The sequence below is a fragment of the Lepus europaeus genome, chromosome 7 (assembly GCF_033115175.1).
Source record: "Lepus europaeus isolate LE1 chromosome 7, mLepTim1.pri, whole genome shotgun sequence".
Lineage (NCBI taxonomy): Eukaryota > Metazoa > Chordata > Mammalia > Lagomorpha > Leporidae > Lepus > Lepus europaeus.
The window spans coordinates 46,791,973-46,916,336 of record NC_084833.1 but is presented as its reverse complement, the minus strand read 5'-3'; the positions used below and the strand labels follow the sequence as shown (position 1 = coordinate 46,916,336).

The 124,364-nt window shown below is 43.7% G+C and overlaps 3 protein-coding genes across 5 annotated transcripts; 1 reads left to right on the top strand and 2 right to left on the bottom strand.

The window, feature by feature from the left end:
- Positions 1–13,920: 13,920 nt before the first annotated feature.
- On the bottom strand, positions 13,921–58,429 carry TSG101 (tumor susceptibility 101). The gene is made up of 10 exons (XM_062196398.1): positions 58,252–58,429; positions 50,091–50,175; positions 47,765–47,830; positions 42,986–43,149; positions 40,935–41,061; positions 36,051–36,117; positions 28,396–28,487; positions 18,907–19,109; positions 15,255–15,494; positions 13,921–14,260 (listed from the first exon to the last, which is right to left on the bottom strand). The coding sequence occupies exons 1-10, from the start codon at positions 58,291–58,293 to the stop codon at positions 14,171–14,173; spliced, it is 1,176 nt and encodes a 391-aa protein (XP_062052382.1). The 5' UTR covers positions 58,294–58,429; the 3' UTR covers positions 13,921–14,170.
- Positions 58,430–59,722: 1,293 nt separating this feature from the next.
- Positions 59,723–111,665, bottom strand: UEVLD (UEV and lactate/malate dehyrogenase domains). Of its 3 annotated transcripts, XM_062196395.1 has the most exons (12): positions 111,561–111,665; positions 101,537–101,621; positions 99,063–99,128; positions 95,865–96,028; positions 90,015–90,150; positions 87,750–87,868; positions 83,793–83,895; positions 77,732–77,902; positions 75,517–75,690; positions 65,995–66,055; positions 64,331–64,454; positions 59,723–63,255 (listed from the first exon to the last, which is right to left on the bottom strand). In XM_062196395.1, exons 1-12 carry the CDS (start codon positions 111,600–111,602, stop codon positions 63,088–63,090), a joined length of 1,413 nt encoding a protein of 470 aa, XP_062052379.1. In that variant the 5' UTR covers positions 111,603–111,665; the 3' UTR covers positions 59,723–63,087. The 3 variants fall into 3 exon arrangements, with proteins under 3 accessions (XP_062052379.1, XP_062052380.1, XP_062052381.1); XM_062196396.1 differs by lacking the exon at positions 77,732–77,902; XM_062196397.1 differs by lacking the exons at positions 59,723–63,255; positions 64,331–64,454; positions 65,995–66,055; positions 75,517–75,690 and having other exon boundaries at positions 77,744–77,876.
- Positions 111,666–121,603: 9,938 nt separating this feature from the next.
- Positions 121,604–122,283, top strand: MISFA (mitochondrial sheath formation associated). Its single transcript, XM_062197497.1, has 3 exons — positions 121,604–121,672; positions 122,061–122,149; positions 122,196–122,283. The coding sequence occupies exons 1-3, from the start codon at positions 121,604–121,606 to the stop codon at positions 122,281–122,283; spliced, it is 246 nt and encodes an 81-aa protein (XP_062053481.1).
- Positions 122,284–124,364: the final 2,081 nt, after the last annotated feature.

The window sequence follows — 124,364 nt, the reverse complement described above, 5'->3', positions numbered from 1 at the left end:
ACACAAAACCCGTCAGTTGTGCTAAGTGTCCTACTAGCACCGGATCTATCTTTTCTTTCAAATCGCTCCCATTTCAGAGTCTCTATCCTAAACAATCCTAATATTACCCTGAGCTGAATCCATAAAGTGTTGGTAAATCACAAAAAAATGGGGGCTATGCTTTGCTTTCGTTAACATAAAATTTTAAAGCATTTTCCTTCAGTGGAGGATGGCCCAGGTGCTTGGGCCCTGCACCTGTGTGGGAGACCAGGAGAAGCACCTGGCTCCTGGCTTCGGATCGGCGCAGCGCGCCAGCAGTAGCAGCCATTTAGGGGGTGAACCAACGGAAGGAAGACCTTTCTCTCTGTCTCTCTCTCTCTCTCTAACTCTACATGTCAAAAAAAGAATTTATTTTGAGAGAGTGGGAGGGCGAGACAGCTTTTCCATCTGTTGGTTTAATTCCCAAATGGCTGGGGCTGGGTCAGCCTGGAGCCTGGAACTCCATTCAAGTTTCCCACGCGGGTGCAGGGGCCCAAGCTCTTGGGCCATCTGCTGCTGCTTTCCCAGGGGTATTAGCAGGGAGCTGGATCAGAAGGGGAGCAGCCAGGATTTGAGTCAGGGCTCTAATAAGGGATGCTGGCATTACAGGTGGTGGCTACATCCCCCCTCACCACCACGCCAGCCTGTAAGCCATCATTCTTTAGCCTTTAATTCTGGTGAGATTAGATTTAAAATATCAGCCCTAGGGTTTGTGTCTAGATGACAGTACTCCTTGTGGTGATATCGGAATATGGGGTGGCAGATGATATCACCGTGTGCTTATTTTTTTTAAAAAAAGATTTATTTGAAAGGCAGAGTTACGGAGACAGAGGTCTTCCACCCGCCGGTTCACTCCCCAGATGGCCACAATGACCAGAGCTATGCCGATCCAAACCTAAGAGTCAAGAGCCAGGAGCCTCTTCCAGGTCTCCCACTCAGGAACAGGGGCCCAAGAACCTGAGCCACCTTCCACTGCTTTCCCAGGCCATATTAGAGAGCCGGATCGGAAGTGGAGCAGCCGGGACTTGAACTGGCATCCACGTGGGATGGCGGCACTGCAGGCAGCAGCCTTACCTGCTATGCCAGAGTGTCGCCCCCCCCCGTGTGCTTATTAATAACTTTGCAATATTAATAAGCCTGTGTGGGTTCTTACCTAATATTCAGAGAAGAATTCTGAATACTGACATAAATGAATGAGGCAGCATGATATGTCTTATTTTTTTTAATTAATTAATTTTTTTTTGACAGGCAGAGTGGATAGTGAGAGAGAGAGAGAAAGGTCTTCCTTTTTTTTTTTTTTGCCGTTGGTTCACCCTCCAATGGCCGCTGTGGCTGGCTCATTGTGCTGATCTGAAGCCAGGAGCCAGGTGCTTCTGGTCTCCCATGCAGGTGCAGGGCCCAAGCACTTGGGCCATCCTCCACTTCCTTCCCGGGCCATAGCAGAGAGCTGGCCTGGAAGAGGGGCAACAGGGACAGAATCCGGCGCCCCCACCGGGACTAGAACCTGGTGTGCCGGCACCGCAAGGCGGAGGATTAGTCTGTTAAGCCGCGGCACCGACCAACGTTTTAAACTTTTATTCAGTGAGAAAGATGTATAGATGAGTGAGGGTCCTGTCTAAAAGAGGGAAATCTAGATTCATACAGAGTACCAAGAGCCAGCCACATGGAGGAGCATCTAGGCCAGGAAGCTTGGGGCAGGTGGCCCAAAGGCCACACACATGCCCTGGAGGTGCAGGGTCCACACTGGCAAAGGGCCAGAAAATGAAAGGGCCAAAGGGCTGGGCACACTGTGTCTCAGGCTTTTAATCCACTTTCAAAGGGGAGTGGTTAATTAACCTGATTGGCCAGTGGGCACACAGGTGTGGCCAGGTAGGTGCATGGTCACACAGGGGCATGGTGAAGGCGTGGTCTTCCAGCTCACAAACCTGATCAATTTTATCCTATATGTCTGCATACAACAATGGCACTAAGGATACCAGCTACTGTGAATAGCTGCTCTTGCTGGTATACAGATTCCCCATAGGGCTGGCGCTGTGGTATAGAGGGTAAAACCACCACCTGCAGCCCCGGCATCCCATAGGGGTGCTGGTTCGAGTCCCAGCTGCTCCACTTCAGATCTGGCTCTCTGCTGTGGCTTGGGAAAGCAGTAGAAGATGGTCCAAGTACTTGGGCCCCTGCACCTGTGCAGGAGACCTGGCAGAAGCTCCTGGTTTCAGATCAGCGCAGCTCCAGCCATTGTGGTCATCTGGGGAGTGAACCAGCAGATGGAAGACCTCTCTCTCTCTCTGCACCTCTGTAACTGTGCCTTTCAAATAAATAGATCTTTAAAAAAAAATCCCATGGGCTGGTGCCATGGCTCACTAGGCTAATCCTCCGCCTAGTGAGTTCTAGTCCCGGTCGGGACACCGATCCTGTCCCGGTTGCCCCTCTTCCAGGCCAGCTCTCTGCTGTGGCCAGGGAGTGCAGTGGAGGATGGCCCAAGTCCTTGGGCCCTGCACCCCATGGGAGACCAGGAGAAGCACCTGGCTCCTGCCATCGGAATAGCGCGGTGCGCCGGCTGCGGCGCGCCTACCGCAGCGGCCATTGGAGGGTGAACCAACAGCAAAAAAAGGAAGACCTTTCTCTCTGTGTCTGTCTCTCTCTCACTATCCACTCTGCCTGTCAAAAATTAAAAAAAAAAAAAAATCCCATGAGTCACTTGTCCTTACCAACTATTGTCTCCATTGCTAATGAAGAATACACATACAGGAAAACCAGGAGAGAGGTCGGTCTTCCATCTGCTGGTTCACTCCCCAGATGACAATGGCTGGAGCGGCACTGATCCGAAGCCAGGAGCCAGAGCTGCTTCGGGGTCTCCCACGCAGGTACAAAGGCCCAAGGATGTGGGCCATCTTCTACTGCTTTCCCAGGCCATAGCAGAAAGCTGGATTGGAAGTGGAGCAGCCGGGACTTGAACTGGTGCCCATATGGGATGCCAGCCTGCATGTAGCAGCTTTACCCGCTACACCACAGCGCTGGCCCAAATATCCATGTTTTCATGCTGTTTCTCTTAGGTCCCGAATGAGGATAAAGCAGATGGAGGCTGGCAAAGGGGGCATTTTGATGGACAAGTAGGACAGAATCACATGGGGGCTGTGACTTCAGCTCTGCTGCCTGTCCCGTGTCTCCATGACCCCCTCCACGGTCATGTACTTTTGGGCTCCTCCGGACGGTGCCAGTTGCTTAGTCTTTCCTTGTTTCTGATGACTCGGGCCATTCCGAGAAGGCCTGAGCAGGTGTTCTGTAGAAATCCTCTCTATTGGAGTTTGGTGTTTTTCTGCTGATTACACTGGGGGTTTTGGAGGAGAAGACCAGGGAAAAGTGCCATTTCCGTCACATCATCTCTGGGGACGTACCGTCAACCTGATGATCCGGGCCGGTGTTGACCGTGCTCCCCCGGCCGCAGTGGTATTGATCACTTTCTTTACAGGTTACTGGATTGCCCTTTCCCTGCTCTTCGGAAGGAAGTCGCAGGTGCAGCCCCACTTCAGGCTCCCTTCCCTAGGGGTGGACTATCTAGCCTCCTGGAGTGTGGTGTTATTTTAGTTCTTCTGCATGGTAGACTGCTCTCTCTCCTATTAAGTAATTTAGCCTCTTATTAATAGCAGTATTATTTCACTCATTGGGTTATAATCTAATTATTTCTCAGATTGTTCTAGCTTTGGTCCTTGGGAGCTCTGGCTGCTACCCTCTTTGACAGAGTCCATCACCGTAAGGTTTCTGTTTTGAGCCCTTCCTTACTTTCCGTCACTTCACGACATTTCAGCTTCTTCATCTTGCTTATGTTCTGTGCCAGCACTAAATAACCTTCCTACCCACCAGGAACTCTAGTTCCTGATTGGAGAATGGGATGAGAAGCCAAGATCTGGGGTGAGGTGTGCTCATTGTTAGGTCTGGAATTGTTTGGGGGTTCTGGCCTTTCATACTCCCAGAAAGGAGAGATGGCAAAAGGAGATGGAGAGCGACCTCCACAGACGGGTTGCTTTACTGGAAGCAAAGAGGCTGACTTGCAAAGAGACTGCAGTGCAGGGTGCATTTGGGGCTCAGGTTTTATCTGGTTAGAAGGGAATTTGCTGGGGGTGGGTGGGGTGGTGTAGAAGGCAGCTGGCAGAAGAGTAGGGGCTCTTGGAAGTCTCCTGGAGTTTCCCTGTGATCTGTTTCACGAGATGCTCTGTGCCACTCATCTGCTTTGCTATTTGCATTGCAAAGAGACGGGAAGGGTCGGTTTGGCACCTAAGGGAGGATGGGGGTGGGGGTAGGAAGAATGGGAGGAGGGGAAAGGTGCCGCAAGTCCTTTACTCATGACTTACTAGTGTTATGATTTTTTAAAAAGATTTATTTATTTATTTGAAAGGCAGATTTACAGAGAGGCAGAGAGAGGTCTTCCATTTGCTGGTTCACTCCCCAGTTGGCCACAATGGCCGGAGTGAGCCAATCCAGAGCCAGGAGCTGCTTCCGGGTCTCCCACGTGGGTGCAGGGGCCCAAGGACTTGAGCCATCCTCTACTGCTTTCCCAGGCTCATAAGCAAGAAGTTGGATCAGAAGTGGAGCAGCCGGGTCTTGAACTGGTGCCTATATGGGATGCTGGTACTACAAGTGGCAACTTTACCCGCTATACCACAGTGCTGACACCAGGTTATAGTGTTTTTAAAAACCATTTTTCAAATATTTTATCAGTACTAAATAATTTCACTCCTTTCTACTCCGATCTGGGAATAATTTGAGTGTCAAGAGCACAGCATTTGATGAAGCAGCAGCCGCTTCCCTGTTGCGGCGTAGAACTCTAGGCTAACCAGCTACCGTGTGGTTCAGAAAGTTAGTGTGTGGCTTTGGGTTTTCACTAATTAAAGGGCAAAGATCCAACAGTATGTGTGGATATATGGTTAAATTATAGATACCTGACTTTTTAAAAAAAATATTTATTTGAAAGGGGGAGAGAGAGGGGCAGAGAGGAGGGCAGAGAAAGAGCGCTTCCTTCTGTTGGTTCACTCCCAGATGGTTGCAACAGCCAGTGAAGAACCTGAGCCTGGATCAAGGCACAGCTGTTTTAGACTAGGCCTCCATCTTGTAACTCGGGCCTAACCGGGCCCTGAACCCTAAGCCAAAAGCTCCTGAAAAAATAAACTCCCCTTGCAAGAAACTCCCCTAGCAACAGCCAATCAGCAGACAGCAGGGAAATATCTAAAGTTCCAGGAGTCTTTTCAGGCAGTAAGGTGATTGACAACATCCCGGAACCCTGCAGGTTGGCACATAAACCCTAGTGGCTCAGACGCTATACTTTAGCCAATCATTTTAAAAAGCATCAACCCCAAAAGCCATCCAACCACCTTTACTAGGGTCCATTCCCGCAGCCGGATGCACTAATCGATTTTAAGAGAGGTTCTTTAAATTTCCCGTGGAATGAGGTGGTTTGCTGAATGGTGCTATAATGTATGGAATGTCTCTGAAAACCCTATATCAACCCTGTAAAGGAAACAGGAGGGGTCCTCGTCAGAAGACTGCTGCATTGGTTTGGAAGTGTGGACCCCAGCCCAGGCTAGAACAGTAAACCTCTCTGCTTTTACTTCACCAAAGTTTCTCATTGGGTTGAGTCTGATCCAAATCTGGTCTAACACCAGAGCTGTGCTGATCTGAAGCCAGGAGCTTCTTCCGGGTCTCCCATGTGGGTGCAGGGGCCCAAGGACTTGGGCTGTCTTCTCCTGCTTTTCCAGAGAGCTGGATTGGAAGTGGAGCAGCCGGGACTTGAACCGGCGCCCATATCGGATGCTGGCACTGCAGGTGGCAGCTTTACCTGCTATGCCACATGGCCGGCCCTGATTGTTTCTTTCTATGTACTGGTACTGTACCAGCACAAAGGCTTTAAGGTTTTTTCCTCAGGGAAAATGTTAATAAAAATAAAAAATATGTAGTTAGAACATTTTTTCCCAAAAAAGGCATTTCCTGCACAAGGTTCAGAAATACTGGTAAAAGTAACTGATGGAGAAATCATATTCTCGCTTATTCCATCCAACCTTGCCTCAATATCCACTCTAGGCAGCTATTTAATCAGTTTTTAAGATTGATTTATTTGAAATGCAGAATGACAGAGTGGGAGAGAGATGCTTCATCTGCTGATTCACTCCCCAAGTGGCTGCGATGGCCAGGTTTGGGCCAGACTGAAGCCAGGAGCCCAGAATTCCAACCAGGTCTCCCTTGGTGGTAGTGACCCAGGACCTGGCCCATCTTCCCCTGCTTTCCCAGGCACATTAGCAGGGAGCTGGGTTGGAAGTAGAGCAGCCAGGCACTCCCATATGGGATGCCGGCATTACAAATGGCGGCTTAACCCGCTGCACCACAACACAGGTCCCTAAGTAGGTTTCTTGGGAATAATTTGGTGCTGCTTTTGCAGATGTAAACATTTTCTCCTTTCTTACATGTAAAGTATCATGTTAGAAAAAGAGAAACGCCTATATTTATATGTCCATCTTTGAATGACTGATTTCCATTACCTCATACAGACCCTGCTGCCTAATAGTTTTTTAAAATATTTATTTATTTGAATGGCAGAGGCAGAGTGAGTGAAATTGAGACAGTGTGGACAAAGTTGGTGGGGGGGCTATCTTCCATCTGCTGGTTCACTCCCCAAATGGCAGCAATGGCCACTGCTGAGCCAATCCAAAGCCAGGAGCCAGAAGCTTCTTCCGGGTCTCCCATGCACATGCAGAGGCCCAAGCACTTGGACTGTCTTCTGCTTTTCCAGGTGCATGAGTGGGATCGGAAGTGGAGCAGCCAGGACTCCACTGGCACCCACAGGGGATGCTGGCACGGCAGGTAGTGGCTTTACCTGCATCGCCACAGCACCTGCCCCTGTGTAGTTACCATTTGAGGTCAGCTTTAACTGGTGAAGAATTTGTTAGGAAGATGATTTAGGAACTTTGCAGAAATGAATTTAATGAGAATTAACTTCTAAACTACCAAAATCTAGACTCTTCCTTTTTTGTTACTGTAACGTGTATTATATAATGTAATGAGGGTTTGTATCATAATGAGTGTTTCTTTAACAGTGTGTTCTATAAGGTAGTTTGCTTTATCATGTGACTGCAAGGTTACATCCTACAGGCTGTGCTACTGAGGTTGGTTTTACAGATCACCGTGTGAGAAGTGAACACACTGAATCTCCAAAATCACACTAGGTGCATGTGCAAGGTGTGCACATGCAGGATGTGCTTTGAGATAAACTACGCAGGACCTCTGTGAGGTTCCATGGAGAGAAACAAACAAGACCACCTCGATTTTCCTCTTGAGTTCTGGTGACCTGGGTTGGGATTCTCTCAGGTGGATGGGAGGCAGTGAGGGAAGTGGCAGGTGCTGTCAGGTCTGTGGGATGTTAGGTCTGGGGATGTGCTACATTTGAGACATCTGAAAAGATATTCAAGAGGAAATGTCAGACAGCTGACGGAGTCCAGAGCTCAGAATTCAGGGATATTTAAATTACCATATTCTGATGTAATTTGGAATCGTTTTTCTCTGGGTAGGTCAGAACTCGAGTCCCTGATTATTTGCTTATTCTGATACAGACAACTGCTATTTAAAATGTTTCATAATTCCAGAGTGTTGAATGGCTCTAGCCTCAGATCTAAAGAACAAGAATGACTGAGTCAGGCTTCCATCTGTCTCCTTCTCCCAGTAGCCTCCAGTCCTTTACAGGTAGCCATTTAAGCTGTTTATTTTATGGTTTACAATTTCTTATATTTACAATTTTTTAAAAAGATTTTTTTTTTTTTGAGAAGTAGGGTTAGAAGGAGAGAAACGTCGTCCATCTGCTGGTTCACTCCCCAAATGGCTGCAGCAGCCGGAGCTATGCTATTCTGAAGCCAGGAGCCAGGAGCTTCTTCCGGGTCTCCCATGTGGGTGCAGGTGCGGGAGCCCAAGCACTTGGGCCATCTTCTACTGCTTTCCCAGGCTATAGCAGAGAGCTGGATTGGAAGTGGAGCAGCCGGGTCTTGAACTGGTGGCCATGTGGGATGCTGGCACTGCAGCCAGAGGCTTATTCTTACATTAACAATTCCATCTTATTTTTAACTGAACAGTGTATAACATGAAGCTCACCCCATGGTAGAATTTAGAGATGTACTAATCACCATGGCTTTGTGGTAAGTTTTGAAATATGAGATGTAGTCCTCCAACATTTCCCCCCAAGATTATTCTGACCTTAGATTTCTGTGTGTATTTAAAAATCATCCTGTCAATCAAGCAGGGCTTGTGATAGGGATTGCAATGAAACTATAGACTACTTCGGGAGGTATTTCCTTATCTACAGTAGAAAGTATTTTCAATCTCTTTCCACTTATTTAGGATTTAATTTCTTTAAGCGGTGGCTAGATTTTTATTCAAGTCAGTGTCAATAGTTTTTGTCTTTCTAGGAATTTATATATTTATCTAGGTGGGTTCTCATTTTTCTTAATATATCCATATAAGTTATATCTCTAGAGTAGTGATAGTGCTTTCATTCCCAATTTTAGTACTTTGGACTGCCCTTTTTTTCCCCTTGGTTTGGCTTGGCCAGTGAACATTTGTTTAAATATTATTTTGTTGAATTTTTCAAGAATCAATTAAGAGACGAACTTTAAAAATTTATTTTATTAGAGAAGCGCAGAGAAAAAATGGTCAAATCTCGCATCTGCTGTTTTACTCCTCAGATGCCCAGGAGCCAGGAACTCAATCCGGCTTTCCCACATGGGGGGCAGGGACTCGAAGACTTGAGCCATCAGCTGTTGTCTACCACAGTATGCATGAGAGCAAGAATGCTGGATTGTGGGGCTGGCACTGTGGTGTAGCGGGTGAAACCGCCACCTGCAGTGCTGGCCTCCCATATGGGCACCAGTTCGAGTCCCAGCTTCTCCACTTCCCATCCAGCTCCCTGCTGTGGCCTGGGATTGGAATATGTCCTTGGGCCCCTGCACTTGCTTGGGAGACCAGGAAGAAGCTCTTGGCTCCTGGCTTCGGATCTGTACAGCTCTGGCTGTTGCAGCCATCTGGGGAGTGAACCAGCAGATGGGAGATCTCTCTCTCTGCCTCTATAATAAGTAAATGTAAATATTTTTTTAAAGATTTTATTTATTTATTTGAGAGGTACAGACAGTGCGAAGAAGAGACACAAAGAGAGGTCTTCCTTTCGTTGGTTCACTACCCAAATGGCCGCAATGGCCGGAGCTGCGCCGATCTGAAGCCAGGAGCCAGGAGCTTCTTCCCAGTCTCCCATGTGGGTGCAGGGGCCCAAGGACCTGGATCATCTTCTATTGCTTTCCCAGGCCATAGAAAAGAGCTGGATTGCAAGAGGAGCAGCCAGGACTAGAACCAGTGCCCATATGGGATGCCGGCACCTCAGGTGGAGGATCAACCCCACTGCGCCACTGCGCTGGCCCCATCTAATAAAATAAGTAAATCTTTTATACAAAAAGAATGCTGGATTGGAAGTGGAGGTGAGATTCCGACCAGGCACTTGGGTATGGGGCACAGAGTCTGAAGTGGTGGCTTATCCACCTGCCATAATTCCTGCCTGACAGAAACTTTTGAGGCTAACGAAGTTTCTTTTCGTCCCTACATTGTTGTTGCTGTTTAACCTTGAATGGGTTTAGATCTTTTCTATAAAATGATCACATCTTTTTTTTTAACTCGCATGTAATATGTTAACAGATTTTCTAAACCATCTTTGCATTTCTGGGTTGCTACAGTTTGGATGTGGTTTGTCCTCCAAAGTGTCACATGTTGGAGCTTTGGTCCTCATTGTGATGGTGGCACCACAACAGAGGAACCTGGCTGCCCTGTGTCTGTGCCCTAAGACTTGGTACAAAACTGAACTTAAAAGTTTACTTGGCAAAGAGATTTCAAAACAGACAAACCTTTAGGATGTAGCAGGTATATCTCTGGCCATGTTAAGTTGGATTTACAGTGACACCTGGGAGCAGAAAGAAGCTGAAGAAAAAGATTTGTAACTTGACCACAGAAGGAGCTAAGATGTATGGGGGCCGCTGTTGTAGCATAGAGGGTAAGGCTGCTGCCTGGGACACTGGCATCCCAAGTGGGCACTGGTTCAAGTCCTGTCTCCTCTACTTCTGATCCAGCTCCCTGCTAATGTGCCTGGGAAAGCAGTGGAAGATGGCCTGAGTGCTTGGGCCCTTCACCCACGTGGGAGACCCTGATGAAGCTCCTGGCTCTGTCCTGGCCATTTGGGGAATGAAACTGGGGCCGTCACTGCTGCCTCCCAGGGTCTGCATCAGCAAGAAGCTGGAGTCGGGAGCCAGAGCTGGGAACTGAATCCAGGCACTCTAGCGTGGAACACGGCGTCTTAACAGCGAGGCCAAGTGCCTGCTCAGATTCGCCTTTTCTTTTTTTTTTTTAACAGGTTCTTAAGCAGTCAGGGACTGGTTCTGTCTTACTGCTGGGCCTGATGCAGTGTTTAGTATATGGTAGGGACTCATTTGATGACTGGTAATGTTTTTTCTTCTTCTTTAAAGATTTGAGAGGCAGAGTTGCAGAGGGAGACAGTCTTCCATCCACTGGTTCATTTCCCAAATGGCCACAAGTGTTGGAGCTGGGCCAATCCAATCTGAAGCCCGGAGCTGCTTCTGGGTCTCCCATGTGGGTGCAGGGACCCAAGCAATTGGGCCATCTTCCACTGCTTTCCCAAGCTGTTAGCAGGGAGCTGGATCCGAAGAGCAGCAGCCGGGACTCGAACCGGCACCTATAAGGGATGCTACACTGCAGGCACCATGGCGACAGACCTGACAAATTTTTATTTTTTAAAGATTTATTTATTTGAAAGAGTTACACAGAGAAAGAGAGGCAAACAGAGGTCTTCCATCTGCGGGTTCACTACCCAGATAATAGCGACGGCCGGAGCTGCGCTGATCTGAAGCCGGGAGCTTCCTCTGGGTCTCCCACGTGGGTGCAGGGGCCCAAGGACTTGGGCCATCTTCCACTGCTTTCTAAGGCAGCAGGAAAGAGCTAGATTGGAAGTGGAGCAGCCGGGACTCAAACCGGCACCCATATGGAATGCCAGCACCACAGGCAGTGGCTTTACCAGCTATGCCACAGCACCAGCCCCGACAATGTTTTTTAGTTTATTTGGGTTTCTGAACTTACCCTCCTAACTCTGGTTTACATAAGAAATTTCTAGGAGAAATGGAAACATTTCAGTTTGGTGCAGTTGTTCAGATGGGTTGCCACAAAATGATGTTTAATGACAAATATTTTCTTCCAAACTGACTATGCAGCGGTGGAGATTAAAGTGAACAGTTCTCTCCTTGGGGTGGGAGCCTAGCTGGCTGATAGGACAGTGCATCCAGTTTCCACCGTAGATAAGGAAGGATGTTCATGTTTGAAAAAAGTCATTCTAACATCAAATAGGGGTAATATATATATATATATTTTTTAATTGACAGAGCCAAGTGTTGCAGTGCAGCGAGACACCAATATCCCATAGCCTCGTACTGGAGCGCCAGCTTGGGTCCTGCTCTGCTGCTGACCTAGCTCCTTGCCAATAGGCCTGGGAGGGCTCTGGCACGCCTCAACCCTGTTGCAGTGATGTAGAGAACAAACCAGTAGATGGAAAATCTGTCACACTTTCAAATAAACTTCTAGAAGATTTATTTGAAAGGCAGAGATAGACAGATCTTCCATCTGCTGCTTCACTCCCCCAGTGGCTGCACCAGCCACCAGGCGTTCCATCCAGGCCTGCAGGGACCCAAGCACTTGAGTCATCTGCTGCTTTCCTAGGCCTGTTAGCAAGGAGCTCTAGAAGCGCCAAGACTCAAACTAACACCATGGTAAGGGATGCTGGCAGCCATGGCTAAGCCACTGTCCCAAGGCAGGCCCTGGTAACATTTTTGAGGGTTTTTATTTTGGGGGCTGATCTTACAAAAGCACCTCTCTTCCCAAATTCCGTTCTTTGCTGCTAAACAGGGAGTAGGTGGAGAGGAAGAGACCTTTGTCCTTTCTCATATTTTAGCTATAAAGTTTTCTTTTTCTTACAACGAACTCTGCAGCTCTCTACTATCACTGGGCAGACTGTATCTAGCGTATCTAGGATGATATCATGGGCAGATCTTTCTGTATTTGGAATTGTTTCTCACTGTTTATTTCCAATGAAGGCACTGAGCAAAACAGCATTAAACTAGCAGTCTCCTGAGGTGAGATCCTTCCGCTCGTCGGAATTTGGAGAGGTTACAACAAGACGCAAATATACATCACTGAGAATAAAGTCAAAGGAATTTTTAAGTGGTTCCTTGGTATGAAATGGCTTGACGGCAAGGAAGATTGGAAAATGACGGTGGACCCCAACAGACTGAACAGTGTATCTAACTTTACAGTGTTCTCGCTTGGTGCTCTATTTTTCTGTCCTAATTTATATATAAGCTTGTTCAATACTCATTCACCCGGCAAATGTTATTTGCAAGAAGAAAAAGTAATTTTTCCTCTATTGTTTGTTCAAGGGCCTCTACGGAATAAAGAAGAAATATTTCTTAGTGCTCCTTGCGTACTGGGAGACAGTGGTATCCGAGCTCTTCTAAAGGTAGAGTTGACCCACGAAGACGCCTGTTTGTAAGGGCACAGAAACACGGGGAAATTCAGAGGAGCTCAAGCTCTCAAGATGCTAAAGCCACCACCTGATATTACACTGAAAGTAGCAGTTATGGGACTGTGTGTGGAAAACATTTAAAAAGCTGATAGAAGGGAGGACAGTGGCTGTCCTATCTAGCACTTATCCCTCCAGTGTTATCTTTCCAAAGATTTACTTATTTGAATCCCACACACAGATCTTCCATCTGCTGGTTCATTGCCCAAATGGCTGCAAGGGGCTGGGCCTGGGCCAAGAGCCAGAAACTTGGCTCCAGCCAGGTCATCATCTGCTGCTTTTTTGGACTCCAAGCAGCACCCCGATATGGGATGCAGAGGTAGCTTAATCCAATGTGCCACACCCCCTGCCTCTCTCCAGTGGTTTTAGCATCTTGCAATACCTACATGACTACGTCATGGACACTGTTCTCAGTACCTCTGCTGCAGCAATACTTAATACATTTTTGTATGCATGTGTGTATATGTGCAGATACTTCAAAAAGTTCATGGAAAACAGAATTAAGTTTATTTTGGTGCAAAATAAATTCGCAAATCCATGTGGTATTTGCATAATATGCACTTTCCATGAACTTTTAAAAATACCTCATTTACATATAATGGGAGACACACTATATAGCCAAAAAAAATATATTATGTGTTTGTGTTACAGAAATTTGGATTGTTTTCATTAGGAACATGGTAATTCTTTATTTTGACCAGTATAGTATTGTATACTTATGTTCATTTATATGCTATTAAAAGTAACTTCCCTACAGTATTAAAACTTCTTATTTTTACACTAACACTAAATAAAACCTTGCTGGTTGCCCTTTTTCTCTGTAACCTTGTCAGCCTTCTAGACTCTTTCTGATAGAGAACTTCCAGACGAGCTCACCTGCCTACAAGGTCCCTCATCTTGAAGATGGAACTTCCACTGGCAGTAAGAAGTAGGCACGTGTTTCTGTCGGCAATCACGGCCAGGCTGTCTCGCCTAAAATTCTCAGGTGTGCGGCAAGGTACCTGCTACTCTAGCAGTAACCGTTTGGTCAGGCCTGCAGGAGGTTTCTACCCTGAGCCTTCCTCGGGAAAAGGTCACTCAACTTGTTCAATTTAAAATATTTACGTTTACATTTCTAGGTGGCATATCCCATGTTAAGTAGAATCTACTCTGTGTTCTATAGAATACCAAATTGCAATTTATAATACAAGTTCTACTCTAAGTGAAAAGCTGGGCTTCTTAAGGTTCCATGATCAATAAAGAAGAAAAATTATGCAACAAGTTTTATTTAGCATGGTCAGTCCCAACATTCAGCACAAAAAGTTTACAGAGGATAGAAAGTGCATTAATAAAAGCCAGTCTTTACCAAAAGAAAACAGAAAATATATTATTGATTCAAAATATTTTACACTTGAATGATAAACTGCAATAACTTATTTCGGGCACCTACCGATAAGAGAAAGGAAGAGAAGAAAAGAATGTCTTAGGAAGAGCTCTCTCTCCAACTGGTATCAGAAGTCAGTACAGGTCACTGAGACCGGCAGTCTTTCTTGCTTTTTGCATTAGTGCCCTCAGCTGGAACTGTTTACGGGACAGGAGCCGTACGTGCTGGGAGGGGAAGAAGTTATAGTTTAGAATGGCTCTGACCCAGATCAGGCAGGAAGCAGCAAACAGTTTATAACGCAGGCAGGTTCAGGCTTTACTTGGAAGCAATAGCTCTTTACACAGAACTTTTGTCAACCCCCCCCACACACACACACAGATGCTAGCAGGTGTTAGAGGTGGGTCATCCTACACCTTGAGGCAAACGAGATGCCAGGAAATAAAAATTCCCAAATAGCGTGCACAGCTATGACTGTCTCCACTGGGCTAGAAGAGGGGGAAGGACAGCTTTTGTCCCTAGTTCAGAGCCTGCCACCCACGCAGGAGCCAGTGTACAGAGATGCTTTTCTGGGTCTCTGCTTTATGCCCCATCATTTATGTGCTTGCATCAGGTCCAAGAAGAGGGGCTGGCCACCCACCCCCAGGGAGACAGATGAGCTAGGCAAGACCAGCAAGTGATCTGATCAGCCTTGCATGAATTCCGAGGTGCCAAGGGCAGCTGGGCTAAATAACCAGAGTAGCTACTACTAAAACCATGTTCTCCATCAGCCAACAGACATTTGGCTTAATAGATATTCGTGTCTGTACAAGAGCATTAAGCTTGGGAGAACCTTCATTTGAAAGGATCGTCTACCACGTTGAAGGGTTGTTTGGAATTTGGGGAAATCCAAAAACTGGGGGTGGGATGACCTCAGTGAACCAAGGGATCTGACATGTACTTCTTCCTGATCTACCTAGGCACAGGAGTCAAGAGAAAAATGTTTACCATGATGCTGCCTGGTAGTAGTGGGGTGGGGAGCAACGCAGCCACCAGCCTACCTCCCCCACTCAGACTGACCCGTAGCACTGCTCCCAGCCATACTCACCACATGTTCTCTTTAGGTAGGTGAGGGCTCTAAACCCACCCCACAGAGAAGCCTCTCTGGTTTGTGCTTCCCAAAATCGGGGCCCCTAGAACCCGAGTTCCACAATCCTGGAAAGCAGAGCAAGGAGGACGTACCTTCAGGAAGACATCCAGGTCTATCACTCCTCGCCTCAAGGCTTCTCCCAGGTAAAAGATAGTGTCTTCAATTGCATTTTCTTCTGCGTACAGATTTAGGATCTGTTTGTATAGTGGGGCTGTGGGAATGATAACTTCATCAATATCATTGTTTTCAGATTGATTTTCCATTTTCTCCAGAGCAGAACTGAGTTCTTCATCCTTCTTTTTCAAAAGTTCTATGTTTTTATCAACCTCAGCCTGAAAACAGAACAGTCCATGTATGATGACTTTAAACACTGCTTTATTTGTACATCAGTATAAACAACTCAGGATGAGGTTAATGTCTCCAGTAACACAGTGGTTCAAGGTAGAGGGAGGGTGTGACCTACTATGTTGCCTGAAACATGGAATCGCCCTGAGCTGAGCACTCCGAGCCATCAGACCAAATCCTTCCCAGCAGGACATTCCTCTCTATATAGAACATTCGGAAAGAGGCTTTTCCTCCAAAGCGGGCATTTGCCACAGAGGAGTAGCTTCCCCCAGTCAATGCAGAGGAGTCAATGTACAGAGCTCCCAGCACTTCACTGTAGTGACAAGATACTGCAGGTGGTGACTTGTGGTATCACTTTCCTAAAATTCTGAAAACAGCTGCCTGTTGAGCTGCTTACATACTAGAACTTTTATGTACAGGCAGTATATGTACATACAAATCACTTTCTCAAAGCTCTTGAACTTTAACCCTTTAATTTAAGGTTTATTTAATTATTTGAAAGGCAGAGTTAGAGAGAGGCAGAGACACAGAGAGAGGTCTTCCATCCGCTGGTTCACTCCCTGATTGGCCACAATGGCCGGGGCTGTGTTGATCCGAAGCCAGGAGCTTCCTCCAGGTCTTTCCACATGAGTGCAGGGGTCCAAGGACTTGGGCCATATTCTGCTCTCCCAGGCCATAGCTGAGAGCTAGATCGGAAGTGGAGCAGCCGGGACTCAAACCAGTGCCCATATGGGATGCCAGCACTGCAGGTGGTGGCCTTACCTGCTACGCCACAGTGCCAGCCGGCCCTAACCTTTATGCTTTTATCAAAGATAAACACTGGAGCTGGTATTGTGGGCAGTGGATTAAGGTACCACCTGCCAACAGCAGTTTCTTGAGTTGATGTACCAGTTAGAGCCCCAGCACTTCTTCCAAACCAGCTTCCTGCTCATGCACCTGGGAAAGCAGCAGAAGATGGTCTGAGTGTGTGGACCCCTGCCACCCATGTGCGAGACCCAGATGGAGCTACTATTTTTGGTTTAGACCTGCCCCAGCTGTTGCGGCCATTTGGGAGAGTGAACCAGAGGATGGAAGATCTTTTAGATTTTATTTATTTGAAAGGCAGAATTTGAGAGAGTTTGCATCCACTGGTTCATTCCCCAAATGCCAAGAGCTTCTTCTGGGTCTCCCATGTGGGTGCAGGGGTCTTAACACTTTAGCCATCCTCCATTGCTTTCCCAGGCACATTAGCAGGGAGCTGGGTAGGAAGCAGAGCAGCCCAGACTCGAACTGGCATCCATATGGGATGTCGGTATTGTGGACAACTTAACCTGCTACACCATAACACTAGCCTCCCCCCCCCCCCCCCCTGCCTTTTTAAGGTTTATTTGATTGATTTAAAAGGATTTGGCCGGCGCCGTGGCTTAACAGGCTAATCCTCCACCTTGTGGCGCCAGCACACTGGGTTCTAGTCCCGGTCGGGGTGCTGGATTCTATCCCGGTTGCCCCTCTTCCAGGCCAGCTCTCTGCTATGGCCTGGGAAGGCAGTGGAGGATGGCCCAAGTCCTTGGGCCCTGCACCCGCATGGGAGACCAGGAGAAGTACCAGGCTCCTGGCTTCGGATCAGCGTGATGCACTGGCCACAGCGGCCATTGGAGGGTGAACCAACGGCAAAAAGGAAGACCTTTCTCTCTGTCTCTCTCTATCCACTCTGCCTGTCCAAAAGAAAAAAAAAAAAAGGATTTATTGGGGTCGGCGTTGTGGCGCAGCAGGTTAAAGCCCTGGCCTGAAGTACGGGCATCCCATATGGGCACCAGTTCAAGTCCCGGCTGCTCCACTTCTGATCTAGCTCTCTGCTATGGCCTGGGAAAGCAGAAGATGGCCCAAGTCCTTGGGCCCCTGCACCCACGTGGGAGACCCAGAAAAAGCTCCTGGCTTCGGATCGGCACAGCTCTGGCCGTTGCAGCCATCTAGGGAGTGAACCAGCAGATGGAAGACCTTTCTAACTCTTCCAAATAAATAAAATAAATCTTTAAAAAAATTTACTGAAATTCTCCCTCATGGGGTTGAAAAGTGTGGCATGAGGCTGGTATAAATTATGCTGGTGCCTCTATCTCATCAGTAAGCGAAGCTGCAGGGCTGACTTGCATACTGACTCTCCAAATAGCAGTGTGCTATAAACAGGAAAGCTTACACAGCAAAGGTTGCATATACAATGTTTATATGAGGCTCTTAAGTTAGAAGGCTTGAGGCAGATACTTTTAAAAATAGCTTGAAGAGGGCCAGTGAAGGCCCACTGCTCCACTTCTGATCCAACTCCCTGCCAATGGCCTGGGAAAGCAGTGGAAGATGGCCCAGCTGCTTGGGCTCCTGCACCCACATGGGAGACCTGGAAGAAGCTCCTGGTTTCAGCCTGACCCAGCTGTGGCCATTACAGTGATCTGTGAGTGAACCAGCAGATGGGAGGTCAGTCTCTCTCTAACCCTTTTATTTTCTTTTTAAAAAATATTTATTTATTTGAAAGGCAAAGATAGAGAGCAAGCTTCCATCTGCTGGTTCTCTCCCCAGATGGCCACAATGGCCAGAGCCGGGAGCTTCTTCCCGGTCTCCCACGTGGGTGCAGGGGTGTGGTAAAATGAGAAGGCCATGTCAAGATGGCCGCTGGCAACAGAAACTGCCTGGCAACAGGCCGTGATTGGATGGCTTCGGAAACCACACGACAACGGAGTCTGACAACAGGCTGTGACTGGATGGCTCTGGAAACTGCCTGGCAACAGGCTATGATTGGTTAGGGCACAGACCACCCCTTGACCGGATTGGCTGCCTTGGCTATATAAGCTGTACCAACTGAAATAAATGAGTCTGCAGGCTGCTTGCCTCTGGTCTGCTTTCACCTGGCTCCCGGCGTCTGTGTGGTGACCCTGACATGAGAGAGGGGCCTAGGGACTTGGGCCATTTTCCACTGCTTTCCTAGGCCATAACGGAGAGCTGGATGGGAAGTGGAGCAGTCAGGACTTGAACTGGTGGCGTGTAAGATGCAGATCCTGCCAACAGAAACTTTAACCTTCCATGTGGTCCCATAACTCTGCCTTTCAAATTAAAAAGTCTAAATTTTCTGAAATTTGTATTTCCTGGTAACTGGCAACACCAAGCATTCAAATAGTCCTTTGGGTTAAAATAATATTGCTGAAGGGTAAATATGTGCAAGCAAAAAGTGTTAAAGCTTATCACTCACTTTTCAAATGCCAAACATGGGCTCCATTTCTAACAATGGTATAGAGAAGTTACATTAAAAGAAGTCCAATCTATGTTAAATCTTTTGAATCCTTACTTATACCCACGACACCCAGGGTACACATAGAACACTGCGTCATGGCTATAATTCGATCCAAAAGCTGGAATCTTCGCTGAGTTACTTACAACTTCTTGATCTAAGCGGGTAACCATCTCTTCCAGTTTCTGGTGGCCTTTTTTCAGATCTTCCTCTGTTCTTTTCAGAGCATTGAGCTCTGCCTGGGCGCGATCCATCTCTTCTTTCATCCGCCATCTCAGCTTGTCGCTGACCGCTGAGATGAGAGAGGCTCGGATGGTGTCCTCGCTGATGGTGCCATCCCTGCTAGGGCCTGCAGGAGACAGAGGCAGAAGTCATTGCTTGCTTCCTAACCTCTGTGTGTCTCACAGGAATCTTTGAACACAGGACAACATATAAGCTGATGCTTTCAAAATGGGAGGAAAAAAATTTAAAATGTCACAACTGCAACAAACAAAAATTCCAGTTGATTCAGAACTACTTTCCTTAGATGGAATTACTTTTTTTTTTTTTAAGCATTTATTTGGGGGAAAGGGAGAGAGAATGAGCACTTCCACCTGTTGGTTGAAGTTCAATCCTCAAATGCCTGTAACAGCCAGGGAAAGGCCAGGTGAAAGTCAGGAGCCAGGAACTCCATCTGGGTCTCCCACTTGGCTTGGCCAAGTATTTAGGCCATACTCTGCTGCCTCGCAGGTATGAATTAGACTGGAAGCAGAGGTGGTACTTGATCCCAGGCACCCCCGATGTGGGATGTGGGTGTCTCTCGCAGTGGCTCTACCAGCTGCACCACAACACCCACCCTGCTAGAGAATTACTAGTGGGGCTGGTGCCTGCAGTGCTGGCATCCCATATCGGCGCTGGTTTGAGTCCCAGCTGCTCCACTTCTGATCCAGCTCTTTGCTATAGCTTGGGAAAGCAGTAGAGATGGCCCAAGTTCTTGGGCCCCTGCACCTGTGAGGTACCCAGAAGAAGTTCCAGGCTTTGGATTGACACAGCTCCAGCCGCTGTCATCTGGGGAATGAACCAGTGGATGCAAGACTTCTTTCTCTCTGTAACTCTGCCTTTCAAATAAATAAATCTTAAAAAAAAATTACTAGTCTGTATTTACCTGCTTTCCTTATGTATAACCTAAACAATCTGCTACTGTCTTAATGAGGTAGAACTTTGCCTCTATAGATTAGTCTCCAGCAAATGGGACAATAAATGTATAACCAAGGGACAATACTTGATTCAAATCAAATCATTCTCAAGCTCCACTGCTGAGCTGAGACAGGACAGAAGACCAGAATGGGCATCTTCCCTAAAGCAACATGCAGGCTAACAAGGCTCCTCTTTTCCTTTACTGCTTAACAAAAGAACAGGATACAACAGATGAGCAAGAGAATGACATCTAAAATACTCAACAGTTGAAACTCTTAACTATTCTTTCAAACGTCTTTCTAGTCAGCATCTTAGGTAATTTTCTTGCACACTTCAATGAATGATTTCTCAGATATTCAAAAAGTAATTCTCTTTCACAAAAGAATACATCTCTATGTCTATCAACGTTGATTAGTTATGGTCCTAAGTCAGCAAATGTAGAAGATGTATACATTGATAAATTTATCAATTATGTTTGATTAGTGAATACCATGGGCAGACTAATAAGTGTTATTTCTACAGTAAACTGAAAATTTTTACCTACTGATGTGAGTTCCACTCATTAGGAAAATACATTTAGTTTGTTTGCAAAAATATGCCCAAACTCTCACCACTCCTGTCCCACCCACTCCAAACCTGGTGCCAAGGTACTCTGTCGCTAAGAAACCATGCAGTAAGCAGCTCCCTATGCACACTTCGGTGTTGCACTTGATCACAACTCCTATCATTCCCAATCTTGTCTAGTCATTCTCCTTTTTACTTTTCTCACAGAAGCTGGTCCTTGCCCAGGGAGAACCTGGGGTTCTTGGGCATCACAGGTGTTGAAAGGTAGCCTAGTGTTCTGCTCTCTCTTTCCCCTCTCATTTCTAGCAGGTGAAAGCTGGGGACTGTGCTGCTCCATAGGAAAAGGAACAGCCCCAACATCAGACTGACTCAAGGGTCTCCTTTCCAACTAGAAGCCTCTTGCTGAGGTGAACCACAACACTACCCATCCTGTAGGGTTACACAGAGGTGATCACTACTTTTGGTTGACTGTTAATATACACATTCATATAGTACATACTTGGTCAGAATTTACTTCTGATTTTACAGAGGTATTTCACTTTATTCACATTTGAAAAATGGAAGTGTTAGTTCTTTCAGGCAGCCTGGAAGAATCTGGTTTCAGAGCTGCAGAGCTGGAGGGCGATCACATTTCCCCAAGGAAATATACCCAGCTTGGTACCTAACTTTTCCAAAGCGTTTTCATCACCTTACCAGCCACTGCCATCACCTCTCATCTCGCTGCTCCCTCTGACGCTCGTCTCCTCTGTCATTCATTCTCTTTCCTTACAGGTCAGACCCGAGGATGACTGACAGCCTCACTGGATTCCTCCACTCCTCTCTCCCCTCACTCCTCACTCCTCCTGGTGCTCGTGAGCTCTCTACCGCCCCGTTCCCAGTGAGCACCTCCCCTAGCCTCTCTCCCTCAGCCAGCTCGTGTACCTCTGTGGACAGCCTCCCGGCCAAGGCAGCCTAATTCATATCCTGCCAGATCCCCAGGACGTCTAACTCCAGAGGCTTCATGTGCCACAATATAAACCTCAATCCTTCCCATTCCTTCTTAAAGCCCCAAACTTGTGGATTACCATCTTCCTACAGAGGCCGAATCCTCGGAACATCATCACGGAAGAAAGTACAATGAGGGCTTTCTACTGTTTTCTTTGGAACAAGAATGCCAAAGAGGTCTAAACTGATTTATAAAAATACAATAAATTTTGAGACTGTTTTAATGAAACAATACAAGTTGGACTAAGTATTACATCTTTTTTGGGGCCAGCATTGTGGTGTAGCAGGTTAAGCCACTGTCTACAGTACAGGCATCCCATATAGGCACTGGTTTGAGTCCCAGCTGCTCCACTTCTGATCAGCTCCCTGCTAATGAGCCTGGGAAAGCTACAGAAGATGGCCCAAGTGCATGGGCCCATGTGCCCACGTGGAAGACCCAGAAGCTCTTGGCTCCTGGCTTTAGCTTGGCCCTCCCCTGACCATTGAGGCCATTTGTGGAGTGAACCAATGGATGGATGGAAGACCTTTCTCTGACTCTGCCTTTCAAATAAAATTATATCTCCTCTAGTAGCCAGTGTTATCTTTCACATGTTACATTACAGTATCAGGCAGGAAATTTTGGCATATCTTTTTTTTTTTTTTTTTTTTTAATTTCAAAACAAAATACTTCCCAGATTTGGTTCTGTGCAGTCAAGAATTAACTTTACCTTAAGTACAGGTCTGGATTTTGTCCATGTTTTTGGGGGCAATCTCTGGCAGTCCTAAAGGTCGGCCACACAGGCAGTCACCATAACTGTATGACCAGCCCCCGACATGTGCTTCCTTAGTTGGCAATACTCTGCGCAACACACACACACCGCTGCTGGGCAGAGTCGACAGTGTTCACAAACTCACTCTGGCAGAGGACAACTAGAAGCTCTGAACTTGCATCCTCCAAATCCCTAATCCCTCATTCCTTATCTGATTTTAATCTGTATCCTTTTGCTGTAATAAGCCCTAACTGTGAGTACAAAGCTTTCAATAAGTTCTCTAAGTCTGTCTTGATCATTACAGAACCTGAGGGTGGTCTTGGGAACCCTCTAAACTTGCATTTGGTAATTAGAAGTGAGGCTGGGTTTGTCATTCATGGCAATTTGCACAGAAACTCATTCTTTAAATGAGGATGTGTGAAAAGTAACACATCTTTACTCATTTGCTAACCATACACAATGAAGTACATCACAGAGCTCTATTTTACGAGACACTTTCACAGGTTCATTATGACTGAGACTTGGCTGTTTGGTCCTTTGGACAAAATTTGGCCAAAATAAAAATAATCTCTTAATACTGCACTAATGAAGTCCTTGAAAGACAGCAAAAGGAAAAAAAAAAAAAAAAAAGGTTGATTTCCAGCATCTCACATGGGTGCCAGTTCGTGTCCCAGCAACTCCGATTTTGATTCAGCTCCTTGCTAATGGCCTGGGGAAAGCAGCAGAAGATGGCCCAAGTGTCTGCCTCTGCCACCCAGTGGGAGACCTAGATGAAGCTCCTGGCTTTGGCCTGGCTCAACCCTGGCTGTTGCAGCCACCTGGGGAGTGAACCATATGGAAGAGGAGAGACAGATGGAAGATCTGTCTTTCAAATTCTTAAAAGCTCATTTCCACAAATTTAAAATTCTGTGCCCAGTGATTTATGAAATGACTAGTAAAGATGGTATCTTGTTAAGTCCTCATTTTAGAGTAACACATTAGCAATGGAATTTAAAAACTTGTTTGTTAACGCACTTATTATAACCAATTGAAATTTGTTAATGGTTTTCCTGAGGAAAGACATCCTTCTAGAGGTCAGTATCCAAATGCCAGGAGTAGGATTATGTGTTCAAATGTGTGGTTAATAGCATGCTGAGATAGTATACCACTTATCTGAATTCATAAAGACTTAAGGGTCTCTTCCTAACTAATTTGGACTTTTCACACACAACTTATTATGTATGGTCTGATGCATCAAGTTATACGGATGCTTAATCTTCAAATCCTTAATTTTAAAAATAAACACTTAAATCTCAGCATTTATATTGTTTCCCTTTTAAAATATGTTAAGGCATATGCTACCATATAGCACCAAGTATGTCCTTCCCAAGACTCTCCAGGCACAGCGATTAACATTTAAGATGGGAACCAAGATAGGCAGCAGTCGCCTGGCCTATAAAGGGCACAGTTCACATGAGGTGGCTAGAAATGCCAAGATCAGACCCACTGCTACCTCCTTCACATGCAAACCTGATTATAAAAGTCCATCGAAGCTTATTTTAAATCCCATAACTTTCTGAAAAGAACTATAATAAAGATGTGAACTAAGAGTAAAAACATGCCAGCGATTTTCAAAATCAGAAAAATAAAAACCCATTAAAGTTCAAAGCTGGAGATTGCTTATGTATAAACAAACAAGAAAAAATATCTGATGGCAGAGTGTCATCTACTTCTCAATCACTATTCAGATTTTTCCTCTTCAAACATCTTATGAGAAATTTTTACTATTTTCCTCATGGGCTAAACAAGGCTTGGATGAGAAGAGCATGGCACACTGCCATCCCTGATATCCACCCACATTGACCTTTACCCAAGGAGTCAGATTTCAGAGGTGTCCATTTAATTCCAAATTAGCTACTGAAATAACACAGAAACAAACCTAAGCAAAACCTCCTCTAAATGTCAGGTAGGATGGATGGATCACCAATCTTTTTTTTTTTTTTTAAGACTGACTGATTTATTTGAAATAGTTAGAGGGTGTGACAGAAGAGAGAGGTCTTCCATCTACTAGTTCACTTTCCAGATGGCTGCAATGGTCAGCACTGGACCAGGCCAAAGTCAGGAGCCAGGAGCTTCATTTGAGTCTCCCTTGTGAGTTGTAGGGGCCCACACTTAGGCCATCCTCCGCTGCTTTTCCCAGGCCATTAGCAGGGAGTTGGATTGGAAGTGGAGCAACCAGGACATGAACTGGTGCCCACAAAGGATGCTGGTGCTGGTGGTGGCTTTGCCCTCTACACAATGCCAGTGCCATATCACCAGTCTTAATCCATAGGAAAGATGATGTTATTTTTTAGTATTAGGAAACTAACACTCTAACCAATGGATCTGATAACTCAGTTAATAATTATATTGGTATCTTTAAAGCACAGTAGTATCCACTTTGACTTTAAGCTTATTTAAACACTTAAAATATCAAGTTTTATTTATTTCCTAACAGTATTTACTGATGTTCACTTCCCATAGCTCAAAGAGGAGTTATTTTATATTAGAGAATCCATGATAACCCCAAGTAAACTATAACTAAACAGTAACTTTTCTGATCTCACCCTTCACCAGCAAAAATGAATCATTTATCTAGTTTACTTGCTCAGGTCTCTGTAACAGTCTCTGGTCTGGCGTTTGTGCTCGTCCCTCCTGCTCCATGGGGCATATGTTCCAAGACTGCCAGTGCACGTCTAAAACTGCAGGTGGTGGTGACCCTATTTGTTTTTCCCATACACCCATATTTATGATACATTTATCAATTAGACAGATGATTAGCAATATAGCTAATTATAGCAGTGGACCATAAAAGTAATCATGGTCTTCCTTGAAAGTCAAGCCACATATTAGTATTTTTGGAGTTGACCGCAGGTAACTGAAACTGTGGATAAGGAGGAACTACTCCAAGTAATCCCAAACAGTAACTTACTGAACATCTACTGAGAGATGAAGTCCATGTGAAGGTTATTTCCTTTTAGAATAAAAACAAAAACTAGGTTGATTTCTGATCTCTAAAGTAGGAGAGACATTTCAAACAATGATGTGAGCAACAGAATCCTCATTCGGGTAGGAGTGATTAATTGTATACCTAGAAACTTCATTCTGCTGCTTACAAAAGGCTTTGATGTATAGTCTACAAATATGTAAGCGCTAACAGTACTGCAGCCTCTGTGCAGGCTACGGAACTTTTCTCCCAAAATAATCAATAACCTCAATTTATTGTAAACACTATCAAAGTAGTGCTCTTTGCTTAAGTTCTAGAAAGTTCCTATAACCACGATAAATAAAAAAAGGTTTAAAGAAAGCCATCACAAGCCTCAGCAGAGGGATAAAGGCCTGGACAATCCCCCATAGACCCTGAGTGAGTCTTGGGCATTTATTTTTAGCAACAATAATAAAGGCTATTCAGGAAATAAGGGATGGGGTAAAATCTACGGGTATTGCCTCATGTTTGTGGTTGGTTTTTATTATTAAAATGATTATAGCCAGGGCTGGTGCTGTAGCACAGCAGGTAAAGCCACCACCTGCAGTGCCAGCATCCCATATGGGCGCCAGTTCAAGTCCTGGCTGCTCCACCTCTGATGCAGCTCTCTGCTATGGCCTAAGTCCTTGGGCCCCTGCACCTGCATGGAAGACCTGGAAGAAGCTCCTGGCTTCAGAAGGGCACAGCTCCAGCCGTTGTGGCCAACTGGGAAGTGAACCAGCAGATGGATGACCCTTCTCCGTCTCTTAACTCTGCCTTTCAAATGAATAAGTAAATCTTAAAAAAAACAAAAACAGGAAGTTTATATTTTTTGAAAATAAACAGGCCACATACTGTCATTATTCAATGCTAAATTCACTGCTTAGTCAATTCTCTGACTAGCTCCAGATCTTATTACGGGTTGGTATTCAGTCTGGTTAGGTAGGAAACCAAGTTACCAAAAAGCTACAAAATGAGATGAGAGTAGAACCTTTAAGAGGTAAGGGCTACTGGGAAGTCCTTAGGGGTAAGAGATTTCTCATGTATCCCTTGGTAGTTCTTGCAACAGGTTTTTTTTTTTTAAATTTCTTTTCACTTTATTTGAAAGGCAGACATGGAGATCTATCATCTACTCACTCACTCCCCAAGTAACCACAAACACCCAAGGCTGGGCCAGGCTCAAGCCAGGAGTCCAGAACTCAATCTGGGTCTCCCACATGGGTGGCAGAAACCCAAGTACTTGAGGCCGGCGCCGTGGCTCAACAGGCTAATCCTCCACCTTGCGGCGCCGGCACACCGGGTTCTAGTCCCAGTCGGGGCGCCGGATTCTGTCCTGGCTGCACCTCTTCCAGGCTAGCTCTCTGCTATGGCCCAGGAGTGCAGTGGAGGATGGCCCAAGTGCTTGGGCCCTGCACCCCATGGGAGACCAGGAGAAGCACCTGGCTCCTGGCTTCGGATCAGCGTGGTGCGCTGGCCACAGCGGCCATTAGAGGGTGAACCAACGGCAAAGGAAGACCTTTCTCTCTGTCTCTCTCTCACTATCCACTCTGTCAAAAATAAAAAAATAATAATAATGAAAAAAAGAAACCCAAGTACTTGAACCAAAACCTGCTATCTCCTCCCTGAGTGAGCATTAACAAGAAGCTGGATCAGAAGTGGAGGAGCTGGGATTTGAACCAGGCACTCCAACATGGGATGCAAATGTCTCAGGTGGCATCAAAACAGCTGTGCCAGGGATGGGGTCAGTGCTGCTGCACAGCAGGTAAACCTGCCTCCTGCAGTGCTGGTATCCCACCAGGATGCCGCAAATAAATAAATGAATAAATCTTTTTTAAAAAGGTAGAGGGGCCAGCACTGTGGTGCAGTAGGTTAATCTGTCTGTGGCACCAGCATCCCATATGGGTGCTGGTCTAGTCCTGACTACTCCCCTTCCAATCCAGCTCTCTGATATGGCCTGGGAAAGCAGTAGAAGATGGCTCAAGTGCTTGGGTCCCTGCACCCGCGTGGGATACCCGGAAGAAGCTCCTGGCTTTGGATCGGTGCAGCTCCAGCCTTTGAGGCCAACTGGGGAGTGAACCAGCGGATGGAAGATACATCTCTCTTTTTCTTTCTCTCTTTCCCCGTCTCTCTCTGCCTCTCAAATAAATAAATAAATCTTTACAAAAAAAATTTTAATAAAAAAAAAATCTGCTGTGCCAAACACCTGCTCTGAGAGGGTCGTTATAAATGCCTAAGCCTGGCCCCATCCAAACCCTGTGCTTCTGGTTAAGATATGATCTTTTGCTTCCACCACTGTCATCCATCACGATGTGATGCACCTCCGAGGGCTTTCACCAGACAAGAACTGACAACTAAGCTAAATAAACTTTTTTTCATGAGCAGGCTGCCTCAGGTATTTTGTTATGGTAAGGAAAAGCCGACGAATACAGAGAGGCTGAGCTAACAAGAGCAGACAGTTCTTTCAAGGAGTTTTACCACAAAAGGGAAGGAAGGAATGAACAGTGGCAGAGAGTGGAGTTGAGGATTCTTCGAGATGATTTAATGACAATTTGGTGTGCTGATCAGGCGATCCAACAGAGAACAGAAATTAACAAAGGGGAAGAACTGCTGAAGCGATCTGCTACGTAAGACAGAGGGGAGCGCTCTCGAGGAGGATCAGCTTTAGATCGAACCAAACAAATGAGCTGAGGTCACAGGGAGCGGATGCACAGGAGGTGTGTCAGGGAGGCACACACTGGAGTGGGGATCTACAGAAGTTCTCTCATTGCTGTAATTTTCTCCGTCAAAGGAAACTATTTCTGGCAACTACTGGTCTACAATAACTTGACTTACTTGCCCCACCCATATTAACCCATAGTGCTTTCTTCACCTGAAGATACTCATCTGTTTTTATACACAGCCAGGCCTAGGAAACCCAAGTATCTGCTAATAGTTCAACACATTTAAGGTTTACCAATAAAGCTATGTGACAAACAGGCAAATGCTACGTGTCTGATTTCTTTTTACGCCTTGGTAGAAGGGTGGGTCATTTATATGACACATCACTTACTGTAAGTTTTGGATGATAGGCCATTGACCACTAGAAGTGTATTCTAAAACATCACATGTAAAAGTGAAATGCACTTTTCACAACAGGAGGCTCTGCCTATGTGGAGAAATAGAAGTTTTCAGTTACTCACCAACCGTGGTCACAGGAGGCTGCGAGGGGTACTGAGAACTTGTTGTGGCAGGATATGGACCCCCAGGTGGGTAAGGACAGCCAGGGTAACCACTAAAGAAAACAAAAACCATTCAGTGTTAGGATGGCCCCACACTAGGGTACCCCTGAATTCAGGAATTTTGACATACCATTGTTTTACCAGTTAATGAAGTTAGAGTTTTAGAGCTACAGGTGTTTTATTCAAGTAACAGCCTATGGGAATTCTATTAATGATACTGGATTTAAAGTAAATGGTCAAATTCCTTTGCTTGGCCCTGGTTATTTGAGGGTTGATTTCACAGCAGCAGAAAGTGACTGAGTATTTCCTAAGAACAATCCAACAGCAACAGAGACAACAAATATTTCGTGAGAGAACATTTTTATTCTCACCCTCCTACTCTACAGGGAAATGAGACAAATTTTTACTTGTGGCTCACTCTGGTATCCTCAGTGAATATTCAATCTGAAAATATTACCCTTTAGTTTTCAATTTCTTCTTCATGGATTGTGTTATTCATGTGTTCATGCTGAAGTCAGAAGGAACTTTGATTAGAGATATTCTCCTTCATGTGGCCGGCGCTGTGGCGCAGCGGGTAAGGCTGCCGCCTGCAGTGCCGGCATCCCATATGGGCGCCAGTTTGAGTCCTGGCTGCTCCACTTCTGATCCAGTTCTCTGCTATGGCCTGGGAAAGCAGTACAAGATGGCCCAAGTCTTTGGGCCCCTGCACCCACGTGGGAGACCTGGAAGAAGCTCCTGGCTCTTGGCTTCAGATCAGTACAGCTCCAGCCATTGTGGTCATCTGGGAAGTGAACCAGCAGATGGAAGACCTCTTTCTCTCTGCCTCTCCTTCTCTATGTAACTCTTTCAAGTAAATAAATAGATCTTTAAAATAAATAAATAAAAATATCAGTCTCCTATCCAACAAATTCCTATCTATAAATATCATTTACAACATCCCTGACAAATCTTCATTTTCCTCTAGTGAGCACTAAACATGATTTCAACATTGTTGTAGGCAGGCACACAGGTTAAAATTGATTAGGTTTGTGAGCTGCAAGACCACGCCTTTACCACGCCCCTGTGTAACCTCACGCCCCTACCTGACCACACCTGTGCACCCACTGGCCAATCAGGTTAATTAACCACTCCTCTTTGGAAGTGGATTAAAAGCCTGGGTCACGGTGTGCCCGCCCCTTTCTTCCCTTGGCTTTTTGCCAGTATGGGGCTGGCTGCAGCCCTGTGCCTCCAGGGTGCATGGCCTTCGGGCCACCCTGTCCCATGCTTCCTGGCCTACATGCTCCTCCACGTGGCTGGTTCCTGGTTCTCGGTGTGAACCCAGATTTACCTCTCTCCTATAGATAGGGCCCTCACTCTCCTATGCATTTCCCTCACTGAATAAAAGTTTAAAAATGTAGCACGCTGCCTTGTTCATTTATGCCGGTATTCAGAATTCTTCTCTGAATATTAGGCAAGAATCCACACGGCCTTATTAATACTAGGAATTTATTAATAAGCATACGATGATATCGTAAGGCACCCCAAATTCCAATTTCAACATGACTTTCAAATAAAGTTCCTAAATTTGTATTCTGTAAGAGCAATTAAGCATTTGAAGACTACTGACACTACACTGTTTGAAAACATTAACATTTTTCCCCTCAGTCTTCTCTACTTCAGGCTAAACACTCTTAATTGCTTCAACCATTCACAGGAGTTTTTTTACCCAATTACTTTCCTGCGAACATGCACTAGTTTGGAAGATTATTAGTCACCTTTCAGTTAGACAATAAGTCTCAAGTAAACTTTTAGCTACAACTGCTAAGTCTATGACATTCACAATTCTGACCAACATGCCTTCTAAAAGTCTGTTAAAATTATGGACTAAAAAGAGTCAGCCCCAAGGGCAGGCATTTAGCTTAGCAACTGAGATGCCTGCATCCCACATCGAAGAACCCTGTTTCCACACCCAGCTCCATCTACAGCCAAAGCCAGCTCCAGTGCTTGCTAATGGAGACCATGGGAGACAGTGGTGATGGCTCCGGTAGTTGGGGTCTTACTGGTTCCTAGCTTTAGCCTAGCCCAGCCCCAGCTGTTGCAGGCGTTTGGGGAATGAACCATTGGATGTGAGTTCTAAGCCCTCAGATAAATAAAAATCTGGGAGGTGGGGTAGGGTAGGGGTACAGCCAGCCCACACCCCTGGAACAAGACCTCTTTCTGAGCTGATGGTCAGTTATCCTTTTTCAGTATAGTGGTTCAAAGATTCTGTTTTTTTTTTTTTTTTTTTAGACAGGCAGAGTGGACAGTGAGAGAGAGAGACAGAGAGAAAGGTCTTCCTTTTTGCCGTTGGTTCACCCTCCAATGGCTGCTGTGGCCGGCACATCTCGCTGATCCGAAGGCAGGAGCCAGGTGCTTCTCCTGGTCTCCCTTGCGGGTGCAGGGCCCAAGCACTTGGGCCATCCTCCACTGCCTTCCCGGGCCACAGCAGAGAGCTGGCCTGGAAGAGGGGCAACCGGGACAGAATCTGATGCCCTGACCGGGACTAGAACCCGGTGTGCCGGCGCCGCAAGGCGGAAGATTAGCCTGTTAAGCCACAGCGCCGGCCAAGATTCTCCTATTTGTAATATGAGCTCACACTTTATAACTTGTTCACAACAAAAAGTTTGGGATTGAAGTGATAAAACCCATTGTAATAATATTCACTTACCTACTGGTAAAAAACAAAATAGAAAACGTTAAGCATTTCTGTTCCTAGCACACTCATGCTGGAGGCACCTTTGTTTCTAGCCTCTTTAGCAACCCATGCTATAAGGCTGGAAGGAAATAATGTCAATCTTAATCAAGTTTCTGAATCCACCTTTTTGAAACTGAGGATAAATTGCTTTTTTTCCTGGAGTTCCTCTTATTTTGCATACCTTTTTAAAGACAATCTGTGATCAAATTGGATTTTTCAGTAATTTGGTATAAAATTTTTCTAGGCCTACAGATAATAACTTCAGAGAACTTCCTGAAACTTTACCCATTTTGTTCAATTTCTCCTAATGGTAATTCTCGAGGCTGAGAGTTAATAATTTTTGTTGAGGTAATCACTTGGTCCAGCTATTAAGAAAATGGGTTGGGGCTGGTGTTGTGGCACAGCAGGTTAATGCCCAGGCCTACAGTGCTGGCATCCTATATGGGTGCTGGTTGGAGTCCTGGCTGGTCCACTTCCAATCCAGCTCCATGCTAATGAGCCTGGGAAAGCAGCACAGGATGGCCAAGTCCTTGGGCCCCTGCACCCATGTGAGAGAGCCAGAAGCAGCTCCTGGCTCCTGGCGGGCTCAGCTCTGGCCGTTGCAACCATTTGGGGAGTGAAGTGGATGGAAGACCTCTCCCCCTGTCTCTACCTCTCTCTCCAACTCTTTCAAATAAAAATGAAATAAATCTTATAAAACAGACAATGGGTTACCATGCCCACATCCCATGTTGGGATGCCTCAGTTCTGAGTTGCAGCTCTGTTCCCGATTCTAGCTTCCTGCTAATGTGTATCCTAGCAGGTGATGGCCCAGGCGATTTAGTCCCTGCCACCCACATGAGAGACTGGGACTGGCTCTCCAGCTTCTTCCTTTGGCTTGGCCCAGTCCCAGGCTGCTGCAGGTATTTGGGGGAGTGAACCAGCAGATGAGAGCTGTCTTTCTGTCTCTGTCTCCCAGTAAATAAGTAGAAAACTGAGTGGTACCATTTTCTATCTTTGTAGATTACTAAATAATTTGTTCTATGCAGTAATCTTTTTTGAAATGTTATTTAATTTTTTAAAAAAATACTTATTTATTTGAAAGGCACAATAGAGAAAGATTCCATCTGCTGGTTCACTCCACAAATGCCTGCACGGCCAGGACTTAGAACTCTATTTGCATCAGCAGGGATGTTCGAATCAGGAACTGGAGCTGGAGCTGAACACAGGCAGTACTTGGACCATCATGTGCTGCCTCCCAGGTCCATTTTCAGGAAGTTAGATCAGAAGCCAAGAAGCCAGGGCTCAGGGACCCCGACATGGAATGTAGGTATCCCGAGCGGCAGTTTAACCTGCTACACCACAATGCCTGCCGCTGTCCTAGCTCCTTGAGCTAAGTATTTCTAAAAAGAATTTTCTAATATTTTGATGTTTTTCTTTATGTATCCTTTCCGAATTTACCATTTATGATTCTTACAATCAAGGCACTTTCCTATGTGCTTGAAGTAGGAGCTAAGATATGACTATCTCTTCCTCCAGATGCTAATAAATAGAGCAAGATCCCTGTAAACAATGGGATTACAGGGACAAACATTATAACAAAGGCTAACTAAAAGTTCAAGAGATGCAGAGTGAGAAATCAATACCAGCTGGAGGAGACTAGGGAAGGTTTGGGGAGATCTGGAATATGTATGGAAGTTGCATTTTTATTCTCTTCAATTCTCCTACTCATAATCCTATAGTCTTCAGCTGTAGTAGACCGTTTCCCTATCTTGTCTTGAAAATTTTTTGGCTCTTATATTTTGCTCAAATAAAATGAATCAAGTGAACTTGCCAGTTGCTAAGTTTCCTGTTATACACTGTTAACTTGGGACCAGCACTGTGGCATAGCAGGTAAAGCCACCGCCTGCAATGCCAGCATCCCATATGGCACTGGTTCAAGTCCCAGCGGCTCCACTTCCAATCCAGCCTCCTGCTAATGTGTCTGGAAAAACAGTGGAAGATGGCCCAAGTCCTTGGGCCCCTTCACCTACACGGGAGACCTGGAAGAAGCTCCTGACTCTTCACTTTGGATCAGCCCAGCTCCAGCCGTAGGGACCATTTGAGGAGTGAACCAGAAGATGAAAGACCTTTTTGGCCGGCACCGCGGCTCACTAGGCTAATCCTCTGCCTGCGGCGCTGGCACCCCAGGTTCTAGTCCCGGTCGGGGTGCCAGATTCTGTCCCGGTTGCTCCTCTTCCAGTCCAGCTCTCTGCTGTGGCCCAGGAAGGCAGTGGAGGATGGCCCAGGTCCTTGGGCTCTGCACCCGCATGGGAGATCAGGAGGAAGCACCTGTCTCCTGGCTTCGGATCAGTGCACAGCACCGGCTGGCGCAGCACGCCATTTGGGGGGTGAACCAATGGAAAAAGGAAGATCTTTCTCTGTCTCTCTCTAACTTTGCCTGTCAAAAAAATAAATATATAAAAAATAAAAACAAAGACCTCTTTGTAACTCTGCCTTTCAAATAAATAAGTAAAGCTTTTAAAACATTGTTATCTCTTTGTTACTTCCTTCATCTCTAAATATTTGATTTTTTCCTTTAAGATCCTCTTTCAAACACGAAGATGGATCCCACCCTGGTTCACCCCTCCAAATGCCTGCACTGGCCAGGGCAAGGCCAGGCTGAAGCCAGGAACCAGGAGGGCAATCCAGGTCTCCCACATGGGTGAAGTCAATCATTTGAGCCACGTCTGGTGACTGCATCAGAAGGAAGCTGGAGTTAGGAGCTGGAGCTGGGTATTGAACCCATGTACTATGAGGTGATAATTTAAAAAAAAAAAAATTTATTTGAAACACAGAGTTACAGAGAGAGGTAGAGACAGAGAGAGAGGTTTTCCATCTGCTGGTTCACCCCCGAGGTGGCCGCAATGGCTGGAGCTGTGCCAATCGGAAGCCAAGGTGGCCGCAATGGCTGGAGCTGTGCCGATTGGAAGCCAGGAGCTTCTTCCAGGTCTCCCACGTGGGTTCAGGGGCCCAAGGACTTGAGCCATCCTCCACTGCTATCCCAGGCCATAGCAGAGAGCTGGGCAGGAAGAGCAGCAGCCAGGACTAGAACTGGCACCCATATGGGTTGCCGGCGCTTTAGGCCAGGGCTTTAACCCACTACGCCACAGCGCTGGCCCCAAGGTGATAATCTTAACCACAGGCAAAACAACTACCCCAGCAACAATTCTGTAGTAACATGCTTGCCAGTACCTGTATCAAAACTAGAACAACTACTCTTTATGTATCTTTTACTTTCCTTGTACATGTACTACAAGTACTAAATTAAACTTTCAAAAGATCTTAGGATTTGGAAGGGATCTGAGAGATCAACTAGTTCAATCTTCCTAAGCAACAATAAACGCTGTCTTGAACTTACTCTTTTAAGATGAAGACCCTTCCCTAAGTCTGATTCATTAATTCTGCTTTATAACAAAAGTAGAAAAGTTCTGAGGCTGTTCTGAGAAGATCTTATATACAGAAAGATAGAGATGACGATTTAAGTACATAACTTATTAGCATGTTATGATTTGAGATTAAAGGTTACATTTTACAAAGAGGCATTAAATCTTTGAAAAGTAATTTCCTCAAAAAAACAATTTCTTCGGGCCGGCGCTGTGGCGCAGCGTGTAAAAGCCCTGGCCTGAAGTGTGGGCATCCCATATGGGCGCCGGTTCTAGTCCCGGCTGCTCCTCTTTGATCCAGTTCTCTGCTATGGCCTGGGAAAGCAATGGAAGATGGCCCAAGTCCTTGGGCCCTTGCACCCGTGTGGGAGACCTGGAAGAAGCTCCCGGCTTCGGATAGGCACAGCTCTGGCTGTTGAGGCCATCTGGAGAGTGAACCAGCGGATGGAAGACCTCTCTCTCTGTCTCTACCTCTCTGTGTAACTCTCTTTCAAATTAATAAAATAAATCTTTAAAACAAAACAAAAAAGGAATTTGTTTTTTAAGAAGGAATTCCTAAGACAAATGAATAAGATGTTCACGTTTTGTCAATATTTTCATTTTTATCAACAAGTTTGTTTCAAATGACTTTACTATTCAGAAAGACCATTTCCTTCCTGTACTTTCAACTACTCCAAGTCCAAAGTTCCTTTTTACTACAACTGCTAATTACAAAGCCTGGTAATTTCAATCCTTTAAACAGTATTCCATTTTCAGAACATAACCAGAAAATTTAGGGTCGTTAAGAACCTATCACCTGCTTTTAAATTACATCACAGCAATCTTTATTGTCTCGGAGAGAAGTTTTTTCCTTTTGGTATCTGTTTTCTTATGTAAAATGACAGAATGTTTACTAAATCCTAAAGCTGGCCTCTAAAACTAAGAAAGGCTCAGGAGTAAATTTGTAAGCTTAACCTTCAAGACCCCGGGTATATTTATGTAGGAAAGGGTGCTATGGTGTGAGTATGTCCCCGAAGCGTTTACCACTGTTGCCCTTGAACATCCCCAGAAGTTTTCCATGTACTATGGGGAACCAAATCATGGTTCATATGATGGCTCAGACTTGTCTAATGGTATTTATTCATTCAGTTGATAAGGTATTAAAATAGTTTTTTACTTAGCTGAATTTATTGGAACTACTATTCCATTAACCTTTCAGCTTTCTACACTGGAAATACAAAGTTCTTAAAAGGAAGGTAGTGAAGATTTCAAGGTTCAAAACCAATCAAGATTATCATCATCTGCCCCACCTCTTTCCTCTCTGGATATAAAATAGAGCAGCATTTCTCCACGCTGGGAGAGATTCCTTTCAAACTAAGCACACATACCATAGAATTCACCAAATTTCATCTTCTGCTAAATTCCAACTAAATTTATTTTAATGCCCTAATTAGTAATTATCAGGGCATTATTTTGATTCCAGAACTAATACAATTATTCAAACGATAACTGTCCATTACCTGGGATTGGGAGGGTATCCAGATGGATATGCAGAGATTCCGCCTGGCATGCCTGGCATGTAGGAAGCTAAAAACAATTTTTAATATTTTAAAGTAATATGCATAGTCCTGAATATGTATTGTCAAACCACAGCTAGGTTTCATTCAGTTAAAGAATCCAAACCTCAACACCAAAACAAAGCAAACACCCCACTCGTGTTAGTTCTTTATTTCAAGCAGTAAACATTTTCAAATCATGTAACTCAAAGTAAATATGACTGACAACGACACTCATGACAAGCCCAACAAGGAATAACTGGCAAACAGGTCAATCAACCTGGTTAGCTTCACACAGCTGTCAATGAGAAATTTAGAGAAAGGCAATTCTGGCCTGTTTCAAGGCCAGCTTCTCAGAAAGTGACTTCTTTACTATGCTGAAGAATTTTTTTGATATTTCCTTTAAAACTATTAACCAATTTGCACAGCTGGTTTTGTTGGCTTATTTATAAATTTCAAGAGGCCTCATATTACTATGAGAAGTCCAAATGAAACTTACAGTCATCTTGACTAGTTAAAAAGAAAATGGAAGTTTGGAAATACTAGAAAAAAGGTTTGAATCTAGCAAATGCAATGAATGCTTTATGTATCCTTTAAAGAGAATGCTAATGGCATAGAAAAAGGCCAGTGATGACAAGAGGCTAATCATATCAGAGGAAGAAAAAGAGAAGTTGTTAATTTTGGCCTTAACCAGAATTGACTTCTCTGAATCAATTTTTCTTTAGTGAAACTTTTCTCTTTAACATGATGAATTAGCCCTTTTTTTTTTTTTTTGACTGGCAGAATTAGACAGTGAGAGAGACAGACAGAGAGAAAGGTCTTCCTTTCGTTGGTTCATCCCCTAATGGCTACCACAGCTGGCGCACTGCGCCGATCCGAAGCCAGGAGCCAGGAGCTTCTCCTGGTCTCCCATGCGGGTGCAGGGCCCAAGGACCTGGGCTATCCTCCACTGCACTCCCAGGCCACAGCAGAGAGCTGGACTGGAAGAAGTACAACCAGGACAGAACCAGCGCCCCAACCGGGACTAGAACCCGGTGTGCTGGCGCCACAGGCGGAGGATTAGCCTAGTGAGCCGCGCGCTGGCCAGCCCTTTAATTCAAACAATAAATATCCTAGTGTCCATTATGTGATAGGAACTAGGGATTGGGATGATAAAAAAAAAATTCCAGAATCCTTGCTAGGGAGATTAGCAAGCAACACTGCTGCTAAGGGCTATGACAGGAAAAGGAGAGTGCTATAAACAGACCATCCAGGAGACAGAGCTAACTTGAAACTGACCAAAAATGATCTAGCAGAGGAATGACAGGTGAAGGCTTGAAGGCAAAAGGGGCGGAATCTTCAAGGAGTGAACTTCTACAGTACAGAATTCTAGAAAGTACAGGAAGTGATGGTGGGCTCACATCAGGAAGAGTCTCAGTGTAGTGTGGATGCCCACACTCCGCATCACAGCGCCTGGGTTTGAGTCCTGGCTGTGCCTCCAATTCCAGTCTCCTACTGATGTGCACCCTGGGAGGCAGCAGGTTGATGGCTCAAGCAACTGGGTCCCTGTAACTCATGTGGGAGACATGAATTGAGTTCCTGGCGCTCAGGTTCTGCCTGGCTTAGCCTTGGCTGTTCCAGGCACTTGGGGAGTAAACCAACAGATGGATGACCTCTGTCTTTCCATGCCTGTCTCTCTGCCTTCCAATCAATCAATAAAATGGGGAAAAAAAGAAAATGAGCCTTTACCAGAATTGCTGAACACACATCTACAAATAATTAGTATTCAACAATTTTGTTAGGATAAATCCATAGATGTCATTAATAATTTTTTTTCTTAAATATGATGATATTCAATGCAATTTTATTAAGAGAAAAATCTCTCAAAATGTTACAACCGAGAGATTCCTTTAAAAGATATTCCCCAGGCACAAAGCACAGTTGATTTTTACAAACATCTTGATGAAAATATGAGGCCCCTATTAATTATTTGTAATATATACAATGAAAACTCCCTCCCATTAAAATCTCTCAGACATTAAAACCATCACCTCATAACTATAAGCAATTTTTTCTAAGGTTCTAAAAATTAACAATTCCAAAGCCTTCAAGTTTTTGTTTTGGGAAATAACAAATGCTTTTTGGATCCAAGATGGGCAAGGGAGGAGGTAATAGGGTGAAGTAACTTCAGAGCCAGAATAAAATGGGATACCAAAATATTTAACATATGGGGTTATTGTGAGGATTAAGCAAGAATGTTACATAAAGTACTTAGTTCTGAGTCATAATTACCACTCATTAAATACGAATTAGTTGTCAAAAATGACATCTGACTACAATACTATTTTTAAAAAGTTATGTTTTTCATTTGAGCAGCAGAAAGAGAGGCCCAGAGCCGTGACTGGGAAACTCAATCCAAATCTCCACATGGTGGCAGGGTCCCAGCTACTTGAGCCATCACTTGCTGCCTCCTAGGGCCTGCATTAATAGGAAGCTGGAAACAGGAGTGGAGCTGGGACTTAAACTCAAGTACTTCAATATGGGATGTGGGTATCTCAACCAGTACCTTAACTACTAGGTCAAACAGCCATTGCCGTTCCCTATCCTAACATTGTTTGCGAAGGTGATTCGTAGCTAGCTCAACAGCCATTGTATAAGAGATTAAAATAAAAATTCTCAGCAATCATAATAATTTTAAGTGCATAATTTCTCAACTGTAAGATATTTATTCAAATATACAATCAGATTTCTGAGTGTGTATGTGAGATTGAGAGGAGTGGAATCAAGATTTTCATTTTTCTATAGTCATATCTAGTATTAATGGAGATCATCTAAACATATAAAATATATTAAAACTGGAATGAGAGGTAATAAAATAGTCTTTCAGTAATTTTCTTAAATTACCTCTAGTATTTAATGTGACTTTCAATTAGAGGATAGAAAGCTGAACTGCAATAGTGACTACAGGGTGGCCTCTTTCAGAATATTGAACTTCCAATGTCAATATCCTGAAGAAACTCAGAGGAAACAATGTTGGTTAGGAAACTAAATTTCTGGACAGGTTATTTTTTCTTTTTAAAAAACTTGTTTGAAAGGCAGAGAGGGGCTGGCACTGTGGCGCAGCGGGTTAAAGTCCTGGCCTGAAGCGCCAGCATCCCATATGGGCTCCGGTTCTAGTTCCGGCTGCTCCTCTTCTGATCCAGCTCTCTGCTATGGCCTGGGAAAGCAGTAGAAGATGGCCCAAGTCCTTGGGCCCCTGCACCCACGTGGGAGACCTGGAAGAAGCTCCTGGCTTCAAAGGCACAGCTCCAGCCACTGCAGCCATCTGGGGAGTGAACCAGCAGATGGAAGACCTCTCTGTCTCTGTAACTCTTTCAAATAAATAAAGTAAATCTTTAAAAAAAAAAGAAGAAAAAAAAAAAAAAAAAAAAAAAGGGGGCAGAGAGACAGGGAGAGCCAGAGAGCCAGAGCTACTGGAGCCAGGAACTGGGAATATAATCTAAGTTTCCCATGTGGGTGGCAGGAAGACAATTAATTATTTGAGCCATCACCACTGGTTCCCAGAATCTGCACAGGCAGGAAGCTGTAGTCGGAGCAGGAGCTGAGACCAAACTTCCAAGTGGGACTTGGGCATCATAATACTCCCACGTTATCTGAACAAATAAGCAAGATTGACAAAACTAGGAAATATCTGGGTATTTCAAATTTAAAGGAGCAATATTTTTAACTCTTGGGTACTTTAGTCAACAGAATATAGTAACATGAAAAAAATCTCTGATCCAAAAGAATCACTATCTTTATTAAAGGATATCATTCCTAAAACCAAGCTTATTATGGGAAAGTAGGGAGGAAAAGGGAAATGGTTCTATTAAAAAAGTTCTATTAAATGAAATGAAAAATGAAAGAGAATGATTTGCAGCAGAAGGGAAGGCTCACATAATTTGTCTTATAAGATAAATTTGACTAATAATAATCTTAAATAAAACATATAAAAGAATTTGCAGCTCACAACACAATGAAATTAATGGAGATATAGTAGAATTAAAACAAAACAACCAACTCTTAGTTATTCAGAGTGAATTTAAGTACTAGTAAGATTTATAAAAAGGTAATATATAATACAGGGTACTACAAAAAGTTCATGGAAATGGAATTAAAAAATAAGCTTCATTTTGGCACACAAATTTTGAAATCCATGCAATTTTTTCATAATATAAATATGCATTTCCCACAGACTTTTAGTACAATTATGCATGTATTTCAACTTTTTTGCACCAAAATAAACTTACATTTAATTGCATTTCCCTTGAACTTGTGAAGTACCTCCAAATACACCAACTGGAGAGAACTGGTATTACCTCCACGCCTCTACCCTTCCACACAAGTTAAAATCAGGAGTTGGCTGTACACAACAGAAGCAATCTGAGAGCTAGATTTCCAATTGTGTATACCCAGAATAACTGAATATGAATCATTTGTTTGACCTTATAATTCTCCTTCATAACACTGATCCTGGAATCACAAAGAGAAAGGAGAGGTCAGACTACCTGTCAAGTTTTTTCTGCTTCCAAGCTGATCAGATCAGACTATTCCTCAGCATGCACAATTTTAAAAAAATCTAGCTCTGTTCCAGCATTCTTTCTCCTCCATTTTGGAATCCACCACACCCATACTTCAATTACTACCCACAAACAGAAGCCCAAATGCCAGTCTTTGGTAGAAATCTGTACATGCAGATGTGGGACCTCAGAATACTTCCAAAAATTCCACTAACTTGACATGCTAAAAAGCAAAGTAAAGCCATTAAAATTTTTTTACAAGGCTATTTTGTTTATATAAACTTTAAAATCAAATCTCAATTCTACTTACTATTTGGTGGCCCTGTTGCCTGGTATGATGGATAGGATGCTGAAATAGTAGGACGAGAGAAAACTGGAGGTTCATCTCCAAATACCACGATCATGACCTGAATAAGCCCCAACAAGTCTGACTGTGGCTGAAAAAGGAAAAGAAATTCAAGTCAATTATCAAGTCACTTTTCAGCAGAGAGGAAGTCTGGCCATTTCTCATCACTTTTAACTCAATTTGACAATTTTCTTTGAATAACTAATTGTGAAAATGCCATAATTAATTTAATAAATTTAGAAGTTTTTAAAGAATATTTGTGGCTCTTGCTTCACATGTATGTGTTTAAAAACAGCAAGCCACAGCAGTACATTGCAAAACTCAGATGGCATTGTCTTTCATTTGACTCCACAGAGCTAACAAAATTTACTTTAATGCCGATGGACAACTTAGGTATAGTGGCGCAAATGCAGGGAAGATATAAACAGTAGACATACTATTTATGGCCTTTTATAAATAACAATGTTACCTTGAAAACACATATTCTTAAAATTAATTTTATTAAAGATAGTATTATGAACACTAAAATTATAGGTAATCTCTAGCTTAGAAAGATAACAAGTTGTTAAAGGACCTTTCCTTCCAATAATAGTTACAAAGACAGTACCTGCTTTTCCAAGAAAGTTGCAAAAATTTTCTCAAATATCTATCAATGACTAAGACAAATTATGAAATAGTTGTTCAGACTGGCTGGCTTATTTAGTGGTATTAATTTCAGCCCTTAATCTATTTTGTGTATGTCTCATTTCATATGCTTCTCTTTCATGAGTTCATTAAATTCTGAAGAACTACTAAATCATTTAATCAGCTAACCATATTCATAACTTTTTACTTCTGCTAGAATAGTCAGTAGCACGGGGCCAATGCTGTGGCGCATTGGGTAAAGCTGCTGCCTGCAGTGCTGGCATCCCATATGGGTGCCAGTTCGAGTCCCGGCTGCTCCACTTCTGATCCAACTCTCTGCTATAGCCTAGGAAATCAGTAGAAGGAGGCCCTGCATCTGTGTGGGAGACCCGGAAGAAACTCCTGGCTTTGGATCGGCACAGCTTTGGCCATTGTGAGCAGAGAACCAGTGGAGGAAGACTTCTCTCTCTCTGCCTCTCCTCTCTCTCTGTAACTCTTTCAAATAAATAAATAAATCTTAAAAAAAAAAATAGTCAGTAGCAGATTTTACCTTTCCAAAAAACTAATAAACTCATCTCTCTGGTTCAAATTTCAACCTAACTTATGAAAGATGACAGTAACATTTCCCAAAGCTTCTAGTGAAAATCTGATGATTCTCTCTGCTTCAATATCCTTCTCAAGTTTGACAGTTTGTGAGTTTATACGTCTGCCACAGCAATACCATGAGGGACAGAAACAGAAGTTCCCTACTATTATCTTGGCAAGAATGCTTTGGGTAACCAGGGGCCAGCACTGTGGCATAGTGGGTAAAGCTCCCACCTGCAGTCTCAGCATCCCATACAGGCACCAGTTCGAGTCCTGGCTGCTCTACTTCCAAACCAGCTCTCTGCAATAGCCTGGGAAAGCAGCAGAATATGGCCCAAGTTCTTGGGCCCCTGCACCCACATGGTAGACCTGGAAGAAGCTCTTGGCTCCTGATCAGCTCAGCTCTGGTTGTTGCAACCAATTGGGAAGTGAACCAGCAGATAGAAAACCTCTCTCTCTCTCTCTGCGCCTCTGTCTTTGCCTCTCTGTAACTCTGCCTTTCAAATAAATAAATCTTTAAAATAAAAATCTCACCAATTTGACATTTTTAAAAACGTACTTCCCACTAAGTGAACCCTATCTATTTTTAAAGTTTCGATTCAAGTAAATAAAATAGTGAACTGCATATTTATTCTGCAAACTATAAAGCATTTTACAAATATGTTTTCTAATTACCTTCAGTTCAGTGATTAAGGCCATTATCTGAGTTTATCTATCCTGCTTCATCTTCCATGTGTTAAAAAGCAGATGCTAGTGAGCAAAATTTTTAAAATACAATGAATTCAAAGGACACTGGTAGTACTTACATGTTTCCATTCATGTAGGTAAGGAAGATATATCTTCCCATTTGCATCAACATGCTTTCCTGTTTTAATAGTCATTGAACTAGTAGGCTTAACAAAACAGATAGGGGGATTATATGGGTATGTGTCCAGCAGCCACAGGCATATTGGAATATTGTATGTGTTACCTGAGAAAGAAAGAGAAACTTTAGTTACCCTATGATTTTTCAATTATAGCTTAACAGGTAAAGAACAGAGCTATAACTAAGCAACAATTTAAAGAAACTACATACATTAAGCTTCAAAGCTCTATTCAAGATTAGTTTTTCAAGTTTTCAGTTTGTAAAATACATTAACAGGATGAACGAGCTAACTGATCACTACTCTGCCAGTGTCTGTTTGCTGTTACAAAAAATTCTTCACAAATTATTTTTTTAATTTATTTTCATTTTTATTTGAAAGGCACAAAGTTCCTCCATCTGCTGGTTCATTCCCTAAAGGCCTCCAACAGCCATAGCTGGGCCAGCCTGAAGCCAAGAGCCCATAACCCCATTTGGCTTCCCATATGGGTGGCGGGAACCCAAGTACTGAGCTGTCATCTGCTGCCTCCCAGAATCTATGTTAGCTGGAAGCTGGATTGGAAGTGGAGTAGCTGGGACTTGACCAGGCACTCTGACATGAGATACGGGTATCTAAAGACCACTGTGCCACACCCATCCCACAAGTTATCTTTGGGCTCCATATATTCTTTGCTACTTGACTTTTGTCATTTCTTGCTGGAAAGGAATATAGAGGAGAAATAAGAGCATGGTTAAGGTGCCACATCAGAAAGTGATAGAATAATATAGACTTAAAACTCCCTTGCCTAACCTGATCCATGGGGCTGGCATTCAGTGCAGTGGGTTAAGTAAGTCATTGTTTGGGATGTCTGCATCCCCTACAGGAATGCGGGGATTCTGGCTTCTAAATTAGCTTCCTGCTAGTGGACTGCCTAGGAGACAGCAAATGATGGCCCAAGTACTTGGTTCCCACCACTCACATGTGAGACCCAGATGAGTTCCTGGCTTTAGCCTGGCCCAGTGCTGACTGTTGCAGGCATTTGGGGAGTGAACCAGCAGACAGAAGATCTCTCTGTCACTCTGCCTTTCATATAAGTACATAAACAAAATCTTAGAAAGACCAAATCCAACTAAACAGATGCTAACTGGTATTCATTAGTTGAGCAAAGCACACGGTATGTTCATGGGAATTATTCAGAATCACTAATGTTGCTTTCTGTATTATAATGTCAATTGAGAAACTTGAGAATATGCTAACAAATAATGTTTCAAAGGAACCAATGGAGTGAATTCTTTCAGAATAAATCAGTCTTCTCTTAGTTTGTTGAAAGCCCAGGTCCCAGGTAATCATTTGAACCACCTAACACAATTTAGATGCATCCTTTCCCTTTAGAAAGTTTCACTACATGTAAATATATACACATAAATTTCATCTAAAAATCAGATAGCTGTGGGATTTGGGGGTTTATTATAGTTTTATCCCAATTATTCTACAATGAACAAAAAGTTCCAACAGGATATATAACCCTAAGTTTATTTTTCTAGAATTATTTGCTTTGTGAAAATAAAGAATTCCTCACAGTAACTTAGACTTATGAACTATGCCACATGAAGAATGGCTGAGGGAGCAGACAATGTTGAGTTAAATTTTATACACATGCACACACACATAATCACCATACTTCCTTCCCGGGCCAGACTTATTTCCTGAGGGCAATGGCAAAGGCAAAGTCACTCATCTTCAATTTTACTGAACCTCCCTAAACTTATCCTATTTGCTTTATATAATGCTGCTGTTCAACTGGTTTTTTCCTCTACCTGGAATGTATGCCTGGTGACAAATGGCTGACTCATTCTTGAACAGCAAGTTCTGTCTCATTTCCTCTGTGATCCTCCCATGCGGCCTAGTGTACCTCTGTGATCTCACAGCACCCCTTACAGGTTCTTCTACGGCAGTCACAGAACAGTTAAATATATCTGTTATAATTTTCTCTGTTTCTCCTATTTGAGAGAGTTCTTCCAGAGAAGGTACATCTTTACTTACTTTTGTATCTTCACAGGCCCCTGTGCCTACTGGCTTATGTATAGCAGGTACCATGTGAAATCAATGGGTATGTTATAGGGACATAGATCATGTTAGTCACAAGTAATAATTAACAAACAGAGCTTCCTAGGAACATTCTTATGAAGCTGAATGCTTCCTTATCAATGTCAACTAAGTATTCCAGCAGAGGACAGTTGACTGTCTAACAGAGTGCATTATCCATTATCAGTATGCATGCATACACACACACAGAGCTCCCATTAGCTGGTTCACTCCCCAAATGTCCTAAGGGTTGAGGCTGGGGAGGGATCAAAGCTAGGATCCAGGAAGGCTATGCAGATCTCCTACATGGGTGGTAGGAACTCAATGACTTAAGCTATCATCATTGCCTCCCAGGGTCTGCATTAGCATGAATTTGGAGTCAGGAGGTAGAGCCAGGAGTTGAATCCAGGTACTCTTGATGTGGGACGTAGGCATCTTAACCACCAGGCTAAATGCATACCCCAAATAACAGCTACTTTAAAGAAAAAATTTATTAATTTGAGAGGCAGAGTGACAGACTAAGAGCTCCCATCCACTAGTTTACTCTGCAAATGGCTGTAACAGCCAAGAAGAGGCTGAACTGAAGCTGGGAACCAGGAACTCAATCCACATCTCCCACATGGATGGCAGGAAGCGAGAATCAGGAGCTAGAGCTGGTGGTCACACCCAGGCATTACAATGCAGGACGAGTCTCCTAACTGGTATCTTCACCACTAGGCCAAACATCAGCTCCACAAAGCTACTTTTTATTGTTTGTTTACCATATACTAGGCTCTGAGCCAGGTTGTTGGCAAATATTATCATAATTCTTATTCCCCCTAAGATATCATTATCCAAATGTTATCGATGCTCACTGATCACAAAATATAGAGAACTCACACCTAACTTTGTCCTGACATTAAAGTCTTTTAGTCACTCTATCATATAGCTTCCTGTTGTTTAAAAAAAAAAAAAAAAAGGTCTGAATTATGTAGGAAGCATGTTAAGATCCCTTTGTAGTTTTAAGATTCTTTGATTCTCCAAAACATTAAATTCCTCCAGTGTACTTGGGTATTTATATTTATTTGTTGATATATCTAGGTAAAGAAGTTTTAAAAAGGGAGGGATGAGGCCAGCAACCCACATGGGCACTGGTTCGAGACCCAGCTGCTCCTCTTCTGATCCAGCTCTCTGTTATGGCCTGGGAAAGCAGTGGAAGATGGCCCAAGTTCTTGGGCCCCTGCACCCACATGGGAGACCTGGAAAAAGCTCCTGGCTCCTGGCTTCAGATCAGCCCAGCTGGCCATTTGGGGAGTGAACCAGCACATGGAAGACCTCTCTGTCACTGAATCTGCCTCTCTGTAACACTTTCAAACAAATAAATCTTTTTTTTTTTTTTTTGAAAGGGAGAGGTATTTGGTGCAGTGGTTAAGCACTTGAGACATCTGTTTTCCATACTGGAGTGCCTGGGTTTGAGTTCCAGCTCCACTTCCGATTCCAGCTTCCTATTAACCCTCACCAGTAGAAAGTGAGCACTCAGGTTCTTGGGTTCCTGCCATTCACACAGGAGACTCAGACTGAGTTCCTGGTTCCTGGCTTTGGTTTAGTCCAGTCCCAGAGGCTGAGGGCAAATAGGGAATGAAGGAGTAGGTGGAAGATCTCTGCTTTTGTTTCTCTTAAAAAAAAAAAAAAAAAAAAAAAAAAAAAAGTTGGGCCAGCACCACAGCTCAGTAGGCTAATCCTCCACCTTGCGGTGCCGGCACACCAGGTTCTAGTCCCAGTCGGGGCACTGGATTCTGTCCCGGTTGCCCCTCTTCCAGGCCAGCTCTCTGCTGTGGCCCGGGAGTGCAGTGGAGGATGGCCCAAGTGCTTGGGCCCTGCACCCCATGGGAGACCAGGAGAAGCACCTGGCTCCTGGCTTCAGATCAACGCGGTGCGCCGGCCGCAGCGCAACAGCCGCAGCAGCCATTGCAGGGTGAACCAACGGCAAAGGAAGACCTTTCTCTCTGTCTCTCTCTCTCACTGTCCACTCTGCCTGTCAAAAAAAAAAAAAAAAAAAAAAAAAAAAGTTGAAAATGTGAATTGCCCTGCCAAATGAGGGTCAATCACAAGTTACTGTCTGGGGCAGGCACTGTGTTACAGCAGGTTAAGCTGCTGCCTGGGATGCCCTCAACCTGCACCAGGAGGCCAGTTTGAGTCCCAGTGACTGTACTTCTGATACTGTCTCTTGCTAATGTGTCTTGGGAGGTAGCAGATGGTGGCTCAAGTGCTTGCACTTCTGCCACCTACAGAGGAGAAACCCAGTTCAAGTTTCAGGTTTCTGGCTTTGACCCAACACACCCTTGGCTATTGTAAATGTGTGGAAGTGAACTAGCAGATGGAAGATAGCTCTTTCATTCTGCCTTCCAAGTGGACAGAAAACAAATAAAAACAAACAGAAGAACCCAGGAAGTAAACTTTCTGAAAGCTACAAGAGAGGTTAATTGACTTCTACACTAGCAATACATGAAGGGTTTTCAAAGAGTACACGGCAAGTGCATAGGACAAACAACTGCATGTATTTCAAAAAACTTCGCACCAAAATAAACTTCTCTTTTGAATCTATTTTCCACTAACTTTTTGAAGTTACCTTGAATTGATTATGTAATCAAAATACATCTTTACTAGAAAACCATTTACCTCTATAAGGCACAGGAATTGTTCCAGTGAGGTTCATTAGTTCTCTGGAACTGCCATCATTGAAAACTGAAAGGAAAGAACAATGATTGAATTATGAGCATTTTGGCATAAGAGTATAAGTTACTCTTTCAGAAACACTGGCTAAAATTCATTATTGTTCTTGAAAGGGGCTAACTTTCAATGCATCATCCATTCTGTCCGGTAACAAACAATCCTTTGTTGACTCACTCAATGGGATCAGCTTTGAATGATTAAAAGAAAAGATGCTTTGAATATTTGGAAAAATGGATGTGAGTGTTATAGACCTAGTAAATAGGAGCTGTTGGTCCCCAACGAACATGATTAGAAAATGTTTAAAAGTCACCACCAAGTGACACTGTACTGAACATTAACCTAGTATCTTTATATATTCTAGAAATCCTCAGGTCTTTATCCCCATTCACTTTCATTCTCAATCCCAATGTAGTATTAAACCATAGAATCAAAAATAAGTTCTCACAAATACAGGCATGTTCTTTTAATACCACATTATCTTTTCCTATTAATAATTAGGATACATAATTTGTGTTACACTGAGTGCTATTATTTGTAATAATAATTTGGGATTAACACTGAATCATACGGGGAAAAGGCTATAATGTACAACAGGACACAGAACTACACAGGTGACCATGATGATCTTACTTACTGTTGGAAATAGCAAACTGCCTCAATTTATTCTGATTTTGTGTTTTTTTTAAAATACTTTATTTAAACTTGGAGCTTTGTTTATTCTAAAAGTATTTTCATAACAATGATTTAGAATTGGGCGAGCCATAAGAAGCTATACAAGATTTGATAATGAAAGCTCCTAGAAATCAGTTTTCACCAATCTGTTCTTTTAGCATGAAGTAAAAACTATACACTTAAAGGCCTTGGTAATATGGAGTTTTCACAGATCAAATACCATGGTACAATGTGTGGCAGCAATAAGGGAGGAAAATGAGGGGGAAATCACACCCTAGGTTTGAAAGGGAACTTCTGGTTCATGTCTTGGTCGCTCAGAAAATGCAGGACTGCCTGACCACTCTTGCCACCCATTTCTCTTCACCAGGCTCTTAATGTTTCAAAGCCTTAGAGATGAACAGAATTTAGAAGTCTCAGCCACAAAATTCAGTTCGTGGGGCCAGTGTTATGGCAGAAGGGGTTAAGCCCCCAGCTGCCCAGTGGCATCCTATATGGGTGCCAGTTTGGGTCCCAGCTGCCCCACTTCTGATCCAGCTCCCTGCTAATGTGCCTAGGGAAGCAATGGAAGATGGCCCAAGTACCTGGGTCCCTGCACCCATACGGGAGACACCTGGCTTTAGGCTGGCCCAGCCCTGGTCATTGTGGGCATTTGGGGAGTGAACCAGTGTTTAAAGATCTCTCTCTCCTCCCCCTATCTCTATCTCCCTCCCTCTCCCTCTCTGTAACTCTGCCTTTTACATAAATAAATAAATCTTAAAAAAAATCCAGTTCCTTGCCTTCACAGCCAAGTAGGCAGCATGGGTTTTCCTTTGGCCCTGGCACATTAGGTGTTTTCAAGGACACAGGGTTGAACAGATTATTTTCAGATTCAGTGTGACAAAAAAAACCTTCTGTATTCAAAAAGGGAAAACCTCCAAATGTTGTGATTTCTTACTTAAATCCAAACTTATTTGAATAGAAAGTATAAACAAATTGCTACCTTCCTATTCACAGAATTAAAGACCATATTAAAAAAAACAAAAAACAAAACAAAAACAAAACCTTCCATCTATAAAAAGAAAAGGATATCCAGAGTATAGTTTTTCAAAAATGTGCTCCTGAAACCACAGAGATGCTACTGGGGCTGGGGGATGAAACTTTAGCATATACTGTCCCTTCTCTTCTTGGTAGTACACAACACACCAGCATATTAAAGGCTAAGAAATCTAGCTACAAGGAAACCCTTTTAATTTAGTATAGTCCACAACTTCCTATTTAACCACAGAATTCTGCCTCCAACCCCCTGAAACATTTTTCACAATTATGTGTCTATGGATAAAACGCGGGGAAATAATGGACTAAACTATGTTTAACATCCCCTCCTACGCTTAAATTTGCATAGTTCTATAGTAGAGCATTTCTTTAATAACTTAAGAAATATATTGTTATTGCTGAATTTTGTTATTTCCTATCCCCCAACACTCTTGTCAAGTGGAGGTTTAGTCCCACAATTGAGAAATCAACAAACTTAAAAGGAAAATGGGAAAACTATGATCATGAAAAAAAAAAAAAAAAAAAAGTAAACTTAACAGTAATGGGTATGTTTATTGCACAAACTCACCATAGGAATCCAGTACAGGTTTGAGATCTTTGTAGAGGGTAATAACATTGACAGTTTCACGTACAGTTAGGTCTCTGTATTTGTACTGAAAAGCAAAATCACACAAGAATTTAGTTTAAAATTCTATTTCCCTCTTAGCACTCAAAGAATAATGGTTTTCACTTAATATTAAAGCTGAAAGAATTGTAACAGCTTTCTCCAGCTGAACCCTTCACTGAAGTTACCTTCATTTTACTTTAGTTCTTCTAACTTAAAAGGCCTTCCAGTAATCAAATCTTTTATTTATTTATCTGAAAGGCAGCGTGACGGTGAGAAAAGGACAAAGAAAGTTCTTCCATCTGCTGGTTCTCTCCTCAAATGGCTGCAATAGCCAGGGCTGGACCGGGCCAAAGCCAAGAGCCAGGAACTCCATCTGGGTCTCCCAGTGGGTGGCAGGGACTCAAGTCCTTCAGCTAGCATCTGCACTTCCCAGGGGCATTAGCTGAGAGGTGTGTCAGAGCAGAGCAGCCAGGACTCAAACCAACACTCCTCTTTGGGATGCAGGTGCCCCAACAGGTGACTTTATCTGCTGTGCCACACACCTGCCCCTAAAAGAATGCTAATCATTTTCAAAGAGCTAGATTACATTCCTCTCCAGCTTCTTTAAGAGTATCAGACTTCCCTTTGGCCAGTAAATATCTCTTTTCTCCTGAAATGGCAGCACTTACTCTAGCATCTATTTTACAATGCATCATTTGCTGCATGAGGGGAATTCAAAAAGTTCATGGAAATTTGCATTATATTTTAATTCTATTTTTTCCATGAACTTTTAGAAGTGTAGTTTATAGTATTTTTCAACTCACCTTGTATCACTCCCCTCCAGGAGAACTAGCAACCTGGTCTACACACTCCTGGCAGGAGAACAGGAGATCAGGGGCCCTGAGCCTCACCAGATCAAAGTGTACTGAAGTTCAACAGCTGACAAGCACCGTGTATGCACACAAAGATTTCAAACAGTTTTCAGTGCTTCTCTCTCAATGTGGAGCAGTCACCTATTCTAGTAAGGTTCCAATAAGCAAGTCAGAGGTCAACGAACTAACAAGTCAAGCAGTTAATGAAAGGAACAGAAGAAAACTTCTAAAAAGAACTAGCATGAATAACTTCAAGGAGGTACTGTGTTCACGAAACAAAAGCTCAGGTATAAAAAATTTTATACTCAGGTATAAAAAATTGTGGAACAAACACATAACACTGAATTAGAACAGATAGAAGGATTAGTTTATAAAGCCAAGAAATCTTACAGAGCCAAAGAGTGATAGAGAACAAGAGAGAAAATACAAGAAAAATCAGAGCGTAAATCCAGGACATCTACTCAGAGGCATCTCTTCAGAATTTCTGCTCCTCCCTTACTCTGTAGCACCAATTTTTCCATGCCATGAGAACAGTTCCTTTAGCATACAAACTCATTTGTCCCATCTTGTTCACACCATCAAATCCACTACTGAGCTCTTGCCCCTCTAGTTATCACCACAGTTCTCCCAGTTCCTTTTATCAGAAAAGCTTGTGCAAGAAGCTGCTTACACTTGTTGTCTTTGATCGTTCTCTTCCTATGCTTTCTTCTTAAAACTTTTTGTTAAGGAAAATTACATTTCCAAAGGTAAAGAGAATAATATAATGAATACCCTCAATCCAACAGCTGGCAGTCAATCATTTAATCTATAGCCCCACCAACTTTTCCATCCTGTGGTATTCTGAAGTAAATAACATATTCTATCTTTAAAAAATAATAACTTTTAAAAAGCTACAGTATACTAAGATAATCATTAATGCTTTAATATCATCAAATACCCAGTCTTGTCCTTTTTTTTTTTAAAGTTTCTTTGACTCAGGATCCAAATAAAGTTCATATTTTACAATATTAAAGCATTTTTCAAATCTCTTTCACCATACAGATTCTCACCCACCTCTTTTCTTATAGCTTTATTGAGCTGTAACTCACACGCCACATAACTCAACATTTCAAGTACACAGTACACAGTTCAATGTCTTCCAGTACACTCAGCATTACACAACCACTACCACAATTTCAGAACATTTTCAATGCCCCCAAAAGGAACCAATACCCTTCTGCAATCATCCCACATTGCATCTGCCCTTCCCTCACCCTGACAACCACTTACCTACTTTCTGGCTCTATAGATGTGCCTTTTCTGAACATTTCATAAAGATTATACAGTATGTGACTTTTATGACTAACTTCTTTCATTTAGTGTTTTTAAGGTGCATCCATGGTGTAGTATATATTTCAGTTCTTCATTTCTTTATTATTTTTTTATTTTTGTTTTACTTTTGACAGGCAGAGTGGATAGTGAGAGAGACAGATAGAGAAAGGTCTTCCTTTGCTGCTGGTTCACCCTCCAATGGCCGCTGCGGCCGGCGCACCGCGCTGATCCGAAGGCAGCAGACAGGTGCTTCTCCTGGTCTCCCATGGGGTGCAGGGCCCAAGCACCTGGGCCATCCTCCACTGCACTCGGGGCCACAGCAGAGAGCTGGCCTGGAAGAGGGGCAACCGGGACAGAATCCGGCGCCCTGATCGGGACTAGAACCCGGTGTGCCGGCGCCGCTAGGCGGAGGATTAGCCTGTTGAGCCACGGCGCCAGCCCAGTTCTTCATTTCTTATCAATGAATAATCTTGGTAAATATATACCACATTTTGCTCAGTTAATAAATAGTCAAGTGTTGGGCTCACTTCCATTTTTACCCCCCTGGTCTCTGCTTGTTGAAGAAACCTGTTCATTGGTCCTACAGAGGCTCCCACAGTTTAGAATTTGCTAATTGCATCTCTTTGGTATAGTTCAATATATCTTACTGTGGATTAGTAGTTGAATTCATAAGTCATGGTCATCTGTGTAGTTTTTATATTTTTGGGTTTTCTGACAGATTTGTTGTGGATGCAAAGGAAAAAAAATATCAAGTCAAACTTCAAGGGTTTTGGCCAGGAAGGGAGTATATACAAAAATATATTTTCCACCCACTTTACTAAAATTGCCCATTTAGGTCACCAATAACTCTCACATGATTTGCAATGGTCAATTCTGTTTTTGCCTATCAGTGGTATTTGATGAAACTGATTCCTTCCTCTTAAAAAATGTTCTTCATTAGATTTCCACAACACCAATGCTTGGTTTCATCCTCTCTGGCTACTCCTTCTCAGATTCTTTGCTGATTCTTTCTCTTCTCCATTAACACTGAACCCTAGGGCTCAGTCCATAGTGTTCCTATCTTTCTAAACTCAATCATTTGGTGATCTCTTTTGTTTTTTTTTTTTTTTTCTTTTCTTTTTTTAAGATTTATTTATTTATCTGGGGGCCAGTGCTGTGGCATAGTGGGTAAAGCCACCGTCTGCAGTGCTGGCATCCTATATGAGCACTGGTTCGAGTCCCAGCTGTTCCACTTCTGATCCAGCTCTCTGCTATGGCCTGGGAAAGCAACAGAAGATGACCGAAGTCCTTGGGCCCCTGCAACTGCATGGGAGACCCAGAGGAAGCTCCTGGCTTCACATCAGCACAGCTCCAGCCACTGTGGCCAATTGGGGAGTGAACCAGCGGATGGAAGACCTCTCTCTCTCCGCCTCTCTGTGTAACTTTCAGATAAATAAATAAATCGCTTAAAAAAATATTTTATTTATTTATTTGAAAGGTAGAGTTAGAGATAGAGAGAGAGAGAGAGAGAGAGAGAGAGAGAGAGAGAGATTCCATCCACTGCTTCACTCCCCAAATGGCTGCAACTGTCAGTGCTGGGCAAGGCTGAAGTCAGGAGCTTCTTCTGGGTCTCCCAGTGGGTGCAGGGGCCCAAGTACTTGGGCCATCTTCTGCCACTTTCCTAGGCACATTAGCAGGGAGTTGGACTGCAAGTGGAGCAGCCAGGACTCCAACCAGAGCCCATATGGGATGCCGGTGTTGCAGCTGGCTGTTTTACCTGCTATGCCACAATGCCAACCTCTCCCTTGTGGTTTTAAATACCATATAAATCTTGGAAACTCCACGATTAAAATTTTGTAGGCTGAACTTGTTTCAACTCCAGACACTCACAGTAATCTCCTTTATTCACAGTTTCCATTACCTGGAGTCTAAAAATATTAAATGGAAAATCCCAGAAATAAGTCATTCATTAGTTTTAAAATGTGTGCAGTTCTAAGTCACGTGATAGCATAATGAAATCTTGTGCTGTCCAGCTCTGTCCAGCATATCCGCTCTGTATACACCACCCACCTTTTAACTGTTTAGTAGCCACCTTGGTTATTCGACTGACTGTAACAATGCTTGTGTTCAAGTAACTTGCTTTATTTAATGGCCTTAGAGAAGAGACACTGGCATTAATACTGAAGTGCATTCTTTTTGCTTTTTCCTTTTTTAAAAAATTTTTTAAAGATTTACTTATCTATTTGAAAGGCAAAGTTACAGAGAGAGAGAAGGAGAGGCAGAGAGAGCAAGCAAGTGAGGTCTTCCGTCCACTGGTTCACTCCCCAGATGGCCGCAACAGCTGGAACTGGGCTGATCTGGAGCCAGGAGCCAGGAGCTTCTTCCGGGTTTCCCACGCGAGAGCAGGGGCCCAAGGACTTGGGCGATCTTCTACTGCTTTCTAAGGCGACAGGAAAGAGCTAGATTGGAAGTGGAGCAGCCAGGACACGAACTGGCACCCATATGAGATGCTGGCATTGCAGGTGGTGGCTTTATCTGCTACATCACAGCACTGGCCCCACAGTGTATTGTTTTAATGGTTCTACCTTATTATTGTTGTGGTTCATCTCTTATTATGCCTAATTTATAAACTTTATCATAGATATAAGAAAACACATAGAACATATAGGTCTTGGCACTATTCACAGTTTCCAGTATCTACCAGGGGTCTTAGAACTTGTCTCCCTTAGAAAAGAGGAGAATACTATCTATCCAATTACCAATGTGACATCTCCACTTGGATAGCTAATGAATGGCAATTTGAACATGAATTAATTGAACTTCTTACCTTCCCTCCAAATGTACTTTCCTGCATCTTCCACATACAAGTACATGAGTGTATACACGCACACACACATACATATTCCTCCTTCCAGCTGCTCAGGCCAAAAACCTGGATACTACTCTTGATTCCTTTCCTTTGCATCCATGGCACATCTGTTAGAAAATCCTGCTAATTCTACTTTCAAAATATATCTAGAGGGGCCAGTGCTGTGGCATAATGGGTAAAGCCTCCGCCTGCAGTGCCGGCATCCCATATGGGTGCTGGTTCTAGTCCCGGCTGCTCCTCTTCTAGTCCAGCTCTCTGCTGTAGCCCGGGAGGGCAGTAGAAGATGGCCCAAGTCCTTGGGCCCCTGCACCCGCAAGAGAGACCCGGAAGAAGCTCCTGGCTCCTGTCTTCAGATCAGGGTAGCTATGGCTGTTGCGGCCAATTAGGGAGTGAACCATCGGATGGAAGACCTCTCTGTGTAACTCCAACTTTCAAATACATAAATAAATCTTTAAAAATATATATATATATGTATATATATTTATCTCCACAGCTTACAGTTTCTGTCTAAGCCAAGGGCACCTCTCATCTAGATGAAATTGCAACAGTCTCTTTAAGGGATCTGCACACTTTTTTTTTTTTTTTTTTTGACAAGCAGAGTGGATAGTGAGAGAGACAGAGACAGAGAGAAAGGTCTTCCTTTTTGCCGTTGGTTCACCCTCCAATGGCCACTGCGGCCAGCGCATCTCGCTGATCTGAAGCCAGGAGCCAGGTGCTTCTCCTGGTCTCCCATGCGGGTGCAGGGCCCAAGGACCCGGGCCATCCTCCACTGCCTTCCCGGGACATAGCAGAGAGCTGGCCTGGAAGAGGGGCAACCGGGATAGAATCCGGCGCCCCAACCGGGACTAGAACCTGGTGTGCCGGCGCCGCAAGGTGGAGGATTAGCCTGTTAAGCCACGGCGCCGGCCTCACACACATTTTTCATAATATACATTTTGCATGAACTTGTTGAAGACCCCTCTTACGCATAGATTTCAAAATTTTTTGTACCAAAATAAACTTATCTTTCAATTCCATTTTCCCATGAACTTTGTGGAATCCTCTGGTACCGTTACAACACATCAGCAGCTTCCTATGAGACTGCAAGGAAATGCCAACGTCTTTCCAAGGTCCTGCAATGCCCTTCAAAACCTCCCACACCATCCACGGGCAAGGTCTGAACCCAGCCCAACTTGCCTCCTTGCTCTGTGCAGCCCGGCCACCTTACCCGCCTTTGTGTTCTTCCACCAGGCGTGACAAACCTCTCTCTCTGTACTTGTTTTTCCTTCTTCCTGGAAGGTTCTTACCGCACACTGTTCCAAAGTGTGTTTCCTTATCTCTTTCAGGCTTCTGCCCAAACAGCTCTCCCAAGAAAGGCCTTCCTTTACTAGTTGCTATGAGACTACAAGCCATCCCTGTTCACCATCCTAGCACTCTTCTTTAAAGCACTCGTCTCTTTTCAGCGTGGTACTTAATGTACTTGTGTACTTTTTGACTGGTTTATTGCCTCCCATGATAATTTAAACTCCAGAAGTGTAGTGTTTTGTGTTTTATTTTATTTTTTTTTGTCTGATTGCTCACTGTGGTACTCCTAGAATGTAAAACGGTGTGAGGTACTATCTTTAACGTGTCGGCTCTCTTCTATAGACTTAGCAGTGACTCCTCCTATGCAGGGGTGGGGAAACGTCAGAACAGGGCCGCAAAATCATTTGGCCTGGTTCTGCCAAGGCAACCACAGGTGGGACTCAACATTCAATACACCTACAGCAGGCTAACTTTTAAGTTGATCATTTTGTGTGGCCCGTGAAAGCTGCTAAAAATATTCCATGGCCCTTGGCAGAAAAAAAACGTTCCGCACCCAGGTATAACACAGGTACACTAGTAAGAAGGAATACGAGAGTTTTCTGCATGAACAATCTTAAGTATGAGGGTACTTCAAAAAGATCGTAGAAAAATGTAATTAAAAGTTTATTTTGGTATACAAAATACTGTTTTTCGTGAATATATAACTGTTACAACAGAGACCTTTACCTGAGTCACAATCTTCTCTAATTCCCCCAAAACCTCCTCTATAAACGATAACTACTCTACCAAAGAAAATCAAGAGGTCCCACAGATGCGTTTAGGCAACCTAACCACATGAGTTTAGAAAAACTGTCGGTGTCTCTTTGGAGGTTACCTGGTCTTCAGTCAAGAGGAGGACGATTTTTACCAGAAAAATGGCTTTTTTATTTAAGTCTTACACATAAGTACGTTTCCCTAGAAGTTGAAACCTGCTGAAACAAACTATTTCTATCATTCTTGCTTTGACCATGTATCTAAAGCTAACCCTTTTAAAACAAGAATCAACTCTCAACCACTTTATGAGTACGTACGACTTCCATTCACCTCTGGTCAATTATGTTATACGGGCATCAGGTGACCCATTAGAAAGGATCAGCAAAATAAATCACAGCTTTAAAACTATAAGACGCCTAACTGCTTTGTAACAAACAATGACACCGCTCTTGAGTTGTGAAGGCCGTGAACTGAGCTCAAAGTTAACAAATCCGCACCCTAAGAGGCATAGGACGAACAGCAGTCGCTGCTAGCGAACTCCCGAAACGGCGATGGGATTCTATTTGTTTCACCTGGGGCGAGGCGGGACGGCGCTCCCGGGGAGCTTTCACGAAGTCGATGCCGCCCGCGATTCCGGTGCTGAGCCGCGTGGGCACCGCACGACGGAAAAGGCCACAACCTCCGGAGGGGCCGAGGCCGTCGGACCCCCGCGCCGGGACAGAGGCCGCCGCGGGCCAGGGGCGAAGTACGACCCTCCCCTCCTCCGCCCCAAGTGTGTGTACACTACAGTGCCCCACAGCCCGCTCCAAACTCGCCCGGACACACAGGGGCGGGCGGCAGGTGGCGGGCAGCCTCGCTCCCCGCCTTTGTGGACTGTCGCCGCGCCCCCCGCCCCTCCCCAGCCTTCCCTGGCTCGGCAGCGGGCACTCCGAGGCGACAGCTCGGGGCGGCGGAGGGCTGCGCTGGGGCGCCCGGCCCGCTCGGGAGGCAGGCTGGGCCGGAGCGGCTGGGTCCGGACCGGGCGCGGGAGGGAGTCGTGGGTGCGCGCGGGACGGCGAGCGCGTCGCGGCCTCACCTTGGACACCATTTTCTTGAGCTGGCTCTCCGACACCGCCATGACGGCCACTGCGCGACTCCCGTCCCTGCAGGCAGAGGGTCAGCCGCTCCCGGGGCTGCCCCAGGGTGCCCCCAGACAATCGCAAACCGAGCGGCCAGCCCCCTACCCGCGCCTCTAATAACAGGAAGTCAGCACCACCGGGCACTTCCGCTTCCCTTACGTCACTTCCGAGGCCGCCGTCCTGCGGAGGCTGAGCGCCCTGCGGCCCTGCGGCCCCTGGGCCGACGGGTTCCGACCCGCCGACCCGTAGTGTCCTAGAGTCGGATCCCAGAGATGAGAGCCAGCCTGTTCCGAGGGTGGAATCTGGGGCCGGGATAAGAGTGGTAGGTTTGTCACAGTCGCCCTTAGCCTTAAGGAAACAGGTGCAGGGCGGACAAGAGGCACCGGCGGTATGCGAATGAGCCCTAACGACTGACTCATCAAGTGGAACTTGCCCCGGTGATTGTAGTAAATAAGCGCACTACGAGCTCGGGCTTACATTTTCTGCAACTCTTGAGAGGTTTGCATTAGGTGATGCCCGCGGTTTCTCGGATTATCAGGCGACTCCCCTCTCCCACCCTAAAAGTCCTTCATACTGCACCCACAAAGGCGAAGTGTAGCGCCTTTGTTTCTCAGGAACAAAGCGATTTCTTCTGCAGGACACTTTTCTCCCCAGACATAAACGATAAAGGATAACGCAGCTGCCTTCAACCTTGCGTGTATTTTGTACTACTAGCCTGCCCACCAAGACCTTCAGAGCCTTGTTGCCTTGTACAGTGCAAGAGCAGGTATCCATCTTAACTGCTACTTCCCATAAAACCTCATCATAGTGACTCGTATTATTACCCCACATCACTGCCAGTTTTTTAAGCACACTGTCGTAGTAGATCTTGGGTTTGATGGCGTGAAGTATGATAGTTAGCACGATTTTAGTAGAACACTAACGAGAATAAGGCTGTGGTATTGATCCCCTCGGAGGCTGGCATCTAAGGACAGCACATACACAAAGAGGACCTGATTGAAAGCGTGTAGAAGCATCACCATAAACTCCTGCCAGAACACACTGTCCCAATGGATACATTTTGGAAAACTATGGTGGTTAAGCCTACAGCTCAGGTCAAACCAAACTATGGGTCAGTCTATGGTTCCACTGCATCTGCTGTTTTGTTCCTTTAACGGCAAGATTTCAAACTGGTCTTAAAGCCACAGCTTACTCAGGAAAACCCTCAACAAGAGCAACTCCACTTCTACGAATTGGAGGAGCACCAGGAAATATATTGTTTTTAAAAGTTTGAAAACGCTGTATGAAATGCAGAACGTCCTGAGTGCTGTATGAACTGTATGAAAAGAAATTTCTGCTTAATCTGAATAAAATTTTCTCTTAATAAATAAATCAGGCATCATCTGGTGATTTTAAAATCAAAGTTTATTTTATTCATTATTCTTGATAGGTAAGGACACACATGTATATTGAACAAGAAAATATATATATTCTGCTACAATATAAAAAAGCATTTTAATCTAAGCCCCATTAAAAATCATAACAAGAGGCACTGCATCATTTTAGAAAAATGAAGAAGTTAAAGTTAATAGAAGCATTATCAATGTCAAATTATCACCAAACCATAGTGAGGTGGTGGTGATGGTGATAGTACTGTTTCTTATAACATGGGACTGACAACATGATTGCTAATACTTAACACTCGAGAAATATCTGATACAGAAAATTATTTCTATAGTGTGGCCTTATGAGGGTAAGGAGGTAGGGACTGCTATTCATCTTTGGATATTCAGATTCTAACACAGCACCTGGAATAACAGTAAGTGTTCAGTAAGTGTATTTACATGTTCCTTTTATAATTAACAGTAAATTCTTAGTAATTCATCTGTTATACAATATTTTGTAGTTGGATTACTGATCAAGAAATACTTGAATATCAGATACTAGAAAGTAGTTTTAAAAAATGCAAGAAATTGGGAGGCTGGCGCCGTGGCTCACTTGGTTAATCCTCCACCTGCGGCGCAGGCATCCCACATGAGCTCTGGGTTCTAGTCCCGGTTGCTCCTCTTCCAGTCCAGCTCTCTGCTGTAGCCTGGGAAGGCAGTGGAGGATGGCCCAAGTGCTTGGGCCCTGCACCCGCATGGGAGACCAGGAGGAGGCACCTGGCTCCTGACTTCGGATTGGCGTGGCTCTGGCTGTAGCGGCCATTTTGGGAGTGAACCAATGGAAGGAAGACCTTTCTCTGTCTCACTGTCTATAACTCTACCTGTCAAATAAAAATCTTTAAAAAATGCAAGAAATGGTTCTTTCAGTCACACTTTGCTGTTTCAAACAAGTTTTATTAGAGCAACTCCAAAATAATCTGTATATTGAAATGTCCAAGGTTTTCCTTCAGCTAACTTTGGTGGAAATCTTTCCAAGTATATTAAATATTTTTCTAAACATGGGGTATTGAATTTCACCTCTCTCTATGGCTGAAGTTCATTACTGTATGCATTTTTTAAAAGATTTATTTTTATTTATTTGACAGGCAGAGTTACAGAGAGAGGTAGAGACAGAGAGAGAGGTCTTCTATCCGCTGGTTCACTTCCCAAATGGCCTCAACGGCCAGAGCTGCGCTGATCCAAAGCCAGGAGCCGGGAGCTTCTTCCTGGTCTCCCATGCGCGTGCAGGGGCCCAAGTACCTGGGCCATCTTCTACTGCTTTCCCAGGCCATAGCAGAGAGCTGGATTGGAAGAGGAGCAGCCAGGAATAGAACCGGCGTCCATATGGGATGCTGGCGCTTCAGGTCAGGGCGTTAACCTGCTGAGCCACAGTGCCGGCCCCCTACTGTATGCATTTTTATACTAGGTCAGTATTAGATTGAATATTCTCTACCTAGGATGTGTCTGCCCTAATAAACCACCTGGCTCTTACCTTCTTGACCAGGTTTGCATTCACCTATTACATGCTTTCAATACACCTTGCAGTCAGGTGTGCATGCGATGTAGCAGGTGAAGCCACCTCTCAGTATGCCCATAAGCCATATCAGACCGCTAGTTTGAGTCCCAGCTACTCTGCACCACCAGCCCATTCCTGCTAATGCACCTGTGTGGGAGCAGATGAGGGCTGAAGTACTGGGTTCCTGCCACTCGTGTAGGAGAACCAGATAGAGTTCCTGGCTCCTGGCTTCAGCCTGGCCAAGCCATGGCTATTGCAGGCATCTGGGAAATGAACCAGCAGATGGAAGATCTCCCTATCTCTCTCTCTCCCTCTGTCATTCTGCCTTTCAAATAAATAAATAAATCTTTAAAAAAAAAAAAAACAACTTGGACTTCTTGACAGCTCTTATTAATTTGCAATTGTACATTTACTTGTGAGATGTGATTACCATACCTCCTATACTAGATTGTGAGGACCATGAGGGCTTGTTCCTAGTCCACGCATGTTCACCATTAGTGCCTGGTATACAGTAGGTTACAAAAATTAGCTGAATGACTAAATAAACACCTACTCCTTGAATACACCCCTCTGCCATTTGCTGAGGACAGGTCTGGGAATCCAGGGAATCAGTCTTTCTAAAAAAAAAAAAGTAAAGTAAGCCCCTAAATGAGAATGGAAGTAGTGCACAGAACCCCAACTTTAGTGTCTTGTAAGAACCATTTTGATGATTAGGCCTTTTCTCCCTTTTAGTGTCTAGAAAAAGTAGGGGTTGTACAGGTAAGCGCCCCACAACTGCCAGGAGATTCAGGGCACTTACCAGACCTCAGTTCCCTCCTCTATAAAATGATGATGATAATATTCCTTTACCTTCGATCCAATAAAATAATGAAGTGCTCATCACACTGCATGGCATATGAGAAGTGCTGATGTTAGCTGTTACAATCAGCTGCAACTACAGATGTATGTCACAACAGTAAGAATATGCTTCCTTTCACATATAAAAATATTGCCACTGGGGCCCATCACCAAAGCATATGTGCTCTGAATCTTTTTTTCTGGAATGGTTAAAGGAGTCTCTCAGATCCACGAGTCCATCTAACCTCTCTCTCTTAAGACTAGTGGTTTTTATGAAGGCTTTATGTTTTGGATTTAAAGTAAAGTGGCTTTCATTGATAATTTATTTCCACTAAAAATTACACATTTCTTTATGTTTCTACCAGTAGCATAATAAGTTTATGAGATGTTGGAGATGTTATGTAGCCCAGGAGGAGGCCCCACTGGAAAGTCAATTATGTATACCTTATATATTAAAGATGGTCACTTTTACCTTTTGCTATTTTAAAGTGCATATAAAATGATTTCCCAGTATTTGGTAGCTAATGATTTTGAAGAAGAAAAATAAAATGCTTTGTCATTACTAGCAGCTGTAGGTTGCAAAGGAAACATTACTACGTTGAGCTGTGGACCCTCTGAATGTACACTTAGCACAGATTTTGTAAATCTATACCAGGTCTTCAGCTTACCATGTTTATTATAAATGCCAAAGAACAATCTTTTTTAAAAAATGTATTACTTTCAAAATACTTCCAAAGTGCTAGACGTGCCTCGAGTCGAGGATATACAATTGAAAAGCACGCACACTGCAGATGAGTGCTCATCCCTGCTGCAGGTTCACAGAATGGGAGATTATCTCAAGAACCCCAAAGAAAGTTAGATTTCCCCTTCCTTATGTGACTCCTTAAGGATGCAAATTACACAGCTACTCAAAAAACCGTCTACCTTAACCAAGAGGTTTGTAAGGATAAGTGGTAAGATACACGTGTTCGCAAACCTGTTGTCAACGTGTTGGCAAAATTACATGGGCTTCCCTTACAGTTAACAGCACTTGAGAATCAAAATTTTAACTGTTGTTGGAGATCATGGATTGAAGACGCGCTGCTCCTGAGTTTTTCAGTCACCATGTCTTCTGTCATTGTGGTTTTAATGACTTCAGATACTCCATTGGTTCCAAGGGTGCAGGGCAAACTTAAAAATACGTCATTGTTTATATTATAATATCCCTGAAGTGAAAAAACACAAATACACAGCTGGATTATTCCAAAAAAGTTAATAACATAAAAATGCATATTTTGTTTTTCTTTCTTTTTTTTTTTTTTTTTTGACAGGCAGAGTGGACAGAGAGAGAGAGACAGAGAGAAAGGTCTTCCTTTGCCGTTGGTTCACCCTCCAATGGCCGCCGCGGCCGGCAAGCTGCAGCCGGCGCACCGCGCTGATCCAATGGCAGGAGCCAGGTGCTTCTCCTGGTCTCCCATGGGGTGCAGGGCCCAAGGACTTGGGCCATCCTCCACTGCACTCCCGGGCCACAGCAGAAAACTGGCCTGGAAGAGGGGCAACCGGGGCAGAATCTGGCACCCCAACAGGGACTAGAACCCGGGGTGCCGGCACCGCAAGGCGGAGGATTAGCCTGTTGAGCCATAGCGCCGGCCACTATTTTATTTCTCTAGTCCTAGTACAAAGTGATACCAAAGTTGAACTTAAAATTTTTTTTGCGTGTATTCATTTATTTTCTAAACTCAAGTCATTGTTTCAGAAAATTTTTGAGAGGAGGATCTTGGTGGGATCTTTGTGGGAAAGTAGGCTTGCCCCTTGCAACACAGGTAGCAGGCTGGGGGCTAAAAGACATAGTGGATTCCCTGGGGAGGGGCATGTCATGGGCTCTGTGTGCCAAAACAGTAACCTCTAAGTTTTCCTTCCTGTGGTGCATCTTAGCTATACTTCAGAGATTTTACACTTTGAGTAAAGTGGAGAGGCAGACTGATGACCAACTGAGGCCGGGTGGTACGTCATGCTGGGGTGATTTGGCTGGCTGAGTGATAAATGACCATGGGAAGAAGTTTAAGGAATGTACAAACACTTCTTGGGGATTTCCATAAATTATATGTGGGTGAGGGGGCAACTTGGTAGAAGCCAGAAGTCCAGATCTGCATAACTAAGCAGGATAGGGTTTAGATGAAACTGAACCCTTTCACATGTTACCATAAAAGTGACATTGAAAACACCTGGGTTAGAGTGAACAATTTTATATTATTAACATGAAAGTTTAAAATATGAGTAGAAAATGAGAATAGCAATTACCTTTGCCAAAATTGATACAGAATGCACTTTCTTTTTATCCCTTACAATACTATCAACCAGGTCAGCCACTGACAGTCCCACAGACCAGGATCTTTGACCTTTCACCCTTAAGAGTTCCATGGCTCTAGGTTACCAAAACAAAACAAAACAAAAACCTGAGAAAATGCACAAAATATGCACACTTAGTTCTGTTTAAGGTATTAACTAGATGCTTTTCTGATACAGAAAAGGGTTATACAGTATATGTTAGGAAAGCCTCTAAATAGTCTAATGATTACTTAAGTTTTTCTTAAGATGTTAGGCAGTTCACAAGAAGAAACTATACGTGGCCTGATAACATAAAAACACAGCTATCAATATTTAACTAAATATGAATTAAAACTATAAAAACCAGTTTTATTTATCAAAACTGCCAAAAATTAAAAGGACTAGTAACTAATTTTGGAGAAGGTATAAGCAGGCAGTCCCATAATTGTTATTGAGACTATAGAATAATCTAACCTCTTAGGAAAATCTGGCAACATCTAATCTAGAAATTCCTTTCTATGCATTTATCTTACAGTGGCAGGCTCAAATGTGCAAACACACACACAAAAGCATGTCTACTCTATTTGGAAACAACTCAGCAAAAGAGGCCTGGGTAAATAAATCACTACCAAATGTAATATTACATAGCTCTTAAAAGAAAAAGGTAGATTTACCTGTACAATATGGAAAGACAACCAACATTTACCATAAAGGAAATGACTCAAGCTGCAACATGGTATGAACAGCCATAAGTATATTGTAAAAATAATAAAAAATGGTAATATGCTTATAAAAGCACTGAGAAAAGCTTTGGACATGTAGATACTAAACTGCTACAGGTGATTATCTCTGGAAGATGGAATTACACAAGCTTTTTCCTTTCCACTTTATAGATATTTCAGTATTTGAAATTTCATAAATATACATTCTTTTTGTAAATAATCAAAAAGGTACAAAAATATTTAAATGTACTCCTTTTAAAAACTAAATGTCATAATCAGATTAGAATGAACTACATATATCACACACTACTCTTCTCAGTAAGAGAACATTCTTTCTACTTGTTATATTCTAAAACCATAAGCTGAAGGTTTAGAAAGCTAAAAATCACCACCACCAGATTTCAGGAAAAATCTATGTGATGACGAAATGATAAACGGCATGAAAACCCAGAGTATGTAGCGTCCAACCTATGGGGTGCAAACTCCTGGAAGGCCTCCAAATAATGGAAAAGATACAAGGATGTGCACTGTATGTCTTATCCATTTAGACCGATTTCCAAAATTATTTATGTGTAATTAACACATATTCATTTTTAGGCAGAATGGCAAATTCTCTTCCATTTTAAGAAAACCGTTGACATCCGCAGATGTCTAGATATGGGAGCAAGAAGTCACAATCTACAAATAAGGGCCCTGCTCTACTCTTTAAAGGTCAACTGCGCCATCTACAACAGTTTGCAAAGCACTCTTAGATTCAGCCTTGAGATAAGAAATCTGAGAATATAAAGCACGACTCCTTTGTAAGCTACTTTTGCTCACAGAAGCCTGGTGAGTACAGCTGCATAAATAGCCGTTATTTTAGCTATGAAGTACGGGCTATTGGTTAGATAAGCACAAGTTTATACTCAGTGTTACCTGTTGGACAGTTGCACCTGAGAGTTAGGACTCATTACTTCTTGGCCACTCCACATGGGCACTAAAAATTAAATGAAGAATTATATTTTTGCCAACAATTCTCTTAGGATTAAGGTATCACAAATGATCTTTTGCAGCCATGGGTACCATTATTAATCCTTATATAGAAGCGTCCCTTCCTTTTATCAACAGTTTTTGTTTTTCCCCCCACTGATGGCACCGAATGTGCTGTACTACTTGCCTGGGATGAATAAAGTCTAAACCACAATTCCCCAAACATGTGATCCCTGACGTCTACTTTGCCCTGTTCCTTCTCATCAGTAACAGTTCTACAAGGGCCATTTTGCTGTGCCAGTAGCAAGCTTTCTTTCCGCAGCAGGCTCCCTAGAATACATAGAATAGGCCTTCACACGCTGCAAGCTCTTGGCATCTGTTCTGCTGGGGACTGCACTGGGACCCATTTCTCCCACCAGCTGAGGAATAATCTGGTGGACTTCTATTTTGGGCTAGAATTTCCACAGCTGTTAGAGAGACAGGATCCTGTTTCCTAAGAGCATTCTGTGGGTTACCCATTTCCTCTTACTATACCATCTGTAGAAACAACACATACAAAGCCATACACATACACACACACACACACACACACACACACACACACCCCTCCGGTATTTCTATACACTTCAATATTAAATTGAAATTGCCAGTAATATTTTGAAGACATTTCAGTATTCACCTGTGTCTCATCTGGGTGAAGGCAGTTTTGGGTACAAATCTGTATTTGCTTAAGAAAAACACAAACATACATTTGGCTAGATGAGAATATTTAAACTGTATTTGAAATTAGGCCACTCAGTGATGTGTCAGCAACCAGGGACACTGCATGCACCCACATGCTTCTCCTCCTTACGCTGGGCATTAAGCTTCTAGAGGGAGGGGCCCATGCCTTTTGAGTCCCCTCATGCTCATTAGTTACCATGGTGCTGGGTGCTCAGAAGACAACAGAGAACTAACACATAACAGAGAACTAATCCATAATTCTGTTTGGTAATAAAGAGGAAAACATTCTTACAACAGTTAAGTTGAAAAACATGGAAAAGTTTTGAAAGTTTTTATATAAGTAAAAAAAGTTGTTATATGAAAAAATATAAATACATGTGGAGAGATTAAGGAGTTAAAAATATTTTACTCAGAAGGGTTTTACATGGATTATTAAAACTTTTATTAAATTACTGGCATATTCACAATAAGTAAGTCCTTGGGCCTCTGCACTAGCATGGAAAAGACCCAAAGGAAACTCCTAGCTCCTGTTTTCGGATCAGCACAGCTCTGGCCATTGCAGCCAATTGGGGAGTAAAACAGCGGATGGAAGACCTCTCTCTCTCTCTCTTTCTGCCTCTCCTCTCTCTGTGTAACTCTTTCAAATAAATAAATAAATCTTTAAAAAAATTAATGAAAAATGTCCAGAGGAAAGTTCTTTTCCATTATTTAGAGCACTCACCCCTGCGCTCAAAGTAGATGATCTAACCCTGTCTTCTGAAGTCCAGTCCTTGGATTTCTTTTTTTTTTTTTTCTTTTAAACTTTTATTTAATGAATATAAATTTCCAATGTACAGCTTATGGATTATGGCTTCCTCTTCCCATAACTTCCCTCCCACCCACAACCCTGCCCTCTCCCACTCCCTCTCCCCTTCTATTCACATCAAGATTCATTTTCAATTCTCTTTATATACAGAAGATCAATTTAGTATACATTAAGTAAAGATTTCAACAGTTTGCACCCACATAGAAACACAAAGTGAAACATACTGTTTGAGTACTAGTTATAGCATTAAATCAAAATGTACAGCACATTAAGGACAGAGATCCCACCTGAGGAGCAAGTGCACAGTGACTCCTGTTGTTGACCCAACAAATTGACACTCTAGTTTATGGCGCCAGTAACCACCCTAGGCTCTCGTCATGAGTTGCCAAGGCTATGAAAGCCTTCCAAGTTCACTGACTCTGATCATATTTAGACAAGGTCATAAAAGACAGGGTGAGGATAGTAACCAATGATCCTAAAAGTGGCAGGTCTGAACAATTACACAGCATTAAGTGGGGAAGAGGACCATTAGTACACACGGGTTGGGAGTAGAGCCATTGGAGGTAGAGTAGAGGTTATGATTACGAAGGAATGAGGCCCAAGTGCGCTAGACAGGGTCTAGAACAAAGGACAGAGTCATTATTAGAGGAGCTAAGAAAGGTGCTGTCTAAGCTACAATTAAGTTTTCTGATTGAGAGGCAAATAGAACCTGACAGAAGGGGCTTGATAATAATCTGTTGGGCTTTAGGCCTTGTAAATTCAGAGGCCCAGACCTATCTATCTCTTCACATGGGGTATATCCTAAGGGAGGTGTGAACCTCCTAGGGGAAGGCACTCTGTTGACTTTCATGACTTGGCTGGGCTGGGAGGAGAGCTGGCCAGGTAAAGGCAGGTGGCATCTCTAACAAGAAATTTACAGTTCTGCCTGCAATGTTGCTGACCCTACTTGGCCATCCCCTCAGCTGCAGTGGTCACTTAGGAAGTTGGGCTGAGTGAAGGGCTTTTCAGCTTAGAGCCAATAAGATCTGTGGCTCTGACCTGAGCATCCTTCAACTCCAGGGCAGGTCCATTTCCGGTGATCCAACTCTTGGCAGAGCTGCCAGGGCTCTTCACAAGCTGACTTCTGCTGAAGCCCAGGCTTACCACATTGAAAGCCACTGCAGTGCAGTCCTTGGATTTCTAAAACATCACTTGAGGGGCCGGAGCTGTGGGGCAGCGGGTAAAGCTACCACCTGCAGTGTCAGCATCCCATATGGGCGCCGGTTCGTGTCCCAGCTGCTCCACTTCTGATCCAGCTCTCTGCTACGGCCTGGGAAAGCAGTGGAAGATGGCCCAAGTCCTTGGGCTCCTGCACCTACATGGGAGACCCGGAAGAAGCTCCTGGCTCCTGGCTTCAGATTGGCGCAGTTCCAGCCACTGTGGCAATCTGGGGCGTGAACCAGTGGATGGAAGACCTCTGTCTCTGTCTCTCTCTGCCTCTCCTTCTCTCTCTATGTTAACTCTGACTTTCAAGTAAATAAGTAAATCTTTAAAAAAAATTAAACATCATTTGAGTTATTTGCAGTTTATATATGATTTAAATGTTGCAGCTAAAAATAGCACCTCCCTACTTAGTATAGAGTTGATCTTCTGTATATAAAGATAATTGAAAATGAATCTTAATGAAGAATGGGATGGGAGAGGGCGTAGGAGGTGGGATGGTTTGTGGATGGGAGGGCAGGTATGGGGGAAGAACTGCTATAATCCAAAAATTGTACTTAAGAAATTTACATTTATTAAATAAAAGCTTTCTATAAAAAAATAAAAATAGCACCTCCCAAACACATGTTCTGCTAGCATCTAATCTAGCATAATACAAATAAATAACATTTGGTTACAAAAAGGTGGTATCAAGATCACTTGTTCATTCCAAAACACACTGAAGCCATTGCACAATCAAGAAGCTGACACCCTGGTGGGACAAACAGCTAGGTAATTAGAACATGGTGTAACAATGTAACAGGCATAAATATGACCATGAACTAATGATTAAAATAGATGCATGAACTTATTAGCCTGGAAAATTACAGAAGGCTTCATGGGAGAGGTGGGACTCAGGGTGAGAAGAGTTTGCTAAGTGAATGAGTATTCAGGGAAAGTAAGCAGGGGGTGCACAAGCAAGGAGGCACACTGTGTACCATCCGGGAAGGCTGGCCATCTGATTGGCATAGAATGAGAGCAGAATGGCAGAAGATGGAACTGGGGAGGGAAGCAGGAAACAGATCCTAAAGGTCTTGTACCATGTGATTCCTCCCCAGGCTGTCACTGTCATTTGTCTCTGAAATACTGAAGAAAATAATTTTACTTCCACAGCTGCTGTTCTTATGAATGTTTCCAAATCCCAAGTTGCTTTACTTCAGTGTAGTTTTATATGTCCTTTTGCCAATTTTCTACTCATCACTGTCTCGCCAGTCACTGTAATAATAGCTACCATTTGCTAAGTGTTTACTCTCAGCCAGACAATGTACTAAATGCTTTAGATACATTATATAAGAAAAAGCACTGTACATACCAGATATGTAAACTTGGGCAAATTATTTAACCTCATTCAATCTCAAGCTTCCTCCTCTATAAATCTGGAAAACCATCACCTTCACAGGTTGTTTTTAAAATTCAATTGAGACATAGGCATTTAATACTCACAGTAAGCACTCAATAAAAATAATTATAATTGCTATTACTGTGATGGTGTCATGCAAATATAACTAATTGGTGTCAACACAAGAAGCCAGCAGGGGGAGCCTCTAATCCATTTCTGGCTTCAAGGCCAAGGTAAGGCATGTGATGGTTCCTCTAGATGGCAGAGGTGGAGACAAACCGGGGAGAAATACATAGGTGGCTTCAGTGGTATTGGTAATGTTCCTGATTAAGTGGGGATCTATGAGCGTTTGTTCTATAATTATGCTTTACAATTTCTATGTATATTATGTGTGTCAAATATTTCATAAATTATTTTATTTAGGTGATCTCAATTCACATGTACCTACATCCCACTATCTGTAGTTCCCATTTGGGAGCACAAAACAGAATTATCACATTTCTTCCCTGTGCTTTGATCCTACTTCCCCTAGACCTGTCTTGCAGCAAGTCCATTCTGTCTTCTGGCCATTTCCTGTATTAGACTTCATGCTTCCTAAAAACCACACACCTGCATAGTTAGTTCTAACAGCAATCAGCACAGTGCCTCAGGCAAAGCAGGGGCTCAATAAATGTCTCTGAAAATAAATCCCTATATTTGAGAAAAAAAGTCATTTAACCAAACATGAACGGAATTTTGGTAGGGTTTGAAAAGCTCACAAGTTCTATTTTTTTTTTCTTCCCACTGATAGATTAGGTTAGGGCAAAGGACATATTTATCAAGTCACATCATCTTTTACTTTCTCTTTACAATGTGAGAAATAAAACCATATCTTGAAATGCTCTTATTTACTCAATATTATACATAAACTATTCCTCAAAAATTGAATTTATTAGGGAGATAGCTTAAATAAATTATAGGATATCTTGTAGTTAGAAAGAAAGAATTTGATCTATATATGTTATTAGCCAATCATTTCTAAGTCATATCAACAAGTAAAAGGGCAAGCTGGAGAATGATGTATGATGTCTATTTTAGGTTATGTGTTTATCTATGCATAGAATACTTTGGAACATTATATAACTGTGATCCCTTAGGGAAAGGGAGCAAGTGTGTGGAATACAATTATAGACTTGGGGCCAGCGTTGAGGCACCACAGGTTCATTTGCCGCTTGCAATGCCAACATCCCACATGGGCTCTGGTTTGAGTCCCAGGTGCTCCATTTTTGATCCAGCTCCCCGTTAATGTGCTTGGGAAAGCAGTAGAAGATGGCCCAAGTACTTGGGCCCATGTACCTACATTGGGAGACCTGGAAGAAGCTTCTAGCTCCTGGCTTTGGTCTGGCCCAGCACTGGCCATTGTGTCCATTTGGGGAGTGAACTAAAATATGGAAGATCTATCTCTTTCTCTCTCTCCCTCTTTCTTTAATTCAGCCTTTCAAAAAATAAATGAATAAATAAACCATTAAAAAAAAAAAAGGTAGAGGGGCTAGCACTGTGGTACAGTAGGTTAATCCTCTACCTGTGGTGCTGGTATCACATATGGCTGCTGGTTTGAGTCCCAGCTGCTCCTCTTCTGATCCAGCTCTCTGCTATGGCCTGGGAAAGCAACAGAAGACTGCCAAAGTGCTTGGGACCCTACACCTGCTTGGGAGACCTGGAAGAAGCTCCTGGCTCCTGGCTTCGGATTGGCTCAGCTCCGGCTGTTGTGGCCATTTGAGTGAACCAGCATACATATGGAAGACCTTTCTCTCTCTCACTCTGCCTCTCCTCTCTCTCTCTGTAATTTTGACTTTCAAATAAATAAACAAATCTTAAAAAAAAAAAAAAGAGTTAGCCTGCTATAGATTTATTGAATTTTGAGTCCTGCCTGTGGTTTCCTTGGCAGGGCCAGACCAAATAACTTTACAGGCCTTATATGGCCCATGCCAGGTGTTCCCCACCCCTGCTGTTAAGTAATATGATCAGAAAAACCTTCACAGTGTAAAGGGGGCTTGACTTAGATCTTGCAGGATATTTGAAAATGCTGGCAGACAGGAGTAAGAGATTCCAGGGAAGGTAAATGTAGTGTATGAAAGTCCCTATGGCAGAAGCAAAGCTGTAGGGTGGGCCTGAGAGGCACAAGACATGGACCTATGGGTTCTTTGACCCTAAAAGCTATAAGCTCCTGGGCGAGTCATTCTTACCATCCCTGCATTCATTGCTGGTTACATACAACAAAACGTGATAGATGACTGCTTGGGTCTCTTCCAGCTCCATAATAACATGGCTATCTCATAACTATAATTAGGAAGGAAGATCAGGGCTACAGTTGGGCTTCACCTAAGTGCCAAGCAAAGGAATTTAATGATTTGGTCAATGGAAGCCTCTGAAAGTTTCCAAAGAGAAGAATGTTTTAAGAAAATAGAATTAATATGTAAGGGCATATAGTAAACATTATGTAAATTTTGGGTAATATCATTTATTTCACTCCAGTAAAGGGGAGTGTGGGAGATAAGCAAAAGACAAGGCAAGACAGCAACACAGACCAGAACTCAAATGATAGTGGTGATGAAAATTCAGCATCTTGGGTTTATTTGCTTCCTTAGACATTCCTTACCTTAACACATCTGTGCCAAGTTCCTGTTGAGTACACTTTTCTAGGGCGTAGATTAGTGTCTAGTGTCACAGAGCATCTGGAGCCCGGAAAGTATTTCAGCTCAGTCACACTGTCAGGTTTTTAAGGATTTATTCTGCAGCCTGACTCATTTTAGAACTGAACTTCTATATAGCCAATACAGATTTACACAGACTTAAAACGTTGGTATGTTTTATTAAAATTGTTTATTAAAAATTACATAAGTGCTACATAATGCCAAATTAGAAAATACAGGAAGCACAGTTTTAAGTTACTTCTTTTTTTATTTTTTTATTTATTTGACAGGTAGAGTTATAGACAGTGAGAGAGAGAGAGACAGAGAGAAAGGTCTTCCTTCCATTGGTTCACTCCCTAAATGGCCGTTACGGCCGGTGCTGTGCTGATCCGAAGCCAGGAGCCAGGTGCTTCTTCCTGGTCTCCCATGCGGGTGGCAGGGGCCCAAGCACTTGGGCCATCCTCCACTGTTCTCCCGGGCCACAGCAGAGAACTGGAAGAGGAGCAACCGGGACTAGAACCGGCGCCCATATGGGATGCCGGCGCCACAGGTGGATGATTAACCAAGTGAGCCACAGCGTTGGCCCCTTATGTTACTTCTAACTCAGATGTTTGTTTAGCGGCCTGTGCTGTGGCGCAGCAAGTTAAAACCCTGGCCTGAGGCGCCGGCATCCCATATGGGCGCCGGCATCCCATATGGGCGCCGGTTCTAGTCCTGGCTGCTCCTCTTCCAATCCAGCTCTCTGCTATGGCCTGGGAAAGCAGTACAAGATGGCCTGAGTCCTTGGGCCCCTGCACCCACGTAGGAGACCTGGAAGAAGCTCCTGGCTTCTGGTTCCTGACTTTGGGTAGGCCCAGCTCTGGCTGTTGTGGACATTTGGGGTGTGAACCAGCGGATGGAAGACCTCTCTGTCTCTACCTCTCTCTCCGTAACTTTGTCTTTCTAATAAATAAAATAAATCTTTTAAAAAATATTTTGTTTAAATAGTATTAAGGCATATATAAAACTTTAAATTCCAAGAAAATAGTTTCTGAAAATTGATTTGCTTCATGGAACTATAGTTTTACATCTATTTGACTTTTTAATGTGCATGGTCTCCTCCAATTCTTCTATTAAACTCTTCACAGGCAGGGGGGTCATTTGCTACAGCATGTGCTACCCCACAGCACCTACATGCTCAATAAAGCAATCATAATGGGTCTCAAATGATGAAATAATGATTAATGCCACCCAAATTATTATTTCAACATACCATTTCCATGGCTCCTCTATGTCTGAGAAACCAAATCATCATTCAGTTATTCAAGATCTCCAAAATGTGATTTTAACAGGCTTATCTGAAGGAGCTAGCCTAGATTCTTTATCCCAAGAACATGCCATACTTAACTAAGTGCCTCTGCTGGTTTCCCCTTCCTGGAATGACTTTCCTACCCTATGACATGTATTCAAATCCTATCCACTCTACCGGAGTCTAGTTCAATAAAGGCCTTTATAGAATGTTCTCTAGTCATTTCAACCCAAGTTAAATGCTCACTCATATATGTCTAAGCTGTTAAAGGATAGTATACTCATTCTGGCACCTAATCATATAGTACCAAATACCTTTAAAATATCTTATAAATTTTTTTGTCTAAAATAAAGTGGGATAAAAGAGACTGTGCTCTATTAGTATGAAGCTCTTTTATATCATATTAGCATCTAATACAGTAGTGAGTAGACACTCATATACTTTCAAAAATGACTAAAAAACACACAAAATGAGGGTAAGCAGCATTTTTGTCATGGGGTCAATCTGGATTTATAGCACGAGAGAAGCACATAAGGAGCATTTTCTTGAGATGGGAAGACGGGCTTTCCCTTCCAGGGAACTAAATGCTTTTATGAAATGGAGAGAGAAAGCGGCTGATAAAAAAAAAGGCCATAAGGATAAACAGTGAAAATTCTGTTAAAAAAGGTGAGAAATGGGAAAAAGGTCTGAACTTAAGCAAGGTGAGCCAGGTTGAAGGGTGGACAGAGTAAAGAAAAGAGATATGTATATATATATATTTATGTTTTGTTCAAACGTTTCTGGAAAAATGAATTTTTTTTTTTTTTTGACAGGCAGAGTGGACAGTGAGAGAGAGAGAGACAGAGAGAAAGGTCTTCCTTTTGCCATTGGTTCACTCTCCAATGGCCACCGCGGTAGGCGCGCTGCGGCCGGCGCACCGCGCTGATGTGATGGCAGGAGCCAGGTGCTTCTCCTGGTCTCCCATGGGGTGCAGGGCCCAAGCACTTGGGCCATCCTCCACTGCACTCCCTGGCCACAGCAGAGAGCTGGCCTGGAAGAGGGGCAACCGGGACAGGATCGGTGCCCCGACCGGGACTAGAACCCGGTGTGCCGGCACCGCAAGGCGGAGGATTAGCCTAGTGAGCTGCGGTGCCGGCCAGAAAAATGAATTTTTATCTTAACCATGGACTCTGAAAATCATTTAAAAAACTATAAACTCTGACTTGAGAATCTTGCCCAACATCTAACATAAACTTATAGAAACTTATGAGATTGATACCCACGAAGAGTCTATGCACAGTGCAGAGCCTGTTAAAGACTCAAATATGGAACAAAAGCACTAAGCTTCAGAAGTCTGGGGTCCTCAGACATATCTGGATGGTGATGTAGGTTACCAGTAGAACTAAAGAAAAGTACTTCTTACCTTTGTTTTCTCCCTGCTCACCAATAACCCACACTTCTTTGCCTGAAGTCTGTGCTTTCAAAACGTTTGTAATAATATATTGTAACCTCTGTGAATCCAGATTGCAGCCAATTCCAATCACTCGATTTGCAGGAAATGCACTCAGTTTCCATGTCACATATGCCATGATTTCCACTAAATATTGCATAAAAGGTTAAAATGCAAAGATTTTGTTTAAAAAAATGTACTTCTACCTTAGCTAACAAACAAAATATTTAGTATTTTAATAGGTGAGGCATATTAGAGTTTTTATATAGCCTTCTTGGGTCCTGAATGCACTGAGGAATGACTTTTTAATTTAATGTATATTAAAACATTAACCAGATTTCAACAAGATTTTACATACCTTTGTTGTTAAATATAAATTGTTAACACTGAAGTATAAAAAAAAAACCACTTAAGTGTAACTTCCTAGAATGGTTAAGCAATGAGGATAAAAACTGAGTAGAGAAGGCCAGGAAACAATCATTTCTTTTCACTGATCAAATTTTGTTTTACATCTATATTAAGCTGAATTTCTCTACAAATTAAAATACTGATTCACATCCTACCATTAGGTGGTATGCCATTAAGAATAAAACACAACTACTTTTCTCTTACATGTCAGAAAGGTGTCTGGAATTAGAAAGATAAAGTTGGGGGCCGTGCTGTGGCACAGCGGTTTAAGCCGCTGCCTGCAGTGCTGGCATCTCATATGTGCACTGGTTCAAGTCCCAGCTGCTCCACTTCTGATCCAGCTCTCTGCTCTGGCCTGGGAAAGCAGTAGAAGATGGCCCAAGTCCTTGGGCCCCTGCACCTGTGTGGGAGACCTGGAAGAAGCTCCTGGCTCCTGGCTTCAGACAGGCACAGCTCCGGCCGTTGCGGCCATCTGGGGAATGAACTAGCGGATAGAAGACTCTCTCTCTCTCTGCCTCTCCTTCTCTCTGTGTAACTTTTGACTTTCAAATAAATAAATAAATCTTAAAAAAAAAAAAAGACAAAGTCCCCCAACTGTTTACTATAGAAAAACAGGCCGGTGCCGTGGCTTAACAGGCTAATCCTCCACCTTGCGGCACTGGCACACAGGGTTCTAGTCCCGGTCGGGGCGCCGGATTCTATCCCGGTTGCCCCTCTTCCAGACCAGCTCTCTGCTATGGCCCGGGAAGGTAGTGGAGGATGGCTCAAGTCTTTGGGCCCTGCAAACGCATGGGAGGCCAGGAGAAGCACCTGGCTCCTGGCTTCGGATCAGCAAGATGTGCCGGCCGCAGCGGCCATTGGAGGGTGAACCAACGGCAAAAAGGAAGACCTTTCTCTCTGTCTCTCTCTCTCTCACTATCCACTCAAAAACAAAACAAAACAAAAACAAAACAACAACAACAACATATGAAATGTATACTAGATCCCTATTGTGGAAACGTTAAAAAAAAAAAAAAAGGCCCACCAATTTAAGTTCAGTACCACCTAACTCTTTGAAAATATTTTTGGAAGTAAAACAGTTCCAAGGCCGGCATTGTAGTGCACCAGGTTAAGCTGACATCTATGATGCCAGCATCCCACATGAACATGGGTATGAACCCAGACTGCTCTTTTTACAATGCAACTCCCTGCTAATGCACCTGGGAAGGCAGCAGAAGATGGCCTGATTGCTTGGGCCCTTGCCACTGACATGAGAGATCAAGATATTGTTCTAGGCTCCTGGTTTTGGCCTGGCCCAGCCTTTTAGGGAGTAAACCAGCAGATGGAATATCTCTCTTTGTCTTTCCTCCTGCTCCCTCTCTGTCACTCTGCTTTTCGAATAAAAATTTTTAAAGAAAAGGAAAAGTTAAACAGTTCCAAGATGGTCTGGCATACCCACTAATACTTTATGATACTTCAGAGTCAACAAAGTATCTTTCTTTCACTTAAGTCGCTATATTTTTCTCTTGGGGGATTAACCATTTTCTCACTGAAGAAGGTATTATTAACCTGAAGCATAACACCACACTTCATAAAAATCTGTAAGTTGGAACCATGTAGTTAATGCCAGTTGGAAGAAGTAACTAATTGACAGGGTGTGGAAATACAGTATTATTCATTATAAGAGCAATTTTACTGAACAGTCTATCCAAGGTACTTAAAGTTTTAAAGGCTTTCATCATTAAAGGCAGGTCTCCTGATGCACTGGGCAAAGATGCTAATTTCAAACAGAGCCTTTTACCTGGTTGAGACGCAACAAGCAGGACACTGTCTTGACTATAATGCCCCAGAGCTGGCACAAGAGCTCTGAACATATCCACGTTGCTCTGCACCACATCAAGGTAGGACTGAGAACTACCCAAGGAGTTGACTGTGAGGATCACCACCTTGGAATGAGCAGAGGCAGACAAATCTGATGAATAAAAAGAAACAATCTGAGCTCAAGATATGGGCTCTAGTTGATGATTAATTTTTTTTCTCTTCTTCATTAAATTAAAATACTTTGGCTCAGTTTTTTGTTTTTTGTTTTTGTTTTTGTTTTTGTTTTTTGTTTTTTTGAGAGGCAGAGTGGATAGTGAGAGAGAGAGACAGAGAGAAAGGTCTTCCTTTTTGCCGTTGGTTCACCCTCCAATATACTTTGGCTCAGTTTTAACTGGATGTTTATTACACTGAAGCCCAACTATCCATGGGTAACTTGTTCCAATGGGCGCTTCAGGGAAGCAAATGTTATGACTAGGGTCACAGGGGTGGGGAACCTTTATTCTGCCAACGGCTATTTGGATATTTATAACATCATGCATGGGCCATACAAAATCATCAACTGAAAAATTAGCCTGCTATAGATTTATTGAATTTCAAGTTCCACCTGAGGTTGCCTTGGCAGGGCCAGACCACATGACTTCAAGGGCCTTACACAGCCTGCAGGCTGGACGTTCCCCACCCCTGACTTAGGAAAAGCTGGTCCATGGAGCTGACTGCTCTGACCCTCAAGCTCACATGTGCTATTTCACAACTATCTTACTCTCTACCACAGTGAGCACTTGCCAAAACAGTGACCAGATGTTACCAGGATGAGAAACAAGAGAGCAGCCAACATCAGTGCAGCAGGTTAAGCCACCGCCTGCAATGCTAGCATACACAGATGAGGAATCTGAGGCACTGGGAAGTGAATTAACTTCCTCAAAGTCACAGAACTGGTAAAGTCGAAGAGCCAGAGGTCAAACCCAGGCAATCTGGCTTCAGAGTGCTATTAAACATTACACTATATCTAGGAAGTTAGTACTATTGTCTTTTACAAATCAGGCAACTGGGATCTGGAGAGCTCAGGTGGCTTGTCCCTGTTAGTAAACATTAGTCAACGGTTCAGTTTACAATTCTATAACCTGGCCCCAACATAGTCTGCCGATATTTCCTTTTCTCTTCTAGCTCCTTCTACCCGGAATGATAGAAACTCTCAGGGCCAGCGCCGTGGCACACTAGGCTAATCCTCTGCCTGCGGCGCTGGCATCCCCCATGGAAGACCAGGAAGAAGCACCTGGCTCCTGGCTTCGGATCAGCACAGCTCCGTCCATTGCAGTCATTTGGGGAGTGAACCAACGGAAGGAAGACCTTCCTCTCTATCTCTCTCTCTCACTGTCTGTAATTCTACCTGTCAAATAAATAAATAAAAGAAACACTCTCAAGGTTGACTTTGAGTAACAGAGTAGTAGCTGAATGATTTTCAGAAGCACAAGACAGGGGGCCAGTGTTGTGGTGCAGTGGGTTAAGCTGCTGCCTGTGATGCCAATATCACATATAGCATATGCCAGTTTGAGTCTCGGCTGTTCCACTTCTGATCCAGCTCCCTGCTAATGTACACAGGAAAGCAATGGAAAATGGACGATGTAGTTAGGTCCCTGTCACCCACACTGGAGACCCAGAAGGAGTTCCTGACTCCTGACTTCAGACTGTCCCAGCACTGGGTGTTGCGGCCACTTGGGGGAGTGAAACAGTACATGGAAGATCTCTTTCTCTGTCTCTTCTTCTTTCTGACTTAAAAAAAGTACAAGGAAGGCTTTCTATTCCATATGATTTTCCCATCAAGCTCCAAGGTCTTCTAATCTCTTCCTTTGGGCTTAAAATCCAGTATTTAAAAAAAATTATTATTAATAGGGGCCGGTACTGTGGCTTAGCAGGTAAAGCTGCCACCTGCAGTGCTGGCATCCCATATGGGCGCTGGTTTGAGTCCCAGCTGCTCCACTTCTGATCCAGCTCTCTGCTATGGCCTGGGAAAGCAGCAGAAGATGGCCAAAGTCCTTGGGCCCCTGCACCCACGTGGGATACCCGGAAGAAGCTCCTGGCTTCAGATTGGCACAGCTCCAGCCGTTGCAGCCAATTGTAAAATGAATCAGCAGATGAAAGCCCTCTCTTTCTCTCTGCCTCTCCTTCTCTGTAATTTTGACTTTCAAATAAATAAATAAATAAATAAATATTTAAAAATTATTATTAATAGGGGCTGGTGCTGTGGCTTAGCAGGTAAAGCCACTGCCTGCACTGCTGGCATCTCATATGAGCACCAGTTCAAGACCCGGCTGCTCCACTTCCAATTCAGCTCTCTGCTATGGTCTGGGAAAGCAGCAGAAGATGACCCAAGTGCATGGGCTCCTGCAGATGCATGGGAGACCCAGAAGAAGCTCCTGGCTCCCAGCTTGCAATCAGCCTAGCTCCGGCTGTTGTGGCCATTTGGGAAGGGAACCAGCGGGTGGAAGACCTCTCTCTGCCTCTGCCTCTCTGTAACACTGTCTTTCAAATAAATAAATAAAATCTTTAATAAAAATTATTTTTAATATTTGAGAGGGAGAAAGATTAAAGTGTTCCCATCTACTGGTTCACTCCCCCATATGCCTACAATGGCCCAGGGATAGGCCAGGCTGAAATTGGGAGCCAGGAAGCCAGTCTTGTCTCCCACATGGAGGCAGGGACCCAACCACTTAAAACATTGCACACTGCCTCCCAGGGTTTGCATTAGCTGGAAGCCAGAATTGGCATGGACTCGGCAGGAGTCAGACACTCTGATGTAAGATGCAGGGGTCCCAACCTAGCATCTTAACCACAAGGCCAAATGCCAGTCTCTAGAAGCCATTATTTTTTTAACTAATTTATTTATTCATTTGAGTAGTAGAGAGACAGAGAAACAGAACTCTCATCTGCTGGTTCACTTTCCAAATGATGCCTAGAGAGGAGGGTGAGGCAGAACCAAAGTCAGGAGCCAGGAGGAAGCCAATCCAGATCTCCCACATGAGTGGCAAGGACTCAATTACCTGAGCCTTCACTACAACCTCCCAGGGTCTACATTATCAGCAGAAAGCTGAATTCAGGAGTGGCAGCCAGGCATCGAACCCAGGTATCCTGATATGGCAGGAGGGTCTCTTAACTGCTGGGCTAAACATCCATCCCAGAATCCAGTATTTTTATAACACTCTCCTCGAAAAACCTTGAGCTCAAGATTAATTAGTTTCTATCTTTCCCCAGAATATTTCTCTCATTTTCTTGATATTGGCTTTTTTTTTACATTCTTTCCACCTGGAATGTTTCTCACTGCACTTACCATGTGTTTGAGAAATATCTGCTTCATTTTGTACTCTATTAACATGCTAAGAACTCTGAGAGAACAGGGATTGTCTGTGCCTTATTTGTCTTTCCACCTCTAAGATCTAGACACTTGGGGCTGGCATTGTGGTGCAGTGAGTTAAGCCGTTGCCTGCAACACTGGCATCCCATGTGAGTGCCGGTTCCAGTCCAAGCTGCTCCACTTCCAATATAGCTCCCTGCTTACACACCTGGGAAAGCAGTGGAGATGGCCCAAATACCTGAGCTCTGGCCACCCCACGTAGGAGAGTGTTCCTGGATGGAGTTCCAGGCTCCTGGTTTTGGCCTGCTCTAGCTCTCGACATTGAAGTCAGCAAACAGAAAATCTCTCTCTCCTTTTCTCTCCAACTCTGCCTTTGAAATAAATAAAATAAATCTTTTAAAAACAAAAACCCAAGAGGTTAGCACAGTGGCATAGCAGGTAAAGCCGCTGCCAGCGACACCAGCATTCTATATGGGTGCCAGTTCGTGTCCCAGCTGCTCCGCTTCTAATCTAGCTCCCTGCTAATGGCCTGGGTAGAGCAGTGGAAGATGGTTCAAGTGTTTGGATCCCTGCCACCCATGTGGGAGGCTCAGATGAAACTCTTGCCTCCCGGCTTTAGCCTGGCCCAGTGACTAGCTCTTGCAGTTGCCTGGGGAGTGAACCAGCGGATGGCAAATCTCTCTTTCTCTCTGTTTCCCCTTTTCTCTGTAATTCTGACTTAAAAAAAAAAAATCCAAATGGGGCAAGGTAGCACTCCACAGTGATCAGTATGTTGCAATCACCTATGGATGTCATGCTGAGGCATTACTAAGATTTCCAAATGAGCTTTAATTCCCTAAGTCATTAATGTACTTCTCCATATCATACGATAAATTTATAAGATGATGTTATATTTAAAGTTATTTTATGTAGTAGTAATTTCCAGAAATGTACAACCAAAATTAATAAAGGGGACATGAAAGTTGCCCCAAATGCTGTATATTCATTCAACATTCAACAGTTAACCCCTGAATTCCCAGCGACAAGCAGGATGCACTACGCTTTTATTCTAAGGACTCCATCCTTTCAATTATCTGAAGCAATCGTTACTGATGGGTAATAAGACACATAGGAAAATTATTCCCTTGGGTCCTCACTATCTCTAGAGTCTCTGCATTAAAGAGTCTCTAGGGGCTGGTGCTGTGGCATAGCGGGTAAAGCTGCCACCTGCAGTGCCAGCATCCCACATGGGTGCCAGTTCAAGTTACGGCTGCCCCATTTCTTCTTCTTCTTCTTTTAAAATATTTATTTATTTATTGGAAAGGCAGAATTACAGAGGCAGAGAGAGAGAGAGAGAGAGAGAGGTCTTCCATCCACTGGTTCACTCCCCAAATGACCACAACGGCCGGAGCTGCACTGTTCCGAAGCCAGGAGCCACGTGCTTCTTCTTGGTCTCCCACGTGGGTACAGAGGTCCAAGGACTTGGGCCATCTTCTACAGCTTTCCCAGCCCATGGTAGAGACCTGGATTGGAAGTGGAGCAGCTAGAATTTGAACCAGTGCCGACATGGGATGCCAGCACTGGAGGCAGAGCTTTTACTTGCTACACTTCAGTGCCAGCCCCCACATCAGCTGCTCCACTTCTGATCCAGCTCCCTGCTAATGCAGGGAAAGAAGTGGAAGATGGCCTTAGTACTTGGGCCCCTGCACCCACATGGGAGACCTGGAAGAAGTTCCTGGCTCCTTGCTTCAGATCTGCCCAGCTCTGGCGATTGCAGATATTTGGGGAATGAACTAGCGGATGGAAGATCTCTCTCTTTCTCTCTGCTTCTTCCTCTCTATAACTCTGCCTTTCAAATAAATAAATATTTTGTTAAAAAAGGAATCTCCTCTAACAACTTAAGAAACTCAAGAGTGGTTCATAGAAGAAATTTTTTAAAAAAATGTCTAGAAACGAATGAAGGTAACACAACATACCAAAACTTATGGGACACAGCAAAAGCAGTGTTAAGAGGGAAGATTAAGGGCCGGAGCTGTGGCACAGCGGGTTTATGCCCTGGCCTGAAGTGCCGGCATCCCATATGGGCGCCGGTTCTATTCCTAGCTGCTCTTCTTCTGATCTAGCTCTCTGCTGTGGCCTGGGAAAGCAGTAAGAAAATGGCCCAAGTCCTTGGGCCCCTGCGCCCACGTGGGAGACCTGGAAGAAGCTCCTGGCTCCTGGCTTCGGATCGGCACAGCTCTGGTCATTGCAGCCGTCTGAAAAGTGAACCAGCGAATGGAAGACCTTTCTCTCTGTCTCTACCTCTCTCTGTAACTCTGTGTCTTTCAAATAAATAAAAATAAATCTTTCAAAAAAAAAAAGAAGGGAGATTATAGGGCCAGCACTGTGGCATAGCAGCTAAGGCCACATCTGCAGCTATAGCATCCCATGTGGATACCAGTTCAAGTCCCGGCTGCTCCACTTCCAATCCAGCTCCCTGCTGATATGCCTAGGAGAGCAGCAGAAGATGGCCTGGCCCAAATTCTTGGGCCCCTGCACCATGTGGGAAAGCTGGAAGGAGCTCCTGGCTCCTAGCTTCAGTGAGCCAGTGGATAGACGACCTCTCTCTCTCTCTCTCTAATTCTGCCTTTCAAATACATAAATCTTTTTTAAAAATTTAGAATTCAAACACAGGAGCAAATAAAGCAAACATGTTAAAACAAAATAACCAAACCTTTGCTAATCTCCACATTAGGCAGGTTGAAGATGTCAAGGTCCATTGTTCCTCCTTTAGTTCCTTCTGAGGGGTCTAAGAGCACCAGTCTGTCTGCAATACCCTGTAAAATATAGAAAGGAAAAGAATAGCATTACAGTAGACATGGCCAGTCGCTCAATTTAAATTCATTCAGGGGGCCGACGCTGTGGCATAGCAGGTTAAGCCATGGCCTGCAGCACCAGCATCCCATATGAGCACTGGTTCAACTCCCAGCTGCTCCATTTCCAATCCAGCTCTCTGCTGATGCTCCTAGGAAAGCCGCAGAAAATGCCCCAAGTGCTTGGGCCCCTGCCACCCACTTGGGAGACAGGATGAAGCTCCTGGCTTCTGGCTTCTGGCTGCTGGTTGGCCTAGCCCTGGCTGTTGTGAACATTTTGGGGAATGAACCAGTGGATAGGAGATCTCTCTCTGTCTCTCCTTCTCTCTCTGTAACTCTACCTTTCAAACAAAAATATTGATTTTAAAAAATTCGTTCAGAAGGGAGGACTGGGGGCAGGCATTTAGTCTAAGTAATGTCTTACATTGAAGTGATTGGGTTAGACACCTGGCTCCAGTTTCTGTACCTGATCTTAGCCAAGCGGCCAAGAAGTGATGGCTCTGGCTTCTGACTTCAGCTTCCTGCTAATGTAGACCCTGAGAGACAGTAGTGACGGCTCAAGTAAGTAAGGTCCTGCTAGCTGCACAGGAGGCCTGGGTTGAGTTCCTAGCTCCCAGCTACAGCCTGACCCAGACACAAGTGTTGTGGGCTTTTGGGGGAATGAACCAGTGAATGATGTAGATGAGAGTTCGCTCCCCCCAACCTCTTTCTCTCCCCCCACCTCCCTCTCCACTCACCTCCCTCTCTCCCTCTTCCCCACTTCCTCCTCCCTCCCTCTCCCCCCACCCCCCTTTCTCTCTCCTCTACCTCTCTCCCCAACACCTATTTCTCTCTCCCTCCACCCCTTCCCCCCCACTCTCTCTCCTCCACCTCTTTCACCCCCCCACTTTCCTCCCCCACCTCCCTCTCTCTTCTCTACCTCTCTCTCACCCCCCACCTCTTTCTCACCCCCCCCCCATTTCTCTCTCTAAATATGGCTCCCTGAAAGGCAAGGGGGCTGACTGTAAACAGCAGAGACATTCCTAGGAATCATTTTCCCTATGTGGAAGGTCTTTATCCAAAGTAGTAGGAATCTGTGGATCTCTCCAACCTTGGGCTGCAAGGGCAAAAGTACCCAGGGATCTATCAGACTATTGCTAAGAAAGTGTAGTGGTTAGGAAAACAAACTGCTATACTTAGTTGTTAGCTATGTAACAGTGGGCAAGTCACTGAACTCAGCCTTTCTTCACACAACTGTCAGCCTAAATTACCAGACACAGGGGTGGCAGACAGCAGTCCTCTCCAAGTCACAGTTATTAACTGCTGCTAATCACATCAGTAAGGGAAGTGCAAAGAAAACCATTTTCATTTATCAGACACGTGAAGATCCAAAAGTTTAACAGTAGTTGTGAGAAGACAGGAACTCTCATATACTGTAGATCTGAGAATAAACTCTGTACAGTTGACAAAAGGAAAAATTTGACAACTTCTATAAAAACCTCAACACATAATAACGTTTAAATGTAATCACTGCTGTAGTCCATCAATCTATTTATGGAAATGATCCCACACATTTAGTAGTATAACACAATAGATGATGTACAAGGATATTCATAAAGGATGTTCCGAAGACTAGAAACAACTAGAATGCTTGTCAACAACAATGAAGCAGCATAAAGCAGTGATTCTGACCAGATCATCTGATGCTTTAAAGGGTCTCGATTTAAGAGTTCAGTGAAAAATGTGGATCACTAGGGATTTTATTAACATGCAGATTTTGCATCAGTAGGTCTGGGTTGGGGCCTGGGATTGCCCATTTTTAATAAAACCTCCAGGGATGCCAATGCTGTTGATCTAAAAGCCACACTTGAGTAGTAAGGACCTGGAATACAGGATCTGGTAAACAGATTACTATCTTCAAATCCATTATTTATTAACAGTGTGACTTTGGGCAAATTGAGTAACCTCTTGTGCCCCCGTTTCTTCATTTGTAAGATGGCGGTAACAACAGTACCTAATAGGGCTACTGTAAAAAATGAGTCACATGTTTAGAAAAGTGCCTGGCACTAGTAAGCATATAATAAAGGTTAGTTACTGGTGCTACTAATACCACTACTATAAATGTTACTATTGTTGCTGTATTTAAATCTTATACCTTACGGCTGACACTGCGGTGTAGTAGGATAAGCCTCCACCTGCAGTGCTGGCATCCCATATGGGTGCCAGTTCGAGTCCTGGCTGCTCCACTTTGAGGCAGCTCCCTGATTAAAGCCTGGGAAAGCAGTGGAAGATGGCCCAAGTACTTAGGCCCCTGCACTCATGTGGGAGACCCGACCCAGAAGTTGTTCCTGGCCCCTGGCTTTGAGTTGGCCCAGCTCTGGCCATTAGGAACATTTGGGGAATGAAGCAGGAGATGGAAGACCTCTCTCTCTCTCTCTGTAACTCTACCTCTCAAATAATCTTTAAAAAATAAATTTTATACCTTGTATAAAAATAAAAATGTTTATTAAGAAAAATGAAAAAAAGAGTTCCATTCTAGGACAGTCCCCAGATGAGTAATGACACTGAAACTCTTCTAATAAACAAACATGACTTTAAGGTGCCTTCATGTGCTTTCCAAAAGAAGACAAATAACTACAAATAAAAAGAATAAAACTCAGTACTGTTAGGGATGTCAAAGGTCAAGCAGATGTGCCTGTTATTGCTCCCATAGTTCGGTTTGTCTTGAAGAGCAACCTAGCAAACTATAACAAGTACCAGGAAAGCATCCGTGCCCTCTGACTCACTAGCACTATTTTTGAGATGATGAACACCCAACAGAAAACAATTCAGACAAGAAAATAAGCAACTTGTGAAGTCATGTTTATGGGAGCATTTTATTTAGTAACAAAAGAACTGAAAACAACCCAAATTCTAATTAAGAGAGCAGTGTATTCAGATGCAGGATGGAGGAAAGAAACAAGAAAGTTACCAAACATGGTTCTGAGCCATCAGTTTCTAAAATTTTCTAGCTCTCTGCACATAATAAAATTATTTGCTGAAGTAGAACCTACCTGTAAGACACGCAGGGTTGTGAACTTTAAACAGAATGGGAGTAATTTAAATGGCAAAGCAATCATATTTTAATGGAAAAGAAAAACTACTATCAGCCACCCAATTAATACACAGGGGACAGCCATTCTTTTCCAGGCCACCTCTCTCAAATGACACTGGGCTCTGGGGGAGCGGGCAGGTCTTTTGAGCCTCTCTGGAAGGGGACAGTAAGCCTTTCTGTAAAGAACTTAGAGAAGATCTCGAAAAAAAAGATTGATGAAGAAATAAATAAACCCCAACCTAGTGTAAAATATCAACTCAGAATCTATGCCCTTAAAAGAAAGTAATTATATAAGAAAAGGCAATCTTTTTTTGAAAAATGCTAGTTTTAGGAAGAGCTAAAATTAAATATTATATATGATAAAAATATTACAGCACTTAAAAACTTTTAAAATAAAATTCGGTATTACATTAAATAAGAGTTTAATTAAAGCAGCATGACTCAGAAAACACAAAAGAATTTGTGACTAAGTCGGACGAACGTCAAGCTGGATTGGGAGGAGACCATTGTTCCAATCACTTTTTCAAAACCTATTCCATGACTAACTACTAATTAAGAAGTACCATCACTGAGAGCTTTCAGCTACTTTTTTGCCCTACAATAGGGCAAAAATGTAGCCCTACAGTAGGGCAAAATGACATTTTCCTACATGTCAAAATGATGCTGCTATTTTTAGATGTTTAACATAAACTGCGAAAGAGTATGGTGCTGGGACAGATGTATTTATAACCATATGCTTACATACCTTTGCTGAAATTGCTAATGTGCAGGCAATACCCAACTCTCCACTTCCAACCACAGTGATTTTATTGACTGTTTTATTCTCATGGTTTGTCCAGCTCTTTGAATTCAGGTCTGAGACACCTACGAAGAAAAGTGATTAAGCTCAGAATTTTAAAAAATAATATTAAAAATCCTCTTACTGACTTTCAAAAAAAAAAAAAAAAACACTACTCAATAATTCAGAAAACATGGTGCTGGTCCATAGAGGCATTCAAAAAATACTTGTTGAACAAATGAACCCAAGAAACATAGCAGTATGAAGTTTGTATTCTTTACATACATGGTTTCTGGGGAAAAAATATAGCAGTCTCACTTAAAATGTTCTGCTAAATAGAAGAAAGGGTCTTTCTAAACATTTTAAAAATATAAAATCCTAAAAAAGTGGTATTTCCATAATTTTGAAAAAAATATAATTCTGACTCTTAACTGCTCTAGTCTATAGCACAAAAGAATGTTTAATGCCTTACTGAAGTTTTATTTTTGAAATATTTATTTACTTGAGAGGCAGAGCTACAGAGAGAGAGGTCTTCCATCCACTGGTTCACTCCCCAAATGGCCACGATGGCCGGAGCTGGGCTGATCCGAAGCCAGGGGCTAGGAGCCTCTTCCGTGTCTCCCATGTGGGTGCAGGGGCCCAAGCACTTGGGCCATCTTTTACTGCTTTACCAAGACATCTGTAGGGAGCTGGATTGGAAGTGGAGCAGCTGGGACTTGAACCAGTGTCCACAGGGGAATGTCAGCACAGCAGGAGGTTACTCAACCTACTATGCCACAGTGCCAGTCTCTGAAGTTTTCAAAACATGAGTATTTGCCTTTTTTAAAAAAATGAACCAGTGGATGGAAGACCTCTCTCTCTCTCTGTCTTTCCCTCTCTCTGTGTCTGCCTTTCAAGTAAATAAATCAATCTTAAAAAAAAGATTGATCGAAGGGCTGGTGTCATGGCATAGTGGGTTAAGCCACCACGTACAATGCCAGCACCCCATATGGGCACCAGTTCAATTCCTAGTTGCTACACTTCAGATCCAGCCCCTAATAATGCACTTGGGAAGGCAGCAGAGGATGGCCGAAGTGAGAGACCCAAAGTAAGCTCCTGGTTCCTGGCTTCAGCTTGACCCAGCCCTGGCCATTGCGGCCATGTGAGGAGTAAACCAGTGGATGAAAGATCTCTGTCTCCCTGTCTCTACCTCTCTCTCTGTAACTCTTCCAAATAAAAATAAAAAATAAATCTTAAAAAAGAAATGTTGATTGATTAATGTGAAAGGCAGAGTAAAAGAGAAAGAGGGGGAATCAGAGATCTTCGATCTGCTGGTTTACTCCGCAAGTGCTGGAAACAACTGGCGCTGGTTCAGGCTGAAGCCAGGATCCATCCAGGTCTCTCACATGCATGGCAGGTCTCCCACATACCTGGGCTACCATCTGATGCCTCCCAGGTGATTTAGCAGGAAGCTGGATAGGAGCAGAGGCAGGACTCAATGCGGGCATCCAAAGTGGCAGTTTAATCCACTGAGCCACAACACCCACCTTGAGAATTTGGCTTTATCCTCAATTAGAAACATTGAGAATCACAGATCTTCTGGTCTAATATATTGACTAAGTCAAAAAAAGTTTATAAACATATAATAAAGGTTTGGTATCAATAATAGATATCAAGTGGTTCTGAACAAAATGAGAATTATTTTATGTCAGTATAGAGTAGTTTTTTACATTTTAAGAAACCATATTCATTGGAACTATATGGTAATACCCTATGATAAATATACAGGAATTTTTGTTTCAACATACATTATACACAGATATTTGCATGCATTTATTTACAGAAATCAAGAAAGTGCTGGTGTTGTGGTGCAGGTTAAGCCACTGCTTGCAGCCCCCGAATACCATATCACAGCACTGGTTCAAGTCCCAGCTTCTCTGCTTCTGATCCAGCTGCCTGCGAAAGCAGTGGAAGATAGTCCAAGTATTTGGGTCCCTGCCATGTACATGGGAGACCCAGATGGAACTCTGGGCTCCTGGCTTTAGCCTGGCCCAGCCCTGGCTGTTGAGGCCATTTGGGGAATGAACCAGAGGATAGAATATATATTTCTCTCTCTCCCTCCCTGTCACTCTGCCTCCAAAATAAATAAAATAAACCTTAAAAAAAAAAAAAGAAATGAAGTAGGAGAGGATAAACAACGTAAAATTATAAACTCCTAATTCTCAAGGCAACCTGGCTGACAACAATACACACCTTCCGTGATTTTTGCAATATAAGCTAGCAAGTCCGCCTGCCGAGCCTCATCAGATGATGGCAGAGAATACAAGGGAAGTTCCTCTTGAAACTTGGCAATCATTTCTTTAATTAATCCAACAATGACAGATTTAGGCTGTAGAACACATACAAAGGGAAAAATTACACACAAACTTTGCCAAAGAATACATCTTTTTTAAAATTTTTATTTATTTTTTATTTTTAAAGACAGTTACAGAGAGAGGCAGAGAGAGAGGTCTTCCATCCGCTGGTTCACACCCCAGATAGCTGCAATGGCCGAGCTGCACCCATCTGAAGCCAGAAGCCAGGAGCCTCCGACGGGTCTCCCACATGGGTGCAGGGACCCAAGGACCTGGGCCATCCTCCACTGCTTTCGTAGGCCATAGCAGAGAGCTGGATCGGAAGAGGAGCAGCAGGGACTAGAACCAGCGCCCACATGGGATGCTGGCGCTTCAGGCCAGGGCTTTAACCCGCTGCACCACAGTGCCAGCCCCAAGAAGAATACATCTTCAAAAACTGTACTTTGCGGACCAGCGCTGTGGCATAGAGGGTAAAAGCTGCCACCTGCAGTGCCAGCATCCCATATGGGCATCAGTTCAAGTCCTGGCTGCTCCACTTCCAATCGAGCTCTCTGCTGTGGCCTGGGAAGAAGCAGAAGATGGCCCAAGTCCTTGGGCCCCTGCACCCATGTGGGAAGACCTGGAGGAAGCTCCTGGCTCCTGGCTTAGGATCGGCGCAGCTCCGGCCACTGCAGCCAACTGGGGAGTGAACCAATGGATGGAAGACCTCCTCCCCCCCCCCCGTCTCTCTCTCTCTGTCTCTCCTTCTCTGTGTAACTCTTTCAAATAAATAAAATAAATCCTTAAAAAACAAAAACAAAAAAACCTGTACTTTGACTCAGATATAGCCAATGGGAAGTACTCAATCGTGTTCTCATTTTGCCAAAACCACCATAAAAATGATGTGATACTTTTAACTGTTTTAATACTGAAAAACAAAGGGTGAAAAATGCCAAGTCAACACCTCCCCAAAATAGGAAAACAGCATTACTGTACTGGTAAACACTTGGGTTTGGGAACTGTCTATCTCTATTCCTTTTTCAAAAACTTTTTACTTTCAAATAATTTCAGACTTAGAGAAAAGCTGCCAAAACAGTATATATATTCTTCACCTGGAATACTCACATGCTATCATTTTATCACAATTGCTTTATTAGTCTTTCTCTCTATTTTTTTCTGAACCAGTGGAGGGTAAACTATGGTTATGATGCTCCATTACTCCTACTTTAGTGTGTTTTCTAAAAGGAGACAAAAAAGACATTCTCCAACACAGACATTACCAAATTAGAAAATCAGCACTGATAAAGTATTTCCCGAATATTTAAATTTAACTGGTTCAGCAACCTTGCTGAAATTCCATGAAACTTTCTAAACTTCAGTATCATCAGTAATACAATGCAAATACCAAATCCCAAATGGCTAATATGAGAAAAATGGGATAATTAAGGCATGGAAACTATAAGCTCTGAGAGTAAAACTAGTGTTTATTATTATTGTTATTATTAGGAATATTTAGTAGCATGCTCATTTAAAAACTGCTTAACTGAGACGGGTGTTGTGGTGCTCTTAAGACACCTACATCCCATATCAGAGTGCCTGATGTGAGGCCCAGCTACTCTCCTTCTGATCCAGCTTCCTGTTAATATGCCTGGGAAGGCAGCAGATGGTGGCCCAAGGACTTGAGTCCCTGCCACCCATGTGGGAGAACTGGTGGAACTCCTGGCTCCTGCCTTTGGATTGGCTGAGATCTGGCTGTTGTGGCCATCTGGGGAGTGAACCAGTGGATGGAAGACCTCTCTCTGTGTCTCTCTCTCTCTCTGGAACTCTGTCTTTCAAATAAATAAAATAAATCTTTAAAAAAGAGAGAAAGAGAGAGAGAGAAAGAGAGAGGAAGGAAGGAAGGAAGGAAGGAAGGAAGGAAGGAAGGAAGGAAGGAAAGAAGGAAGGAAGGAAGGAAGGAAGGAAGGAATGAAGGAAGGGCGAAGCCATTAGGGTCAAAAAATCAAATACCTTCAGAGATTGAGCAAATAACATTAAATGTGTGAAGCTGCCAAGCATAGGTTATTGTGATGAACTGGTCAGAGCACATCTATAGGCATTCAAGTTCATATTATGTACAACAAGGGAGGAAAACACAATCAGTTTGCTATTCAAGTGAAATTCTGCAGGCTTCATGTGGCCCTCCAAATCTCTTGGGGGAATTGTCTGCAACCTTTGACATGATGACCTCTAGATTCCTTCCAGCCCCAAAATTCCATAATCCCAACTGCATGTAGAACATAAAGGTATTTTAGTACTTCCAAATAGGGCAATCTAGATATTGTAGTAACGTTTAGGGACTAGTCTTAGGTTATAACTGAGAGACTGAGAATAGCAAAATGAAATCAATACTGTCTTAACTGAAATCAAGCACAACCTCATCTGAATTACAATATTATCACTGAGTATTCATTTAACACACAAAACTATGAAAAGAGATGCAAAAGAAATCCAAAGAGAAGAATCAGGATATGTGAATTCCTGCAACAGGGTACAGGTATCAAAATACTGTTTGCAACGGGGGAAGAAGCATCATGTTCCCAAATCTGTATATATTAAATGCATGAAGCTGTATTCCTTAAACAAAACAAATTTAAAAAAATACAATTTGCAGAATAAAAAGCCAACAATGGATGAAGGACATAAATAGACAATTCAAAAAAGAAATGAAGGGGCTGGCGCTGTGGCATAGTAGGCTAAGCCTCCACCCGCAGCGCCGGCATTCCATATGGGTACCAGTTTGTATCCCAGGTACTCTTCTTTTGATCCAGCTCTCTGCTTATGGCCTAGGAAAGCAGTAGAAGATGGCCAAAGTGCTTGGGCCCCTGCACCCGCATGGGAGACCTGGAACAAGCTCCTGACTCCTGGCTTTGAATCAGCCCAGCTCCGGCCATTGTGGGAGTGAGCCAGCAGATAGAAGACCTTTCTCTTTGTCTCTCCCTCTCTCTATCTGTAATTCTACCTCTCAAATGAATAAATACATCTTTAAAGAAGAAAGTCAGAGTTACAGAGATGCAGAGGCAGACACAAAGAGAAAATCTTTCATCCACTGGTTCACTCCCCAAATGGCCACAATGGCTGGAGTTGGACTGATTTGAAGCCAGGAGCCAGGAACTTCTTCTGTGTCTTCCATGGGGGTGGAAGCAGTGCAAACACTTAGGCCATCCTCCACTGCTTTCCCAGGTGCATTAGTAGGGAATGAATCGGAAGTGGAGCAGCCGGGACTCGAACTGGTGCCCATATGGGATGCCGGCACTACAGGCGGTGGCTTCACCCACTATACCATAGTGCCATCCCCAATAAATAAATCTTTAAAAAATTTTTAAAAATAAAGAAAGAAAAGTACATGATTGATAAATACATGAAAAAGACTTTAATTTCTCAAATAACTGAAAGCTAAGATTAAGATACCATTTTTGTCCTTCCAACTCACCAATTTTCATTATGCTAAATTTACATGGTAGTCTTATTTATATTAGAAAGTAAGTAAATAATATATAAGTTCATAAAGTAAAACATCAATACTACTGACAATTTGGTATCTGTACTTTTCTTTTTTTCCCTCTCTTTTAAAAATTTTACATATGAAAAATATAGAAGACCATAGAAACAAAGTAAAGTACACATAACTGCACATCTTTCAAAAGATGTCCATAAAATAAGAAGTGATCATCCTGGAACCAGGATGTTGAGGCACAGAGGCTAAGGCTGCTGCCTGAAGCGCCAGCATCCCATACGGGTGCCTGTTCAAGTCCTTGCTGCTTCACTTCCAATCCAGTTCCTTGCTAATGGCCTAGGAAAAGCAGCAGCAGATGCCCCATGTGTTTGTGCTGCTTCCACCCCCATAGAAGACACAGAAGAAGCTCCTGGCTTTTGACTTCGGCCTGTCCCAACCCCCACCCATCTCAGGAGTGAACCAGAAGATGGAAGATCTCTCTCTTCCTCTCTCTAACTCTTTCAAATAAATAAATAAATCTTATAAAAAAGCACAGAAGGGATCTTCCCAACACAATCATTTATCTCAACTTCACTCAACTTCAACATAATCCCTTTCTTCCAGCCCTACAGCTTTCTAACTACATATGAGTATGTTACAAATTATCCTCTTATAAGAATTTTAATTGCATAGGAAGATGAGTGCATATGATGTATCGATCTATATCAATGTATGAAGATGAACAAAGACTTGCCTTGTTTTAATGATATCGTCTATTGGAGCAAGAGTACTATTTAAAAAAAAAAAAAGGTGCCCTTCTATACTGATTTCTACTAGTAGCAGGAATATCATATTTTTTCTACCTTCTGGAAGTAAGTTTGGCAATACATAACAAGATCTTTAAAATACGTAAAACCTTTGATCCAATAATTCTTAGATTTTTCGTCAGGAAACAAAGATACAGAAGCTATACACAAACATTTACTTTTAGGGATATTTAACATTAAATGTCTTACAATAGGTCAACTTATAAATACTTTATACTCATGTTGAATTATCAGACAACCAGTAAAATATGTATTCTGAAAAGTTTAATATAGAGAAATGCTCAATATAATGGTAGATAACAATACAGCATACAAAATTGCATAATATAAGGACATAAAACAAATAAACTAGTTATATGTATCAACACTGATGAATTTTAAAAACGTATGCTCAGTTAAAATAAAGCACATCACAGAAGATTACATAAGGATAAGCGTCAGAAATAAGCAAAACTGCAAAGAAATACATATACTATGTCAGAATCTTTAATAGAGAGGAACTAGGAAATAAAGTTCCAATATCTTGCTAGTAGCTTTTCATGAGCTTTCTCAAGTAGCAAAGAGCAGGGGGTGGGGACTGTGGCACAGCAGTTGAACCTCTCCCCACATTGGAGTGCCAGTTTGAGACCTGGCGACTCTGCTTCTGATGCAGGTTTCTCTTAACACCTGGGAAGGCACTGGATGATGGCCCAAACACCTGGGTTCCTGCCAACCACATAGGATACTCAGAAGGAGTTCCTGGCCGGCGCCGTGGCTCAATAGGCTAATCCTCCGCCGTGCGGTGCCAGCACATCAGGTTCTAGTCCAAGTGGAGGTGCCGGATTCTGTCTCGGGTGCTCCTCTTCCAGTCCAGCTCTCTGCTGTGGCCTGGGAGTGCAGTGGAGGATGGCCTAAGTCCTTGGGCCCTGTACCTGCATGGGAGACCAGGAGAAGCACCTGGCTCCTGGCTTCAGATCAGCGTGGTGCACCCGCCACAGCAGCCATTGAGGGGTGAACCAACGGAAAAAGGAAGACCTTTCTCTGTCTCTCTCTCTCACTGTCCGCTCTGCCTGTAAAAGAAGGAGTTCCTGGCTCCTGGCTTCAGCCTGGCTGAGTTCCTGCTGTTGTGGGCATTGGGGATGACTCGGCAAATGAAAGGTCTGCGTGTGTGTGCGTGTGTGCATGTGTGTGTGTCTTTCCCTCTCTCTCTGTCACTCTGCCTTTCAAATAAATAAGTCTTTAGGAGGAAAAAAAAGTCAGGGAGCAAGCAATAGTTGGCACCCAGACCTGCAGAGATCAGCTTTGTACAGGCTGCTGTCATAAGGGTTATGGCACTTGGGCGAACCTAAGAAACTCAATTCCAAATGACTTTTAAAGATCATATGAAGAGTAACACTGAAACACAGTATTATACCTAATTGTGTCATCAGGATCAAAGATAAAATTCAGAAAAATAAAAACCTTTGAAAGAAAACCCGACTGAACTCACATGGCTCCAGCTCTGCAGATAGGGTAAGTATATTCTGCCTTGGGCATCCACATGCTTTCCAACTGAGATTCCCATATTTGCAGTTGGCTTCAAGAAGCAAATTGGGGGAGCAAAAGGGTGAGAATCCAAAATCCAGAAGCGAACTGGTATGTTATATGTATTACCTATATGACACAAAATAAACACATCTTCAAACAATAATGAAGACTACATACCATGATAATGCTAGGGGACATTTTAAGGAATGTGTAGGTTCATCAAATTGATATATAAAGGATTAATGCAAATCAAGGCCAATTTCCCCCCATACCATCTACATTCCCAACAGAAATATGTTCTTATTACAGCACCAGTATAACACTTGAGGAAATTCAATTAATACAATGGCCAGTTCATCCAATTCAATAGATATTTACATAGTCTACTATGCCAGGAGTTTGGAATATAACATATTCTCTATATAATTTAATGTACCTTAACCAAGCAGATGTTACAACTTTCCTGGAAGGGAGTGGGCACTTCCATTTTTATATTTATTCTATATTAAAATTAGTTACTTACAGGTCTGTTTTCCTGTTATATTATAGACTTCTAGAGGGGATTATGTCTCATTCATTGCTATACCCCTAGCAACAAGTATAATACCTAATATATACTAGCTGCTTAATAGAAATTTCTTATATGAGTAAGAATGAACAGATCAAAAGTGAATGAGTGGGGGCCGGTGCTGTGGCGCAGTGGATTAAAGGCCTGGCCTGAAGCACTGGCATACCATATAGGTGCTGGTTCTAGTCCCAGCTGCTCCACTTATGATCCAGCTCTCTGCTATGGCCTGGGAAAGCAGTGGAGGACGGCCCAAGTCCTTAGGTCCCTGCACCCATGTAGGAGACCTGGAAGAAGCTCCTGGCTCCTGGCTTGGGATAGGCACAGCTCTGGCCGTTGCAGCCATCTGGGGAGTGAACCAGCAGATGGAAGACCTCTCTCTCTGCCTCTACTTCTTTCTGTAACGCTTTCAAATAAATAAAATAAAAATGTTTAAAAAAAAAAAGTGAATGAGTAAATGAACCAAACTGAGTTTGACATCTGCCCTCATGGAGCCCAATAATCACACATACTGCAATAGTGAAGTTGAGTTAGAAAGACAGAACCCAGAACTGAAAATAATCCTAACAGTTGCCTTGTCCAGTGATTTCTTTTTACCATCAAAGTTACCTGAAGAACCTGAAAAGCATGCAGACACCTAGCATGTACTTCCACAGATTTGAGATTTAGTAGATGTGGCGTGGAGCTTCAACATGTGCATCTGAGACAATCTTCACACAGCTACACCCTCACATACACAGATCTGCATGCAAGTGGTCTACCATATTTTGGAAACAGTAAAAGAAACAGCACCTTGGGAAGCACTTCTGTATTCTCATTCTACAGGAGAAGCAGGCTGCCCTATTAAACAGGAACTACAACATGGTCAAAAAACCACTGACGGACGGGCCTGAGACAAGAACTTCAGTGGGCTCTTCCAGTTTCAGCCAGGTAAGTCAAACTTACCACGCCACAATCTCTCACTGCTTTGCTTGTAAATTTTTTTAAAGTACATCTTTAAGAAAAAGAAAGAAAACTTCCATACTTACCTTGACACAACACAGGAATAAAGCTAGACCTACAATAAGTACAAAAACTAACCTTAGACTAGAAATCTGATAATTTACCTTAGCTGTTATATCTCTTGATAGTTGTTGCTTTCATAATCTTATTATATATGTACTTAAGAACATGGCTGCTCAGGAGAAAGTTTGCCCTAGTTTCTAATCCCAGTCCACATTTTCACAAGCCATATGGCTTCAGGCAAGTTATTTAACTTCTCTGTGCCTGGATTCCTTCTATAAACTGAGGATAACAGTAATTCCTTTTTTACAGATTTGTGATCTCTGCTGATGGCCTGGGAAAAGCAGTAGAAGATGGCCCAAATGTTTGGGTCCCTGTACCCATGAAGGAGACCCAGATGAAGCTCCTGGCTTTGGATCAGCCCAGCCCTGGCCATTGTGACCATCTGGGGAGTGAACCAGCAGATGAAGAGATCTCTGTCTCTCCCTCTCTCCATAAGTCTAACTTTCAAATAAATAAATAAGTCTTTAAAAAATAATAATGGGTCATGAAATTAAATATATTAAATTAGTGGGCTGCAAACAGCATTTCAAAATGGAATTAAACAGAAAATACAATGCAATGAAAGGCAGCATGGTATTTTGGCTATATGCATTCACAGATAGATGTATCTGCTAGCTAGCTCACTTCACTCTGCCTTTTGAATAAATAAGTAAATTTTTTAAAAGAATAATGATATTCATTTGGGGATAAGCAGGGAGCACTACAATAGAAATTGCACATGACATGGAACCCATGGGCATATTCAACAGGCACAGGTGAAGGAAAGCTTTTAAAGGCAAAATGAAGAGAATGACATATGTTATTCTGAAACCATAATCTATGGCCACAATGAATATTTCCTTGCAGGAGTATTTTCTGTGCAAGGTTGCACTGGCCTTTGTGCAAGGTTGTGGTCCTGGTAGTCTCGGGTTCAGCTTGTTCTTGTTAGGTGCATGTGCATGGGATCTCTTCTATACGAGCTCCTGGTTTATTTATTATTATTTGCTTAGGGCTTGACACAACCAATTCAATTCTTTTTTTATAACTAATTTTTTATTTATATAAATGGAATAAATTTCATGTATCTCATATATACAATTTTAAGAGTATACTACTTCCCACCCTACTCTCCTTCCCTTCCTTGCTCCTACCCTCTCTCCTTCCTTTCTTATTTTTCTTTTCATTTTTACACTGACATACTTTCAATTTACTTTATAATCACAATCTTAACCCTCCACTAAATAAAGAATTCAATAAGTAGTAAGTAGAAAAACCACTGTTCCACAAGAATATAGACTGTAAGCATTAATCAAATCTCAAAATTGTCAGTTTTGCTCATTTACATTACATATTTTGTGTACCCTGCAATTAGTTCCCACAAATCAGGGAAAACATAAGACATTTGTATTTTGGGGACTGGTTTATTTCACTAAGCATAATGGTCTCCAATTGCATCCATTTTCTTATGAAAGACAGGATTTCATTCTGCTTTATGGCTGAAAATACATAAATCTTAAAAAAATAATAAAGAAAGAAAATGCCCATACTTACCCTGATACATCACAGGAATAGTGCCAGTAAAATTCAGCAGGTCTTTCTGGGAACTATCTTTAAAAACTGGAAGGAAAAAAAAAAGCCCCCAAATGTGCAATTAGAAGTAGGAAGAACGGTATTAAAGTGTGTAGTAAACACAGGTTATGTGTAGGCATAACCCTACCCCATACACATACCACACAATCTCTAAATAGCATCACTCAGCAAGGAGAAATTATTAGATATTGCTTACTCAGAAAGCAATGAGTACAGAGAAATAATGTAGGACTTTGATACTAAAATAAGTCCCAAGTTCTAGGACCACCTTCCCCACATAGAGTGACTTTTAGTCACTTTAATCTCTTTGATCTTCAGTTTTGTCACCCTTTAAACAAATATAATAACACTTCACAAAGTTGTCATAAGGATCAAATGAGATAACGTGAAAACCCTTCATAAGAAGTAAAGAATTGGGGGCCAGCACTGTGGCATAGTGGGTTAAGCCACCGCCTGCAGTGCTGGCATCCCATGTGGGCGCTGGTTTGAGACCAAGCTACTCTACTTCTGATCCAGCTCCCTGCTAATGACCCTGGGAAAGCAGCAGAAGATGGCCCAAGTACTTGGGCCCCTGCCACCCAGTGGGAGACCCAGATGAAGCACCTGGCTCCTGGCTTCAGCTTGGCTCAGCCCTGGCGGTTGTGGCCACTTGGGGAGTGAACTAGAGGATGGAAGAACTCTCTCTCTGTCACTCCTTCTCTTCTTTGTAATTTTTTCAAATAAATAAATCTTTAAAGAAAAAATAAGTTAACATTTTTTCTTTTGATTATAAAAATGATTGTAACTGATTTGTTACAAATGACAATAATTAAATATCTCCACATTTTATAATACTTCTTTTTTTAAAAGTTTTATTTATTTATCTATTTATTTACTTGAAAGGCAGAGTTACAGACAGATGGAGAGACAGAAAGGGAAAGGTCTTCCTTCCGCTGGTTCACCCCCAAGATGGCTGGGCCAGGCCAAAACCAGGAAACTCCATCCAGGTATCCCAAGTGGGTGGCAGGGGCCCAACTACTTAGACTATCTTCTGAGGCTTTCCCAGGCACATTAGCAAGGAGCTGGATCAAAACTGGAGCATCTGGGACTTAAACTGGCACTCACAGGACGCTGGTATTACAGGTTGTGGCTTAACCCACTGCACCACATGGTTGGCTCCTAATACTTTACTTTTTTTTTTTATTTTTGACAGGCAGAGTGGACAGTGAGAGAGAGACAGAGAGAAAGGTCTTCTTTTTGCCGTTGGTTCACCCTCCAATGGCCGCCGCGGTAGCGCGCTGCGGCCGGCGCACCGCGCTGATGCGATGGCAGGAGCCAGGTGCTTCTCCTGGTCTCCCATGGGGTGCAGGGCCCAAGCACTTGGGCCATCCTCCACTGCACTCCCTGGCCACAGCAGAGAGCTGGCCTGGAAGAGGGGCAACCGGGACAGGATCGGTGCCCCGACCGGGACTAGAACCCGGTGTGCCGGCGCTGCAAGGCGGAGGATTAGCCTAGTGAGCCGAGGCGCCGGCACTTTTTTTTTTCTTTAAAGATTTTATTTGTTTATTTGAAAGGCAAAGTTACAGAGAGGGAAAGGCAGAGACAGAGTGAGATCTTCCATCTGCTGGTTCACTCCCCAAATGGCCGCAATGGCTGGAACTGCTCCAGTCTGAAGCCATGAGCCAGGAGCTTCTTCTGGGTCTCCAATGTGGGTGCAGGGGTACAAGGACTTGGGCCATCTTCCGCTTCTTTTCCCAGGCCATTAGCAGGGAGCTGGATTGGAAGTAGAGCAGCCAGAACCAGAACCGGTGCCCACATGGGATGCCAGCACTGCAGGCCATGGCTTCAACTGCTGCAACATAGCACTGGCCCCAGTTTAATTTTTAAAACAACCTTCTAGAAAGATTGATCACGATTTTCTTTGGTTTCTCTAACATTATTCTCAACTTTGTATCAACATTCACATCCCTGAGATTATAAACAGAGAACCTTTCCCAACTGTGGTCACAGCAAGAACTGACTACACAATGGTTAGAGACAATGGCTTTGAAGATGGAGAAAGGAGAACAAGAGCCAAGGCATGGAATGCCTTCTAGAAACTGACAGAGCAAGGAAACAGATCCTCCTGCAGGGCCTCCAGAAAGGAGCTGACACCTTGACTGCAGCCCAGCTAAATCTGCATGCTACAAAAACCTGTGCTGACTTTCTGTCTACTGTAAGACAGTGAACTTGCATCTTTTTAAGCTGGCTAAGCTTGTGGTGACTTGTTATAGTAGCAATAGGAAATTAACACAACAGATATTGTATTCATTCACATTTCTTCAGAAACCACAGGTCACATTGTTTCACTCAAAATCAGATAAAATGGAGAAATAAGAAATGATGATTCTGAAGCTCTCTAGGGCCAAATAATTAAGTTCATATAATGTGGCAAAACTAGAGGATATGATTCTTACCATAGGTGTCCATGGAGTATCTGAAATGTGGGAAAAATTTATTTACATTCTTCAGTTCTTCCACAGTTAGATCCCTGAACTTGTACTAAAAAGACAAAAATGAGCATGGAATAAAAATAAAGCTATGAGTAACAAAGGAATTACATTTAATATTTAACTGAACATTCAATATGCACTGAGTTCTAGGCTCTAAGCTTTATAAACATGAACTGTTTGATTTCATCTTTTCAATGATGACCTACGAGGTAGTTAGGGCTTACAATTTCTCTACTTTACAAAAGAATAAAATGAAAGCCAGAGAATCAAAATATTTGCTGAGTCAGACAGCAAGTGAAGCCAGAACTCAAACCCAGGACCCAAGCCTCTAAACACTGAATAAGCCTGCCTCCAAACACATCCTGAAGAGCACAGTGAATGACGCCACTCACTACTATGAACGATTCAGCTCTCTTTCTCGATCACTTCACTCACTCGGGAAAGCAGACCTCCCCCTCCCACCCTGGGATCCATGGAGATAGTCAAAAGTATGCAAGATGGCTAGCGCCATGGCTCACTAGGCTAATCCTCTGCCTGCTGCGCCAGCACCCCGGGTTCTAGTCCCAGTGCGCCGGATTCTGTCCTGGTTGTTCCACTTCCAGTCCAACTCTCTGCTGTGGCCCGGGAAGGCAGTGGAGGATGGCCCAAGTGCTTGGGCCCTGCACCCGCATGGGAGACCAAGAGGAAGCACCTGGCTCCTGGCTTTGGATTGGTGCAGTGCACCGGCTGTAGCGGCCATTTGGGGGGTGAACCAACAGAAAGGAAGACCTTTCTCTCTGTCTCTCTCACTGTCTAAATCTGCCTGTCAAAAAAAATAATAATAAATAAATAAATAAATTTTTTAAAAGTATGCAAGAGACTGCAATCACGCTGGGTATACTGCTGCCTCATTCATCCCAGAAATGCAACCTTGGTTGTAGTGTGGGCAATTTCTTTGAATTTATTTTTCTCATCTGCAAAGAGAAACAATACCCACCTCCTGCACTTATGATGAGGATTAAATGAAAGAAAAATAGTATATTGAATCTATAGCTATTCTGAGAAAAGAGTAAAATATTTAGAAATAAATCCAACAAGAAGGTATGAAATTGAGACTGAAAACTACAAAAAATTGTTGATATAAAATACATGTAAAGAAATGGAAAAATATCCCATGTTAATAGATCCAGTGACTTCATAATGTTAAGATGTCAATATTCTCCAACAGATTCAACACAATTCCTACCCAATCCGGTTACTGCCTTTTTTTCTTTGCAAAAATGTACAAACTGATTCTAAAATATATATGGAAATTCAAGGGACCCACAGTAGCCAAAAGCAATCTTGAAAAAGAACAAAAAAGTTGGAAGAGTCATACTATAAATAAAAAGTAGGCTAGAACCAAAATGAGACAGTATCAAGAATTGGAGAATACGTGGAGGGATCAGAGCTCTCCTACACTTGCACACAAACACCACTGCCAGGGACAAGATGGTGCAGCTGCTTTGGAAAACAAGCTAGTGGTCCTTCAAAAGATGGAACAGGGACAGGCACTTGGCTTAGCGGTTGTGATGGACAGTTTAGGTTCACAGTCTGCCTCAGGCTCCCAACAAGCTTCCCGCAGACCATGTGAGGCAGCAGCGACAGCTAAAGTGCTTGCATTCCTGCCACCTACATGGGAGGCCTGGACTGGGTTCCCAGCTACTCAGTCCCAGCCGCTTAGAGTATTTGTGGAAGGAACCAAGAGATGGGGGAGCTCACGCTCACTTGCTTTCTCTAGTAGATAAAAAGAAAATAAAAAAAAAAAAAAAAAAGGAAAGAAAGAAAGAAAAGAAAACCAAACAGAGTTACCATAGGACCCACCGTTTCCATTCTCTGGTATATCTCCAAGAAAAATGAAAAATAGAAAGCACACAAAAAACTCCCACATAATTGTTCTCAATAGACAAAACATGAAAACAATTGAAATGTTCATGAACTGGTGAACTAATGAAATGTGGGATATCCACCAAGTGGAATATTCACTCATGTGACCACAGGGATGGACCTTGAAAACATACTAAGTAAAAAAACAGACACAAAAGGCCACATATATGAAATATCCATAACTGGCAAACCCACAGAAGCAAAACAGAATAGTGAGTACCTAGGATGGGTGGAGATTGGGAAGAAATGGGGGTGACTGCTAATGGATCCTGTCTCCTATCTCTGACATTACATTTTTCATTTATAAGAGATAAAACTCTGTCTACTTACTTCAACAAACATGTATGAAAATGTCATAATTAACATACTTAAAGTAAGACATTAAACAAAATATGGGAGCCAGCATTGTGGCATGATGAGTAAAGCCACCACCTGCATCACCAGCATCCCATATGGGCACTGGTTCAGGTCTCGGCTGCTCCACTTCCAATCCAGCTCCCTGCTAACCAAAATGAGACAGTATCAAGTGCCTGGGAAAGCAGTGTAGAATGGCCAAGTGCCTGGGCTCCTGCCACTCATGTAGGAGACCCAGATGAAGCTCCTGGCTCCTGGCTTGGCATGGGCACGGCCCAGCCTGGGCCCTTGTGGCCCACTAAGGAGTGAACCAGCAGATGGAAGATCTCTCTCTCTCCTTCTCCCTATCCCTCTCTCTCTGTAATTCTACCTTTCAAGTAAATAAATAAATAAATCTTTAAAAATATATATGTACTCAACAGTCAGTACAGGGAAGAGATGAAAAATCACCATAAGGCACATCTCAACTACAGAAAGGCTTTCTGGAGGAACTGAGTCTTAACAGTTCAGCCTAGAGTCTAGAACGGTATAGAAAATTAGTGGGAAGAGAGAGCAGGTGTTGTGTTGCAGTGGGTTAAGCCATGGCTTGCAACACCCACATTCCATATTGGAGTGCCTGCTGCAAGTCTAGACTACACTGCTTCTGATTCAACTCCCTGCTAATGCTTGAGAAGCCACAGATGATGGCTTAAGTACTTGAATCCCTGCCACTCATGTGAAAAACCCAGATGGAGTTCCTGACTCCTGGCTTCCACCTGGCTCAGTCCTGGATGCTGCAGCCATCTGGAGAGTGAGTGAACCAGTGGATAGAAGATTCTTTCTTCCTCTCTGTCTCTGTGCCTTTCAAATAAAAAATTAAGCTTTTTAAAAATTAAGGGGGAGGGGCCGGCGCCGTGGCTTAACAGGCTAATCCTCCACCTTGCAGCGCCGGCACACTGGGTTCTAGTCCCAGTTGGGGCGCCGGATTCTATCCTGGTTGCCCCTCTTCCAGGCCAGCTCTCTGCTATGGCCCAGGAAGGCAGTGGAGGATGGCCCAATTGCTTGGGCCCTGCACCCGCATGGGAGACCAGGAGCAGCACCTGGCTCCTGGCTTCGGATCAGCGCGATGAGCCGGCCACAGCGGCCATTGGAGGGTGAACCAACGGCAAAAAGGAAGACCTTTCTCTCTGTCTCTCTCTCTCACTATCCACTCTGCCTGTCAAAAAAAAAAAAAAAAAAATTAAGGGGGAGGTCATTCTCAGGTAGGAAGACTCTGACAGAGGAAAAAGTCTATGACGTTGAACATCTTGAGGGGAAGAATCACTGTCTGCCCAGAGCACTTGGCACAAGGTTTGCCTTGGATTGGATCATATTCCTTACAGAGAGGAGTTAGCAAACAGGTAGATCTATAGGAGTAGATAAAGAAATCAATTGTCGTCTACAGCACTGAGCATGGAAGCTAAAAACTAATCAGTACTAAACCAGCAGGCCAATGGACAAAGTGAGCCTTAGTGTCAACAAAATTGAATAAAATTATTCTATCTTCAAACACTACAGAAATGTGTAATATGCTGCACTGCTGTCACCTGGAATATACATATCATGAACATGTTGTTTTCTGTTTACAATATAAGCTATTCTCTGTGTCCTTAACATTCTCTAAAAATGGCTGGATAGGGCTATATTAGAATCAATTTAACCAGGGTCAGCACTGTGGTGCAGTGGGTTAAAGCCCTGGCCTAAAGTGCCGGCATTCCATATAGGCGCTGGTTCTACTCCCAGCTGCTCCACTTCACAGCTCTTTGCTGTGGCCTGTGAAAGCAGCAGAAGATGGCCCAAGTCCTTTGGGCCCCTGTACCCATGTGGGAGACCTGGAAGAAGTTCCTGGTTCCTGGCTTCAGACTGGCGCAGCTCCAGCTATTGTGGCCATCTGGGGAGTGAACCAGCAGATGGAAAACCTCTCTCTCTGTCTCTACCTTTCTCTGTAACTCTGTCTTCCAAATAAATAAAATAAATTTTTAAAAAAAGAATCAATTTAACTGAAAAACTGCTATGGAAGCATGTCAAAAGGGATAAAAAGCCCTCTTCCATAGAGCCTAAAGACCCAAATGTCATTATCAAACATCTGATTTGCCTTTTTGACACGTGGGGAAAAAAAGGACTTGTTCTACCTGTCCTGAAAAAAAAAGTTATCGTTATCTTCAACATAACTTCTTCGTGTAATATTAGGACACGGACTGCATAGCTTTCCTAAGAGAGTTCTATATAACACTCTAAGGGAGTCTGACTTCAACAGTGCCATGAGCTTAAAGGTTAGAGGTACTTCACTAAAGAGGAAAATCAGCCCAAGAAATTCTAAAACTAAAGCAATTATAGTGTTATAAAAATCAGTAAGACTGAAAAAATGAGAAGTTCAATAAAATTTTAACTTCAACTGCTATATTACAGTGAATTTATTCAGGAGACTGGCATTTATGATCACCAAGGGTTCTCCTGTATCATACTACTCAAATTTAAGACACACTCAGGAGAACTTGGTGGGATGACTTCAGAAAATGTATTTTTAGCAGGAGGGAATCTATAGATGAAGTTCAATCTTAACATTTTAGGAGCAAGCAAATTTTAGTTAGTTATCCAGGGTAATTTAGCTAGGGGAGTAGAAAACAGAAATTAGCGAACCAGAGTTTTTCCAAGTGCAATATTTAATACAAATTGAAATATATATTTCTCTGTGCATCTACACACACGTTTTGAAAAATCATAAACACTAGTGAAGCAAATCATCCACTCACGTTCTAAAACAGCACTGTTCCACCAAGCCTTCTGCATGCTGACAATGATCAGTATGTGTTCTGTTCAATAGACAGCCACAAGCACATGTGGTACTGACAACTGAAATGTGGCTAATGTGACTGAGAAACTCTCTTTACATTTTATCTTAATTTTAGTTAAATAACCACATGTGGCCAGCGGCTACTATACTGGAGAGCACAGACCTAGAATCTTTCTAATAACATTATTCTCTCTCAATCAGCTGCCTCCCCCTGCCCCACCCCTCTACTGCCAAATTGTATATTCATTTCTGCATTTTTTCCCTCTATGGTTCTATCACATATGTATGTATCCCTAAACAACATACTGGTTGTTTATTTATTAATTTATATTATTTATTTGGTTTTCCTTGTCTTTTGGCTTTATCAAAATACAATTTTATATACAATCTCCATTTTTTTCCACTCAATACAATGCAGCTAAGATTCATTTGTATTTTTTGTAAGCTTAGTCGTAGTTCATTCATCTTCACTGATGCATAATAGTATTTTCCACTGTATGAATAGACAATAAATTTTCCTTTTTCCTTTCAAGAACACTTGGGCTCTTTCTAAGTCTCAGTTATAAATAATTCTGCTGTAGCCTTGCACATGTCTCCCTCTTCAATCACTATGAGTTCTCTGTGGTACATACATATACAGAGGTGGATGGCACACAGAACACAAATAATTAAGATAGCAAAATAAGGCCAACTTGTTTCCCACAGGAGGGAAACTACCATTTAACCATCAGCAGTGTTTAAAACTCCCATTCACCCATATACCTCAAATCCCTGAAATTATCTACGCCAATCAATCGAGAGAGAATTGTGTACCATGGATTTAAAATTTTCTATTATGGCTAATAGACTGAGAAAACTTTGATTTTTCTCTTCTTTTTAAAATGTTTTTTCATTACTTAAATAATTTTCTATTTACTGGTTTTAGTGTTGACTTGTGGGCATGCCATACAGATTCTACATACCAATACTTTGTCAGTTATGTGTCTTAAAGCTATCTTATCTAACATTATATCTTGCCTCTTTGTGGTATCTTTTGATAAATAAGTTAATGCTAATATAGCTGAATCTGTCAGTCTCTGCTTTGTATTTATTTTAAAAATGTTGCTTACTCTGCACCCATAAAGATCCTCCCCTGCATTTATCTTGGTACAGCTTTAAATTTTTTTTATCTATTTATCTTATTGATCCGAAAGGCAGAGAGACAGGGAAAGATCTCTCCACAAATGCCCACAACAGCCAGGGCTGGGCCAGGTCAAAGCCAGGAACCAGGAACTCAATCTAAGTTCCCCTTGTGGGTGACTTCAGCCATCCCCTGCTACCTCCTAGGGTGTGCATTAGCAGGCTGGAGTGGAGGGTGCAGCTGGGACTCCAATCCAGGCACTCCCATGAGGGCATTCCAAATTGCATCTAACTGCTATGCCCAACACTCACCCTTGTCTTTGTAAGTCTTATAGCTGTTGTTTACATTTAAGTCTTTAATCCACTGGGAATTTTTATGTGCGGCAGGGATATAATGTTTCCCCTCCACACAGATAATCACTTGTCCTTGCAGTCTCTTTTCCATAGCTATATGCAAGGCCGCTTCTGTTTTACATTGTGTTTCCAAAAGTGCATGCATGTGATTCTCAGTCCTCTAGTCTGTTTCACTGGTTAGTCTATGCCAATACTACACTAAATCTTTTTGTTATTTTTTTATTTTTTTAACATTTATTTATTTATTTGAAAGGTGGAGTTACAGAGGCAGAGAGAGAGAAAGAGAGAGAGAGAGAGAGTCTTCCATCCACTGGCCTACTCCCCAAATGGCTGTAATGGCCAGAGCTGGGCAGATCTGAAGCCAGGAGCCGCAAGCTTCTTCCAGGTCTCCCACATGGGTGCAGGGGTCCAAGGACTTGGACCATCCTCTACTGCTTTCCCAGGCCATAGCAGAGAGCTGGATTGGAAGTGGAGCAGCCAGGACTTGAACTGGCACCCAAATGGGACGCCAGCACTGCAGGCAGCAGCTTTACTCAGTATGCCACAGCGTCAGCCCCCTACGCTAAATCTTAATACCTAAAGTATTAATGCTTTGTTGAGCAAGTCTTCACACTTATTCTTCTGCAAGAATGTCAAGATTTTTCTTGATCTTCTATACTTTTTTTAAAAAACAAAGATTTATTTATTTATTTGAAAGGCAGAGTCAGAGAAAGAGGAGAGTCTGAGAAAAGAGATCTTTCACCCATGGGTCTGCTCCCCAAATGGCCACAACATCCAGAGCTGAGCTAGGATGAAGCCAGGATGCTTCATTGGGATCTCCCATGTGACTGGCAGAGGCCCAAGCACTTGGACCATCTCCCGCTGCTTTGCCAGATCATTAGCGGGGGCTGGATCAGAAGTGGAGCAGCTGGACTCAGACCAGTACCCATATGGCACCTTGGCATCACAGGCAGCAGCTTTACCTGCTATGCCACAATGTGGCCTTCATCTTCTACATTTTCAAAAGGCTCTGAATTAATTTTAAAAGTTCCCAAAACAATCCATTAGAATTTTGATTGGAATTACATTGACTCTAAAGGTCAGTTGGGATACCTGTTTAGGTTTTATTTGTCTTCAGTAAGATTCTTCACTTTCTCCACCAATCGCTTCATTTGTAATGTACTGTTCACTTCCAGACTTTTCTGCACAAAAATTATTTCTAGATATTAAGTTATCATTTGCTTAATGCCAGGGCTAGGTTTCCTTAACTTATATGCCCAAAAGATACTAACTAAGCACTTATGTGCCACATTCTATGTTGTACATGGGTAACAGTAAGTTTAATGGCCCTACTATTTTATTTCTACCCTTGAGAAAACTATTGTTCTTCTTCCTTCATTAAAGTTCCACTAAGGGGCTGGTGTTGTGGTGCACTGGGTTAAAGCCCCGGCCTGCAGTGCCAGCATCCCATATGGGCACTACTTCAAGTTCCAGCTGCTCTTCTTCCAATCCATCTCTCTGCTATGGCCTGGGAAAGCAGTGGAAGATGGCCCAAGTCCTTGGACCCCTGCACCCATGTGGGAAACCCAGAAGACGCTCCTGGCCCCTGCGTTTGGATCAGCTCAGCTCTGGCCACTGTAGTCATTTGGGGAGTGAACCAGTGGATGGAAGACCTTTCTCTATCTCTGGCTCTACCTCTCTCTGTAACTCTTTCAAATAAATAAAAATAAATTATTAAAAAAAAAGTTCCACTAAAATCATGCTATAGTCCTTTTTCTACTCTCAACTTTAACAATTCTTCTCCTTGAACAATTTATTATCTTCTCCACAATAAAACTTGATAGAGTATTTCTATTAATTTCATGTACTCTGAATGAGAGACAGAAAGGGTAATAATCTTGTATATAGTGATATTTCTCTTCCTGCAAGATCAACACCTGTCACTGCAGATAAAATCATTCAAATCAGGGGCCGGTGTTTTGGTGTGGCAGGTAAAGTTAGTAAAGCCACCACCTGGAACACCAGTTCCAGACCTGGCTGCTCCACTTCCAATCCAGCTCCCAACTAAGGCACCTGGGAGAGCAGCAAAAGATGGCCCAACTACTTGGACCCCTGTACCCACATGGGAGACTTAGATAAATTACCTGGCTCCTGGTTTCAGACTGGCCCAGCCCCAGCTGTTGCAGCCATTTGGGGAGTGAACCAGTGGATGGAAGATCTCTCTCTCTCCCTCTCTAAATGCTGCCTTTCAAATAAATAAGTGAATCTTTAAAAAAAAAAAATCATTCAAATCAAGTATATAAAGAATTTCAATCTTGGGGCTTCAAAACCTCCCACAGGTATGACAACTGCCCCAACAAAGACATAGGCAAATTCACCAAAAATGACCTAAATGTATGGTTTCTGCATGGGGAAGTTAAGAATTAAGACTCACTGGGGGCCCGGATTGTGGCTCAGCAGGTAAGCCACTGCCTGCAACACAAGCAGCCCAACAGGTGCCGGCTTGAGTCCTGGCTGCTCCACTTCCGATACAGCTCCTGGGAAAAGCAGCGGAGGAGGGCCCAAAAACCTGGGCAACTGCCACCCATGTGGGAGACCCGGATGAAGCTCCTGGCTCCCGGCTTCTGCCTGGCCCAGCCCCTGCCATCATGGCCATCTGGGGGAGTGAATCAGAGGATGGAAGACCTCTGTCTCTCTCTGTCTCTGTAATTCTGCCTTTCAAATAAATAAATAATTTTTTAAAAATCACTTAACTAGGAGACTAGTTGAAAAGGAGAATTTGCTCAGCCTGCACTGGTTGGGAATGAGAGAGCCTGGCCTAAGATGAACCTGGAACTCACGTTAGTCAGGCTTCCTAAACATGGGTCAGCCTTCCACTCCTCAACCGTCCACGACCAGCAGGCCCTCTCCTGGCCCTCCATGCCCTGTCTTCATTCCTGAATCTACCCAGGCCTTCCGTGTGCAGCTGTTCCGCACCTGCGGCGGCAGGTAGAGATACAAAAGCGCTCAGGGTCACACCAAGAAGCAGGTTTGCACATAATTACTCCGCAGTGTGGCCATGGCTATTTTTGACAGCAGGCAGAAGGGAATGACTCAACGTTCGGGAGTGGGGCTCACAGAGGATGAGTGGCAAAGGCGGGGGAGGGAGCAGGTCATCTCAGCAGAGAGAAAGGTGTGGCTGTAGGGTGGGCGGGTGCTGGGGCGGGTGAAGATGGTGGCGTGAGGACTCGCCCTGGAGTTGGGCCGGAGCCGCAGTCCGGGCCCCTGGACGGAGGGAGGGAGGGAGGGGTGCCCTCCGACCCCCGCTGCCCGCCTGGGACCGCTGCTCGCAGCCGGCTGCTGCCCAGCCCGCCTCGGCTCCAGCGCCCAGGCAGGCGGGGCACCGCGAAGAGGCAGCCCGGCCAGGGGCGGAGGCGCTCCCCCAAATCCCAGGACCCCAACCCCGGCCCAGCGAGCTGTTCGCACCTTGCCGAGCAGCCGTCTCAGACTTTCGCAGTCGAACTCCATCTCTAGCCAGGTTCCCAGCCACGCTGCACGACCCCAGCACCTGGACCTTCTTCCGCACCCGCTCCAGCACGGAAGCCGCGGAGGACCAAACTTCCCGACCAGCCCAAGGCCACGCCCCTTGCAGGCTAGAGGCCACCTCGTTCACTGCCCAGGGTTCGCGTCCCGCGTGAACCCTGAGCGGCCGCGGGGCTGGCTGGACGGAAAGTGGGGGACATTCATGAAGGGAGGCACGAGGAGGACCCAAGTGGAAGCAATAAAGGAGGTGGAGGTAACACGCGGAGTTTTCCAAAGGACGTAGTAAATTCAGCAGAGTGTAGGAAAAAGATCAAGACGGAAAATTTGAGGAGGAGGAGTTAGTGGAACGTAAAAGCAAAATTCATGGAATGCAAAAGGGAAACAACATGCAGGAGCCATTTCAGCGAACTGAGCAGGTGCATCAGAGTGGCGCAGCGTGGGGGGCGGGGTTGCTTTTATTTCTTTTTCTTTTTTTTTTAAGTAAGGGTAGCGCCCTAGCCCTGTTGGTGAAAGAGCAAGAAACAGCGGAGGGGGTGGGGGGGGGGTGGCCTGGAGGGAAAGAGTTTGAAAACCGGAGACGGGGTGGGGTGGGGAGGTTTGGGGAGGTGGGGGAGGATGGGGGTGTGGCTGAGATTGGTGACTAAGGTCTTCTGGAGAAGGAAGGTGAAGACGAGCTGCAGCACAGTCCTGTCTGGAGGCGTTTGCTCCCGTTGACTTGGGAGGCTACTTAGCTGCTCTCTATCCCCGGCTTGCGCCACTATGGCTACAAAGTCACCAGTCGGTGATTGTATTCATAGAAAAACCAAGGTCACTGATTCAGTTAGGAAAAGTGAAAAGCTAGAAGGAGCATTTACTTATTCAATCCGAAAACTTTTGTTGCGCACCTATTAGTTGCCAACTATTTTGTTTTCTAGGTCTGATGGCATAGCATTGAACGGAATAGATGAAAATACTGCTGCCCTAGGCTGTTCTTCTGTTATTAGTAGACGGGGAGCAAAACAGTAAATCTGGCAAGGAAAGTATATGTTAGGAGATGATTAAGTGTTGTGGAGAGTAAAGTTTTACAAGGATTGGGGAAGGTGATCAGTGGGTCTCACTGGAAGGTGAAGGAGTAAGAATTCCAAATCCAGGGGCCGGCGAGGTGGTGTACGAGGTGAAGCCTCTGCCTGCAATGTTCGCATCTCATATGGGCACCGGTTCAAGTCCTGCTGCTCCACTTCTGATCCAGCTCCCTGCTGATGGCCTGGGAAAGCAGTGGAAGATGGTCCAACTGCCTGGGCCCCTGCATCTGTATGGGAGACCCAGATGAAGCTCCTGGCTCCTGGCTTTGGCCTGGCTCAGCCCCTGCTGTTGGGGCATTTGGAGAATGAGCCAGCAGATGGAAGATCTCGATCTCTCTCTCTCTCTCTCTCTGCCTCTGGCTCCCCTTCTCTGTAACTCTTTCAAATAAATAAATCTTAAAAAGAGAGAGAGAGAGAGAGAGAGAGAGAGAGAGAGAGAGAGAGAGAAAATTCCAAATGAGAGGGCAAGCAAAGGGCAGTCCTAACACAGGCATGTGCCGGGGAGGCTCAGCTCAGCACGGCAAGGAGACCAGTGTGCCTGGCATAGAATGAAATAACAGGTGGACCAGCTGAGTCAGAGGAGGAAGTGACAGGGACAAATGGTTTAGAATACAGTGACTCTTCCTGTGTGATCCACAGCCCTGCAGCCTCAGCACCACCCGGACTTGTTAGAAATTACACTCATGTTTTACAAATTAATTTTTAATTGATAAAAATGTAAATATTGACCATGTACAACATGGTGTTCTGAAATATGCATTCATTGTGGAATGGCTAAGTCAGCTAATTAGCATGAACTCTGGGGATGGGCCCAGCACCAGCCCTGAAGGTGACAGCTGCAATTAAGTCAGGGCACCTCTGTGGGGTTTTGTAGATCATGCTGTCCTGCCAGAGGCCATCAGCAGCACACCTCTGGACAAGCTGGGTTCGTCACTCCTGACAGAGAGGAAGCAGGTGCTGTGGGGAAACGCTGGGACAGCTCAGTGAGGACAGTGTGAGAAGGAATTTAACACAGGGTTTGGGGAAGGTTTAAGTAAACGAAGCTTCACTCCAGATTGGAGTTGCTGTTGGAAAGCATGGATGTTTCTGTGACTGGAATATTTCAAAGAATATTATCTATAATATAGACAAAGCTATAATCGGCCAAGAAGCAGTAGTCACGTGTAGAGGAAGATGTTTTCCGGGTTGCACAGTGATCTTTTCTTTTTCAAAGATTTGTTTATTTAGAAGCAGAGTGACAGAGAGATCTTCCATCTGCTGGTTCATTCCCCAATTGGTCTCAACAGCTTTTATTGAGCAAACCTGGAGCCTGGAAGTCCTTCTAGGCCTCCCACGTGGGTGACAGGGATCCAGGTACTTAGGCCATCTCCCACTGCTTTCCCAGGTAAACTAGCAGGGAGCTGAATGGGCAGCCAGGACTCTCCTATGGGATGTTGGTGTTGCAGGCAGCAGCTTAACCTGCTGCACCACGATGCTGGCCCAGTAAATCTTTTTTTTTTTTTTTTTTAAGAATCTATCATGTAGGATCTCTGTCTTTAATGTACTGTACACTGTTATTTAGTGCTATAACTAGTACTCCAACAGTATTTTTTCACTTTGTGTTGCTATGTGGGGGCAAACTGTTGAAATCTTTACTTAATATATACTAAACTGATCTTCTGTATATAAAGAGAATTGAAAATGAATCTTGATGTGAATGGAAGGGGAGAGGGAGCGGGAAAGGGGAGGTTGCGGGTGGGAGGGAAGTTATGGGGGGGAGCCATTGTAATCCATAAGCTGTACATTGGAAATTTATATTCATTAAATAAAAGTTTAAAAAAAAAATCTATGAACAAAAAAAAAAAAAAGAATCTGAGACAGCCTTGATGGCTTTCCCCACCCACGCTATTAGCATAGAGGATACCCTTCCTTTCTGACGAATTACGTTTCTGCATAGCTGTCTATGCTCCAATCATGGACAATGATGTCCCCCCTGAGAATACGAAAGGACAGGGTTCGGAGGGCATCTGGACAGCTGGACACGTGGAGGCCTGCAGGAAGGTCGGCGAGAAGTCTTCTGGTGCCGGGAGGGTGGCACACCCCAGCTGCTCGGTCGGAAGCTTCCGCGCCATCGTCTTTCCGCCTCGCCCTGTGTTGCTCTTCGTTTGTCTGCTTGTTTGTATCCCTTAACACAGTCTTCATCTTGAACCAGTAACTGTCAGTATAGTGTTGCTCGGAGTTCTGTCAGCTGCTCTCGCCAATGAATCAAGCCTGAGGGGGGGGGGGACCCCGATTTGTAGCTAGTCGATCAAAAGTCTTACAGACCCGCACTTGTGCGTGGGCGTGAAGTGCAGGCAGACTTGGGGACTGAGCCCCCCAACCACTAGGATCTGATGTCGTCTCCAGGCAGGCAGGGTCAGAAGTGAGTTGAATTACAGGACAGCCCCACTGGTACCTGCTGCAGAATCCTTGCTTGTTGCTGGTGGAGAAAACCCCCCACCTCTTTTTGAGGTCATGGAAGCGATCTGCGTTGTGAGGGTGGAGTAGGAGAGACTGAATTTTGGGTTCATTTTTCTCTCACATCCTGAGAAGTCCGTGTCAGACAGCTTCCCCAATGTCAGGGCCGGCTCTTTTCATTCCTAGGGGTTTACTATGAGGGAAAGAGGCGACATGGGAAGGTTTCAACAGAGGAGTAGTGTGTGATCTGAGAGTTTTTTTTTTTAATATATATAATTATTTTTTACCTGATCTTTAATTATACATAGCTATGAAGTGCAGTGTGACATCTCAGTACATGTAAACAGCATGTAAATGATTGGAGCAGGGTAATTGAGCTATCTAGCACCTTGGACCTTTATCATTTCTTTTTGTTAGGAGCATTCCAAACTCTCTCTATACTAGCCTGAAATATTCTCATAAACTGAGTGTTAAAAGAATAACTTCTGGGGCCAATGTTGTAGCACAGTGTATAAAGCCATTGCTGCAGCACCAGTGTCTCCTATGGGCGCCAGTTCGAATCCTGGCTGTTCCACTTCTGATCCAGCTCCCTGCTAATGTCCCTGAGAAAGCAGCAGAACATGGCCCGAGTACTTGGGCCCCTGTACCTGCATGGGAGACCCAGATTTCAGCCTGGCCCAGCCCTGGCCATTGTGGCCATTTGGGGGGGGGGGGGCGTGTACCAGTGGATGAAAGATTCATATTTCTCTCTCTCTCTCTCTATCTCTCTCTATCTCTCTCTCTTTCTCTGTAACTCTGCCTCTCAAATAAATAAATAAATCTTTACCAAAAAAGGGGGGGGGGGATGCTGTGGCACAGTAGGTGAAGCCTCTGCCTGTGGTGCCAGCATTCCATATGGGCACAGGTTCGATTCCTGGATGCTGTGCTTCCGATCCAGCTCTCCGCTAATAGCCTGGGAAACCAGCAGAAGATGGTCCCAATGTTTGGGGCCCTGCACCTGCGTGGGAAACACAGAAGAAGCTCCTGGTTCCTGGTTTCAGAACAGTCCAGCTCTGGCCTTTGAGGCCATTTAGGGGGTGAAGATGGAAGACACCTCTCTCTAACTCTGCCTCTCAAATAAATAAAATAAGTCTTTAAATAAAAGAAAAAGAAAAACTGCTGTGTTGTGAAGAGACCCATTGGAGGGGGAGGGAAGAGTGGAAGCCAGAAGACAAGGTAGCAGGAAGATTACAGGAAGCACCTCAGCCAGATTTAGCAAACGTTACAAACAGTAGGACTCCCAGCGACTCCACGGTGTACTAGATCCTACTGGAAGTCCATTAATCAAAGGAAAAGCATCAAGTTAGCAGTGAGGCCTGAGCAAGGCTCTAAAGTCTTCAAAGAGCCTTTTGGGGCCGTATCAGGTAAAGCCACTGCCTGCAGTGCCTGCCTCCCACATAAGCGCCAGTTCGTGTCCCGGTGCTCCACTTCCGATCCAGCTCTCTGCTATGGCCTGGGAAAGCAGTGGAAGATGGCCCAAGTCTTTAGGCCCCTGCACCCACATTAGAAGGCCCAGAGGAAGTTCCAGGCTCCTGGCTTCGGATCAGCACAGCTCTGGCCATTGCAGTCATCTGGGGAGTGAACCAGCAGATGAAGACCTCTCTCTCTCTCTCTCTCTGTCTCTGCCTCTCCTTCTCTCTCTGTGTAACTCTGACTTTCAAATAAATAAATAAATCTTTAAAAAGGAAAAAAAAAAGAAAGAAGCCTTTTACAGAAGAGAGCTTCCATCTAAACCACCAATTATTTTCTTGTATAATTACTAAGAGCCCTCTACATCTGTGAGTGTCTGTGTGTGTGTGTGCGCCTGTGCAGAAGGCACATTGCCAGGAATTATCCATGCTTTATCTCAGTTAATCTTCACAAAACCCCGTGACCTGGGCAGGTTATTACCCGAGTTCTAATGAGGAAGCTGAAGGTTAGAATTGAGTTATCTGTTTCTTGATTTAGAGGTCTTACGGAATGAGAGATGCGTTAATGACAGCTTTACGGAGGAGAAAAAGACTACAGTTAAACATGCATGCTGATTTTTAACATGTTTACTTGTTTCAAGACACTTAAATTGGAAAAGAGAGATAGACAAGCAGAGTTCTCCCCTCCACCGCTTCACTCTCCAAACACCCACAGCAGCCAGGGCTGGGCCAGGCCAAAGTCTGGAGTGGGAAGCTTAATCCAGGTCTCCCATGTGAATGGCAGGAATCCAACTACTTGAGCCATCAGCTGCTTCTTCCCAAGTGTGCGTTAGCAAGGAAGCTGGAAACAGGTGTGGAGTTGAGATTCAAACCCAGGCACCTTCATACAGGGTGTGGGTGTCTAAGGCCAAATGCCTGCCTCACTTTTGGGGACATTTAACATTCAGACTAGTAGCCAAACCATAACAGTGTTTTTAATAGGTTTATTATAAATTTTGAAACTATGCTTGAGGATATAAAGGAAAACATGAAGACAATGTAGGGAAGTGTGAAAGATACAACAAGCGTAAGTTTAGGGGTGAGCATTTGGCCCAGTGCTTAAGGTGGCACTTGGGATGCCCACACCCCATATGGAGTGCCTGGGTTTGAATCCCAGCTCCACTTCGGATTCCAGTTTCCTGCTAATTCCCTGACACATGGTAGGTGGTGGCTCAAGTAGCGGGGTCCTTGCCACTCATGTGGGACACTTGAACTGAGTTCCCAGCTCCTGACTTTGGCTTGGACAAACCCCAGCAATTGCAAGCATTTAGGGAGAGAACTGGCAGATGGGAGATTTCTCTGTCCCCCTCCCCCACCTCTTTGCCTTTCAAATGTTTAAAATTGTTTTTAGGTTGAACTTACAGAGAACTTACAACATCAAATGAGAAACACATTAACAGAAGATTAGACCGTGTAGGGGAAGATGAGTGAATTCGAGGCCATAACAATGAGAAGTATACAAAAGAAAACACAAACTGTCTAGGAAAATGACCTCAGGAAGCTACGGCACAATTTCAACTAGTCTAACATGTACTAGAAGTCACAGACGGAGCGAGGAGGACAGGAAACGTATTAGAAGAAAGAATACCTAAATATTTTCTAATATGATAAAAAGCCATAAACTCCCAGACTCAAGAAGCTCATTGAACCCCAGGTAGAAGAAATGTAGAAAATTACCAAAGACATATCAAAATCAAATTAGTGGGAGCAAATGATAGAGAAAGGTTTTCTTTTAATTAATTAATTTGATAGTTACAGAGACAGAGATGTCTCCCATCTGCTGGTTCACTCCCCAAAATGCATGCATTTTGGGCTAGGCTGGGCTAGGCTAAAGCCACGAGCCATGAATTCAATCAAGGTTTTTTGCATGGGTGTCTGGGACCCAACTACTTGAGCCATTATTGCTGCCTCCTAGGGTCTATATTAGCATAATTAGGAATCAGGAACTGGAGCAGTCAAATTCAGGTACTGTGATGTGGGATATGGGCATCTTAACTGTTGGAGAAAAGCTCTTAAACAGGTACTTACCATATGATCACATCATCACCCTCTTGAGTATTTACCCTAGACAAATCAAAACTTTGAAGACCACTGCACAAAGACTTACAGCATCTCTATTCATAAAAGCCCAAAACTGGATATAACACAAATGCTCTTTGACAGGTAGATTGACAAACAGATCTGTTCACATAACGGAATACTATTTGGTAAAACAGAACATGCTATTATCAACAGATTCGGCAAATCTCAAAAGCTTTACGCTAAGTGAAAGAAAGTTATGATACTGCTTATATGATGTTTTAGACAATACAAATGTACCTATTTGTTTCCAGGAGCCAAGGAGTTGAGAGAGGAGATTAATGGCAAAAGAGCATGAGGGAACTTTTTAAGATGATCAGATTGTTTTCTATCCTAAGTGTGATGATAGTTACGAAATTGACACATTTTTTGAAACTCATTCAGTATACAGTAAAAATGAATGAATTTATCATATATAAATTATACCTCAGTAAAGGTTATTATTAAAACAAAAATGAAACATGTAGGATCTTTTTATCAGTTGACCCAGAGGGATGTCTGTGATGTATTGTTACAAGAGAAAATCAAAATTTGACAGAGGCATGTATATTATGAACACCTCTAACTAAACAACACTGGGGAAAACCTATATCCCCTAGTAAATCTATGTGGGTACTGACACTTGTAGATTTATGGAGAAGTCTTTGGCACAAAGTTGCATGCTGTACTGGTAGTAATGTTGGTTACAGGATGGGATGGGAGTTGAGGATGTTACTGACGATAAAGGAAAAAGAACGCTCAATATCCCACTGGTGGGTGAAGAAGGTAGACTAGCATCTCCAGAACTATCACCCTCCTCTGTGAGGGCGATCTGGAGCTTTTTAGGAGTGAAGAGGGGTTTGGGCTGCTGGGGGGACAGGAGCAGCTAGTACTGGAGCCAACTGTGGATCTGCTTACAGGGTATTTTATCAGTCTCAGACATCAAGTTTCCTTGAGAAACTTGTTTGATGGCTTGACTTTATCATGAGGAGGCACAGCAGGATGTTCTGCACAAGTAAGCAGCTGCAAATTATGATTTAGCTGGAATCTGAAAGAAGCAAAATATGCCTATTAAGGAGATTTCAGTATCTCATTACCTAGGATGAAACCCAGTCAACCCAGTGTCTACGCTTATTGTGCCCTTGTTATTTGTCCTTGTTGGATGGCTTGGCTTTATCATGAGGATGGAATAGCAGGGTGTTTGGTAAAACTAAGCGGCTACAAAATGTGACTTAGCTGGGGTCTGAAAGGTGAAGTATTGTGTTAAAGAGATCTCAGTGTCTCTTTACCCAGGATGAAGCCCACTCAGCCTACAATCTATGCTTATTGTGTCCTCATTTATTCATACCCCTAGACATTCTGTTCAAATGAATTCTAACCCCTGATCATGCTGGCCAGGGAGGGCCAGATTACTTTGCAAGTTTAGCTGGCAGTTTCTGGAGTTCACAAGCGACACTGAATTGAACAGACACGGTAGTCAGTCACAAGCTTAGTAGTTAGTTTTTGTTCATCAGGCTATGAAAAGGAAAAAGATGTATTTAGTCTGGTTACAAGGGGAGGAAGAGGGGAAAGTATTAAGGGTGACACACACACACACACACATATTTGGATGGTTTCATGAGAGCTCTTTCATAATTTAAAAAAATGACAATAGAGGGGGTATAAAATACTAGACATGAAAGTATGTATGTTGGAAGAGCTCTGGGTAAGGGAGGGGTCCACCGAGACAGCACAGGGAGGTCAAAGAGAACAAGGAGAGGTCATTAGTCTTGATGAAAGAAGATCTTTGGTGACCTCTGAGAAAGCATCAACGTGATGGGATGGGGCTAGTATTGGGGGACTGGCTAGAATGGAATGGGTGGAAAAAGAGTATGGATTGAGAAGCAAGACTTGGCATATGGACCACAGGTTTAGGAAGTTTGGTCAGAAAAGGAAAAGAAACAGGAAGTTAGGGGAGGAGCCACAGCATCAGTTGGAGGTTTATTTGAAGAAAACACCTGAGTGCCTGTGGCTTCTTAATGTTGAAGAAAAGAGAACCGATGGGAAGGAACTGACCAAGGGTGTTGAAGAACGTGAGTATAAAATTGTGGTGAGAAGGCTTCAAGGCGGGAGGGGACGTGCTGCAGGGATGGGAAGGTGTCAGTTTTTTCATTCACAACTGGCATAGGCCTAGTGACACAGCTTTCCAGATCCCAGTCTGTACTCTGGGAGCCCAACTTCCTAACAGGCAGCCAGGCCCCCTCCAAGTCTTGGCCCTGATCCGGAGCACCAGCAGTGTGCCCTTGTGAAGGCTACATTAAGCCTCAATTTTCTCATCAGCAAAAGGGGATTAATAACAGCACTAAAGGGGACAGCGCTGTGGCTTAGTAGCTTAAACCTCCGCCTGCAGCGCTGGTATCCCATAGGGGTGCCTATCCCTGTCCCGGAGGCTCCTCTTCCATCCAGCTCTCTGCTGTGGCCTGGGAAAGCAGTGGAAGATGGCCCAAGTGCTTGGGCCCCTGTACCCATGTGGGAGACCCGAAAGAGGCTCCTGGCTTCGGATCAGCGCAGCGCCACCATTGTGGCCAGCAGATGGAAGACCTCTCTGTCTTTCCTTCTCTCTATAACTCTACTTCTCAAATAAAGAAATAAAATAAAATAAATAAAATCTGTAAAAAAAATAGTAGTAGTACTAAAGTGCTGCTGTGCAATACGATAGAGAGAGCTCACTTCGTGCTCAGCTGCTGGTCTGGGGGCAGTCACTGGTGTGTTGAGAGGCTGGGCCACACGACAGTGATGTCACAATGCCCGCCTAGGCTCCAGCTTCTCCACTAGGGGTCTGTGTATCCTTTGGAGCCAAGGACTGGAACTGATATGCGAGACTTCTACCAACTGAGGGTCTCATGAGCACGGTGCATAGTCAGTCTCTCACTGTGCTGCTGTATCTTAGCCATTGCTTTTGATCATGATTGTGCTTGGCTGGCTGCTTTTTGTTGGATTTGCATGTTACATGGGCACATTTCCAGAGTTCACGGTAGGGCATCCCTACCCAGTTAGGGTTTCTGACCAAGCGGGAAAGATAGTTGAGGTTTCAGCAGCAATCAGAAGTCAGGGTGTGATGGGAACAGAGTGAGTTTTGCAGGTTTCTTCCCATGCCCGTGGGCCATCCTTCGTTCATGTGTTTTCATTTCTCCCTTGGATCCCACTTCAGTTATTTCAAGGCATGATGCCATGTGTAAGGGTCTGCGGGAGACAGCACCGGACAGGGTTTCAGGGCGAGCGCATCAGTGGTTGCTGGCAGGATGACAATGGCGGGGATTAGTGGGACCCCTCAGCAGCCCTGTCAGTCACCACACGGAGCTGGTGACCCTCAGGGCCGGGGCACGGGGCCCTCTCTGCCTTTCATTTCCTTTCTGCCTCAGCCTCCAACCCTCAAGTGGAAAGAGAAGCGGTCTGTTCAGGGGAGCAAGGCACAGCTGGGGAGTCGGGCTGCGGATGAAGATCTGCTTCTGTGAGTGGGCGGTCAAGCCTGCTGGGCTGGATTCCCCCCTTTCCAGGGAACTTGGTAGCACCCTGAAATCTCAGTGGAGAACTTTTAGTCCTCTGCAAGACATAATACAGTCTGCGGAAGGGGAAATGATGTGAGGCTTGTGGTGGAGAAAGAGATTTGAGGAGCATGCTGAGACGGCAGGCCAATGTTCCTAGACCCATTGATAACCTAGTCTCATAGGTATTCTGTTGACACTCCCTATACATTGCCTTATTTTCTCCTCACAAGCACTATAATATATTTGACCAGCATTTTCAACACCGCTTTAGGCAGATCCTGAAGCTGGAGTTAACATCAACTCAAGTCCTATCTTTGCAACTTACTATGTGACCTTGGGAAAGTGTACTGAACCTTTTGGAAGTCAGTTGTTTCTTCTAAATCAGTGGTGGGGAACCTTTTGAGTCTTGCTTGAGGTTGGCTTGACAGAGCCAGATCAAATGCTTTCACATGCCTCATATGGCCCCCAGGCTGGATGTTCTCCACCCCTGTTCTAAACAGCGGGAGATACCTGAGCTTCCTACTATTTTTGTGAGCATTACATTTGGGAATTTGTGTAAAGCACTTAATGCAAACTTGAAAGCATTTAGTAAAATACTAACCTAGCAATTCAGCAAAATAATAAGCCAGTCACCAAAGATTTACTGGTGACAATGACCCCAAGTATTTACCCAAAGCCACACAAACCAGCTCATTGGGGAAGGTGGGATCCAAACATGGATCTCTGCACATAAAGCCTCCCATGTTTCACTAGACCAGCCTGACCACAGGGAAGTGTTAAGGGCCTTCCAGAAACTCGTCACCTGGGTTTCTTGCATCTCACCCCATTTCATTCAGCTTTTTGTTTTGTTGTTTCTGAGCCGTTCCTACTGTCAGAAAAAAACTAATTCTCAAAGTCCTACTAATGTACTAATTACAGGAGCAGAAGTTTTTTGGAGAAGCTAATCCAGAAGGTAGGGGTGTCAAACCATGCATGCCAAGAGCAGGGCATGCTGGCTGGTCTTTTTTTTTTTTCCCTTCTACCCCAGGATTTCTGTGAGAGCATTGGCTCAAAATAGGCAAATTTTGGTGAGAGTAGTGATGTAGATGGAAGAACTGGGACTTGTGTATTTTTTTTTTTTAATTTTCATTTTTATTTGAAAGGGGACACACACACACACACACAGAGAGAGAGAGAGAGAGAGAGAGAGAGAGAGAGAGAGAGGAGAGAGATTGGTTTCATCTGCTGGTTCATTCCCCAAATGCCTGCAACACCTAGAGATGGGCCAGGCTGATGCCAGGAGCCTGGAATTCAAGCTAGGTCTCCCTTGTGGGTGACAGTGACCCAAGCACTTGAGCCAATACCTGTTGCCTCTCACAGATTCACACTAGAAGAAAGCTCGAATGATGAGTGGAGCTACGACTCAAACTCAGACACCCAGTATGGTTAGTGGGCATCCCAAGTGGCAAAAATTGGCCCTTGTGCTAGATGCCCGCCCCAGGCACTTGTTTAGTTGAGTCACAAATTATACTAATTAAAACATTATAGTTAACTGCTCATAGCATACCTAACCAGTTAATTCTCCAAGTTAATCAGGGTGTTTTGCATGATTGTATAAAACTAAAACATTTTGGCAGGCAATGAATTAAGAAAAGTGTGATGCCCCCTAGATCCTAACCACAGTCACAGAGAACAAGGCCCTTCTGATACAGGTTTCTTCAGCCCTAACACACCTAGCATCTGCCAAACCATCCCATAGCTGCCCACTCTGACTGGGTCCCCAAGGTTACAAGGGCTGATGTCATAATTAGTGTTGAGCCCTGCCCCCTTCAGTGGCCACGGAGAGCCACTTTAGTTCAGAACTCACAGCTAGAAGCTGCCATGCTGGGCCATTCACTCTCTGGTCTCTAATGAAGACAGCCCAGTTCCCAGGACACCGGGGAAAGATCACATCTTCCAGAACCACCCTTTCCCCCTGCCTGCACCAAGTGAACAAGAAGCTGCAGCATGATTGTCGTCTTATGGATGCTTCTCATTGCAGGGACAATGTGGAAGGGATATAGGTATCCTCCAGGAGGGGTAAGTGGATCTTCAACTTTGCCCTCTAGTCCCACTCTGAAACAGATTGCCCTAGATAACCAAACTAAGCATCAAAGTTCCCAACTCCAGTAACTTTATTTAAAAAAAAAATTATTGTAG

Coding starts and splice junctions, on each gene's coding strand:
- TSG101 (XM_062196398.1), bottom strand. CDS start 58,293: ATGGCGGTGTCGGAGAGCCAGCTCAAGAAAATGGTGTCCAAG. Junction 41,062..42,985: donor ACCTACATGAATGGAAACAT/GTAAGTACTACC, acceptor TTCCTTTTTCAG/CCACAGTCAGACTTGTTGGG. Junction 15,495..18,906: donor CCCGCTTAGATCAAGAAGTT/GTAAGTAACTCA, acceptor TTCTGTTTTCAG/GCTGAGGTTGATAAAAACAT.
- UEVLD (XM_062196395.1), bottom strand. CDS start 111,602: ATGGAGTTCGACTGCGAAAGTCTGAGACGGCTGCTCGGCAAG. Junction 83,896..87,749: donor CATTAGCAATTTCAGCAAAG/GTATGTAAGCAT, acceptor TATATTTTACAG/GGTATTGCAGACAGACTGGT. Junction 66,056..75,516: donor TGAGCAGGGAGAAAACAAAG/GTAAGAAGTACT, acceptor TTTAATTTTTAG/TGCCCATGTGGAGTGGCCAA.
- MISFA (XM_062197497.1), top strand. CDS start 121,604: ATGATTGTGCTTGGCTGGCTGCTTTTTGTTGGATTTGCATGTTACATG. Junction 121,673..122,060: donor GCACATTTCCAGAGTTCACG/GTAGGGCATCCC, acceptor TTTCTGCCTCAG/CCTCCAACCCTCAAGTGGAA. Junction 122,150..122,195: donor GCGGATGAAGATCTGCTTCT/GTGAGTGGGCGG, acceptor CCCCCTTTCCAG/GGAACTTGGTAGCACCCTGA.